Source organism: Myotis myotis, unplaced genomic scaffold, assembly GCF_014108235.1.
Source record: "Myotis myotis isolate mMyoMyo1 unplaced genomic scaffold, mMyoMyo1.p scaffold_m19_p_22, whole genome shotgun sequence".
Taxonomy (NCBI): Eukaryota; Metazoa; Chordata; class Mammalia; order Chiroptera; family Vespertilionidae; genus Myotis; species Myotis myotis.
In genome coordinates, this window is record NW_023416327.1 from 1,073,746 (window position 1) to 1,196,144 (window position 122,399).

A 122,399-nucleotide genomic window follows, 5' to 3' on the forward strand; every position below is an offset into this window, starting at 1 on the left:
GTGCCCCCCTCCAGCAAGGCCATGTGGTCCCCGCGGGGGCTGCCTCTGGGGCGTCCTGGGCTCTGTCAGCCCCGGGGCGGGGGACCCCGACCCCTGAGGGAGGGGCCGCAGGGAGGAGGGCTGCCCTGGCCCAGCCTCCTGGACCCTGGTGTCCACCTCCATCTCCATGCTCAGGGGGGCTGGGCTGCCCCTGGTCCCACTCCGGGCGGGCGCCCCGTCACCGCCGACCCGGGAGCTGGGCCCCCCGTGACCCTGACCTGCGACCCCACCACCTGGCACCGGCCCCCCAGCCGCTTCCTGCCACACACGCTCCGAGCCAGGCCCTGGGCGCACACAGGCCTGGACGTGTCCCTCCCCCATGTGGCCGGCCGGCGTGGCTCCGTGGCTGAGCGTCCACCTAGGACCCAGGAGGTCAGGGTTCGATGCCCGGTCAGGGCACAGGCCCGGTGTGCCGGCTCCATCCCCAGTGGGGGGCGTGCAGGAGGCGGCCGATCCCTGATTCTCTCTCATCATGGGTGTCTCTCTCTCCCTCTCCCTGCCTCTCTGACATCAATAAAAATATGTTTAAAAAAAGAAAATAAAAGAAAAGGAAAGGAAAGAAAACCACTCCTTGGAATGGAGACCCGAAGCTGAAAGCTGTGGCTGCCGCCCCCCTCCCGCCCCCCAGTAACGGGGTGCCCTGGGCCCAGACGCTCTCCCGTCACCCCCCCCCCCCCAATTCATACCAGAAGCCCAAGGCTCTGAGGGCAGCGACCCACCCCCTGTGAGCTCAGGCCGCCCAGGGCCAGGCGGGAGGCTGACCTGGGACTGACCTCGGACAGAGGTCACCCCGAAAGGGCAGGGCCGGCCGGGGGCTGGGTGCGACCAGGACGGCCAGGCCACGGAGGGCGCGAGGGCCGGCCGCTGGCTCCCTGTCTGCCTTTGGCGCCCCAGGAGCCCCCGGGGACCTGCCTGAGTCATGCCTTCCACAGGGTCCGCTGTGCACGGCCCCTCACGAGAGGCGGGGAGCAGGGCCTGGGCTGGGGGGCTCCCGGCCCCAGCGGTGCCCTCAGGAACCCCGAGTCTCGCTGCATCCTCTCCGGGGTCGGGGGAGCCCTCTCCTGCTCACAGGGCCGGGGGAACCGCTCTGAACCCCACGAAAGGACATTGGCTCTTGATCACTCTGACGTGTTTTTGCCATGATGATGGGGGGGGGTCCCCGGTGTCAGCTGGGCCTGAGCTGTCCTCCCGGCTGGAGGCAAACAACCGGTGACTCAGGCAGGCCTGGTGCCGGCGCGGGTGGGGGGTGAGGGAGGGGCGGGTGCCCGGCCCCTGGCTCCCGGCTCCCAGCCCCCGGCTCCCGGCCCCCGGCCCCGCCCCGGTCCTCACCCAGCGCCCAGCCCGGCTTTGGGACAGAAAACACTGGATTATACTCATGTTTCTCACCGAGGCCTTCAGTCCCTCTTGCTGGTTCAGGGGCAGCGGGAAGTCACCCGCCTCCTCCTGGGCCCCCGGGGTCCCCTGCAGAGACGGAAAAGCGCCCCCGTGCCTGCTGGGTTAGAGGACGGGCCCCGGCCGGTGTGGCTCAGTGGATAGCGCGTCGGCCTGCGGACCGAAGGGTCCCGGGTTCGATTCCCATCCAGGGCACGGACCTGGGTTGCAGGCTCCTCCCCGGCCCGGTCCCTGGTGGGGGCGCGTGCAGGAGGCAACCCATGGATGCGTTTCTCTCACATGGATGTTCCTCTCTGTCTCTCCCTCTCTCTTCCGCTCTCCCTAAAAATCAATGGAGCCCTGGCCGGTGTGGCTCAGCGGATAGAGCATCAGCCTGCAGACTGCAGGGTCCTGGGTTCGATTCCGGCCAAGGGCACATCCCTGCATTGCAGGCTCATCCCCAGTGGGGGGCGTGCAGGAGGCAGCCGATCCCTGATTCTCTCTCATCATAGTTGCTTCTCTCCCTCTCCCTCTCCCTTCCTCTCTGAAATCAATAAAATATTAAAAAAAATAAAATAAGAATCAATGGGAAAATATCCTCGGGTGAGAATTTAAATAAAGAAAGAAGGGGGTGCGGGGCCCATGGGAGGCCCCAGGAGTCCCGCCCCCGGGTTTGTAGACCCGAACCCTGAGCTGCGGAATCTCGGACCGTGGCACACGGGGCCCAGAGGCAGGGCCAGGGCACCGCAGTATGAACCACCTCTGACCTCTGACCCCCGAGTTCCCCTGCAGCGGCTCCGCCTGCCCCCCGCTTGGGGTCCCCTGGGCCGGGCACCCTGACTCCTGAGCCAGCTGCTGGGGAAGCCGCGCCCAGGCCCCTGTGAACCCCCGCAGCGTCGGAGCCCCTGGCAGTGCCGCTGGTCGGGGGAGACCCGCCTCCTGAGTTCTGTGGGTTCCGGCCAATCTGCGAGGGAGGCCACCCCCTAATCTGAGACAGGGACACTGGTACCCCCTGTTCTGCCTCCTGCAATACCAGTTGTGACCACAGGGTGGCAGCATTTCCCTACTTTGGGGGGAAAATCCCATTCGTGAAGGTCAATGGGCAAGTTCCTTGCGGAGTGTGTTTTGTTTTGTTTTATTAAATCGTCCCCCGAGGGTATTTTTCCATTGATTTTTATTTTTAAATATATTTTTATTGATTTCAGAGCGGAACGGGGGCGGAGAGAGAGAGAAACATCCATGATGAGAGAGATCATTGCTCAGAATCAATAAACTGCCCCTTGTTCTTTCTGTTGCGCCGCCTGCAACACCACTCGTGGCCACGAGGTGGCACCATTTATCTATCATCTCTATCTATCTATCTATCTATCTATCTATCTATCTATCTATCTATCATCTATCTATCATCTTTATCTATCTATCATCTATTAAAAAACATCGCGCGTGGGAAAATGGGCCATTGAATTGTCCGCTTTGTTAAACACGTCGCGGACCCACCGTTTTACTGCTAGTTTTACCCAGCGGCCAGGTAAGTTTCTATGGAACGAGTACAAAAACCGTTTTACATGAATGTTAAAGGCGCGCCTTAAAATTGAATGCCCATTGCATTTTGAAGTTATTGATCACATGTTGTTAAGAGCAAATATCCTTCCTCTCTGTAAAAACAACCAATAAAATATATTTTAAAAGAAAAAAAAATCACTCATTAAATGAAAAAGAAACGGACTTTAAGGCTCTCAAGCAAGAAACCTTGATCCCATCCAGCCCCACCCAGGGTGATCGATCCCCTCAATCTCATCATGTCCCACCTTCCGCCCCAACTGGCACCACCCAGCCTGCCTCCCCTCGCATTGCCCCCTGGGAGCCCAGGGGAGTATAAATGCGCAGGGAAGGAAGGAGTCGCTGGAAACCTTCCTCTCAGCAGCTGAGCAATGGAGCCCAGTCTTCCCATCTGTGCGCGCTGTGCGCCTGAGGCCTGGCCTTCCCCGCAGGAGCCAGGCCACACTCTGCAGCCCCGCGGGCCCCGGGCACCCCCTCTCCACCCTGGGCGCGGCTCCCTCACTTGGGACCAGCAGGATTCGAACCGGGAACCCAATTCCGGTCCCTGTGCGCTCCTGCGCCAGCACCGCCCGCCGCACGGGCCGGGCGCACAGAATGCGCGCCCTCTGTGTGCAGAGCTGCCAGCACCACGTGGATCGCCCCCATCCCAGGAGCTAGAAACGCCCCCAGCAGTGGGGGCCCCCACACTCAGCAGCCAGGAGAGACCCCCCCAGCCAGGGAGGACCCGACGCCCAACAGCCAGGAGGCAGAAACCCCCCGAGCAGTGGAGGACCCGGCGCCCAGCAGCCAGGAGCCGGAGACGCCTCCTGGGGTGGTGGCTGCGCCCCAGCAGCCCAGCGGGTGCTCGTCCTGCAGACTCCCCCCGCCTGTGGCCTCGCAGAGGGAGGGACAACAGGTACAGAAATTTGGGGGATCTCAGAGAATTGCTCACAGGTACCCCCAGTTCCTTGGGAGGCGCGGGGCCCAGGACTCCCAGGGGTGGCCTCCACTGAGACCCGTTAAGGAACCATCTTCTGCCACAAAAATCTCTCATTGATTTTGAGAGAGAGAGAGAGGCATCCAGGATGAGAAGGAATCATGCATCGGATGCCTCCTGCGCCCCCCCCCCCCCCCCCCCCGCAACTGGGGATCCAGCCCACAACCCGGGAACGTGCTGTTGACCCGGATTATGCCCCACCTTCCGCTCCAATTGGCACCACCCAGCCTGACTCCCCTCGCATTGCCCCCTGGGAGCCCAGGGAGGTATAAATGCGCAGGGAAGGAAGGAGTCGCTGGAAACCTTCCTCTTGGCAGCTGAGCAATGGAGTCCAGCCTTCCCATCTGTGCGCGCTGTGCGCCTGAGACCTGGCCTTCCCCGCAGGAGCCAGGCCACACTCTGCAGCCCCGCGGGTCCCGTGCACCCCCTCTCCACCCTGGGCGGGGCCCCCTCACTCCGGACCAGCGGGACCAGCAGGACTCGAACCGGGAACCGAATTCTGGTCCCTGTGCGTTCCTGAGCACAGAACGCGTGCCCTCTGCTGCCTGCACCACATGCGAAGCCCCCATCCCAGGAGTTAGAGACGCCCCCAGCAGTGGGGTACCCCACACCTAGCAGCCAGGAGAGGATCCAGCCCACAACCCAGGAACGTGCTGTTGACCGGGAATCGAACCCGGGACCCTTCAGCCCGCAGGCCGACGCTCTATCCACTGAGCAACACCAGCCAGGGCTGATTCATGGTTTATCAACCAGCGTCCCTTATACCATTTCCTGGGGGAATTCAAACAAAGGGAAGAAAATAAAAAAATAAAAAAGAATGATGTCGACAATTTCAAAAAGAAAAGCAAATATCTTTTTAAAAAATATATTTTTAATGATTTTTTACAGAGAGGAAGGGAGAGGGGTAGAGAGTTAGAAACATCGATGAGAGAGAAGCATTGATCGGCTGCCTCCTGCACGCCCCCCACTGGGGATGTGCCCGCAACCCAGGTACATGCCCTTGGCCGGTATCGAACCCGGGACCCTTCAGTCTGCAGGCCGACACTCTATCCACTGAGCCAAATCGGGACAGGCCAACAGTCTTTTTTCTTTTCTGCCCCTGCAATACCACCCGTGTCCACACGGTGGCAGCACTGGTCAATGGACAAGTTAGTGGCTGATTTTGCTGGTCAAGTTGTTTTCAGGAAGTCTTCAGAAACTAGTTTGTCATTTTTTAAAAATATAGATTTTATTGATTTTTTTACAGAGAGGGAGGGAGAGGGATAGTTAGAAACATCGATGAGAGAGAAACATCGATCAGCTGCCTCCTGCACACCCCCCACTGGGGATGTGCCCGCAACCAAGGTACATGCCCTTGACCAGAATCGAACCCGGGACCCTTCAGTCTGCAGGCTGACGCTCTATCCACTGAGCCACACTGGTCAGGGCTAGTTTGTCATTTTTGAGTGACAGTATAAAATAGTTTCCTGCTAAGCCCGGCTGGTATCACTCAGTGGCTGAGCATCTACTCAGAAAGCAGAAGGTCACCTGCCCTGTTGCTGGCTTGATCCCGGTCATGGAGGGGTGGGCCGGAGGCAGCCGATCGAAGAAATTCCTCTCTCATTGATGTTTCTATCACTCTGTCCCTCTCCCTTCCTTTTTCTCTAAAAAAAAAAAAAAAAAAAAAAAAATTAATAAAAACATATAAAAATAAGTTTTATTTCCAAGAACCCTCTTATGCATTGGTGCTGGGATCCAGCCCCAGCGGGTCCAGGGGTCCCCAAAGGTGTGGACGGAGTCGGCGAAGAAGGAATGACACGGAGACAGCGTTCAGCTGATCAGCAGCCTAGCCAGGATCTCTAGCCAAGTTCTGGTCAGGATCTCCAGCGAAGTTCTGGTTAGGATCTCCAGCCAGGTTCTGTGTCCATGTTCTCCAGCCAGGTTTAGTCACCAGGTTCTCTTGCCATGTTCTATCCAGGTTCTCTCGCTAGGTTCTGTCTCTAGGTTCTGTCTCCAGTTTCTGTCCAGGATCTTTTGCCATGTTCTCTCCAGCGAAGTTCTTCTGTCTCTAGGTTCTGTGTAGGTTCTGTGTCTAGGTTCTGTGTCCTGTTGTCTTGTTACATCTGTATTTATACCAGTTGATTCAATCCTATCAATCTCTATTCCAAAGGTTAGGGCGTTTCTTATCTCCATTCCAGGGAGTAAAGATTATGTAGCTTAAGCATGATTGTTCGTAGTTAAAGTGATTAATTACCCGCCTGGCACTTAGTTAAGGGGTTTTATTCCCTCCCTAACATCAGGGGAAAATCCCTACCTGGGGAAACAACCTTTCTCAGAGAGGTGACCTTGGTTAAAACACATAGTGCCAAGAAGGTGAGCAAACATATTAAGAACAGTATGCCATATATGCCAGGTCCCTTGAAACAGCAAGGATGGACCGGCTCCCGGCACATTGGTTTTAAAATCCTGGCTCTAGCCCTAGCTGGTTTGACTCAAAGGTTTCGGGTTCGATTCCATTCAAAGGCACATGCCCAGGATATGGGCACGATCCCCAGTGGGAAGCGTGCGGGAAGCAACTGATCCATGATTCTCATCATTGATGTTTCTCCCTCTCTCCTTTTCTCTCTGAAATCAATAAAAAATATAGATTAAGCTCTAACCGGTGTGGCTCAGTGGATAGAGCGTCGGCCTGCGGACTGAAGGGTCCCAGGTTCGATTCTGGCCAAGGGCATGTACCTTGGTTGCGGGCACATCCCCAGTAGGGGGTGTGCAGGAAGCAGCTAATCGATGTTCCTCTCTCATCGATGTTTCTAACTCTCTATCCCTCTGTCTTCCTCTCTGTAAACAATCAATAAAATATATTTAAAATATATATATATTAAAATCCTGGCTCTAAACCGGATCATTACGGGAGGGCCTGGCGATGCAGCAGTAGCTCCGCTGAGTCCGACCTCGGTGAACCTGTAGGTTCAGGCCGGTGTGGAAGGGACGCCGGACACAGCTGGTTCCTAACCGGATACAGAGAACTGTCCCTATTGTTTCTATTCCGCTGCCTGCAACACCGCCGAATGCCCACACGGGGGCAGCACTCACCTGCTTTAAAAAAATGCCGAGCGTGGGAAAATGGACAATGGGTTTCTGTTGTGCCGCTCGCAATACCTCTGAGTGTCCACAGGGGGGAAGCATTTACCTGCTTTTTAAAATAAAGAAAATTTGTTTTAATGGGTCTCAAATTCTAAGACAGATTTTTGGTCAAGTTGTTTCCATGAAAAAGTGCCGATTTTAAAAACTAATAACGTTGCCCTAACCTGTGTGGCTCAGTGGATAGAGCGTCGGCCTGAGGACTGAAGGGTCCTGGGTTCGATTGAGGTCAAAGGCATGTACCTGGGTTGCGGGCACATCCCCAGTGGGGAGTGTGCAGGAGGCAGCTGCTGAATGTTTCTCTCCCATCGATGTTTCTAACTCTCTATCCCTCTCCCTTCCTCTCTGTAAAAAATCAATAAAAGATATTTTTAAAAAAACTAATAACTTAGAAAAACAAGACCAAAAAGGGGGGGGGACCTAATAACTTAAAGACTGCCACACCCACCGAAGAGCGAAAGGACCCACAAGGCATCATTAGCCCCGTGGAGGGAAAGGAGAAAGTTCTGTGGACCATTGACCTACTTTTTAAAGACATTGGTCAGCAGGAAGTGGACAATGGAGTCGTTGACTTTGCTAGGAGCCTGGATAGATCCCTGGCATCCAGATGGTCGTGGTAACTTATTGGGGGGGGGGGGGGCAGGAGGCTCTGGTAACCACCCCCCGCACTTCCTGCTCAGCTGTTGGCACTTGCTGTTCCCCCCTCCCCCAAATCCCATGAGTGGCTGTTAGTACTGATTGGCCGGACTTTGGCTCCGGGACCGAGCTGTTCGCTCTGTGGGTTCTGGGTTCGGGGGGGGGCACAGATCCACATGCTCCCGAGCTGGGAAAATGGAAACTGCACATGCGTGCCCTGCTCTGCCTCTCAGCTCAGCACACGCGTGCCCTGCTCTGCCTCTCAGCTCAGCACACGCGTGTGCCCTGCTCTGCCTCTCAGCTCAGCACACGCGTGTGCCCTGCTCTGCCTCTCAGCTCAGCACGCCCGTGTGCAGGCCTTTACAAAAACGGTTAGGGACTATTCCCTTCCCCAAGTGGGAGTCTTTGCTTGTTTCTCAATACATTTCCACCTTCGCTATAAAAATATAATAAAAAATATTTTTATTGATTTCAGAGAGGAGGCGAGGAGAGAGAGACACATCCATGATGAGAGAGAATCATGGATCGGCTGCCTCCTGCACGCCCCACACTGGGGGTCCAGCCTGCAACCCGGGCCTGTGCCCTGACCTCCTGGTTCATAGGTGGGTGCTCAACCCCTGAGCCAGGCCAGCTTCCACACCATCTGCTGTCCAGGCACCTGGCCAGGGAGCAGGGCCTGGGCTGGGGGCTCCCAGCCCACAGAGGCGGCGAGAGGGGGGTGGGGTCTCCCAGCCCCAGCTCAGCCCCTGCGGGCGCTGGGGGACCACAGGAACCCCCCAGGCTGCGGCATCAGCGCCCCCTTCAGCTGTCCCTCCCCCCAGCGATGAAAAAAAAAGGGTCTTCATCACTCTTGTGTGTTTTTCCGATGGTGGGGGTGGGGGTGGGGGTGGGGGGGGTGACGTCCCCTGGTCAGCTGGGCCTGAGCTGTCCTCCCGGCTGGAGGCAAACAGCCCGTGACTCAGGCAGGCCTGGCGCCGACGGGGGGTGGGGGGTGCCTGCCACCCACTTGGGGGGCCGCCCAGCTCCTGGCTCCCGGCTGAAGCCCGCATGGCTCCCGCCCTCGTCCGCAGCTCGGCGACGGCTCACAGCGCCTCGCAGGGCTGCCCCCCCCCCCAAGGCGTCCTGTCCCCACGTCCCCTCCAAAGAGCAGCTCAGGGCAGGGACCCCGAAACACCCCCTGCAAGGCCCCACAGCCCCGCCCCGGGGCTCAGCCCCACACAAGGGACCGTCACTGGATGTCACGTCAGAATGTTACACAAATTAGTTTATTTCTCCCTTTAATATGACAACCCATGCAAAGTTGGACGTGATGGTGACCATGGCGGCGGCGGCGGCGGGGACACCAAAGGTCAGGCCCCCCCGCCCCCCACACCCAGAGGCCCCGTATGCCCAGGGGCCCCGAGCGCCCGGGGCGGGAAATTGTGCAAGACAAACATTTTGTCACAAAGAACATGGACGGCCACGTGCCCTGGGCACTTCCTATGTCGATACCAGGCAGGTGGAACCAGAACCGCCCCGGCGACCCCGGTCTTGGCGGCCGACGGGCAGCTGGGCAGCACCTGGGGGTGAAGGTCGGGAGGGTCAGGGCTGGAGGTCAGAGGCGGCCCCGCGGCTCGGGGTCCCACACCCTCGGGGGCGGCGTCGTGGACAAGTGAACTCGGTTTGTATACAAAATAGATGTGCGCGATCTGGAAACCTCGGTAAAAACAGGCTATAAAAATAGAGACTGTAGTGAAACGTACAAAAGTATGAACAAGCTCCACCCCCGGGAGCGCAGAGGCCGCCAGGGGAGCGGGCGTCCCCGCGGCTGATGGGGGCCCCCGGCCCGGGGCCCGGCGGCCGGAGGGGGAAGCGTTGGCTCAAACAGCGGGGCCGGACCCCGGAATCCTGGGGGCACGAGTCCGCGCCGCGGGGTCCCCGGTCTGGAGTCAGGGCCGCCCCCCCCCCCCCCCCCCCCCCGGAGCTCCAGCCCTTCCCACCGCGTGGCGCCCCCGCCCCTGCCCGGCCCCTGAGCGCGGAGGTCCCGCCCCGTGCGGCCCGGTCCGGCTCAGGTCCTTCCAAACGGACCGAAGGAGCTGATTCCCAGGGAGCCAGGCCCAGCCTGGGGGGGGGGGGCGCTCAGGGAGCAGGGAGGCCCCCCCACAGGCCCCGCCGGGCAGCTCCCGGGGAAGCCGGGCCTCGAACCCCTGCTCCCAGCGACGCGGACGATGGAAAACGCACGGCCGCCCCGGAAGGGAGGCGATGGCGTTGGGTGAAGGGAGACCAGCTCCCTCCGCACAGGGAGGGCCCGGCCCCGATGGCTGCGGGGGGTGGGGGTGGGGGGTTGGGGAGGGGGGACCCTCCCACACGCGCCCCCAACCAGAGTGAAGGCGCCTCCAAACCGCACCAGCCGCCCTGGTCTGAGTGCGCGGCTCCGGGGCGTGAACCGCCGGGAAACGGGTCGCCATGGCCGCGCTCCCCTCCGTCTGCTCAGCGCGCGGAGCACGGAGACCCGGAGACCCGGCCGCCTTCCCCGTGCAAACGCCTCCCCGGGGCTCGGGGTGCCCAGGCCTCGCTCAGGGGCTGCGCCCCAGCCCCCCGACAGAGGCTGTGGGGTGGCCTGCCCTGCAGGACGGGGGCCAGTCCCCCCGGAATCCCGCACGGAGCGTCCTCAGGACTCGGGGCGCCTGCGGACACCGGGGAGGAGCCGGGGTGCGTGGGGTGATGCAGGGGACCCCCCGGGCCGTGGGAGCCACCGCAGGCTGTCAGGTCCCTACAGGCTGCTTCTCAACCTCAGGCCACGGAGGCGGCCACGCTCCAGCGGGGGGTGGGGGGGTGTCTGTGAGCCCCGTGCCCAGCACGGGAGGTGCCCCCCCCCCGGGGGCGTTCTCGGGGCGCAGACCCCACACGCTAACCGCACTGTAAACAGGCCCCTGAGAGGAGCAGATGGACCGGTAGGCCCGGCCCTGCACCCGTCGGTCCGTCGGTCGGTCGGGCCCGGGCCGGGATGCGTGGGGCTGAGCGCTTGGCGGGAAGAGGCTGTAAACAGGGGCGCCCGGAGCGGGGCCACGGGCGCGCTCAGGTGTCCTCCTCGTCGCTGACCAGCGCGCCCTTGTCGGGGCTGGCGTCCCGCTCGCGGAGGAAGTCCTCGCGGATGGCCTCCAGCTCCGTCAGCTCCAGCCGCACCTTCTCCAGGTGGTAGGCCCGCCGGTTGCGGATCTGGCGCAGGGGGAACGGGTTCAGGTCCCCGAAGGCGATGCCGATGAGCTTCCTGGGGGGACACAGGCTGGGCGTCGGCGGGGAGGCCTGGCGCTGTGACGCCCCGCTCTGCGCCCCGACCTGTCCCTGCACACGGACACAGTCCCCGCACGCTGTTCCACGTCTGTTCCAGCTCCTGGGCTGCCCCTCCCCAGCCCAGCTCCCCCGTCGCCCCCCAAAGTTCTGCACAAACAAGGCTGCTCCTCCTCTGTCACCCTTGATGCCGGCCCGCCCGTCCTGCACACTCAGCCCAGGCCCGTCACCCCGCCCCCGCTGTGGAGGCCGAGCGAGTGTGGGACGGAAGGGGGTGGATACAGCATCTTTCCCGGCAGCTCCTGGGGGCCTGCGCCCCGGACGGGGAGGCCAGGCCGCGCTCTAAGCGGAGGGGTGGGCAGGGTCCCGGGGACTCACCGGGCGTCGAGGATCGTGCGGGTGAAGTAGCGGAGGTACTTGAAGATGGACATGGAGTCTTGCAGTTTCAGGATCTCCTCCTCCTTGTATTTGAAAAGAGCGAGGGCGAAACGGAAGATGACCTGCGGGAGGGGCGGGGTCTGTACGCAGAGCAGCGCCGGGCTGGGGGGGGGTGGGGAACGACAGGCTTCTGGGGGGTACAGGCTGCGGGCGGCAGGTTTGGGGGGCGGTGCAGGCTCCTGGGGGGACAGGCTCTGGGAAGATAGGCTCCTGGGCCTGGGGCAGCCATCCACTGGGGAGTGTTCCCACCGAGAAGGGGGCCCCTTTTTTTTCTTTATGAAAATTCTCATTGGAGCCCTGGCCGGTGTGGCTCAGTGGGTAGAGCGTCGACCTGTGGACTGAAGGGTCCCGGGTTCGATTCCGGTCAAGGGCACAGGCCCGGGTTGCGGGCTCCATCCCCAGTGCGGGGCGTGCAGGAGGCAGCGGATCCATGATTCTCTTTCATCATGGATGTTTCTCTCTCCCTCTCTGAAGTCGATAAAAAACATGTAAAAAAAGAGAGACTGGGAGTTGGGGCGGAGCCCTCCTCCCCACCACACACCCTCACCCCTCCGCCCGCCTCCCGCCCCCACTCCTTCGGTCACAGGCCTCTCCACCGCGTCCTCTCAGCTGCACCATCTGAGCGTTTGTATGGTGGGCTCACCTAGAACCCGACTTTTCACACACACTCCACAGCCCGGCCGGGAGCCTGTGGGCATGAGGCTCTGAAGTTGGCCCCGCGTTTGCCCCTGACCCTCCGCGGAGCGACCTCTGGGCTCTACCTTCCCATCCACACAATGGGGGCAACGCCCCGCCCGGGACAGAGGGCGGGCCCAGCCTCGGAAGCATCAAGGCCCCTGCAGGTCTGAGTGTCCATGTTCCTGACGAACGAGCAAATGACTGTCTTATCCTGCAACCCCAGGCCGCCTCCCGGGGCACGCCGGCCGCCGGATGGCTCTGGCCCAGGTGAGCCGGCCACTGCTGCGGCCACTGCCCACCCGCCCACGGACACCCTGCCCACACGCCCCGCGGACACCCCGCCCACTGCCCACACGCCCCGCGGGCACCCCGCCCCACTGCCCACACGCCCCGCGGGCACCCCGCCCACTGCCCACACGCCCCGCGGGCACCACGCCCACTGCCCACACGCCCAGCGGCACCCCGCCCACTGCCCACACGCCCCGCGGGCACCCCGCCCCACTGCCCACACGCCCCGCGGGCACCCCGCCCACTGCCCACACGCCCCACTTACACCCCGCCCACTGCCCACACGCCCCGCGGGCACCCCGCCCACTGCCCACTGCCCACACGCCCCGCGGGCACCCCGCCCACTGCCCACGCCCGCAGCCCCACCTTGGGCCCCTCGTACAGGAAGGAGTCCCAGATCTTGAAGAGGACGTCGCTGACCACGCTGTCCACGAACACGACCAGGAACCAGTTGAAGGTGATGAGCGTGTAGTCCACCTTGTGCTGCTCCAGGTGCGCGTGCAGCCGCGGCAGCTTCTCGCTCATCAGGTCCCGGAACACCCGCTGGTCCACCTGGGGGCAGAGGCCGGGGGTGGGGGTGAGGGTGGTGGTGGGGGCCCACCGTGCCGACCCTGCCCCGGAGCGCAGGGGCGGGGCCCCGGGCAGACGGCAGGTGCCATGCAGCACCCTCTCCGCAGGCCTGAGGCCACTCCCTGCCCAACAGGCCCGTGAACGCAGGACAGTCGGCTGCCCAACCTCGTGTGGATACGGGGGCCCTGCTCACGGGGCCACACACCCGACCCCCCAAGGAGCGTGCAGGCCTCAGCACGTCCACGCCAGAGATCCCTGCGCTGTGGGCGGGGCCGACGGCCCGGCAGTGCCCGGAGTCCATCGTGGCCTCTGCTGCCCGCACGGCGGGACACACACCGCCTGTCCCCGGAGACGCGCACCTCTGACGGGGGACCCGGGCTAGCACGCCCCGCGGCCTGGCCGCAACTTCCTTAGAACCGCAGGGCAGTCGGGGGCCTCCCACCCCCGCCTCCTTCCTGTACTGGGTCTGGGGTCCTCCCCGTGGTCCCTCCCAGGTGTCCCCTCGGAGCCTGCGGCACATGCACCCCGGCCCGGCCCAGCCTCCGGGAGAAGCCCAGCGGGCACACGGGCTCCCGGCGGCCTGGCCGAGGGCACCGGGGGCTGAGCTGGGACGTGAACAGCAGGCCTCCTGCCAGCCAGGCGCTGAGGGAGCCCAGCCCCTATCCCAGGGCCTCCCCGTCCTCGCCCCGGAGGCCTGCACTGGGGCTGCATTTGGGGCGCATGGCTGCTCCGTACCCCCCGCGCTGCCGGGGGACACAGCGTGTGGGGCGCATGGCTGCTCCGCCCGCCCCCCCCCCCCCCCCCCCCCGCGCTGCCGGGGGACACAGCGTGTGGGGCGCATGGCTGCTCCGCCCGCCCCCCCCCCCCCCCCCGCGCTGCCGGGGGACACAGCGTGTGGGGCACATGGCTGCTCCGCCCCCCGCGCTGCCGGGGGACATAGCGTGTGGGGCGCATGGCTGCTCCGCCCCCCGCGCTGCCGGGGACACAGTGTGTGGGTCGCACCTGGGAGCCCAGGAGCGTCTTGGTGTAGTAATCTCGCGGCATGAACACCTCCACGATGGCGACCAGGCACCAGAAGGCGTCCTCCTGCTCCAGGTACAGCAGGGCCACGGCCACCAGCCTGCAGGCACCCGGGGGACAGGTGAGCGCCGACCGGCCCCCCACCCAGGCTGTCCCCGCCGGCCCCCGCCGAGTCTCATTCTCTGAGCAACAGCAAGGCGTTTCCCAAAGTTTCAGAGGCAAAAAGCTGAACTTCCTTCGTTTGTCGCTGTGTTTTAATATGTTTCTTTTAAAAAAATGTTGTATTGCCCCGCCAGCCTGGCTCAGGGGTTAAGCGTCAACCTATGAACCAGGAGGTCAGGGTTCAATTCCCGGCCAGGGCACATGCCGGGTTGCAGGCTCCATCCCCAGTAAGGGGGGCGTGCAGGAAGCGGCTGATCGATGATTCTCTCTCATCATGGATGTTTCTGTCTCTCTCTCCCTCTCTCTTCTTCTCTCTAAAATCAATAAAAGTATATTTTAAAAAAATAAAATATTTTTATTGATTTTTTTGAGAGAAAAGGGAAGGGAAAAGTAAAGAGAAAGAAACATCAATGAGAGAAACATTGCTAGGTTGCCTCCTATATGTACCCGCAAGCTGGGTACGTGCCCTGACCGGGAATCAAACCAGCGACCGATTGGTGCACAGGATGGCGCTCAACCAGCCAATATAGAGGAAAAAAGAGGGAGAGAGAGAAACATCAATGATGAGAGAGAACCATGGATTGGCTGCCTCCTGCACGCCCCACACTGGGATCGAGCCCACAACCCAGGCATGAGCCCTGACCAGGAATCGAACCTGAAACCCTTCAGTCTGCAGGCCGATGCTCTATCCACTGAGCCACACCAGTTGGGAGATATATATAGATATATATATATATATACATACATATACACACACACACACACACATATATATACATATTAGAGGCCCAGTGCATGAAATTCATGCATGGGGGCGGGGGGGGGGTCCCTCAGCCTGGCCTGCACCCTCTCCAATCCAGGACCCCTTGGGGGATGTCCTACTGCCGGTTTAGGCCCGATCCTGGCAGTCGGACATCCCTCTCGCAATCCGGGACCGCTTGCTCCTAACTGCTCACCTGCCTGTCTTCCTGATCGCCCCCTAACTAGTCCCCTGCTGGCCTGATCGCCCCCTAATGCCTCTGCCTCGGCCCCCACCACCGTGGCTCTGTCCGGAAGGACGTCTGGAAGATGTCTGGTCTAATGAACATATTACCCTGTTATTAGTATAGATCTTAATGGGCTCTTTTTGGCTGAGCAGGAGGGCGCTGGGGGCAGGGCCTGAGGCCGGCGGACGGCCCTGCGGGCGGACGCACCGGGGGGCACCCACCTGTTCAGGCCCTGGCAGTAGCCAATGTCGGGGTTACGCCAGGAGAAGGCGAGCAGCACGTGGCGCAGCTGCTGGATGCCCTCGGAGGCGGGGCCGGCGTAGTGCCGGTTGTGGGGCAGCGTGCGCAGCAGGTCCAGCTCGATCTGCTGGGAGGCGGGGTTCTGCTTCTCCAGCGCCGCCCGCAGCAGGGCCGCGAAGTAGCCGGGCGCCGCGGCCTCGCGGAGCTTGCGCGTGTGCAGGTCCACGCACCAGCGCCACACCTTGGACCGGTGCTCGTGCGGGATGCCCGCCCGGATCAGGCTCTTCAGCTCCGGCGAGCGCGCCATCTCCCGCGTCATCGTGCCCGCCAGGTAGTTCTCCCACTTGACCCCCGTGGACACCTCCTGGTTCTCGGCCAGGGACAGGCTCCTCAGGTCCAGCGCCCGGACCTTGGCCACCAGCCGTTCCTCCTCGTCGTCCTCGGGGACCGTCCTGAACCCGTAGATGTCGTACTCGCTGCGGAGGGAGCACGAGGCGACAGTGAGCGGCGTGGTCTCGGCAAAGAGGCCAGGAAGGGCCCGGCCGGTGTGGCTCAGCGGATAGAGCATTGGCCTGCGGACCAAAGGGTCCCGGGTTCGATTCCCGTCAAGGGTATGGACCTATGTTGCAGGCTCCTCCCTGACCGGGCCCTCGTCTGGGCGCGTGCAGGAGGCAACCCATCGATGTGTCCCTCTCACATCGATGTTTCTCTCTGCCTCTCCCTCTTTTTTACTTTCTCTAAAAATCAATGGAACCCTAACCGGTGTGGCTCGGTGGATAGCGCGTCGGCCTGTGGACTGAGGGGTCCCAGGTTCAATTCTGGCCAAGGGCATGTACCTTGGTTGCGCGCACATCCCCAGTGGTGGGTGTGCAGGAGGCAACTGATCGATGCTTCTCTCTCATCGATGTTTCTAACTCTCTATCCCTCTCCCTTCCTCTCTGTAAAAAATCAATAAAATATATTTTTAGAAAATAAATAAATAAAAATCAATGGAAAAATATTCTCGAAGAGGATTTAAAAAAGGCTTCCCTTCCCTGGTCCGAAAAGGGAAGCTGGACGTGAGCACAGGTGCGCCTGGCCCTCGGAGACAAAACCAGGCATTCCCACTGAGTGAGGAGCCACTTCTCCGGCTCTGCAGGCGCGTGACCGCGTGCGAGGGCAGCCGCAGGGCACCCACGGAGGCCCGCACGCTCTGTGCCGAGCGTGTAAGCTCACACAAGCGCCTGGGACAGGCGAGCAGGCAGAGCTCAGGCCCGCCTCCTCCGAGGCCAGGAGCAATGAGGCTGCGGACGCTCTGAGGTCAGGACGGGCTCGGCTCGGGCAGCCGATGAGAGGCAGGGTCCCGGGGAGCCCGTGAATCCGCCGCTGTCCCTCCCCCTCCCCCCGGCCGCCCCCACCAGCCGCGGGTCCCCTGACCTGACGAGACGCGGCTTCACCAGCGCCTGCTCGGGCTGCTCCGGGCCCTCGACCTGCAGCGCGTCGGCCAGCAGCTGGGCGATGACCTCGCGGGCGGGCCCCTGCTCCTCGGCGCACACGGGCGCCTGCATCTCTTGCAGGAGGATAAGGTACTTGCTCTCCACCTGGCACAGCTTGGCCTCCAGGCTCGCGTACTGCGGGGGGAGAGGGTGGTGACCCCACGGAAGGGACAGGACGGAGAGCGGGCTCGGGCTCCGCGGCGACCGGGAATGCCAGGCCCCGGGAAGTGAGCCGGAGAAGCGGGGCCCGTGGCGAGACGCTGATTTACGCCCCGGGCACCTGTCCTGGGCGCCTGGCCGGCCACGGGCTCCCTGCCCCCCGGGGCTGGCACGGGAGGCGTCTGGATGCCACACCAGTGTCGGTGCCGGACAGGTGCAAGCGGCGCGAGAACCAGGCCACATGCCGTGGCGGGGGCCACGCCGGGTGCCAGTTGGTACACGGGCCACGCACGGCTTCCCCATGTGCCATCGACACATTCTAAGGACAGCGACCCAGGACCGGCTCCCAACGGCCACCTTGTCAGGGGAATCAAATACACCCCCGGCCCAGCCAGCGTGGCTCAGTGGCTGGGTGTCCGCCTGTGAGCCAGGAGGGCACTGGTTCGATTCCTGATTCCCGGTCAGGGCACAGGCCCGGGTTGTGGGCTCCATCCCCAGAGTGGGGCGTGCAGGAGGCAGCCGATCCAGGATTCTCTCTCATCATCGATGTCTCTTTCTCTCTCCCTCTCCCTTCCTCTCTGACATCAATAAAAATGTATTTTAAAAAATGCAAATGACCCTGCCCAGGCCGGTTGCTCAGTGGTTAGAGGGCAGCCCCAGCAGCGAGGGAACGTGGACTTGATTCCCGGTCAAGGGCATGTACCTGGTCGCAGGTCCCTTCCCTGGCCCCAGCCGGGGCCTGTGTGGGAGGCAACCCGTCGATGTGTCTCTCTCACATCGATGCTTCTCTCTCTCTCTCTCTCTCTCTCTCTCTCTCTCTCTCTCTCTCTCTCTCCCTCCTCCCCTTTCCCTGAACTACCAGGAAGCGAGCCGGAGACACTAAAAACAAAATCCCTTCCCCTCACTCTCTCTAAAAGAAAGCAAAGAGGAAAACATCCTCAGGTGAGGACTTAAAGGAAAAAAAAGCAAATAGCTTTAATTCGGGGCTCGGAATTGCAGTTACCTGGCCTGCAATCTCTACTGCCTGCCTCACCCCGGACAGCGACGCAGCACGCGGCGTCCGCACCCTGTGGGTTTTAACTACATTCTGGTGCCAGCGACCACGTCCCTCCAGCCTGCGCCCTGAACTGGTTTCCCAACGAGTCCATTTCTTTCTTTCTTTTTAAATATATGTTCATTGATCTGAGAGAGGAAGGGAGCGGGAGAGAGAGACATCCATGATGAGAGAGAATCACGGATCGGTTGCCTCCTGCACGCCCCCCACTGGGGATCGAGCCCACAACCCGGGCCTGTGCCCTTGGCCGGAATCAAACCCGGGACCCTTCAGTCCGCAGGCCGACGCTCTACCCACTGAGCACACCAGCCAGGGCCAAACGAGTCCATTTCCAAATGGCTTCCAAGCTGCACCCCCACCAGGTGAGGCGAGCACCCCCACCCCGAGCCCACCTTGGCCATCAGGTCCCTCTCCCTCCTCTCCGCATTTCTCCGCAGCGCCGAGAGCTCCAAGATTTCCTTATTGAGGAATTTGTTCTGGGTCTTGTACCCCTGCAGGTTGTCCTGTTCGAAAAGGAAAAGCAAGAAAACAAAAAACACATCAGTTCACGTTGGTTGAATGCGGACTAATTGTTCCACGCCATGAATATATTTTTCAAATGTTATTTTTTCAAAGTATATTTGTATTGATGTCAGAGAGGAAGGGAGAGGGAGAGGGAGAGAGAAACATCCATGATGAGAGAGAATCACGGATCAGCTGCCTCCCGCACGCCCCCCACTGGGGATGGAGCCCACACCCCGGGCCTGTGCCCTGACTGGGAATTGAACCCAGGACCTCCTGGTTTGTAGGTCGACGCTCAAACCCTGAGCCCCGCCGGCCAGGCTGTCCCGTTTCTATTTTGCTGCCTCACCCGACAGCCCTGCCATGTTAGAGTGAGTCCTGAGGAACTGAAAGCTGATGACCAGGCATTTTGGGGTTAATCTCGCCCCCCTCCCCGGGGCAGCGCAGGCAGGCAGGGCCCAGTGCGCTGAGGAAGGAGACGGAGACAGGGAAGGAATTTATGTCACGGTGGTGACTGTCCTGAACCGGCCGCAGAGGGGGCACCCTGCAGCCTCCGTAGGTGCCCTGGGAGGGTGACGCCCTCAGGGTGCATAAGCCAGGCCCCTCGGCCTGGAAGCCGGCAGGGGAGGAGGCCGAAAGGGCCGGAGCAACGGCAGTCTCGCTGAGCCAGGAGCCTCGAGGGACGTCACCACACAGAGACCGGGAGGGGCTGGGGACTCCTCACCTTGAGCCTGTCCAGCTCCTGCTGGTCCCTGCTGGCCGGGCTGGCGGCGGCGGGGGAGCCGGGCGCCGGGGTGGGGGAGGCGGCGCGGCCCTCGCTCTCGCTGAGCTGCCGCGACAGCTTGATGATGACCTCATCCTTGGCCTGGATGGTCTCCATGAGCATGCCCAGCTGCTCGCTGAGCTCGCCCACCTTGGCCTTCAGCGTGCGCACCTCCTGCTGCAGGCTCTCCTTCTCCAGCGCCAGCCGGTCCAGCTGGTGGGTCAGGCCCAGGATCTGGTCGTCCTTCTGGTGCAGCAGCGCCAGCGTGTCCTGGGGGGGCCCGTCGCACAGCCGGCTGCCGGCGAAGTACTTGTCGTACTGCGAGGAGCGCACCGTCTGCTGCAGCAGCCGCACCAGCTCCTGCAGCCACGGGGGGGGGGGGGGGCAGACACGTGACACGTCCACGCGGAGCCACACGGGAAGGTGGGGAAACGCGGAAACCTGACTCAGGACATTTTTTTTTTAATCCTCACCCGAGAAAAATGATCGCCTGAGGATACTTGTCCATTGATTTTTGTTTTTTATTATTTTTTACTGGAGGCCCGGTGCATGAAATTCATGCATGGGGGGGGGGGGGGCTGTCCTCAGCCCGGCCTGCACCCTCTCCAATCCAGGACCCCTTGGGGGATGTCCGACTGCTAGTTTAGGCCCCATAAACTGGCAGTCAGACAACCCTCTCGCAATCTGGGACCACTGGTTCCTAACTGCTCACCTGCCTGCCTGCCGGCCTGATCGCCCCTAACTGCTCCCCTGCTGGCCTGATCACCCCCTAACTGCTCCCCTGCTGGCCTGACCGCCCCTAACTGCTCCCCTGCCGGCCTGATTGCCCCCTAACTGCTCCCCTGCTGGCCTGATTGCCCCTAACTGCCTCTGCCCTGGCCTGTGCCACCGTGGCTTTGTCCAAAAGGACATCTGAAGATGTCTGGTCTAATTGACATATTACCCTTTTATTAATATAGTTTTTCTTCAGGGCCTTCCAGTAAAAGCCGGAAGACCCGCCGGACAAATTCAAAAAGAGCTGTAAGCACTTGCACTGATTTTGAGAGAGGGTGGAAGCGAGAGAGAGACAGAGAGAAACATCGATGTGAGAGAGACACATCGATGGGTTGTCACCAGGGGCAGGGCCGGGGCCAGGGAGGAGTCTGCAGCCAAGGTCCGTGCCCTTGACGGAATCGAACCCGGGACCCTTCGGTCCGCAGGCCGACACTCTATCCACTGAGCCACACCGGCCAGGGCCCTGGAAACATGTTAATACCGAACTTCCTCTGGAAGGATCTCAAAAATAAAGAGGAGATAAAACCGCCTCCATAAAGACAATCGCAGGAAACAGAAGCCGCGGCGCACACGCTGTGACCAGCGGCGGTTCCGGCGAGCACGCACGCCGTGTGAGAGCCGCGAGGCCGACGCTGAGTCACGCTGGCCGCTGGGCAATTAGGGTCATTAGGGCCTGATTAGAAGAAGGAAAGTGCTGTTGGATAGGATGCGGAGAGTCCTTTAAAAAAATACATGTGTGTATATATACTTTTATTGGTTTCAGAGAGGAAGGGAGAGGGAGAGAGAGAAGCATCAGTGATGAGAATCACGGACCGGCCGCCTCCTGCACGCCCCACACTGGGGATGGAGCCCGCCACCCGGGCACGTGCCCTTGACCAGAATCGAACCCTGACCTCCTGGTTCCTAGGTCGACGCGAACCACTGGGCCATGCCGGCCGGGCAGGACTTTAAAGTCTTTTAACTGCTCAGGACTCTTCGATCCTGAGGGGCAGACACCCCCTCCCCTGAGCCCCCCGGGGTCTGCTCTCTCCCTGGAAACCCACGTGTGTCTGAACCGGGCCGGGCCCAGGGCTGGACCTCGGGCCGCAGCCCAGGCAGCACCGACCACGAAGGCCCAAGAGCCAGGAGGAGGAGGAGGAGGGGGGGGAGGAGGGGGAGGGGGCGGGGGCAGGGGAGGAGGAGGGGGAGGGAGAGGGGGAGGAAGGGGAGGGGGAGGGGGAGGAGGAGGGGGAGGGGGAGGAGGGGGGCAGGGGAGGAGGAGGGGAGGGGGAGGAGGGGGGCAGGGGAGGGGGGAGGAGGGGGGTAGGCGGAGGAGGAGGGGGGGAGGAGGAGGAGGAGGAGGAGGGGGATAGCAGGTTCCCAGGGCAGGACTCAGGAGGGGGAGGGGGAGGGGGAGGGGGAGGGTAAGTTACCTTCTGGCTCGACAGTTCCTTGCGCAGACGCTCCAGCTCCTCCTGCTGGCTCTGCACCTGCTGCTGCGCGTCAGGGTCCGAGGTCCGGCTGGCGCCCCCGGCACCCCCTGGCGCCCCCGGCGTGCTCTCGGGGGCGGGGTCCCCGCTGCTGTGGCGGCTCTTGTACGACCCGATCATGTCCTTCAGGGGGCGCCTGCCTTTGTAGGGAACACGGCCCAGATCGAAGAGGAAGCCGGAGCCGGTGCCTCCTGCAGGGACAGAGCGCGTGTGGAGGCTCCGGGAAACCCGGCCGCTTCCCGGCCTCTGCTGTCACTCACCCCCCCCCACCCCCCCTGCAGCTGCCTCTGAGTCCCGCAGAGCCCGGCCGGACGCTTCCTGACAAGGCCGCGCCCCTTGGCCTCGCGAAGGGATTGCACTCGGGCTGGATTGCTCAACCTCTGCCTGGAGGCGATGAAGAAACGGCCCCCACGGGGACGCGCGACCAGGCGGCTCTTGGGAAAACCCAGTTGAGTTTCCAAAATCTCTTTTCTGAAGCTCAGAGCCCCACCTCTGTGTTCATGTAACTGTTTCCCATCTCGGGCCCTTTGAGGACCAACGAGAACAGAGACACAGGCCCGGGGAGCATGGGAGTGGGGGGCAGGGTGTCTCCAGGGCCCCCAGCACCCTGGGGACACGGGGTCCCCTCCCCCAGGGCACCCCATGAAGCCAGATAGCAGGTTCCCAGTGCAGGACTCAGACGTCCTAGGGACCCTTCGCTAACTTGCCCTTAGTCAAAGATACAAAAAAACCTCCAAGTATATGTAAATGTTGTAAACACACGTCTTATCTTTTTATTTTTTTAAAAATATTTTTATTGATTTCAGAGAGGAAGGGAGAGGGAGGGAGATAAACATCCGTGATGAGAGAGAACCATGGATCGGCTGCCTCCTGCACGCCCCCCACTGAGGATTGAGCCTGTAACCCGGGCACGTGCCCTGACCGGGAATCGAACCCGGGACCCTTCGGTCCGCAGGCCGATGCTCTATCCACTGAGATTGGTATTTAAGGATACCGAGGGACCCAGATACATTTCAGTGCAGACGGAGTCACATATGTATTTGAGATATAAAGGGAGACACGGGGTCAGCGCTATACAGATTTCACTCACATAAAGTTAGGAGACAGGCAACAGGAGCCTGTGCTGTGTGCGGGGCCGTGGCCTCCTGGTCTGAAAGGCCCAGGGAGGCAGCCATCGAAGGGACACTGGGGAAATGGGATAATGTTAAAGAGTGTCTCTCACTGTCCTCAGGTGTAACAATGAAGCTGTAATGAACATTTTTTTTAGGAGCCCGGCTGGCGTGGCTCAGTGGCTGAGCGTCGACCTATGAACCAGGAGGTCAGGGTTTGATTCCCGGTCAGGGCATAGGCCCGGGTTGCGGGCTTGATCCCAAGTGCGGGGCGTGCAGGAGGCAGCCAATCAGTGATTCTCCCATCACTGATGTTTCTCTCTCCCCACTCCCTTCCTCTCTGAAAGCAATAAAAATATTTTTAAAAAAATTAAAAAGATGCCCTAGCTGGTTTGCTCAATGGATAGAGCGTTGGCCTGTGGACTGAAGGGTCCTGGGTTCGATTCTGGTCAAGGGCACAGGCCTGGGTTGTGGGCTCGATCCCCAGTGGGGGGCGTGCAGGAGGCATCCGATCAGTGATTCTCTCTCATCATGGATGTTTCTCTCTCTCTCCCCCTCCCTTCCTCTCTGAAATCAATACAAATATTTTTAGGAAAATAAACCAGAAATAAAGAGAATGCAGGCTCCCTGCTCGGCAGGCTCCCCACCCTGTGGCTGGCAGGCGGCGGCGGAGAGAGGGGCCGGGACCGCGGAGCCCGCCCGTACCTCTGCTTCCCTCCGGTGCCGGCCTCCGTCTCTCCTCCTGCGCGGCCGACTCCTCCAGGTCCTTGGGGCTGGGGTCCAGGAGCTCCCACTCCTCGTGGGTGTAGAACACGCTCTTCCGGCTGTCCTGGCCCCTCCCCGGGCGGAAGGAAGACATCGAGTTTCTACGGGGGAAACGAAACGTGTGATTTAGAGAAAAGACACCGTCACGCACAACGTCACCTCACACGCCCGGGGCTGGAGGCTCTGACAGGATCAGACGCTGTGAGACGCAAGTCGTGCTGTCACCGTGGAGACACCAGCCACAGGCAGGTGAGACGAAGGTGTCTACCCAAGACCCAGCCTTTCCCAGACGCGTCCTCCCACATGTGCACAAGGAGCGCGAGCAAGAACTATCATTTCGGCGCTATTCACATTAGCAAAAACGGTATAACCCGGCCCGGCCAGTATGGCTCAGTGGGTGAGCGTCGACCTATGAACCAGGAGGTCAGGGTTCCATTCCCGGTCAAGGGCGCATGCCCGGGTTGCGGGCTCGATCCCCATGTGGGGCGTGCAGGGGGCGGCCGATCCATGATCCTCTCTCCTCCTTGATGTTTCTCTCTCTCCCTCTCCCTTCCTCTCTTTTTTAAGTAAAAAAAAAAAAAGAATATTTATAAAAGACAAAAAAAAGCCCAGCACCCAGAAAGGTAAAAACCCACGACACTGGTCCCCCAGGAGAAAAATGACCCGGTGTGCAAAGAGGAATGGAAATCCTATCCATCAGGAGGGGAAAAAACAGTCGCTACAACCAGACCCCGAAATGACAGGTGACAACGTTCCTACATGCAATCGTCACCTGTGTCGTCACACGTCACCGCTTTCGGGGTCCTGGGCGAACGGCCCCCCCTCCCGGGACTCACCTGAGCTCGGCGCCCCACTGCTTCAGAGAGAAGTTGATGGAGTTGGGGGGCCCCGGGGCCGGCTGGCTGGCGGCCTGTTCTCCCACCAGCTCTCCGGGGGCTGCGTCTATAGCAAGGACGTTTCGGGCTTTTTCGGCGGAAGCGTTGGGGTGTGGGTACAGGAATTCTGGGAGAGAGGCAGACAGAGGTCGGCGACTCAGAGCTGCCCCGGGGACCCTGACCCCCACGAAGCACAGACTGATATTCTCCACAAACACCTGCATATACACAGGGCGGCGAGGTTTTAATGGAGACGGCACAAAAACATGTGGGTGGCTTCGGTGTTCTGCAACCCTTTTGGCCTGAAGTAGATCACAGTGCCCTGGCTGGTGTGGCTCAATGGGTAGAGCATCCACCTGCGGACTGAAGGGTCCCGGGTTCGACTGCGGTCAAGGCCATGTACCTCGGCTGCAGGGTCGATCCCCGGCCCCGGTCGGGGTGCGTGCAGGAGGCAACCGATCCATGTCTCTCTCACATCGATGTTTCTCTCTGTCTCTCCCCCTCCCTTCAACTCTCCATAAAAATCAACGGAAATATATCCTCGGGACCAGCCGGGTGTGGCTCAGCGGCTGAGCGTTGACCCAGGAACCAGGAGGTCAGGGTTCCATTCCAGGTAGGGGCCCAGGCCCGGGTGGCGGGCTCGATCCCCAGTGGGGGGCGTGCAGGAGGCAGCCGGTCCGTGATTCTCTCTCCTCAATGATGTTTCTCTCTCCCTCTCCTTTCCTCTCTGAAATCAAAACAAATATATTTTTAATAAAATGGCAAGCTAGTCACAGGGCGTACATCAAGTCCCTGGCAGCCGGACCCCCTCCAAGAGAGAGGAGGGAGGGTGCCACCCTCCTCGTACACCACAGTGCTTCCTCTTCTATTTCTTATTTTTAAAATATATTTTTAATGATCTCAGAGAGGAAGGGAGAGGGAGAGAGAGAGAGAGAAATACCAATGATGAGAGAGAATCATGGATCAGCTGCCTCCTGCACGCCCCACTACTGGTGATCGAGCCCACAACCCGGGCATGTGCCCTTGACTGGGAATCGAACCCGGGACCCTTCCATCCACAGGCCGGCGCTCTACCCACTGGGCAACACCACCCAGGCCATTGGCTGACTCCGGACTAGATGGAGCCCCGAACCCTGGTGGTGGGGACGATGCTCCCACCAGCCCGGCTCCCGGCCGGGGCAGAGCACACCCCTCTCAGCAGAGCCAGGAAACAGCGCGGGGACCTGGGGGGCCGCGTGCAGCCCCCTTCCTGTGTGGGCTGGCCGCAAGGCGAGGCGGCCCCTCCGCGGGCTCGGAGTGTGAAGACAAAACCCCAAGGTTACGAGGAAACCCCAGCCTTGCAGCAAGGGCGCCCGCGGCGGACAGCTTCCTGGGGAAGTGGGGCTGGGGGTGGGGGTGGGGGCGGGGGTGGGGGTGGGGAGCAGAGCAGGGCCGAGGCGGGGAGGGCGGTGGCCACACAGGCCTGGTCTCAATGCAATTATCTGACGTGGAAAAGAAGCTGTTTCCCGGCTTTTGCAATGTTGTTATCGTTGCCCGGTTTTCCGTCTTTTTAAAAAAAAAAATCTATTTTATTGATTTTTCACAGAGAGGAAAGGAGAGGGATAGAGAGTTAGAAACATCCATGAGAGAGAAACATCGATCAGCTGCCTCCTGCACACTCCCACGGGGATGTGCCCGCAACCCAGGTGCATGCCCTTGACCGGGATCGAACCCGGGACCTTTCCGTCTGCAGGCCGGCGCTCTATCCACTGAGCCGCACGGTCAGGGCTGGTTTTCCGACTTTGAGTGAAAGCGGAGCTGCCGGCATCCCCGTCCACGTGTGACATCAGCGGTCACGGGACTAAATGCCTCAGGACACGGACGGGCTCGCAGACGTCCCAGAGCCCCGAGTCTCCATCTCCCAGCGCCGCACAGAGCTGTGCCTGAGGAGTCTGCTGTTATACCTGCTCTGTCCCTTTTTTTTTCTCATAAATATTTGTGTTGATGTCAGAGAGGAAGGGGGAGGGAGAGAGGGAGAGAGAAACATCCATGATGAGAGAGAACCACGGATCGGCCGCCTCCTGCACGCCCCCCACTGGGGATGGAGCCTGCCACCCGGGCCTGTGCCCTGACCGGGAATCGAACCCTGACCTCCTGGTTCACAGGTCGACGCTCAGCCCCTGAGCCCCGCCGGCCGGGCGCAGTTTCGTTATTTGTTCTTGATCTAAACGGTGGCGGACGTCTGGTCATTTGTACACATGCACCTTCAGACACGCCGCTGCTCTGAGGATAAAGTCCCAAACCCGGAGGTCAAGGCTCTCCCCCAACCACAGCCCGGCTCACCCCACTGCTCCCACCCCTGCCTCTCCTCCCCTGCACCCGCCTGACTCCTGCTCCCCCTTCAGGGCTCAGCGTGGCTGCCGCCGCCTCAGAGAGGCCCCGACCACCCGCGGACGGGCTCACCCCACCCCACCCCCCCCCACCTGGGGCCTCTGCACCCCGCAGGGCCCTCACACCATCTCACTCCGCCCACTGGAGACGCTGGGAGGGAGGGAGGGAGAAAGCCGCTCACAGGGGCCTGCGCTGCTGAGCGGACGAGAAAAGGTCAGTGGCACAAACTCTAAACTCCCACGTGGCAGGCCCCAGGCCAAGCGAAGGGAACCACACGTGGGCTCAGATGTCTCCGGGGGCTCCCAGGCCACAGCGTTTCGGCTTAAAAGAGGGACTGGCCCGGCCGGCGGGGCTCCGTGGCTGAGCGTTGACCTCTGAACCAGGAGGTCAGGGTTCGATTCCCGGTCGGGGCGCAGCGTGGGTTGCAGGCTCGATCCCCAGGGTGGGGCGTGCAGGAGGCAGCCGGTCCCTGATTCTCTCTCCTCGTGGATGTCTCTCTCTCTCTCTCTCCCTCTCCCGTCCTCTCTGACATCAATAAAGAAATATATTTTAAAAAACCACAAATCTTCTTAGGAAACATGCCGGGTCACAGGCGGGGCTTTGAAAACCGCCCCCCCGCCCCGCCCTCATGTATACACACCCTGAGAGCTCGGCCCCTCTGTCCAACCCACGTGGCGTGGGCTCTGTGCCTCCAGGTGGGCGGAGGGCCAGGCCCTGACCTTGCCCGGCCCCCAAGGTCATTCCAGGCCTGCATACGGCTCTGGCGTGGCAGCCCGGGGAGTGTGGGGAGCCGCCGTGCACCAGGGCTCCTCGGGGCCGGGACCTCTGCGCCCACTTTCCCCGCGAGGCTGGTGGGCGGGCCAGATGGCGGCCACGCCAGGCAGTGACTCACCTGGGGCGCCTCTGGCCACCAGGCCCTGGGAGCAGTCCCCGGGGGTGGGGGAGGTCCTGCTGTCCCACTTGACCATGTCCAGGCCGTTGCAGTACTCCCAGCGCTTCTGCTGCAGCTCCTGCAGCCAGTAGGTCATGAGCTGGCGGTTGGGGGCCTGGGGAGAGAGGGGCAGGGTTACGGCCGCCCGGGGTGAAGCTCAGAGCCACGGTGTTTCGTGGGGACAGACGCACATCTGGCCCTTTAAGGGCTGAGAACAGCTCAAAGACATGTCCATTTCAAGACCGACACCGGGGAATACGCTTTAGCAATTAAAACAACAGCTCGGCTGGTGCGGCTCAGGGGCTGGGCGTCGACCTAGGAACCAGGAGGTCAGGGTTCGATTCCTGGTCAGGGCACAGGCCCGGGTTGTGGGCTCCATCCCCAGTGGGGGGTGTGCAGGAGGCAGCCGATCCATGATGCTCTCTCATCATGGATGTTTCTCTCTCTCCCTCTCCCTTCCTCTCTGAAATCCATAAAAAATATATTTACATTAAAACAACAAAACCCCACCATGACCCACCCAGCACAGATGAATATTAAGTGCATGTGTGAGATAAGCCGGATCCCACATGCTACATGCTGTATGATTCCATGGATGTGACATTTAAAAATATATATTTTTAAAAATGTTTTTATTGGCCGAAACTGGTTTGGCTCAGTGGATAGAGCGTCGGCCTGCGGACTGAGGGGTCCCGGGTTCAATTCCGGTCGAGGGCATGTGCCTGGGTTGCGGGCACATCCCCAGTGGGAGGTGTGCAGGAGGCAGCTGATCGATGTTTCTCTCTCATCGATGTTTCTGGCTCTCTATCCCTCTCCCTTCCTCTCTGTAAAAAATCAATAAAATATATTTTTAAAAAAATGTTTTTATTGATTTCAGAGAGGAAGGGATGTGTGCATGTGGGTGCATGTGTGTACATGCATGGACGTGTGCACACACATGTATGTGAGTGTGTGCATACAGTGCATGCCTGTGCGCACATGGTCACATACGTGCATGTAGCTGTAAGTTCACATGTAGATGCATGTCTACGCACGCACGTGTGCATGCATGTGTCTCCACATATACACATGTGTTGCTACATGTGCACACACCTGCGCGTGTGTGCGCATGTGTGTGTGTCTGGTCCTCCACCAGCTCCCTTGCCCGCTCCCACCCCCGCCCCAGGGAGAAGACCACCAGCAACTGCAGGCACCTGCCTCCCCACCCCCCACCCCCGAACGGGCTCCCCGCGTGTCTGTGCTCGGAAAAGCGGGCGCCCCCCCTCGTGGGGTCCCACCCTCACCGGCCTCGCCCGCTGTCTCCTGCGACGCAGGCCCCATGAAAAAATCTGCTTGTACAAGAACACCGCCTCCCTCCTCCTCTCCACGCAGCCCGTCTCAGCAGGGAACGCCCAGCCCCCCGTCCGTCCGTCTGTCAGCTCCCGCTCCCTGCCGGGGGCAAGACCCCTTTCGGACCTCAGGCCTCCCAGGTCCGACCCATTATTCCCGAGACAGAAACCGGGCCCACAGGCGCCCGCCCCTCGAGGCCGCGGCCGGCGGGTTCCTTTCCTATAAAACAATCTAGAAACCGCAGCAAGCATCTGACTCCCACCCCAGCCGCTGGGGGCAGCCGGCCGGCGTGCATGTGGCCGGGGCGTGCTGGCCACGGGGAGGCGGGAAGCCCTGTTATCAGGAACCTGAACCCCAAACACAGATGGGCGGCAGGGGGGCGGGGGTGGCAGTGAGGGCAGGACCGAGAGCAGCAGGCGGCAAAACCCGCAGAAACCCAGAGGCCTGAGTTTTCCACTGCATTTTTAATTTTTTTTTTAAATTATCTTTTTATTGATTCCTGAGAGGAAGGGAAAAGGAGAGAGAGAAACATCAATGATGAGAGAGAAACATGGATTGGCCGCCTCCTGCACGCTCCCTACTGGGGATGGAGCCTGTAACCCGGGCCTGTGCCCTTGACTGGAACGGAACCCGGGACCCTTCAGTCCGCAGGCCGATGCTCTAGCCACTGAGCCAAACTGGCTAGGGCTCTCTCTCATCATTGATGTGTCTCTCTATTTTTCTCCCTTCCTCTCTGAAATCAATACAGAAATATTTCAGCCCTGGCCGGTGTGGCTCAGTGGCTAGAGTGTCAGTCCTTGGACTGAAGGGTCCCGGGTTCGATTCCGGTCAAGGGCATGTACCTTGGTTGCAGGCTTGATCCCCAGGCCCGGTCGGGGGCATGTGCAGGAGGCAGCCCATCAATGTGTGTCTCTCTCACATCGATGTTTCTCTCTGTCTCTCCCTCCCCCTTTCACTCTCTCTCAAAATCAATGGAAAATATTCTTAGGTGAGGATCAACAAAAAATTAAAATAAAATACCTTAAATGTATAAAAAAGGGCTTACTTTTTCCTTAAAACAACAACAACAAAAACATGTCCCAGGGTTGAGGGTCCACGAGGCTGGGTGGGCACGGCTGCGGTATGACATCTGTGCGTGCAGGGGCCGTCCACGAGGGGCCCGGCCGCAGGACGAGAGCCAGGCCACCCTCGTGCGGCTGCGGAGGAATCCGCCCCGACAGCTGCTGAGACCCATGGGGGGGGGGGGTAGCTGCTCCCACAGGCCTGTCCCCCACACCCAGGAGCCCCCTTGGGCAGACAGGCCTGGCCACCTGTCTCCGCCCGTGGACCCCAGGCACTTCCTTCCCTCCGTGCCCAGCTCTCTCCTTGGAAAAGTCCCACCATCAAGTCCTCTGAGCCCGGCCCATGTGGCCCAGTGGCTGGAGCACCAACCTATGAACCAGGAGGTCAGGGTTTGATTCCCGGTCGGGGCACAGGCCCGGGTGGCGGGCTCGATCCCCAGTGCGGGGCGTGCAGGAGGCGGCCGGTCCGTGATTCTCTCTCATCATGGATGTTTCTCTCTCTCTCCCACTTCCTCTCTCTCTAAAAATCAATAAAAACTTATTTTTTTAGAAAGTGAATAATACAGGAACCTACTGGAAGGTGCTGTGACGAGACTGAGTTATTCTGTGTGAGGCTGGCAGCACCGCCCACCCGCCCTCCGCGTGCTCATGGCGGCCAAGACCTCCCGGGTGCAGTCGAGATCCAAAGCTCCCAGCTCCCTGGTCTCACGGCAGAGGGAGGAGGGCGCGGCGGGGACGAAACCCACCCGCTCAGCATGTCGGCAGGAATAGAAACGTCCATGATGAGAGGATCATGGACCGGCTGCCTCCTGCACGCCCCACACTGGGGATGGAGCCCGCAACCCGGGCCTGTGCCCCGACCGGGAATCGAACCCTGACCTCCTGGTTCCTGGGATGATGCTCAAGCACTGAGCCACGCCGGCCGGGCAGTAAACCCTCCTCTTACCCCTGGCCACCAAGTCTTATGTTAGAACCCTCGGATGGCTCACGGGGCCAAGCCATCATGCGTGGAGCTCTGGCCCACCCTGCCCCACACCCCGTGGGACCAGAGCCTCGCCCTCACACAGCAGGCACACAGAACCGGCCCCTTGACCTCGGCTCCTACAGCACTAACACCCACCTGCAAACTCCTATTCGATCCTCAAGACCCAGTTCAAAAATCCCATCTGAGCCCTGGCCGATGTGGCTCAGTGGATAGAGCATCGGCCTGCAGACTGAAGGGTCCCGGGTTCGATTCCCAGTCTAGGGCACATGCCTGGATTGTGGGCCCGATCCCCAGTAGGGAGTGTGCAGAAGGCAGCTGATCAAAGATTCTCTCTCATCATGGATGCTTCTCTCTCTCTCTCTCCCCCTCTCCCTTCCATCTCTGAAATCAATAAAAAATATATATTTCAAAAATAAAACAAGTCACCTTCATTTAAAAAAAAGAAAAAAATCCCATCTGAGAGCTCAAGAGGCCGTCGGGCGTCCCTCACAGAGCCGCCTGTCATCCCCGCAAATCCTCCCGGTGCTGACACAGCAGCTCAGCCACCACTTGGCGTGTGAACTGCGGCTCCCCCCGGGGGTCAGGGGGCGGGTCAGGGCTCCCGTGTTTACAAGCCCGACGCCCGATGGCCAGGAAGGCGTCCACGTCCAGACAGGGGGGGGGCCTGACCCCGGGGGAAGCAGGCAGCCCCCACCCGGATGGCGGGAGGCCCGGGTCTCGCGTCTGGAGAGGGTCCCCGGATGCCCGAGCCGGGTCCAAGGCAATTCTCCCGTCAGCCGCCGGATGATCCAGAACGAGACTCAGATGAAACAAAACACAAAAGCAGACCCACCCCAAAGTGACAAGCAGCCCTGGGCTCCGAACTCTCTCTGGAGGGTTTCCACATCGTCAGGAGCCTGGAGACACCCTCCAGGGATCCGGCCCAGAACCAACGGGGGAAAAAAGAAAAAAGAAAAAAGTGACTTTCCCCAGACGGTTCTGAAATCCCGTGTCAGCCCGGCGCCCGCGGCCGAGACGGGAAAGAGGGAAGAACACGGGATCGATCGCCTGGGACGCGGCCGCACAGGCCTCTGTCCTTCCAGTGGACGGGACCGTTATGTCTTTTCAAACCGCAGTCCGAACGTCAGCACACACACAGATCTCGTTAAAACAATCACATGAATTCCAGTCAAAATCCCGCCCGGCCAGCGTCGCTTTAGTGGCTGAACTTCCACCTATGAACCAGGAGGTCGGGGTTCGATTCCCGCAGGGGGGATGGGGGGGGGGGACGGGGGGACGGGACTCGATCCCCAGTGGGAGGCTGCAGGAGGCAGCCGATCCGTGATTCTCTCTCATCGTGGATGCTTCTCTCTCTCTCTCCCTTCCTCTCTGAAATCAATAAAAATGGATTAAAAATAAAATAAATCCTTTGAAAGGCTAAGCAAGACCCTACTGCACCCCACCATCATCTCCCGGAACAATCTGAGTCAGAGAGGACGGGAGAGGGAGAGAGAGAGAGAAAAGCATCCATGACAAGAGAGAATCATGGACCGGCTGCCTCCTGCACGCCCCACCCTGGGGATCGAGTCCCCCCTGGGAACCAAACTGTGAGCTCCTGGTTCATAGGTCAACCAGACACTCAACCACTGAGCCACACCGGCTGGACGTCAGCATTCTCCTTTAAAAAGCAAACATCTTGCCCTGGCCGGTGTGTCTCAGTGGGCAGAGCGTTGGCCTGCGGACTGAAGGGTCCTGGGTTCAATTCCGGTCAAGGGCACAGGCCTGGGTTGTGGGCTCGATCCCCAGTGGGGGGCATGCAGGAGGCAGCCGATCCATGGTTCTCTCTCTCTCCCTCTCCCTTCCTCTCTGAAGTCAATAACAAAATATATTTTTAAAAAACAAGCCTGCTCTACTGGGTCAAGCATTGCATTCACTCACCCCTCGTGCCGTGGCAGGGCCAGACCTTCTGCGGCCCCGGGCGGGCGGACGTTCCCCACCCCTGGGCCACGGGGGTACCAGGGCGCGGGAGTGCCTTCTCCCGGGAGCCCTCCCTCTGGAGGCTCGGCACACACAGACACAGAAATTCTTACCCGAAAGCTCAGCACCCTGGCCCTGGGCCGCATCCCCGTCAGGGCCCCCTCCCCTCATCCGCGACGGAGAGAGGCCAGGCCTCCCTCAGGGCCACAGCCTGGCCGACATGCGGTGCGGCCCGGGCCCCGCGGCCGAACGGCAGACAAAGCTGGCTTCGCCCCACGCTTTTTTCTCTTCCCAAAGCTCCTGCAGTTCTTTGATCGTATCAAGTGACCACCTCGTCTCTTTAAAGGTCTTAACACTGTAGTTTCTTCTTTTAAAGAAATATACTTTCAGCCCTGGCCGGTGTGGCTCAGTGGATAGAGCGTCGGCCTGCGGACTGAAGGGTCCCGGGTTCGATTCCGGACAAGGGCGTGTACCTGGGTTGCGAGCAGATCCCCAGTGGGGGGTGTGCAGGAGGCGGCTGATCGATGTTTCTTTCTCATCCCTGATGTTTCTAACTCTCTATCCCTCTCCCTTCCTCTCTGTAAAAAATCCAATGTTTTAAAAATATATATATATTTATTGATTTCAGAGATAAAAGGGGAGAGAGAGAGAGAGCGCAACATCAATGATCAGAGCCCAGCTGGTGTGGCTCAGTGGTTGAGCGTCAACCTATCAACCAGGAGGTCACGGTTCGTTTGATTCCCGGTCGGGGCACAGGCCCGGGTTGCGGGCTCCATCCCCAGTGGGGGTTGAGCAGGAGGCGGCCGGTCCGTGATTCTCTCTCATCATGGATGTTTCTCCCTCTCTCCCTCTCCCTTCCTCTCTGAAATCAATAGCAATATATGTTTTAAAAAATGAGAAAGAATCATCGACCAACTGCCTCCTGCACGCCCCACACGGGATCGAGCCCGCAACCCGGCCATGTGCCCTTGACTGGGAATCGAACCCTGACCTCCTAGTTCAGCGGTTGGCAAACCTCGGCTCGCGAGCCACATGCGGCTCTTCGGCCCCTTGAGTGTGGCTCTTCCACAAAATACCACGCGCGGGAGCGCGCGTACAGTGCGATTGAAACTTCGTGGCCCGTGTGCAGAAGTCGGTTTTCGGCCGGGGCGAGTCTATTTTGGAGAAGTGGCGTTAGAAGCAGTGGGGGTGTCGGTCGGTCAGTCGGTCGGTCGGTCGGGCCGCGGGATACGCAGCGCGGGGGAGGTGCGCACGATTCGTGCAGGAGTTGAGTGAGCCAGTCAGGCAGCAGTCTCATGTGCAGTGGTTAGTGCTAGTCGCGTCCGCAATTCGTGTGCGGGTGACAAAAGATAGATGAAACAGGTCTACAAGATGAGTGTGGATGGGAGAGGTGGAAGGGGTCGACCTCAGCGAACGTACCTCCATCAGATTGAGGACGTTTTTAGCAAAGGCCAGCCGAGGAGGACCCTCATGAAGTGAATAACCATGTACCTACCTATAGAGTTTAAGTTTAAAAAATTTGGCCCTAGCCGGTGTGGCTCAGTGGATAGAGCGTCGGCCTGTGGACTGAAGGGTCCCGGGTTCGATTCCGGCCAAGGGCACGTGCCTGGGTTGTGGGCTTGATCCCCAGGAGGGGGCGTGCAGGAAGCAGCCGATCAATGATTCTCTCTCATCACTGATGTTTCTATCTCTCTTTCCCTCTCCCTTCCTCTCTAAAATCAATAAAATACATTTTTTTTTAAAAATTGGCTCTCGAAAGAAATTTCAGTCGTTGTACCGTTGACATTTGGCTCTGCTGACGAATGAGTTTGCCGACCACTGGCCTAGTTCACAGGTCGACGCCCAATCACGGAGCCACGCCGGCCGGGCAACTGTCGTCTCTTAAATGGATGGGAACGTTCCCCCCGCTGGATCTACAGCAAAAGCATAACTCTCATACCATAGCAGATGCTCAAGATAGCGGCTGCATGAACGCAGGCCACACAGGCCCCCCCCCAGCCCGCACAGCACGCACGCCCTCCCCACCAGGCCCCGGGCCGGAAGAGGTCATCTACCATCACTGCCCCGAGAAGCAGTGATGCCGAGGTGAACCCCGACACATGTCTGCCCCCAGGGAGTCTGCACTCAAGAGGGGCCACAGCGTCGGACACTCGGACACCAGGACGCGACCAGACCCAGTTCTGGGAGCAACCCCCCGGGCTGAGCCCCTGGCAGCTTCTGGGTTCCCAGGGTACTTGCTAAGCTGCTATGTACGGGGTGACCCTGAAACCTCCCCGAAGAGGCCATCTCAGCCTCGTGCCCCTCAGAGGGCCTCGTGCGTCGACGGGCCTGGTGTGTGCAGCTTGAGGATGAGAGGGTCCTGGGTTCGATTCCAGTTGCAGCTCGATTCCCAGCCCTGGTCGGGGCGCACGCAGGAGGCAACCAGTCGATGTGTCTCTCTCACATCAACGTTTCTCTCTCTGTCTCTCCCTCTCCCTTCCACGCTCTCTAAAAGGCGATGGGAAAATATCCTCAGTTGAGGATCAACCAAAAATTAAAAATAATAAAAAGGCCCTAGCCGGTTTGGCTCAGTGGATCGAGCATTGGCCTGTGGACTGAAGGGTCCCGGGTTCGATTCTGGTCAAGGGCACGTTCCTGGATTGCAGGCTGGATCCCCGGCCCTGGGGCGCATGTGGGAGGCAGCCCACCGATGTGTCTCTCTCTCACATCGATGTTTCTCCCTGACTCTCGCTCTTCTTTCCATTCCTTCTAAAAAGAATCCTACGTAATAAAGAGCTAATATGCTAATTAGACCGAAAAGCCGGACGACCTTCCAGACGGACGACCTTCCAGATGAAGCCGGGCTGCGAGGGCCGAGCCCCTTGCACAAATTCCGGGCACCGGGCCTCTAGGAGTAATAGTAATGAAAGCAAACTTCCACATTAAAAAAAAAAAAAAAAAAGGACAGTATTTCCAGACCCCTGAGCGGACGTCCCCGGCGGGACAGCCCCGGCAAGAGGCCGGCCCACCATCTGTCTCGGACGGAACACGCCGGATCGCCCGCCCGGGCTGACGCATGTTTGTCATGAAGCCCAGAGCAGTGTCAACACCAGAGAATGCGCTCCCCACCCCCCCCCCCCCCCCCCCCACCGCCGAGGCTTAGGGAGAGGAACGCATGACTCCAGTTACGTGTGACTCGGAAACCAACAGGCATGTCCACTGGGGCGCCCGGTGACTCCAAGCGGGGGCTCAGGCCCGGCCGGCGGGGCTCAGGGGTTGAGCGTGGACCTAGGAACCAGGAGGTCAGGGTTCGATTCCCGGTCAGGGCACAGGCCCGGGTGGCGGGCTCCATCCCCAGTGGGGGGCGTGCAGGAGGCGGCCGATCCGTGATTCTCTCTCATCATGGATGTTTCTCTCTCTCCTTTTCCTTTTTTCTCTGAAATCAATCAAAATATATATATATATTTTTAAAAAAGACAGCTGTGTCCGGAGAGATAACACAATCACATCCTCTATGTTTCGGACACTCGCTCTCCCCACTCTGTCCGTCCGCAGCAGGCCCGGGTCTGGGTTCGCGGTCGCAGGGAAATCAGGGCCCCCTCTCCGGCCTCCGGCCCCTCGTCTGTAACAGAAGGCGCTGGGCCAGACCCTGAGCTCGCTCGGGACGGAGGGCTTACCCAGAAATTCCGGGATCAGCTTACAGGCAGCCTCCAGCCCAAACAGCCCCACAAAACCACAGCTGCTCGGGGGAAGGCGGGGGGGAGGGAGGGGACCCACACGCTTTACAAACCAGAACCACATGCTAACGCCCTCAGCGCATTGCCGAGTTTTCTTCCCTTCTCTTTCTGACCCATCTGTCAAGAGAAATGGGATCTGTAACCATGATACACAGCCGGCCGAAGCCTGAGAGGGCCTCGTCCCCTCTCGCCTACAACGCCCCTCGGGGATCGGGGTTCCCCCGTGGCCGAGGAACCCCGACGGGAAGCCTTACGCTTAGGCCAAGTCCCGCTTGGATCGGAAAGGGGAAAAGGAAGATAAATGGTTCATGTCCACTCCCTCCTCCCCGGTATGTTTGAGCCAACGCGCTACCCATTGAGCCAAACCAGCTAGGGCATCTTTTCTATTTTTAAAAAAATATTTGTATTGATCTCAGAGAGGAAGGGAGAGGGAGGGAGAGAGAGAGAAACATCCATGAGGAGAGAGCATCATGGATCGGCTGCCTCCTGCACGCCCCACACTGGGGATCGAGCCGGCAACCCCGGCACGTGCCCTTGACCAGGACTCGAACCCGTGACCTCCTGGTTCCCAGGTCGACGCTCAACCACCGAGCCCCGCCGGCGGTGCCAGAAAGTTTTTCAATGAGACAAACGGGTAGAGGGCTCCAAAGCCATCGGAGAAAATCCGAAACAGGATGTGGTTGTCCTTTTTAACACACAATTCCCCAGGAAATGCTTCGCGTCCGCGGACGGACGGCCAGGGCTGCCAGGACGAGCCTTTCCTGGCAGAAGTCCCCGCGCACACGGGGTCAGACGCCCAAGTTCACACACATTCTGTCCAAGCCAGGCCGAGGGCGGCCCTGCCTGCTTCCTTTGCAGACACAGGCTGCCTGCGCCCCCTCGGACACGGGTGGAGGGCTGGGGGGCTGTAAGGACACCTGGGGGAGCAGCTCCCTGGATGGGGCTCAGTCCTGCGCACAGGGGGCCCGGGGAGCTGCAGGCACAGCCCCCTCTGTGCTGCACTTGGCTTCGCAGAAAGCTGTCCTCGGACCCAGCGTCCCGGCCCGCCCGCTGCTCTGCAGACAGCCCAGCTGACAACACCGGATGGAGGATGGGGGGGGGGGGGGGGGGAGAGAGAGAAGGAAGAGAGAGAAGAAAGAAAGAAAAGGAAAAAAAGAAATAAAGAAAAAAGAAAAGGAGGGAGGGAGGGAGGGGGCCTCCGGGAACAGGCAGGCAGCAGGGGCGGGAGAAGCCAGCACGGGACCCCACACTCAGAGCAGGGAGGGCCCTCGGGGATGACGGCCCCCCCAGAACCAGGGGACCTCTGGCCCCGGGGACGCGGGCGCCAGCCCCCCGCTTCTGCGCTCCATCTCCCGCGCAGGCCGAGCTGGTGCGGGGAGCAACTCCGTCGCACGTTCCCAGCCAAACCCAGGAGCGAGACCCGGGCTCTGCCCCCCACGGGCTGCGGGGCCTCAGCGGGGGGGCCCTGCCGCTCGGACCCGAGCACTGACCGCGGGGCCGCATTCACCAGCTGCGCCCTGCACCCCGGGGCCCCCAACACACGCTCCGCGGACGGGGCAGCCGAGGCCAGGAGGTGAGCGCACTCGGCCAAGGTCAACATGCCGTCCTGAGCGCCAGGGGGTCGCACGGGACACCCCGGGACGCGAGAGGGCAGAGGGGGCCCGGGGAGGGGCGCACGGGACTCCCCGGGACGCGGGAGGGCAGAGGGGGCCCGGGGAGGGGCGCACGGGACACCCCGGGACGCGGGAGGGCAGAGGGGGGCCCGGGGAGGGGCGCACGAACACCCCGGGATGCGGGCGGGCAGAGGGGGGCCCGGGGAGGGGCGCACGGACACCCCGGGATGCGGGAGGGCAGAGGGGGCCCGGGGAGGGGCGCACGGGACACCCCGGGACGCGGGAGGGCAGAGGGGGGCCCGGGGAGGGGCGCACGGACACCCCGGGATGCGGGCAGGCAGAGGAGGGCCCGGGGAGGGGCGCACGGACACCCCGGGATGCGGGAGGGCAGAGGGGGCCCGGGGAGGGGCGCACGGACACCCCGGGATGCGGGCGCGCAAAGGGGCCCGGGGAGGGGCCCTCAGCACCGGGCACGGGTTGGGGCGCGGGGGCGGCGGGGGCGAGGGCGCGGCAGGGAGAGGCAGGCGCCCCCCCCCCCCGGGCGGAAGGAGCGCCCCCCCAGGGCAGAGCGACGCGGCTCCCACCTTGAGCACCGTGACGGCGTCCGCGCTGTGCACCTGGAAGTGCGCGGGCGGCTCGGCGCCGGGCTCGGCCGCCTCGTCGGGGCCCGGGTAGCTGAAGCAGGCGCCGGCGATGTCCAGGCGGCCGAGCGGCAGCGCGTCCTGCGGGCTCTTGAAGTAGTAGAGGCAGCAGCGCCGCGCGTCGAACACGAACCAGCGGCTGCGGTAGCCGCGCAGCGGGCCCTTGCCCGACAGCTTCTGCAGGTAGCCGCACAGGCGCGCCGGCTCCCGCCCCGGCCCCGCGCCCTCGCCCCCGCCGCCCCCGCCGCCCTCGTCCGCGCGGGGCCCGGGCCCCGGCATCGCCCGCCGCGCGCCCACTGCCCCCGGACCCGCGCCTGCCCGCCCGCCGCACCCCCCGGGACGCCCCGCCCTAGCGCAAGGCAGCCTGGGGGTTGTAGTCCCGCCCCCGCCACGCCCACGCCCACCGGCCTCACGCTTGCCCGCCCGCGCCACCGCCCACGCCCTCCCGCGCAAGGCAGCCTGGGATTTGTAGACCCGCAACCGCCGGCCCGCACCGCCGCCCACTCCCTCCCGCGCAAGGCAGCCTGGGGGTTGTAGTCCCGCCTACGGCCTGCGCGCAAAGTCGCCCGGGACTTGTAGTCCGTCCACGTGGACTCCGGAGGCGGTGGGGGTGGGGGGGGTCAAGCGCACCAGGTGAGGTCCCGGTAGGCCACTCCGTGCTCGCTGCCCTCGCGTGCGCACTGTTGCACCTCTACCTAGGAGAGTGGGTATATGGGGGTGCGCAGGGCACGAAACCCACCAGGGTGTCCCCTCGATACCGTGGGCACAAAACTGTTAAAAGTATATTTACTTATTTTGTATTGGCTTCAGGGACAGCCCGCAACCCGGGCAGGTGCCCTTGACCTCGAATCGAACCGTGACCTCCTGGTTCCTAGGTCGATGCTCAACCACTGAGCCACCTCGGCTGGGCTCAAGGTGTTTGCTTTTTATTTTATCTTTTTATATTTATTTTATTGATTTTTTTCAGAGAGGAAGGGAGAGGGATAGAGAGTTAGAAACATCGATGAGAGAGAAACATCCATCGGCTGCCTCCTGCACGCCCCCTATTGGGGATGTGCCTGCAACCAAGGTCCATGCCCTTGGCCGGAATCGAACCCGGGACCCTCCAGTCCGCAGGCCGACGCGCTATCCACTGAGCCACACCGGTCAGGGCGTGTTTGCTTTTTTAAAGTGAGCGCTGACCATCTGAGCGAGAGCAGAGCTTCTCCAACCACCACCTGCCTCCCCGAGCAGATGGAGAGTGGGGCCTTCCTGGGGAGGGAAGGTCTCTCAGGTGAAATGCCAGCGTCCCGTGCCCCGTGCGGGCGTACTGCATGCCCACGTGAGCCCCTGCCCCCTCGGCCTCAGAAAACCCAGTGACCAGAAGGAAATGGCCAGCCCAGGAGGAAGTGGCTGCGTTTGCTGAAAAGGGGAAATTTGGGCTGCGGACTTGCTTTTCGCACTTCCTGCCCTCATAGGGGGGGTGGGTGTGAGGGGGATCGACTGGGCTCTGGAGGCCAGCGGGGGGGGGGGTCCCCACAACAAGGGAGGGGCTGTGTGACCCCCGGGCCTCCCCGGCCTCAGTGACTTCACCTGTAGAATGGCACAGTGGTAGCCTTGACCTCCGGGAGCTGTGGTGAGGGGCGTAGAGGGGACCATAAGCACAAGGTATCTGGCACAGCCCCTGATGTCCCGTTAAGGCCTCAGTCTGGTCGTCAATTCACCCAACACACACACGGCCCCAGGCCTGCCCCCTGCCTCTGCCTGCCGTTGGCGACACCGAAACTCAGACAAGGACTGGGCGCCTGGCTCCCGCTCCCAGAAGCTCTCAGCCCCCGGCCGGCGAGGCTCGGTGGTGGAGCGTCCACCTATGAGCCAGGGGGTCCGGGTTCGATTCCTGGTCGGGGCACACGCCAGGGTTGTGGGCTCGATCCCCAGTAGGAGGCGTGCAGGAGGCGGCCGATGCATGATTCTCTCTCATCATTGATGTCCCTCTCTCTCCCTCTCCCTTCCTCTCTGAAATCAATAAAAAATAGTTTGTGTGTTTTTTTTAAAGAGAGGCCCTCAGCCTAAGCAGGTGGCGGAGCTTCAGAGAGGAGCCCACCAGGGGCCCTCTTGGCGGGGAGGCTCCCAGGAGGCCTCATTTCCCTACCAAAGTGGCAGGCAAATCAACACGCCTCGGGGTTCTTTTTCCTAGAGGTCAGGCATCGGAGGTGCTGACCAGGCTCCCAGCCCCTGGGGCCGGGGGGCCCGGGGACCAGGGCTGGGACAGGCAGGGGTCTGGGTGCCCCTGGGGCCAGGGGGACCAGGGACCAGGGCTGGGACAGGCAGGGACCTGGGTGCCCTTGGGTCTGGGGAACCAGGGCTGGGACAGGCAGGGGTCTGGGTGCCCTTGGGGCTGGGGGGCTGGGGGACCAGGGCTGGGACAGGCAGGGGTCTGGGTGCCCCTGGGGCTGGGGGACTGGGGGACCAGGGCTGGGACAGGCAGGGGTCTGGGTGCCCCCCGGGTGCCGAGGGGTGGAGGGTTGGCAGGCAGTTTATCTGCACGCTGCGGGGTTCTTGTGAGTTCAGCTGCCCTGACCTCCAGACCGTGTTCAGATAGGATGGAACTTTTATTTTTTTTAAATTTATTTTTAAATGTATTTTTAATGGTTTCAGCGAGGAGGGGAGAGGGAGGCAGAGATAGATACCTCCCCCCACTGGTTGGGATCCAGACCGCAACCTGGGTGTGTGCCCTTGACCGGGAATGGAACCCTGACCTCCTGGTTCCTAGGTCGATGCCCAGCTATTGAGCCACGCCGGCCGGGCTGATGGAAGTTTTATGAAGACGAAATGAAGCGGGTGGGGTGTTCCGTGGTGTAGACAGTTACTCATTTATTCATTTTGATCTTGTGCTTTTCTCGATTTAGATTTGGGAGCCGGTGTGGGGCGTGCAGGAGGCAGCCGGTCCATGATTCCCTCTCATCATTGATATTTCTATCTCTCTCTCTCCCGCTCCCTTCCTCTCTGAAATCAAAAAAGTACATATATTAAAAACAAAACAAGCCCTAGCCGGTTTGGCTCAATGGGTAGAGCGTCAGCCTGTGGACTGAAGGGTCCCGGGTTCGATTCCGGTCAAGGGCACAGGCCCGGGTTGCGGGCTCGGTCCCCAGTGGGGGGCGTGCAGGAGGCAGCCGATCCAGGATTCTCTCTCATCATTGATGTGTCTCTCACTCTCTCCCTCTTTCTTCCTCTCTGAAATCAATAAAAAAATATATATATTAAAAAAAACAACAACAAGAAATGGCTGAAGACAGGGCCGGTGAGCGTCTTCCTGGGGGACCTTTCCTGGGGTTCCTTCCGCGAGGGCGGGCCAGACGCAGCTCCCTCAGGAGAGAGCACCTTTGGGAGGACCCGTGACCACCTCTTGGTCCTACGGGAGGAGCATGACCTTGAGGGAGGACGGCCCAGGACGAGGAAGTTTCCAGAAGACGGATGGAAACTGAGAATTCTGGGGACTTCCCAGCCCCGGGCTGACGTGGAGCTGGGCTGAGTGTATGGCGCGTGCTCGGTGACTCCCAGCCACAGTCCCGCGTGGATCGGCTCCCCACCCCCAAAGCCTACGGGGGGGGGGGGGGGGAGGGTCCTTTCTCTCGCTCTGTTTTTGTTTGTTTTTTAATATATTTTTACTAGAGGCCTGGTGCACGAATTTGTGCAGGGGTGGGGTCCCTTGGCCTGGCCAGCGACTGGGGCGGATCGGGGGCCATCTCACTCAGTCCTGATCAGGGCCGGCTGGCCAGCTGGGGGGAGGGACTGTGGGCGGTTGGCCGTGGGAGCGCACTGACCACCAGGGGCAGCTCCTACATTGAGCGTCTGCCCCCTGGAGGTCAGTGCATCGTCACGGTGACCAGTTGACTGGTCGTAACAGTTGCTTAGGCTTTTATGTATATAGATTGATTTCAGAGAGGAGGGGAGAGGGAGAGAGAGAGAGAAACATCCATGATGAGAGAGGCCTGGCCGGCGTGGCTCAGTGGTTGAGCGTCGGCCTAGGAACCAGGAGTTCAGGGTTCGATTCCCGGTCAGGGCACAGGCTGGGTTACAGGCTTGATCCCCAGTGTGGGGCGTGCGGGAGGCAGCCGGTCCATGATTCTCTCTCATCATGGATGTTTCTCTCTCCCTCTCTCTTCCTCTCTGACATCAATAAAAAATATATTTTAAAATAAAGATGATGAGCTTGGCTGGTTTGACTCAGTGGATAGAGGGACAGCCTGCAGACTGAAGGGTCCCGGGTTCGGTTCCCGGTCAAGGGCTCATGCCCGGGTTGCAGGCTCCAGTGGGGGGCGTGCAGGAGGCAGCAGATCCATGATTCTCTCTCATCACTGATGTTTCTATCTCTCCCTCTCCCTTCCTCTCTGAAATCACTAAAAATATATTTTAAAAAAAGAACAAAGATGATGAGAGAGAATCATGGATCGGCTGCCTCCTGCACGCCCCACACTGGGGATCGGAGCCTGCAACCCGGGCAACCGGGAATCGAACCCGGGACCTCCTGGTTCTTAGGTTGAAGCTCAACCACTGAGCCACGCTAACCAGCAGGGCCCCCCTCCGTTTCCACAAATGAAACAGGCACAGTGAAGTTACTGCCTCACTTAAGGTCCCGAAGCCAGCAGTTGGGATGATTCTAAGGCAAGCCCACTTACCAACTGCAGAGCCGGAAGCCTCCTATGTCCCTTGTCTACCCCTGAGGGCACCCAGGGTGGAGGAGGGCAGAGCTGCTCTGGGACCTCAGGTGCAGGGACTCGCCCCCCCACATCTTCTGAGGGTAAACACGGACCCCTCTCCTGCCCCAGGCTGCACCCCCTGGGGACACAAAGTCTTTGTCTTCGAATGCAAATGCCCGGGCTCCGCCCTTAAAAGTCTGGGCCTCAGAGGGAGGAGGGAAGGGAACGCGTCATGGAAAACGGTGCTGGCAAGGCGTTTCTTTGCATTTGAATATTTCCCGGACTCAGGTTGGCCGCAGCCCCGCTGGCCCAGGAACGGCTCAGAATCGCGTTTCTATTTTTATTTTATTTTTCCATTGATTTTTAGAGAGAGTCGTCAGGAGGGCGGGAGGAGAGAGAGGGGAGAGAGAGAGAGAGGGAGAGACATCAGTGAGGAGAGAGAATCACGGATCGGCTGCCTCCTGCACGCCCCCCACTGGGGATGGAGCCCGCCACCCGGGCCTGTGCCCTGACCGGGAATCGAACCCTGACCTCCTGGTTCATAGGTCGACGCACAACCACTGAGCCTCACCGCCGGGCCTGCTCCCTCGTTCTTAAACATTGTGCTGTCACAGGTGGTCCCCATAACGGCCCTAGAGTCTAGACCAGTGGTTCTCAACCTTCCTGATGCCGCGACCCGTTAATACGGCTCCTCATGCTGTGGGGACCCCCAACCATAACATCATTTCCGTGGCTGCTTCATTGCTGTCATGTTGCTGCTGTGATGAATCGTCATGTAAATACCTGATATGCAGGATGGATTTTCATTGCTACAAATTGAACATAATTGAAGCATAGTGATTCATCACAGAAACAATATGTAATTATAGATGTGTTTTCCGATGGTCTTAGGCGACCCCTGTGAAAGGGTCGTTCAGCCTCCACCCAAAGGGGCCGCGACCCCCAGGCTGAGAACCGCTGGTCTAGACGCTACATCCTGAGCGGAAAGTGGAATTAATCAGCCCAGAACTGTAGCAAAGTACAGGCGGCCTCTATGAGGGCAGCAGACGTGGACTTTAAACCCACTGCTTTGCTAATGGTGGCATGCTGTGGCTTCATTCCGGACTGGTCTTTATCTTATTTTTTAAATATATTTTTATTGATTTCAGAGAGGAAGGGAGAGAGAGAGAGAAGCATCCATGATGAGAGAGAATCGTGGATCGGCCGCCTCCTGCACGCCCCCCACTGGGGATGGAGCCCGCAACCCGGGCCTGTGCCCTGACCGGGAATTGAACCCCGACCTCCTGGTTCCTAGGTCGGCGCTCAGCCCCTGAGCCACGCTGGCCGGGCCCTGCATAGAATTTAAACCCCTGCTTCGTGTGCAGCGGCCGTGCTGTGGACTTCACTCAGGGCTGGTCTTGAGCTGAGAGAAATGGGGAAAGAGGGCAAGGCCAGTGGGCCATCGGGGATCCCCTCCCCTCCCTCTCTGGGTGCCGGGGCGACCCTCCCCCAGTGTCTCCAGCCAGCCAAGGGGAGCCAGCCACCCGCCCAAGGTGACAATGGGCCCCTGTGTGCGGCTGGCAGTTGGGACGGTGCAGCCTCAGGACGCAGGCAAATGAGCTGGGGTGCCTGCAGATATAGGGGCTCCTGGCCTCTGCTCCCGCCTCAGAGCTCGGCCAGCATGCAGGGCAGCCTGGAGCCGCTGGGCGGGGGCCGGGTGCCCGCGGGGCCAGGGGACAGCCAGGCCGCGGCCGAACTGCAGGAGCTGGCCCTGAGGTGGTTCATGGAGACGCAGGCCCCCCTCGTCCTGCAGGACGGAGCCCTGCCCCCCTGGTTCCACGGATTCATCACCCGAAAGTAAGAGCAGGTACCCCCCCCCCTCCGCCCCGTCCCCCCGTCCACATGCCCCAGCCTGGCCCACAGCCCTTTGGGGAGGAAGAGAGGGCCTGGGGCCTTTAGGACAAACCTGGTTCCCACTTTCTCCCTGGGCTGGGCAGGGACCCCGGGAAGCTGTGGGCAGGCGAGCAGACTGGGGGGTACCCCGTTCCCTGGGGCACTGGCCCCCGTTCTGCACACAGACTGGGTCCCGGACAGGCAGCAGGGGCATGATGGCTCTAAAGAACTTGATGAGCCAGGCTGGTGTGGCCCAGTGGTTAAAGCGGCTGCCTATGGACCAGGAGGTCAGGGTTCGGTTCCCGGTCGGGGCACAGGCCCGGGTCGTGGGCTCCATCCCCAGTGGGGGGCGTGCAGGAGGCAGCCGATCCGTGATTCTCTCTCATCGTGGATGTTTCTCTCTCTCTCTCCCTCCCTCTCTGAAATCAATAAAAATATGTGTTGTTGGGTGTTTTGTTTGGTTTTTAAACATCTGGGGGCCTGTCACACTCCTCATTTAGGCCGAGCGCGTTGTTAGTGACGAGGCAACCGCTGTTTTCAGCGGGGGACTGTCCCAGGCAAACCTGGGGGTCCAGACACCCCAGAAACAAGGGCCAAGTCCTGCCGGCGTGGCTCAGGGGTTGAGCGTTGACCCCTGACCCAGGAATCAGGGATCGGCTGCCTCCCGCCCGGGTTGCACAGGCTCGGACGGAGGTCTGTGCCCCCGGGGGCCGGCCGGGGCCTCTCAGGGGCGGGGAGGGCACGGGCCCCGCTCATGGCGTGCCCCCCGCCCAGGCAGGCGGAGCAGCGGCTCGGGGACCAAGCTGTCGGCTCCTTCCTCGTCCGCCTCAGTGACCGGACCACCGGCTACATCCTGTCCTACAGGTAAGAGAGGAAGCCTGTGTGGGCGTGGGGGGGGGACTGGGGGGCTTGTGGGGGGACCCAGGCTCGGGCTCCATAACCCAGCCTTGCAGGTGAGCGCTGGCCTGGGGGTCCCCCGTCCCTCGCTCCCTGGCCCCATAGCAGCGATGGCGAACCTCTGACACGGTGTCAGAGGTGACACGCGAACTCATTTTTTTGGTCGATTTTTCTTGGTTAACTGGCATTTGAGTACATAAAACAAATATCAGAAATATACATCTTTGCGTGACTCTGGTTGCAAAGATCAAAACATTTCCCTAGGTGACACGGCACCAGAGTTACGTTAGGGTTTTTCAAAATGCGGACACGCCGGTCGGAAGGTTCACCGTCGCTGGGCGAGGATGAGGCTCCAGCCGGGAAGCGGGGGGTGGGGCAGGGGGAACTCCCCCTGGAGGGCGGCGGGAGGTTCGAGGGGAGCTCTGAGCCCAGGGTAGAAGGAAGAACAGCAAGTTTCCCCTTTTTCTTTTCTTTTTCTTTTTTAAAAATATATTTGTATTGATTTCAGAGAGGAAGGGAGAGGGATAGAGGCTTAGAAACATCGATGAGAGAGAAACATCGATCAGCTGCCTCCTGCACGCCCCCTACTGGGGATGTGCCCGCAACCAAGGTACATGTCCTTGACTGGAATCGAACCCAGGACCCTCCTGTCCGCAGGCCGACGCTCTATCCACTGAGCCACACCGGCCATGCGTCACCCTTTAAACGCTGCACCCACTATGTGCCTCCCTCCTGCCCCGTGTCCCTGCGCCCCCTGACGCCCCGGGGCAGGCTTTGTGCCTCCCGGGACCCTGGCTCCCGACCCTGCACACCCACCCACATGGGACACACCGCCCGCCCCAGGCCCACGGCCCGAGGGGGTGTCAGCCGCCTGTCCTGTTGCAGGGGCAGCGACCGGTGCCGGCACTTTGTCATCTCTCAGCTCCCCAACCGGCGCTACCTGGTCTCGGGGGACACGCACAGCCACCGCAGCCTGGCCGCGCTGCTGCACCACCACCAGGAGGCGCCGTTTGAGCCCTTCGGGGAGACCCTGGCCGCGGCCTGTGCCCGGGTAGGCGCCCCTCTCTCCGGGGGTAAGGGTGCGGGGGAGGGGGTGTTGCCCAGGCCTGGGGTGCCCCCCACTCTCTCCCGGCTGTACACATGCCTTTTCCTCCCTTTTTCCTGCCGGTGGGGGCTCTCCGCCCGCACCCACGGGCCCTACGAACGTGGTTATTTTTTATTAATCCTCACCTGAGGATATTTCCATTGATTTTTTTAAAAAAGTTTATCTTTATTTAATTTTTTTTAATGAAAGAGTTGGTCTAATGTCTGTCCTTCATGTTTTTTTTTTTTTTAATACATTTTTATTGATGTCAGAGAGGAAGGGAGAGGGAGAGAGAGAAACATCCATGGTGAGAGAGAATCACGAATTGGCCGCCTCCTGCACGCCCCCCACTGGGGATGGAGCCCGCAACCCGGGCCTGTGCCCTTGACCGGAATCGAACCCGGGACCCCTCAGTCCACAGGCTGGCGCTCTATCCACTGAGCCACACCGGCCAGGCCCATTGATTTTTAGAGGGAGAGTGGGAGGGAAGGGGAGAGACCGAGAGAGAAACATCGATGTGAGAGAGACTCATGCATTGGTTGCCTCCCACATGCACCCTGACCAGGGCCCGGGATGGAGCCTGCAACCCAGGCGTGTGCCCTTGAGCGGAATCGAACCCGGGACCCTTCAGTCTGAGGGCTGATGCTCTGTCCACTGAGCCACACCGGCCAGGGCCCATGGTCCCTAGTTGCAAAGGGGCGCCTGAGGCAGTGCCTCCCCACGCTCAGGGACGGGGGGGGGGGGGGGGTCATGTCCCAGGCCCTGGCCGCAGTCCCTGTGCGACACCCCCTGCCCCGTGTCCCCCGCCCCCAGCCGCAGGACGAGGACCCCTACGACGCCATCACCCTGGGCCTCCACCGGGACCCCCCGGGCCTGGGAGACGCACCTGCCGGACCGTCCCCCTGGGGGGCCCCAGACCAGGCCGGCAGCCCCCGCCCCCCGCCCAGGCCTCGGGACCCCTTCCTCCACGCGGAGTGGAGCCCGGAGGTGGGTCCCTGGCGCGGGGTGGGGAGGGTGCTGGGCTGCTGGCCGGGAAGGCGGGGCCACCCTGGCCGGCCCTCAGGCTGCGAGGGGTGAGCCCGGCTCAGAGGAGGGGCCGCGGGCTGGGGCGGTGGCTGCCTCTGCGGCCTCACCTCTCTGAGCCTTGGGTCACCTACCCTTCCTGGGGGCCCACCCCCCCCGCTGGCCACACCCCGGGAGCTCACCACCTGCTGCTGCTGCAGGAATGGAGGACGATGCTGGGCGGGGGGGGGGGGGGGGGGGGGGGCAGGGAGTGGGGGTGCAGGGTGCTGGGGGGGAGCAGGGGACCACCCTGGAGGCAGGATGAGCTTGGATGGGAGGGAAGCCTGGTGACCCCGACTTTGAAGACTGTGCTCAGGGTCCCATGTGGCCGCTGGCTGGGTCCGGAGCCCATGCAACCAGCCCTGGGCGCAGGTCGGGGAAACTGAGGCCGGGGTGGGGTGCGGTGGGGTGGGGCAGGGGGGCTCGGCTCATCCCAGAGCCTCAGTTTCCCCGCCGGCCTCGGAGCCGCGGGCGACCTCTACGGGGTCCTCTGTCCCTCGCTCCCCAGCCCCCCGGCCGGGTGCCCCCCGTGCCTGAGAGGAGGGCCTCGCTCCCGGACCCGTCGGATGGGGGCTCCCGCGACACGGTCTACGCGGAACTGAGGAGACTGACGCCCGCGGGCAGCCAGGCCTGCGCCCCAGACGCGGGGGCCCAGAGGCGAGGCCGGGACGGAGGCCAGCACAGGCCGGCTGGCCGGGGGCCGCCCCTCTCCCCGGGGACCCCAGCTCCCAGCCCCGCGGCACCTCCGGCTCCCTGGGGCCGCCTCCTGCCGCCCGAGGCTCCGGGACCCTCAGCTGCCCCCTGGAGCCAGGGGTCCCCGCGGCCCAGCCCCCGGGCCCGGCCCAGCTCCCCCGACACCTACAGGCTCAGCAGGACGGCGGGCTCCCTGGGGGAGGAGGGGGGCGACGAGCCGGCCGGGGGAGGGGGCAGCGTCTACGAGCAGATCCCAGGCTGCTGGGGCGGCCCCGCCAGGCCCCCGGGTCCCGGGGCGGGTCTCACGCCCGGCAGGCTGTGGGCGCCCACAGACTGGGGCCGCGAGAGGATCCCGGGGGCCCCCGAGGCCAGGAGCCCCTGTGAGCAAAGCCCAGCGGCCACGAGCTCGGACGCCGGGCGGACACACAAGGTGGGTTCCGTGGGGGGGCCGGGTGCCCTCGGGGAGCAGCTGGTGGGAAGGGGACCCTCCCTGCCTTCCCCTCTCTCTCTCTCTCTCTCTCTCTCTCTCTCTCTCTCTCTCTCTCTCTCTCTCTTCCTTCCCTGTTAATCCTCACCCCAGCATATTTTTTCCATGGATTTTTAGAGAGAGAGAGAGTGGAAGGAACAGAGAGAGACAGAGAGAGAAACGTCGACGTGAGAGAGACACACCTATCGGCTGCCTCCCGCACGCACCCCGCACCCCGACAAGGGCCGGGGATGGAGCCAGTGATGGAGGGACGTGCCCTTTTGACCGGAATCAAACCCGGGACCCTTCAGTCCGCGGGCTGATGCTCAACCACGGAGCCACGCCGGCCGGGTGGGCATCCTCATTCAGCAACCCTCCCTGGGACCTGAGTTCCCTCAGCTACGGGAGGGGGTGTCCCCAGGGGCAGCACATAGAGCAGCGATTTGCAACTGGGGTGCCATGGGAATTTTTAGAACACTGGAGGCCCGGTGCATGGATTCATGCACCTGTGGGGTCCCTCGGCCGAGCCTGCGGGGATCGGGCTGAAACCGACTCTCCGACATCCCCCGAGGGGTCCCGGATTGTGAGAGGGCGGATCTCGGGTGACGCACCCCGGAATCGGGCTCCCTCCTCTCTGGTTCTGGGTTCATCACCCGAGAACCGCAGCTGCCAAGTCACTGCAGCTCAGCAGCTCCTGTGTGGAGCGTCTGCCCCCTGGTGGTCAGTGCACATCATGGCAGCTCCTGTGTGGAGCGTCTGCCCCCTGGTGGTCAGTGCACATCATGGCAGCTCCTGTGTGGAGCGTCTGCCCCCTGGTGGTCAGTGCACATCATGGCTGCCGGTTGGAGCGTCTGCCCCCTGGTGGTCAGTGCACATCATGGCTGCTCCTGTGTGGAGCGTCTGCCCCCTGATGGTCAGTGCACATCATGGCAGCTCCTGTGTGGAGCGTCTGCCCCCTGGTGGTCAGTGCACATCATGGCTGCTCCTGTGTGGAGCGTCTGCCCCCTGGTGGTCAGTGCACATCATGGCTGCTCCTGTGTGGAGCGTCTGCCCCCTGATGGTCAGTGCACATCATGGCAGCTCCTGTGTGGAGCGTCTGCCCCCTGGTGGTCAGTGCACATCATGGCTGCCGGTTGGAGTGGCTGCCCCCTGGTGGTCATTGTGTGTCGTAGCTACTGGCCAGTCAGCAGGTAGCTTAGGCTTTTATATACACAGATGCTCTACCTGACTTTTTGGTCAGGGGCACTGACCTCTTTTCCCTTAGATTGTCAAAGGAAAAAAGAAAAATGACAACAGCTTGCGCGGCCGGCGTGGCTCCGTGGTTGAGCCTCAACCTATGAACCCAGAAGTCAGGGTTTGAGTCCCCGTCAGGGCACAGGCCCGGGTTGTGGGCTCGATCCCCAGTGTGGGGTTTGCAGGAGGCAGCCGGTCCATGATTCTCTCTCATCATGGATGTTGTTCTCTCTCTCCCTCTCCCTTCCTCTCTAAAAATCAATAAGAATATGTATTTTTAAAAAAGATCAGCCAACACAATAGCCATCTGGTATGAACGAATCAAAGTTTTACCTATTTTTGGGGTCAGATTGGCAAAAAATATGCTTTTTGCTGTGCCAGATGTAGCAAGACAGATTACAGATTCCAGGCCGACCCTGCAGCCCCCTACCCCCTCCTACCCCCCCTCACGCCCTCCCCCTGCACTGAGGGCTGGTGGCGGAGCTCCCGCGGGGAAGGGCCTGACCCCGCCCCCGGCCCAGCCCAGGCTGCGTGTGACCCTCGGAGGGGGGGGGGGCCCTGGGTGTGCCCTCCCCATCCCGGACCCTGGCTCAGCATCTCCTCCCTCCTTGCAGCCCGACAAGTACCGGCGGTTCTTCTTTGCGGACAAGAAGCCCAGAACCTGAGACCAGGCCTTCGACCGCCCCCGCTCTGGGTCTCCCGGTCCCCGAGCCAGGCCAGGGTCCCCCGGGCGGCCCTCAGCCACCCCCCCCCCGCCCCGGCCTGTGAGGGAGCCAGGCTCAGAGACACACCTGCCAGCCACCTGCAGCTACGTCCTCTCTCCCAGGGCCGCCCACCCGTCCAGAGGAGACCAGCCCTGGCCAGTGTGGCTCAGTGGGTAGAGCGTCGCCTGCGGACCAAAGGGTCCCGGGTTCGATTCCGGTCAAGGGCACGGACCTCGGTGGCAGGCTCCTCCCCGGCCTGGGCCCTGGTCGGGGCGCGTGCAGGAGGCAACCCATCGATGTTTCTCTCTCTCCTCCCTTCCTCTCTGAAATCAATAAAAAGTATATTTAAAAAAAGAAATGGGAGTTGTCGGGACTGAGCACGGCCACCAGCCGGTGCCTGGCGCACGATGAGCGCCGTCCGTGTCCATGGCAACCACTGTCACCTGAGGGAAACAGACACGATCCTCACCGAGCATCCGCCCCGCATGGGGCTCCCCTGATGATCGGGGGGAGGGTGCGCCCTCCTCCCGCAGACCCGGGCGCTGAACCCGGCTCACGGGGGAAAGCAGGGCCAGCCCGGGGTGAGGGCCCACGGGGGGAGGATCGAGGGTGAGGAGGGGGCGACGTGGACGCTGACCAGACGGCAGACACAGACCAGACGGCGGGGACGGGAAAGCCTTTTACTCTCAGTTCACAGACCTGTGGGCAGCGCACGCCCGTGCGGACGCCATGCGGGTGGGAAGGGCGGACACCCGGCTGGGGCCCTGGGGCCCACGGTTCCCACGGCTTCACCCGGGGAAGGGCGGGGGGGGGGGGGGCGTGGGGCGGCGAGACGGGGCGGGCAGGGCGGGCGGCAGCCCAGCGTGGGGTTCGAGAAAGATTGCATAGTTCGTGGAAATTTCATCCTCGCCCGGCCGGCCGGCGTGGCTCCGTGGCTGAGCGTGGACCGAGGAACCAGGAGGTCAGGGTTCGATTCCCGGTCAGGGCACAGGCCCGGGTGGCGGGCTCCATCCCCAGTGGGGGGCGTGCGGGAGGCGGCCGGTCCATGATTCTCTCCCATCATCGATGCTTCTCTCTCTCTCCCTCTCCCTTCCTCTCTGACATCAATACAAATATATTAAAAAAAAAAATCTCATGCTCTTCTCCCCGCTTTGCCCCGGGTACCCCGGGCGTGTGTTTCTAGCACGCAGACTGGTTGGTCCCCGCCCCCCAGGTGCCCGGCCTGCCCCTGGGGGGCATTTCTACGGGGAGGGGGCGGGGAACCAGGCACACGGGGGTGGGGGGCAGAGGGAGGGCCTGTGAGGGGCCGGCCATGGGGCTGGGCCGGACCACAGGGGCCTGGGGAGCCCTGCCCCTTCCCTCCTCCCGCCCCTTCCCCGTGGAGGGTTTTTTGCTGAAAGGGCCGAGGACATGTCGGTGGGGGTCAGCCCCCGAGGCTGCAGCTCCCGTCCTGGTCCTGGGAGGTCAGAGCTGTGCAGACAGCAGAGGTGGACGGCGGCGGGCGGCGGGCCCGGAGCTCGGCCGCGTCCTCAGATCCGGACGTGGAAGGTGCTGGAGAGACAGACAAGGGCGGGAGAGGGTGAGGCCTGCGCTGGGGGGGAGGGTCCTGGGCTGGGGGGGAGGCTGAAGGCTGGCCGTGTCCGGGGCCCACCCCATCACCACAGGCCCCAGGTCCCCATTCTTCCTGGGGGAGCTGGCCCTGTGGGGAGGGTGGGCCAGGCTGGGGGTGAGCTCCCGCCTCCCGGCCACTGGGCCTGCGGGCACCGTGGGTTTTTGCTGTTGTTTCTGAGCCAATTCCTTGATTTTATTTTTATTTACTTATTTTCTGCTAACCCTCACTGTGGCTTACAATTCAATGCATCTTTATATCTGCTTCTGCTATTTCCTATTTATTTCCTTTTTTTCTTCAATTTTCCTTTATTCTTCCTTATCTTACCAGGTGCACTTAAAATGAGCTGGTCTTATTTATTTTTTAAAAAATGTTCTGTTCATCCTCACCTAAGGACAATTTTCTATTTATTTTTAGAGAGAGTGGAAGGGAGGGGGGAGAGACAGAGAGAGAGAGAGAAATATCGATGTGAGAGAGACACATCGCTGGGCTGCCTCCCGCACGCGCCCCGACCAGGGCCGGGGACCGAGCCCGCAACCCCGGTAACGTGCCCTTGACCGGAATCGAACCCGGGACCCTTTGGTCCGCGGGCCGACGCTCTACCCACTGAGCCACACCGGCCGGGCGCGGACACCGCCATGGCCATGAGCGGTGGCAGGGCCTGGGCCCCGGCCCTGGGAGGCAGGTCCCCAGGCGCAGCCCGCGCCCCCCCCCCGGTCCCCCACCCGGGGGGCACCTGAGGAAGTCGGGCGCCTTGGCGATCATGTCCTCGAAGTCGGAGAGGCCCAGCTTGCCGTCGCCGTCCAGGTCGGCCTCCTCGATGACCTTGTCGCACACCAGCACCACCTCGTCCTCCTCCAGCTCCGACTTGGTCAGCCGGGCCAGCGTCATCTCCAGGTCCTCCTTGCAGATGAAGTTGTCCGTGTTGAAGTCTGGGGGGGAGAAGGGGGTGCTCAGACGAGGGCCGGCCACCCCGAGCACCTCCCCCAGCCTCTCCGCGAACAGGACGGGGACCCCGGGTCCCTGTCCCCAAATGGGGGGGGCGAGAGCAAGGGGCTCGCCCACGGGCAGCTCTGTACCCCCCTGCGGCCCTGCAGCCCCACAGACACCCACAGCGGCCGAGACACGTCAAACGGCCACACCTGAGCCCGGCCAGTGTGGCTCAGTGGTTGAGCGTGGACCTAGGAACCAGGAGGTCAGGGTTCGATTCCCGGTCAGGGCATGGGCCCGGGGTGCGGGCTCGGTCCCCGGTGTGGGGTGTGCAGGAGGCAGCTGGTCCGTGATTCTCTCTCATCATGGATGTTTCTCTCTCTCCCTCTCCCTTCCTCTCTGATGTCAATGACAATAAAAGGTGGCCGGGGACAGGTCTGCGCGTGGGCATCAGCCCCTCCCTGGGCCTCGGGGTCCCCCCAACCCCCTGTCTGAGGACACACCAAGGCACCGGCGTGTCCTGGGCTGGGCGGTGCACAGCGCCCCCTGGTGGCCGGTGGGGACAGAATGGAGAGCTGGGCCGGCCTCACCCCTGCAGCCTGGCCCCCGGCAGCTCACCACCCCGCGGGCTCGTTACCGTAGATCTTGAAGGCGTAGTTGGCCTTGAGGTCGCGGGGCGCCGACTCGCAGAGCACGGAGAACATGTCCACGAAGTCGTCGAAGGTGAGGTTGCCCTCTCCGTCCTCTGAGAAGGACTCCACGATCCGCTCCTTGAAGGGGTTCTCCTGGGGGGGGCACCCGGTCATGGGGGGGTCGCCCGGGAGGACCCCAGGCCACACAGCTCACAGCCCACGGGACCCTGGAGGGTGGCTGAGCCCCCCTGGACCTCGGTCTCCCCATCACCCTGGACCTCGGTCTCCCCATCACCCTGGACCTCGGTCTCCCCATCACCCAGGGCCTCGGTCTCCCCATCACCCCTGGGCCTCGGTCTCCCCATCACCCAGGGCCTCGGTCTCCCCATCACCCTGGACCTCGGTCTCCCCATCACCCAGGGCCTCGGTCTCCCCATCACCCCTGGGCCTCGGTCTCCCCATCACCCAGGGCCTCGGTCTCCCCATCACCCAGGGCCTCGGTCTCCCCATCACCCTGGACCTCGGTCTCCCCATCACCCAGGGCCTCGGTCTCCCCATCACCCAGGGCCTCAGTCTCCCCATCACCCAGGGCCTCTGTCTCCCCATCACCCAGGGCCTCAGTGTCCCCATCACACCCTGGGCCTCGGTGTCCCCAGCGCCCACCCGGCTGGGCCGTGACAGGCGTGCGTGGCTCGAGCATGGGCGGTGCACCAGGCCGGCTCCTGGCCGAGCTCGCCCTGACCGCACGTCACACTGTGGCATTCGGGGAGCACCGGGCGCCCTTCCCGGAGTGGCTCAGCGGTTAGAGCGTCGGCCTGGGCACCCAAGGGTTGCAGGTTCGACTCCGGTCAAGGGCACAAGCCTGGGTTGGGGGTTTGATCCCCAGCTGTGGGAGTCTGGGAGGCAACCGATTGATGTGTCTCTCTCACATGGCTGTTTCTCGCTCTTCCGCTCCCTTCCACTCTCTCTAAAAAAATCATTGGAAAAACATCCTTCAGTGAGGATTAAAAAAGGAAGAAAGAAGGAATGAATGGAGCCCGGCCGGCGCAGCTCAGTGGTGAGCGTCGACCTACGAACCAGGAGGTCAGGGTTCGATTCCCGGTCGGGGCACAGGCCCGGGTGGCGGGCTGGATCCCCAGTGGGGGGCGTGCAGGAGGCGGCCGGTCCGTGATTCTCTCTCAGCATGGATGCTTCTATCTCTCTCCCTCTTTTTCTCTCTGAAATCAATAAAAAAAATATATATTTTTAAAAAATCAATGGGAATAAATACCCTTGGGTGAGGATGAACAAAATAAAACCCCCAAAACAAAGAAACAAACAGAAAGGGCTGAGCAGAGGCGAGGCCGGGGCAGGGGCGGCCTCCTGCCGTGACGTGTGAGGCCGGACGCCACCCTCGGGTGTGGGCAGCCGTCCGTCCGTCCGCTCAGCCTGGGTCGGGCCGGCCCAGCAGGAGGCGGAAGAGGGGCAAGTGGGCGGGACGAGCAGGACGGTCAGAGCCCGTCAGGCCCGGGCTGGCCATCGCCCGGCGGCTGGAACGCTCCCAGCCGGGGCAGGGGCCGCCGCCGCCTTCCTCCGGTCCCGGCCACTCAGGGCCGCCCGCCCGGAGGCTCAGGGACAGCCTCGGGGCTCCCGCCCCCGTGGCCTCCTCCAGGGACCCCGACCCCGGGCTCCGTGCCCGCTCCAGCCAGGCGGGGCGCCTGCCCAGGGCCGAGACGGCCGGCCGCGCTGCCCCTCGGGACGGAGGTCACAGCTGGGACACAGGCCGAGGCTGCGAGGGGCGGTCCGACAGGCCCCCTGGGCCCCAAGGCGTCCTCGTTGGTGGAGGGCAGGCACGTCGGGGGTGAAGGAGGCACGGATGGAACTTTTTTATTTTTTTGCTGTTTTCTTAGTCCTCACTGGAGGGTATTCTTCTTTTCTGTTTTAAATGAAGCTTTTAATATAATTTTATTGGTTTCAGAGAGGAAGGGAGAGGGAGAGAGAGAGACATCCATGAGGAGAGAGAATCACGGGTCGGCTGCCTCCTGCACGCCCCCCACTGGGGACGGAGTCCGCAACCCGGGCCTGTGCCCTGAGTGGGAATCGAACCTGGGACCCTTCAGTCTGCAGGCCGACGCTCTATCCACTGAGCCACACCGGCTGGGGCTGGATGACACTTTTTTTTTTTTTAATATATTTTATTGATTTTTCACAGAGAGGAAGGGAGAGAGATAGGGAGTCAGAAACATCGATGAGAGAGAAACATCGATCAGCTGCCTCCTGCACACCCCCCACTGGGGATGTGCCCGCAACCAAGGTACATGCCCTTGACCGGAATCGAACCTGGGACCTTTCAGTCCGCAGGCCGACGCTCTATCCACTGAGCCACACCGGCCGGGGCTGGGTGACACTTTATGTCAAACGCAGATGTGGTCTGAGGACCAGAGGCATCAGCCCGCCCGGGAGCTTGTTAGGAAAACACAACTTTGGCCCTGACTGGGGTGCTCACTGGTTAGAACGCTGACCCTCAGACCAAAGGGTTATAGGCTTTTTTTTGTTTTTGTTTTAATTTTTTAAAAAAATTTTTATTGCTTTCAGAGAGGAAGAGAGAGGGAGAAACAGATAGACACATCCATGACGAGAGAGAATCATGGACCGGCTGCCTCCTGCACGCCCCGCACTGGGGATGGAGCCCGCAACCTGGGCATGTGCCCTGAGCGGGAATCGAACCCGGGATTGTTCAGTCCGCAGGCCGATGCTCTATCCACTGAGCCACACCGGCCAGGGCAAGGGTTGTGGTTTTGATTGCCAGTCGCGGGCATGTACCTGGGCTGCAGGTCTGACCCCCCCACCCCAGTCGGGGCACGTGCGGGAGGCAACTAATCAATGTCTGTGTGTGTGTGTGTGTGTGTGTCCCTCTCTCTGCCTCTCGCCCTCCCTCCCAACTCTCTCTAAAAAAATCAACGGAAAAAATCTCCTGGATGAGGATGAACCAAAAGAAACAAACTAAAGCCACAGCCTTGGGGCCCCCCGACCTCCTGAGCCCCAGCCGGCATTTTCCCACGACCCCCACCCAGGTGGCGCCTTTGCAAGTTAAAAATCTGGGAGCGATGCTGGGGATGAGCCGGCAGGGAGAGGCCACAGCCAGGCGAGGAGGGGAGAGAAAACTCATCTAAGAAAGCGGGCGTGGCCTGGCCGCCGGGGCTCAGGGGCTGAGCGTCGACCCAGGAGCCAGGAGGTCAGGGTTCGATTCCCGGGCAGGGCACAGGCCCGGGTTGTGGGCTCCATCCCCAGTGGGGGGCGTGCAGGAGGCAGCCGATCCATGATTCTCTCTCATCATGGATCTCTCTCTCTCTCTCTCTCTCTCTCTCTCTCTCTCCCTTAAATCAATTTAAATATATTTAGCACGGTGTGGCTCAGTGGATAGCGCATCGGCCTGCGGACTGAAGGGGCCCGGGTTTGAATCCGGTCAAGGGCATGGACCTGGGTTGCAGGCACATCCCCAGTGCGGGGTGTGCAGGAGGCAGCTGATCGATGTTTCTCTCTCATCGATGTTTCTAACTCTCTATCCCTCTCCCTTTCTCTCTGTAAAAAATCAATAAAATATATTTAAAAAATAGCCCTGGCCGGTTTGGCTCAGTGGATAGAGCCTCCGCCTGCGGACTGAAGGGTCCCGGGTTCCATTCCGGTCAAGGGCACGAACCTTGGTTGCAGGCTCCTCCCCGGCCCGGGCCCTGGTCGGGGCGCGTGCAGGAGGCAACCCATCGACGTGTCTCTCTCTTTCCCTCTCTCTTCCACTCTCTCTAAGAATCAATGGGAAAATATCCTCGGATGAGGACGAACAAAAATAAATTAAAATGAAAATAAAATGAAAAAGCAGACGGAAGGGCCGTGAATCACCGAGCCCCGCAGGCCTGGGCAGCGAGGTGGGGGCGGGGGGGGGCCATGACAGCCTCCCGGAGCCCCGCACGCAGCTCGCTGGCTCACAGGGCAGCGGGGAAACCGAGGCACAGAGAGGCGACGCGTGGGGCCCGCTCGGAGGGGCAGGGTCCCTGTGCCCCGCCCGCCCGTCCCCCCCTTCCTGCTGCCCCCGAGGCTCCCCCTGCTCCACCCGAGGCAGCGGCCGCCCTCACCTACCCGGAGCTCGGGCATCTGGATGATCAGGCTCATGGGCACGTGGACGATGGGGCTCTTCCGGTAGTCCATGGGGACCAGGTTGGGGGCCAGCTCGTAGAACCGCGCGTGCAGCCTGGGGGGGCGGGGGGAGGAGGCGCTGCAGGGGGGTGACCCAGTCCCCAGGCCCGGGCGCCGGCCCTGGGTGGTTTAGCGACAGCAACTCAAAAGCTTTAAAAGTCTATCCCTCCAGCCCGGCCGGTGTGGCTCAGTGGTTGGCCCTTGGACCGAAGGGTCCCGGGTTCGATTTCCGGTCAAGGGCACGTCAGGGCACGTGCAGGAGGCAGCCCATCGATGGGTCTCTCTCACATCGATGTTTCTCTCTGTCTCTCCCTCTCTCTCCCACTCTCTCTAAGAATCAGTGGGAAAATATCCTCAGGTGAGGATTAACAACAAAAGGGGTGTGTGTGTGTGTGACATCTGTAAAACTTTCAACAATAAAGATAAAGTTTTAAAAAGGAAAAGATTGGGGAAAATAAGCGACACTAAAGTCACAGCCAGGCGAAGGCCCCGGGTCTGCTGGCCGGTGGGCCTGTGTGTGCCGGCTGATATGAGGCGCAGCCTGACTGGGGGCGCTGGGCTCTCGCCACAGGAACAGAGGTGGCTGATGGGGGGCTGCCCACTCGGGGTCAGTGGGGGAGGAAGGGCTGTGCCCAGGGAGCAACCAGATCCAGCTGGCGGGGGCCGGGGCGCGCGGGGGCGGCGGGGGGGGGGGGGGTTTGGGGAGGGGAGAGGCGAGTGGGGGAGACGTCAGATGATGGTTATCTGTGAGCCTGACTCCGTATCACTGAGCTGGGCCCCAGGCTGCAAAGAAAACCTACAGCTCACCTTTCCTCCCTGCTGCCTGGGCAGTGCTCAGTGCAGCTCAGACACCCTTCTGGGTGGGGCGGGAGGGGGTGCAGGGAGGTGGGAGGGTGGAGGGAGGGGGGTGGGGGTGGAGGGGGCAGAGGGAGGTGGGAGGGTGGAGGGAGGGGGTGGGGGTGGAGGGAGGTGAAGGGGAGTTGGAGGAGGTGGAGGGAGGCGGGAGGGGTGGAGGGGGCAGGAAGAGATGGAGGGGGGAGGAGGTGGAGAGGGCAGAGGGAGGTGGGAGGGCTTGGAGGGGGTGAAGGGGGATAGGAGGGCTTGGAGGGAGGGGGGTGGGGGTGGCAGCCCTGGGTGGCCCCTGGGAGCAGGTCTGAGGCCTCTGGGTCTGGGCCCATTTATCAAACTCCACACCCTGGTGTTCCTGCCTGTCAGCAGTGCTCTGAGGGTGGGATCATGGTCCCCATTTTAATTTTTAAATATATTTTTACTGATTTCAGAAAAAAAGGGAGAGAGGGAGAAACATCCATGATGAGAGAGCATCACTGACCGGCTGCCTCCTGCACGCCCCCCACTGGGGACCGAGCCCACAACCCGGGCCTGTGCCCCGACCGGAATCGAACCCTGACCTCCGGGTTCCCAGGCCGGCCCTCCACCCCTGAGCCCCGCCGGCCGGGCCTGGTCCCCGTTCCTTAGACGCACCGGAGGCTCAGATCGCGCCCAAGGCCCCGGAGCTGGGAAGCCGGAGTCGAGCCCCAGTGACGATGCCAAGACCTTTGCCCTTTGCCCTTTGCCCTGCCGTCCGAGGAGTGGACGAGGGGTGCCCGCGCCCACCCAGGGGACAGGGAGGAAGAGCTGCCTGGCCGCGCAGAGCAGAGCGGTCGGGGCCGACCGACCACCACAGCCTCTGGGACGCGGTGCCGGCTCCCGTCCGGCCTGCCCGCCCCCAGGGAACCTGATCCTGGGCCCCTGAGGCTCCTCCTGCCACCCGATCCCTCAGGCCGGCCGGGTTTCCTGGCATTCGATGCCTCCGCTCGCCGTCTGGTCCTGGGGCTCTGAGGCTCCCGCCCCTTCATCTCTCCGGTTCTAGGCCGAGCCTCCCTGCCCCCACAGAAAGGGGGATCGAGCCCGCAACCCGGGCCTGTGCCCTTGACCGCAGTCAAACCCGGGACCCTTCAGTCCGCAGGCCGACGCTCTCTCCACTGAGCCACACTGGCCAGGGCGGGGGTGGGAGGTTCTTGAGTTCACATCGCACTCGGCTCCCAACAGTGACAGGCCCTTCCCCGGCTCAGGGCTCAGGCCTCAGGCTGTGCGACCGACCGGCCCGCACGCACAGGGCGCCCCAGGCCCTGTCCAGCTCGGTCCCGGCTCCCAGGGGTGAGCAGAAGCCACACTCACTTGAGGATGTCTTTCTTATTGAAGAAGGTGCAGTCCTGTCGAGAAAACACAGTCAGTCAATTGTGTAGTCCTGGCTCCTCCTTCCTCAGCACCCCCCCCACCCCCCCACCCCCCCCCCACCCCCACCAGGGATGACCCCGTCAGCGCTGGGGCCAGGACAGTCAGATCACCGAGCCCCCCGCGGTCCGCAACCTAGCGGGTCCGGAAACCTCCTCCTGACGCCCTGGGCCTGACCCGGGGCCTGCCTGCAGGACAAGGGCTGTGCGGGGAGCACCGAGGGGCAGAGGGGGGCGCCGCGGGTCCGAGGGGCGCCCTGTGGGATCGGAGGGGCAGCGGCTGGGACACAGCTCAGGAGTGGGGACAGACGGGGCCACCCCACAGCGCAGCCCCTGAGCAGGAGCCTGGGGGAGCTGGGTGTCTGCGGGGCAGCTGGGTGTCTGCGGGGCAGCTGGGTGTCTGCGGGGGAGCTGGGTGTCTGCAGGGCAGCTGGGTGTCTGCGGGGGAGCTGGGTGTCTGCGGGGGAGCTGGGTGTCTGCAGGGGAGCTGGGTGTCTGCGGGGCAGCTGGGTGTCTGCGGGGCAGCTGGGTGTCTGCGGGGGAGCTGGGTGTCTGCGGGGGAGCTGGGTGTCTGCGGGGCAGCTGGGTGTCTGCGGGGAGCTGGGTGTCTGCGGGGCAGCAGGGAGCCTGGGGGAGCTGGGTGTCTGCGGGGCAGCAGGGAGCCTGGGGGAGCTGGGTGTCTGCGGGGGAGCTGGGTGTCTGCGGGGCAGCTGGGTGTCTGCGGGGGAGCTGGGTGTCTGAGGGGGAGCTGGGTGTCTGCGGGGGAGCTGGGTGTCTGCGGGGGAGCTGGGAGCCTGGGGCAGCTGGGTGTCTGAGGGGGAGCTGGGTGTCTGCGGGGGAGCTGGGTGTCTGAGGGGGAGCTGGGTGTCTGCGGGGGAGCTGGGTGTCTGCGGGGCAGCTGGGTGTCTGAGGGGGAGCTGGGTGTCTGCGGGGCAGCTGGGTGTCTGCGGGGGAGCTGGGTGTCTGCGGGGCAGCTGGGTGTCTGCGGGGCAGCAGGGAGCCTGGGGGAGCTGGGTGTCTGCGGGGCAGCTGGGTGTCTGCGGGGCAGCTGGGTGTCTGCGGGGGAGCTGGGTGTCTGCGGGGCAGCTGGGTGTCTGCGGGGTAGCTGGGTGTCTGCGGGGCAGCTGGGTGTCTGCGGGGGAGCTGGGTGTCTGAGGGGGAGCTGGGTGTCTGCGGGGAGCTGGGTGTCTGCGGGGGAGCTGGGTGTCTGCGGGGCAGCAGGGTGTCTGTGGGGCAGCATGGAGCCTGGGGGAGCTGGGTGTCTGCGGGGCAGCAGGGAGCCTGGGGCAGCTGGGTGTCTGCGGGGCAGCAGGGAGCCTGGGGCAGCTGGGTGTCTGCGGGGCAGCAGGGAGCCTGGGGGAGCTGGGTGTCTGCGGGGCAGCTGAAACCACAGGAATCCACGGGGTCACACAGGGAAGGTGACAGGGAGGAACTGGTGGCAACTGGACAGGGAAGGGCATCCATTATTTTCTTTCTTTTTTTTGTTCATCTTCACTGAGGATATTTTTCCATTCATTTTAGAGAGAGTGGAAGAGAGAGAGGGAGAGACAGAGAGAAACATCCATGTGAGAGAGACACATCCATGGGTTGCCTCCTGCATGAGCCCCGATCAGGGCCCGGGCCGGGGAGGAGCCAGCCACCGAGGTCCGTGCCCTTGACTGGAATCGAACCCGGGACCCTTTGGTCTGCAGGCCAAAAGAAAGAGAAAGGAGAGAGGGAAGGGGGAGGAAGAAAGGGGTGGGTGAGAAAAGAAGGGATTGTGGCAGAAGGGGTGGGAGGCTGGAGGGGCCGCTGGGAGGGTGGGCAAGGAAGTAGTGGGCAGCCCTTCAGCCTGATGAGACCAGGAGGCCGGGCCAGGGCCCTGGCTGGGGTCACAGGGCAGGGATCCCGGGGTGGGGGGCTGAGTTACAGGACTTGTTCTTCACAGAGGAGGTGGTGGCGGCCAGCAGAGGTGGAACCCCCAGAGGAGCAGCCTGGGGTCTGGGGGAAGCAGCCAGCAAGCTTTCTTTATTTATTTATTGACTTTAAAGTCTTCCTTTACATGAAAAAAAATATAAATAAATAAAGTCACCAGAAAAAAAAAAAAAAAATAAAGTCTTCTTTAAAAAAAAAAATGTATATATATATATTTTATTGATCTCAGAGAGGAAGGGAGAGAGAGAGAAACATCAATGAGAGAGAATCATGGATCGGCTGCCTCCCGCACGCTCCCCACTGGGGATCGAGCCCGCACCCGGGCATGTGCCCTTGACCAGGAATCGAATCGTGACCTCCTGGTTCATCGGTCAATGCTCAACCACTCAGCCACGCCCGCCAGGCCAGCCATGTTCTAGAGCAGCCGTGGGCAAACTACGGCCCGCGGGCTGGATCCGGCCCGTTTGAAATGAATAAAACTAAAAAAAAAAAAGACCGTACCCTCTTATGTAATGATGTTCACTTTGAATTTATATTAGTTCACACAAACACTCCATCCATGCTTTTGTTCCGGCCCTCCGGTCCAGTTTAAGAACCCACTGTGGCCCTCGAGTCAAAAAGTTTGCCCACCCCTGGTCTAGAGTGAGCATGTCAAACTCAAAGGCTAACGTGGGCCAAACAAATGAGGCATGCGGCCCCTCCGGCTGCGAGTCTGACATGCTTGCTCTAGCGTGTGAGGGGTCTAGGATCTGAGAGGCAGAGAAGTGGTCGGGGAAGAAACCTGGACCTGAGGGATCACGGGCACCGGGGGGCCGGGAGGGGGGCAGGAAACCCCCTCACAGTGTTCCCCACTTGGGGAGGCGGCGGCTAGAACTCGGGGTCACCCACAGACCACCCTTGGCGGGCCCGTGGCCGGCCGGAGAGTCCGAGGGAGGGACACGGGAGGCTCAGGTTTCTCGGGTCGGCGGGGTCCAGCCAGGCTCTGGCGAAGGAGCAGAACCCAACGCAGGGACTGGCTCCAAAGCGTCACCCAACGCCAGGCCGGTCTGAGCCGGGAACCTGGACTCCCCGCCCCCACGGGGCTACTCGTCACCCGTCAGCATGGCCTACCTGCTCACGGGTGCCCATCTGTGCCACGTCTGAGCGTTTACCCGAGCTGTGCCCTCCGCCCGGAACGCCTCCTGCGGGCCCCCGCTGGGCCTGCTCCGGCGCCGTCCAGAGTGACAGCCCCCTTCCCCACTGGTCTCCCACTCCCACTCGTGCCCTCCCCTGATCCAGAAGGAGCGCATGCAGCCCCCACCCCCAACGAAAAGAGTGAGTCCCATCCCTTGGGAGCCCCACCAGGCAGGGTCCTGAATGGCCCCTCGGCCTTTGTTTACCCATCTGTGAAATGGGCCCAGCCACCCACCCACCAGACAGACGGTGATCCAAGGCGCTGAGGGGTAAGCTCAGGAAGTACAGGGCCTGGTACAGCAGGTGCTGCATGAATGTGGGTCCCCCACTCCTTGTCAGGGCCTTAGGAGGGAGCTGGGAGATCTGTTCTTCACACACTGGGGCTCCCGGGAGGAGGGGGCCAGGGCCGCCCCAGACAGAGGACCTCCATTTTCGACACCAAAATGCATATTCCTGACGGGGAGGGCGGGCAGCATGTCCCCACAGCACAGGGCACGCAAGTGACAACCTAGTCAGGTCCTCTGCCTGGGATGCCAGGAGGAGACCCCCGGGAGAGGGAGGCACCCCAGGGCATGGGCATCTGCAGCTCAGACAGGTTTTGCATGAGTGGGAGGGCCCTGGGGACCCCAGCCCCCGAGGGAGGGGACCTGACAGGTCTAAGGGGCCTGCAGGGGGGCCCGGGGAGGGGACCATGGCAGGCTGGTACCTGCCTGGCCATCTCGCTCCATCATGCCCACACTGGGCCGGAGGAAGAGCCCCAGGTCATAAGCAAGACACCCCAACTCCCGATCGCCCTCGGAGGCCGCTGTCCCTGCCTCCGCACCCTGGCAGGACCCCGCTCGGCTCCCCTTCGGAGAGTCGCGGCCCTGCCAAGGTCACGCCTGGGGCGAAGGCAGAGGCCGGGTGGGACCGGGGTGGGGGGGGATCGGCGGCGACGGGGGCCGAGGGGGGCGGCGCGGGCTCACCTGGTAGTTGTCCAGCTGCTCCTCGGTGAAGATGGTCTGCTTGTTCCCCATGGTGCGCGGCCACCGGCCACCGGGCGCCGCCTCCTCCCGCGGCCGCCCGGCTCCTGGCGCATCCCGCCGCGCAGTCCCCTGGAGGGGCGTGGCCGGCCGAGGGGCGTGGCGTGGCCGGAGGACGGGCGGAACCAAGGGGCGGGGCCTAGAAACGGGGCGTGGCCGGAGGAATCAAGTGAAGGGGCGGGGCCTGCTGGCGAGGCGGGGCCGAGCGATAGGGCGGGCGAAGTCAAACAGCGGGGCGGGGTCTGCAGAGGGGCGTGGTCCCGGGGGGCGGATCACGATATGGGGCGTGGCCTGCGTTCGGGGCGGAAGGAGGGCTCCGGCTGGAGAGCCGACCGCCGGAAGAGGGCGCTGCTGGCAGGTCCGGCGACGGCAGCCGCAGGAGTGGGCGGGGCGAACCCGGCACTTCCGGGCGGGAGCGAGGTCAGGGCGCACACGCGGCTGCGGGGCTGATGTACACACTTTCGAGGGGTGCAGGGGGACAAGATGAGGGACCATGCGGCAGGGGGAGCCCTGACCTGTGGGCGCCCTTCGCGGAGTAGGAAGGGTCATTGCGGTTGACGCCGGAGGCCCCAGCAGACGCGGGGCAGGACATCTCCCTGCGCCTCTTAGCGGGGCGGACAGGATTTGCTCGCCTGTCTCTGAATCCTGGGACACGGGCATGAGACTTGGCACCGTTTAAAGGGCTCGCTGTGTCCGGAGACTTACTGTGCCAAAGGCCGGGGCGATGTCTGTGGCTTTTAAGCCAATGGCCTCACCGCCAAGTGCCTTTGAGGGGTCAGCCCACGTGTTCATTCTCACCCTCGGGACAGTCACTCTCAGGGGCCTCATCTCCACCCCGCAGATGAGGTCACTGCTTGGCAGCAGTGTAGTAACTTGCTCGGGGGCCCACTGGCTGGGCAGTGGCAACATGGCTGTGTTAGGGGCAGAAATAGAATTTTTGCATCCATTCTCATTCAAGAACTGCCTATGATCGTGGAAAGATTTAAACCACCTTGTTGCCCAAACAATGGAGTCCCACTCCAGCCTGCATTGCCTAGCTCCTCAAGCCTGGAATCCCTACGTCCCCATGTAATCTTGGTCCCTCTTCCCTATATAAGCAGCTGGCTTATGGGGGGTGGGGGGTTGCAGAGCAGGTTTTTGTGAAAGACCCCCCTCTCCCCCCGCCCAGCAAGATTGGAATAAATACTCATCTAGGATTCAACCCTGTGTCTGCTGAATTGGCTCGAGTAGTGGCAGGCAGCCCGGACCCATTTGGTTGTCCGTTTACAGCTGGACTCAAAGGTCACCTCCCCGCCCTTGGTTTGTATCGGACACGTCTGGTAAGGGCCTCGGTCATGGGAGAGGGAAGTCAGGGTGTGTGACCAGGAGTAAAGAGATCGTGGAGTTTTAGAGCAGAGACAGGCCATCTGCACATCACCGTTTTCCCAGGTGGGAGCAGGAGAAATCGAAACCTCTCCAAACCACGCAATTGCTTTTATACACGTTTTCCTTCTTCCCATCTCAGATTCCACACGCCTGTGAACAGGCCAGCACTGTGGGCAGAGCCTGCTCTGGCACATTCTTTTACAATCGCTAATCTCTGTTTCACGTGCATTCCAGCCGTCCAGGTAGAAAAGCCAGAATTTCTGCTGAAGACCTGAGTTTTCAGTTCTGGGAGTCCCTCCTCCCACAGGTGAGAAATAGAAGCAGCAACCTGACTAGACAATTCCCACAACGACCCCCCCCCCCTTTTTTTTTAAAAAATATATATTTTATTGATTTTTTACAGAGAGGAAGGGAGAGAGATAGAGAGTTAGAAACATCCATCAGCTGCCTCCTGCAAACCCCCTGCTGGAGATGTGCCCGCAACCAAGGTACATGCCCTTGACCGGAATCGAACCTGGGACCCTTCAGCCCACAGGCTGACACTCTATCCACTGAGCCAAACCAGTTAGGGCAACAAACCTTTTTTTTAAATTTTTTATTTTTATTGATTTCAGAGAGGAAGGGAGAAGGAGAGGGAGAGATAGAAACATCAATGATGAGAATCATTGGTTGGCTGCCTCCTGCACGCCTCCCACTGGGGATCGAGCCAGCAACCCTGGCATGTGCCCTTCGAACCCAGGACCCTTCAGTCCGCAGGCTGACTCTCTATCCACTGAGCCAAACTGGCCAGGGCAACAGACCCTTTTTGATTGCTATTGCCACTGCCCTGAATGAGGCCCGCCCTCTCTCTTGAACTGATACAACAATGCTGTGAGGATCAAGGGGTACAGTTCCCATGTGACCGAGGAGGAATCCTGGGCTCAGAGGGGCAAAGTGGCTTGCCCAGCGCCACCCACCTAGGAAGTAGCAAAGCAAGGCTCTGTTGCATTCTCCGATTCCCAAGATTCCCAATCACCCTCCCGTGGCTCCCAGATGTTGGGTGTGGCCCCTGACAAAGAAAGCGTGTATATTTGTTTGCAAGAAGGGTGGGCAGAGGGAAGAGACGCATGGATGACATGCCCTGTGCCCATGTACTGCAAGTTATTCCACAGACGCCTCTTAAGTCTATAGAGTTTGGGGTCATGATCTCATTTCACAGAGGAAGTAGTCTCAGAGACGGGGACTTGCCCAAGGTCACACGGCCCCTAATAGGTGGATTTAAATCTGGGCCCTGTCCAGGGCAGGGGGACGTGTGGTTACTTCTATAAGCATTGAGAATACAGCACAGCACAGAACAAAAGTAACTGCCCTCCTGGAATTTACCCCTGGGGGAGGAGACAAACAGTCAATAAATAAGTAAAATGTGAGATGTGCTAAGGAGAAATAAAGCAGGGGAGGGGGGCTAGACAATAGGGAGGAGGTGCTGCCATTTAAAATAGCCAGTTTGGCTCAGCGGATAGAGCGTCAGCCTGCCGCCTGAAAGGTCCCGGGTTCGATTCTGGTCAAGGGCACATGCCAAGGTTGTGGGCTGGATCCCCAGTGGGGGGTGTGCAGGAGGCAACCGATCCATGATTCTCTCTCATCATTGATGTTTCTCTCTCTCTCTTCCTTCCTCTCTGAAATAAATAAAAATATATTTAAAAAATAAAATTAAAATAAAATAGTGGCCCCAGCCTTTGGTTCAGTGCAAGGATCCCAGGTTCGATTCTGGTCAAGGACAGGAACCTTGGTTGCAGGCTTGATCCCCAGTAGGGGGTGAGCAGGAGGCAATCCATCCATTTATCTCTCACATCGATATTTCTCTCTCCCTCTCTCTTCCACTCTCTCTAAAAATCAATGGAAAAATATCCTCCGGTGAGGATTTAAAAAATAAAGAGATAAAAGGAGCGATCAGCCTGCGGAAGGCGCAGCGCCACGATCCTCCGTGGTGAGTCAATGAATGAAGGAGGAGTCGGGGCAGCCGCCCGGGAAGCCCCGAACTGCGCAGCTTCCGGGTCGCCGCGGCGTCACGTCACCGTGAGACGCGCCTGGCGATTGGCCAAGAGGAGGCGCGGAGAAACCCCCTGGGCGGGCTCGGGGGCGGGGCCTCCAGGGGGCGGGGCCCGGCGCGAGCTGGGGCGACTGCGCACTCGAGCTCGCCGTGCTGTCGCCGCGGTGAGAGGAGAGACGCGATGGCGGGGCCCGCGTGGATGTCCAAGGTGAGCGCGGGGCGGGCGGCGGCCGCGCGGGGCGGCGGGCCCGAGGCCGCGGGGGCTCCGTGGCCCGCGCGCGCGGCGCGGCGCGGCGCGGCGTGGCGTGTGGGCAGCCCGCGCTGGAGCGGGGGGATGACCAGGACGAGGGAGGGGCGCGGCCCTGCTCCCGCCGGTTCCCCCCAGGCCCGAGCCCCGGTCCTGCATCGGGCCGGACGGTCCGAGGCTGGGCCGGCTCCGCGCCGACGGCCGGGCCTCCGGGGTCCGCTGGGCGAGGCCGGGGTCACCTCGCGGGCCGCGGGCGCCGGGCAGGGAAGGTCCCGTGGGGAGCCCCGGGCCGCTTCCTGCCAGGTCTCCCTGCCCCCCCGCCCGGCTCTCCCGGGTCTGCCCCGCGGCTGCGTCCCCTCCGAAGGACACGGGCGCCCTGCGCCTTGGGGTTCCCACCTGGACCCTCGTAGAGGGAAGCCAGCAGCTCCGCACCATTTTGGGGGAGAACCCGCGACCTGGAGCGTCGGCGCTCCTGACAGCTGGGATGCCTGGGCCGGGCGGGGCTCCCACCATCCCGGCGGCGGCTGCTGGGCTCCTGGGTGGCGCTCGCCAACCCGCGCCGTTAGAGGTCATCCTCAAGGTCACGCAGGAAGTCAGTGTCGGGAGGGGAGAGGATCCCGGGCTCCCCAGGCGGCGGGGTGTCCCCAGGTCTCAGCCCCATTCTGCCGGCTCCGGGGTCAAGGTCACCCCACAGGTTAGAGGCACCGGGAAGGGCAGGCCCTCGGGTCCCCTGGGGCTGGGCACCCACAGTCCCCGAGAAATCTGACCTGAAAAACGCCATTTTTTAATTTTTATTTTTCCTGTAGAATTTGATCCTCTTTCTCCTTTGTGGTGAGTGTGATGTCCACATGCACCTTTTTTTAAAAAAAATTTTTACTTCTTGGTGAAAAAAAAAGCTCGACCCTTGGAATGTAGGCGGCTTAGGTTGAACTCCTGGCACGGCCCCGGATGGGCTGTGCGACCTCAACCAACGACCGACCGTCTCTGAGCCGTCACGGAGCTGTTTGGGGCTGAAATGAAAGAACTGGGGGTGCCCGGGCCCTGCCCGAGGAAGGCGTGGGCACCCACAGGTCTCGTTTGCAGTCGCCAAGCAGACCACGGTTCCGGGGCGTCTGTAAGGGTGTTACCTGTAACCGGGTTCTGGGCGTGACCGCGTTAGACCTGCGTGTGCGTGTGTGTGACGGTAACTGTCATGTCACATGTGTCACTATCTAAACAGAAGTCAATCCCTTAAGCTCAGAGCTTACACTTAATACCCAACTCAGCTGTGGCGGGAGGTGCACGAGGCCTGCGGACAAGGGATCATGGAGGGACCGCTGTCAAGGGCTGGTCGGTGTGTGTCGCCCTTGGCGTGGGTCTACAGGAAAACACGCCGCACACACGTGGATGCTGAGAGCGTGCTGGGTTGGGGAATCAGAAGACAAGGCTCCCCTCTGACCCGGACTCCCCCGTGACCTCTGACCGTCATTTGACCTCCGCGGGGCCAGCTGTTCCCTTTAGGGATTGGAGCAGAAGGTGCCCCCGAGACGGGTCATTGAGGAAGACCCAAATGTTTGACCTGAAATCGTGGTTTCATTCTACCTTCGACGTCTCTCGACAACTTACACCCATGAAATTGGCTTTACCGTGCGGAGAGCTTTAAGTTCGCAGAGCGGAAGGCAGTCTAAATGTTCAGGTTTTCGGGTCTGAGGCAGGTTGCCACATGGAGCGGAGACGTGAGAAAATAGTGCTTGGAAGTCCCCAAATATCTGCAAACTTGCCCTAATGCGGCTACCAGAAATGGCTTCAGCTTTCCTTTTTTTTTTAAAAATATATTTTTCTCATTGATTTTTAGAGAGAGTGGAAGGAAAGAGAGAGAAACATTAATGTGAGAGAGACACATCGATGGGTTGCCTCCCGCACGCCCCCGACCAGGGCTGAGAACCTGCAACCGAGGTACGTGCCCTTGACCGGAATCGAACCCGGGACCCTTCAGTCGCAGGCCGACGCTCTACCCACTGAGCCAGACTGGCTGGGGCCATCTTTGCTTCTTAATACATGGGGTTTAATTCTGTGCCTGACATTTCTTCGTTGATATTAATATAGGTCTCTCGGCTGCTGGGGGCATTCCACAACCCAAAACAGGTGACCAGAGGTTTTGCTGGTGGTGTGAGTATAATTACGTCTTTTCTTTTTTTCCTTTTCGAAGTTTCTCAAGAAAGATGCTCTAACACATCATATAGCCCTTTACCTCCATTTACTGAGAATTAGGGTAAATTGGGCCATACTCATACTGTATCTTAAAATTAGGGGCCAACATGCAGAAATCTATTAGGTCACATTTGCAAGAATTATGTTACAGCCGGCCATGTCAGCCTGTCACACTGGAGGGAGCCTTGTTAAAAATAGATGGATTTTTCCCTTGAGCCTGTTACTTTATTTCACAACCCCATTGGGTAAGACAGGTTTTCTTCCAAACCTCGTCCACGTTGAGAACATATTGTTGAGAAGCTTCAAAACCTGCTTCGCGTTTTTATGTTGTGAGCTTCCCCAAAAGCCGTAGGCAGGTCGCCAGGTGGGGGTGAATGCCTCCACATCTGTCAAGTCCTGAGGCGTCTGCTGTCCTTACGCAGCCTGGATAGAGGATCACGCTGGCGGATCCTCTATTTCTCCTGAAATCCGTGCTCTTCCCGTCCCCGGCGCCGGAGTCCTGTGCTTTTAAAAGCTGACGCCACATATTTGGAGCTCGCTAAGCCTGTGGGTCAGTGGCCCCCTGTATGCTGTTGCTTTAACCAGATTCGTGCAGAATCCGGTTGCGTGTCCTGATTCCTCTGCTCCCAGATCACATCCTGGTCCGTGAGGCATCTGTAAGACCACAGTACGTTTTCCCTGCCTTTACTTTCTGAGCTGCGGCCTCCAGCAGGCTTTAGTTTCGGTGGCCTGATGACGTTGATCCGACGTGTTGGGAGAACGGGAAGCAGCAGCCAGCGGTTCCGGGCTCTGCTCACGCGAAGATGCAGGCGGCGGCTGCACCTCAAGGCCACGGGCAGCGAAGCGAGCATTTCAGACGCTTTTCTGGGAGCTCAGGAGATGGCCGCTGCGCTCTGCTGTTACTTAATTTCCAGGTTCCCCATTTTAAAAAAAATTGGCCTGGTGGGGAGGGAGCTGTATCTGGAAGAAATATGAAGAGGAGCGAATCTTTTCAAAGAGTTCTGCAGTTTGTGCAGAACACTGTGACCAGTCCCCCTGCTCAGGGATTGTCACTGGGAGGCAAAAGACCAGGGGAACTTGAATCAGGGATTTCTTTTTAAAAGTAGCAACAGGTGACCAGGCCAGGGAGCTTGTCTGGGCCAAACCTCAGGTAGGGAAGCGTCCCGAGTGACGATGGAGAGTTTCCTAGATGGAGAGAGAGGGTCAGCCTGTTATCTGTTATCTTAATGAATTTAAATCCTCTCGTCATTTTCCTTGACACATTTTTACTGCTACGATTGAAATGCTGGCTTCATTTTGTTTGCAGCCTTTGCAATAAACCGTTGGTGCTACTTTTTAAACACACTTGTCACTCTAAAGGGTATGATCACAGGAACTATTCCTGCTGGTTACAAGTTGACTTCCACGACATTTCTCACGAAGGAACCAGTTTTATAGAGGAACTCGGGAAAACGGAGACCCTCTCTGACGCGCAGTCTCGTCTTCTCTGAGTGACAAGCAGACCCCGGGGGCGTTCCGAGTGCCGGGAAGTCTCACGAGACGGGACAGGTTTCCGTGAGAATCCGCACTTTCCGGGACCCGTGTGGAGAGCGAGCACTCGCCTTCTCGCGAAGCTCAGGACACTGCTGACATGTGTCGCGCTCTCTGCTTTCACAGACTTGAATTAATGGATGGCCCTTTGGTAGCTTGTCTGAAAAGGAGTATCAATTGGGAGTCTCCCAAGCAGTTTTAATTTATTTTTGTTCCATCTAAAGAGCATCCATTGAGTTCTTTGCACAACCCCTTAACTCTGGTACAGAGGACAGTGGGGTCACTTGTGTCTCGCCTCCTCTGATGGCCCAGGGCGGAAGGTCTGTTTTCTTAACGGCCCCCCATAAATCGGATTTGTCAACAATGTTCTTATTTAAACCTTCAAAAATCGATTCTTACTGTCTTCCTTGATGGCTTCTTTTCTGGTGATTTCTTCTATTCAGGTTCAGACAGTAACTTTAATTCCAGGAGATGGTATCGGCCCAGAAATTTCCGCCGCCGTGATGAAGATTTTTGATGCCGCCAAAGTAAGTGGACGTTAAAAGTCCCTGTAACAGTAACTTGTAGAAAAGTTTCTGAACCAGTCGGAGTCTGTGACCTCTGAGGACGGACTGTTCGCATCCGTAGGAAGTGGGTATGGTCCGTTGTGGATCTTCACGACTTTAACTTGAACGTTGGTGTTCGCGGCTGTGCTTGAAGCTGCTGCGTTGGCACTGGTTCTGTGGAAAGTATTCGTGGGTCTCTGAACCCTGCCGGGGCGTGAGGTCTTGCAGTCCTACTGTCTACCGCCTCCTGCCTTCCTGCCCACGAGAATACTGTTGATAGTTCTAGACGCTATGTAGATTTGAAAGGTTAAAAAGCAATTTCCGATGTGGCATTATCATCGAGTGTGGCATTAGTCTAACAGCCCAGCGTCCCGGGCAGGTAGATGTGGAGTCCTTTTGTTATGGGAAGGTAGGGAACTTGGACTTTGACACGCTGCTCTGTCATTGCTGTTTATAGCTGCCAGGTGGTAGACTGGGTAAGATATTAAGTCTGGATGAAGGTCCTTGTGCACAAAGCACATCTCGCTCTGAGCTCATGCCTAGTGCACGCTCCACACTGAGGGATGTGAGTGGCAAGAAAGGATGGTGCCTAAGACTGCCACCTTCTTAGGTCATGCCATAGGTCTTGCATTTTTAAGACAGTTTCCTGAGAGAAACCGCCCAGGCCGTACAAGTCACCCATTTAGAGTGAACACCTCAGTGGGTTTTAGTACATTCACCGAGTTGTGCAATCTTCACACGATCTAATTTTAGAACATTGCCATCACCCGAGAAGAAACCCCACGCTCATTAGCAGTCGCTCCCCCTCCCCCACCTCTCTCCCCCTCCCCCGTCCCGGCACCAGCCCACGCAGCCACTCAGCTCCTGGTCTCCACAGCTTTGCCTCTGTCCGTCTCATACGAGCCGGGCCTGTGAGAGGGTCTGGGGCTGGCTGTGTCTCCTGCAGTGTTCTCGGCCCATCCCCGTATCAGCTGTCCGCAGTGTTCCTTCTCCACTCCTGATGGTGGTCTAATTATAGCCGCGTGAAGAGTTGTGAGAAACCGAAGCGGGCAGGTGGCAGCTGGGAGTGCGACTGGACGGGTGACGCGGGAGTCCCCGTGGGCGAGCTGGGGAGTGACATCTCTTCTTTTTCTTTTTTAAAATATATTCTTACTGATTTCAGAGAGGGAGAGGGAGAAACATCCACAATGAGAGAGAATCACGGACCAGCTGCCTCCTGCACGCCCCACACTGGGGACCGAGCCCACAACCCGGGCCTGGGCCCTGAGCGGGAATCGAACCCTGACCTCCTGGCCGAGCAGGACTTCGCTTCCTGCACCCCGGGACCTTCCTGGGCCTGCGTGGTGTGTGCTTGCCCGTCGCGCCCGAGGGTGAAGTGTCGGTAGCTGGTGGGGCGGTGGCTCACGCTGTCTTTCCCGCTCGCCGCGCGGCGGTGTGACTGCAGGCGCCCATTCAGTGGGAGGAGCGGAGCGTCACCGCCATCCAGGGCCCCAGCGGGAAGTGGATGATCCCCCCGGAAGCCAAGGAGTCCATGGACAAGAACAAGATGGGCCTGAAAGGTAGGCGCGCGCGGGCGGATGCGGATGCAGCCAGCCAGGAGCGGGCAGCGCCCTCAGCGCGTGCTGTGTTGTTCGCTGTGGGACACGCACTGAGGGCAGATGGTGACGGCCACCCCATCAGCACCTCATGGACACGCCCAAAAATGCTGACTAGCGAAAGCTTCCTGAGCAAATACGCTCAAGGTTTTATTGTTATTATTGCACGACTGACCCACTTCACGTGCTGACGGGTGGCCTTCGCCATCTGGCCACTCGGTGTAGTTCCCAGCGGAAACACGAAGTGTCTGCTGGCCAGCGTCAAGTGAAAGTACGTCTATCCTGCCCTGGGCTTATCTTCGCCTACGTTTACATTTTTATGATTTTCGGTAACACACGCTTAAGGTCACGATTCAAAACCCTGGCTTTACGTCCAGGCCGATGGAGGGTGGATCGCATCCCTGCCGCTCCCTGGGGGCCTGGGCAGTTTCTGCCCTTGCTTTTCAAAAAGAACTTGGTTTCTCCTCCGTTTCTAAGGGACGGACACAGAGCCGGGACACTGCTGGTGGCGAGGGTTAGGTCGTGTCACGCTTGGTCCTCGGTCAGTGAACATTCTAGAAAGCTTCCCGTGGGGACTCCTTCCTCCATCTGACTCTGTGGGGCGGGAGGGGGCGGGAGGGTTGCCTGGGTGACGGCGGCGTGGACTGGCCCCCGATGGAGAGAACGCCCGACCCGGAGGCAGGGCGCTGCTGTCCTGGCAGGCGACTCGCTCGCGGGTGACGGTGCCCGCTTCACGAAGCAGCATGTGTGCCGGGTCGCACGCCACGGGACACGGGGCCCTGAGCGCAGCTCTGATGGGAACTGAAACCATCGGGCTTTCACGGAAACACTAGGGGCTTGTGCTCATGAAGGAGAGGGGTCCTGTGGTCATCGGGGCGCTCTTCTTCACTGCAGGCCCTTTAAAGACCCCGATAGCAGCCGGTCACCCGTCCATGAACTTACTGCTGCGTAAAACCTTCGACCTTTACGCAAACGTCCGACCCTGTGTCTCCATCGAAGGCTATAAAACCCCCTACAACGACGTGAATATTGTCACCATCCGGGAGAACACGGAGGGCGAGTACAGTGGAATCGAGCACGTGGTACGTTCCTTCCCGACTCGTTATTCCCAGCCGGGCTGCTTCCCTGCACCCGGCCAGTTGTTCAGATTCCCAGCCGGAGCATCTGGAGGTTCACTTTGACCTCTGTAAGGGTGGCATTTGTCTTGGTCCTGGGCCTCTGGCCAGCGGTGCCCACGTGGCTGCTCAGGGGAAGGGCATGGGCCTGGGAACATGCCCGTTTGAATTTTGAATCCGGGCTTCACAGGGGTGCTCATGGGCAGGTGACCCTCTCAGCACCTCAGTTTTCCCCACCCGTGCAATGGGCCCACATGAACCCCACGGCCGCCCCGCATGCGTGACGCTAGCCACGGTTGCTGGCACTGCAAGCCCGCTACTCAGGCTGCTGTTGACACAGGCAGCTGCCTGGTGCCCGACGCTGCCACACCCTTTCCAGCAAGGCCGGCCTTCCTGTCTTTCAGATCGTGGACGGGGTCGTGCAGAGCATCAAGCTCATCACCGAGCAGGCGAGCAAGCGCATCGCGGAGTTCGCCTTCGAGTACGCCCGCAACAACCACCGCAGCAACGTCACCGCCGTGCACAAAGCCAACATCATGTGAGTCCTGGGCCGGCTTTGCGGGGGGAGCGGAGGTAGGCTGCCCTCTGCCCAGCTGGTCACTGGTTCCTGGGGTCTCTAAAACCACCTGTACCCGGGGGGGGCGGGTAGGCCTCCTATTTCATGTGCCTCACTGGGCGGGTGACTGGAGCAGATTGGGGGAGGGCAGGATGCAGTCCTGGGAGGTTGAGGAGGGGCTGAGAAATATCAGGCGCTCTGGCGTCGGGGACCCCAGCGCAAGTGGCCCCGAGAGCGTCTGTGAAATGGACACGTGCTCGGCGTAAACTGGTCTCGCTCCCAGTGTGAGTGCTGGTGGAGGTGGTATTCTCGGCGTTCCCTTCTCCTCGGCCCCGGCTGACCCAGGCCGCCCGTGAGTGTCAGACACAGGCTCCTAACCTGAGAGAAGTGTAAACAGTCACCCGTGTGAGCCACAGAAAGGTGCACCTTGTGAAGCGATTTGACTTTCTTATTCACAGGCAGTTCTGAATTCTGGCTGCTACCGCCCGAAACGTAATGGCGCCGTCATCGGCACGACCCATCTGGGCCTCTGGGCCTCCATTTCGTGAACTCACGTTACTTCTCTGACTGGACGCTTTTCTTTGAGTCTTTGCTTTCAACAGCTTTTGTTTGATTCAACACAGGCGCATGTCAGACGGGCTCTTTCTGCAGAAATGCAGGGAAGTTGCCGAGAACTGCAAAGACATTAAGTTTAACGAGATGTACCTTGACACGGTGTGTCTGAATGTGAGTGTCGCTCCCCCGGGCTGAGCTCTCTGTGGCGGGCGGGGTGTCTGTGTGCGTGCAGTTTGACGGCTGAACGCACCACATGTGTTTCTTGCAGATGGTCCAGGACCCGTCCCAGTTCGACGTTCTTGTCATGCCCAACTTGTACGGGGACATCCTGAGGTAGGTGGCCGCCCCGTCAGCCTGGTGCCTGCTGGGAGCTGGGCGTCGAGCTGTGACCGTCCAGCGGGTGGTGTCCGTGGGCACACGGTGGCTTCTTCATTCACGGGCCGCGTGGGCCTGGCCCCGCTCCCTGTCGCGAGCTCCTGCTTCGCGGTCTCCACAAGGGTCCCCGGCTGGCTGGCTGGCTGGTGGACTGACTGTGTGTTTTCTGTATCGCTGGGTAGGTGGGTGGTCATTTTTATAGACTTCTTGGTGACTTCCGACATAATTTCAGACTAATGGGGAAGTAGCGAGAGGTACCCAGGATGCCTGTGTCCTCGGCCACCACGGTTCACCTTCCGCCACGTTTCCTGTTTCTCCCCCTCCGCACGCTCACACTCATGCTCACACGCACGCTCACCCTCACACACGCACACGCACACTCACGCACATTCACGCTCACGCACACTCACGCTCACACGCACACACAAACGCTCACGCTGACACGCACACGCACGATGTTGGCCACGTGGTGACGTTCTCAGTCCCTCCTCCTCACACTCATCAGCTGGTGTTCTGTTGGCGCAGCTTTTCCTTGTCCTGTGTCCTGTGTGTATCTGCCAGTCAGTCAGGACTCTGTCTTCTTTCAGTGGCTGTGTCCATCACCATCAGGCACAGGGGTCCCGCCCTGGGCCGGGCATCGCTGTGAGCGGCCACTCGCTGCTGGCACAGCCCTGTGCTCCGGCTCCTCCAGACTCCCAACTAGTCCTGGGCCGTTTCCCCATGAGGCTCCCGACTCCCAACTAGTCCTGGGCCGTTTCCCCATGAGGCTCCCGACTCCCAACTAGTCCTGGGCCGTTTCCCCATGAGGCTCCCGACTCCCAACTAGTCCTGGGCCGTTTCCCCATGGGGCTCCTCCTGACTCCCAACTAGTCCTGGGCCGTTTCCCCATGGGGCTCCTGACTCCTAACTAGTCCTGGGCCGTTTCCCCATGGGGCTCCTCCTGACTCCCAACTAGTCCTGGGCCATTTCCCCATGGGGCTCCTCCTGACTCCCAACTAGTACTGGGCCGTTTCCCCATGGGGCTCCTCCTGATTCCCAACTAGTCCTGGGCCGTTTCCCCATGGGGCTCCTCCTGACTCCCAACTAGTCCTGGGCCGTTTCCCCATGGGGCCCTGTGCTCCGGCTCCTCCCGACTCCCAACTAGTCCTGGGCCGTTTCCCCATGGGGCTCCTCCTGACTCCCAACTAGTCCTGGGCCGTTTCCCCATGGGGCTCCTCCTGACTCCCAACTAGTCCTGGGCCGTTTCCCCATGGGGCCTGGTCCTTCTGGTGGAGGAGGGTGTTGAAGGCTGAAGACGAGGTGCTGGGGGAGTGTTTTGTTTCTCAAACCGACACCCGGCGTCCTTTCTGCCCCAGCGACCTGTGTGCGGGACTGATTGGAGGGCTCGGCGTGACACCAAGTGGCAACATCGGCGCCAACGGGGTCGCGATCTTCGAGTCGGTGAGGACCCTCTGACGCCCAAAGCAGAATGCGGGTCGGACGGCTGAGGACCCGGGAGGGCGACCCGTATAGACGTTATTCGTTCGTTTCCCGGCTTTGTATCCTTATGACGTATCCTTCCTCAGTTAAAGTATTTTAGCAAAAGGATAGAGATGGTCAGTCCGTAGTTTGCAATTAAAAAAAAAAGTTCCTCTCGCCCTTGCTTTCTGTGCGGCTTTGTTTCTCGGCCTTTGATGAGGTGGGGCAGCCGCTGCCCAGGGTCTCCCGGGGGCGGCCCTGACGGAGCTGCTGTCCCCGGCAGGTCCACGGGACGGCCCCGGACATCGCGGGCAAGGACATGGCCAACCCCACGGCCCTGCTGCTCAGCGCGGTGATGATGCTGCGCCACATGGGCATGTTCGACCACGCCGCCCGCATCGAGGCCGCCTGCTTCGCGACCATCAAGGGAGGCAAGGTACCTGCCGCGTCGCCCCGAGCGCGTCCTCCGCGGGGTTCACCTGGGGGGGTTCACCTGGGGGGGCAGGCGGCGGCGCCCCGCAGCCCGAGGACTGACGCAGCGCTCTAGGAGGGGGATCCTGTAACGAACCCCATTTCAGAGATGAGGAAACTGAGGCACAGAGAGATTCAGTCATCTGTCTAAGGTCTCAGGTCCCCATGGCAGAGCTGGGTCACGCCCAGTCGGCTCTTGCCCAGCAAGTTTCACTGTTCCCATAGCGGTGGTGGCCACGGAGGCGATGGGTCTCCTTGCACGTGGGCGGAGAACGGAGGAGGTGATGGCCTCCCATCACCTGAGGCCTCTTCCTTTTTAAATCGAGTAAAATACGCCTAGTGCCCAGCTGGCCATCCTGACGTGTCCAGCTCAGTGGCGTTAGCACGCTCACACCGTCGTGCCAGCGTCGCCACCGTCCATCTCCGGACCTTCCCTTCTCCCAGTGAAACTGCCGCACACCGTGTCCTTCTGACGGCCCCGTTTCACGTAGCACCCTGTTTTCAGGGTTGGCTCCTTTAAAAACAGCCCTATAATCTGAAATCACTTCTTGCAGCGAAAAAGCAAGAAACCCAGACCTGTTTTTAACAGCCGGAGAGTCGATTGAAGGGCAGAGGACTTTGCATTTTTTTCTTCTGACGCTGCTGCGTCTGTGAGTTTAACCGACGGAGCCACAGAGAGCAGAGCAGGGGGCTGCTGGTGACGCAGGACGTGGTGGTGGAAGAAGTGCATGGAGGTCCGTGTGGGCGTGGCCAGAGGAGGAGCTGGTAGAAAGCGCGGCTGTGTGGGCGGCGTTGCAGTTAGTGACGGACATGCTGCCTTAGTCTGTTTCCCAGCCTCCAAAACAGATCAAAATAGGTCTTTTAAGTTTCTTCAACTTTAGAAATTCCCCAGGGGATTCACGAATCCCTCGTCTAGATGCGCAGTGTCCATCATCAGTGTTTCCTGGGGGCCTGTCCTCTGGGCGACGTGCTGGGCGCCGTGAGCGTTGGGAGGAACGGGGGAAGGAGAGCCGCCAGGATTCGCTCGGCTGGACTCTCACTGGTGCCTTTGGCAGAACTCTCCTTGCTCTGGCTCCGTGCGATGCGTTTTTAATTTGCTTTTCCCCTTCCTCAGAGCCTGACAAAGGACTTGGGAGGCAATGCCAAGTGCTCAGACTTCACAGAAGAAATCTGCCAGCGAGTGAAGGATTTAGAGTAAGGCTTCCGCCGACGTGTCCGCACCAGCCACTCCTAACGCCGCCACGTCCGCCGCCTGAGAGCACGCCCCGTGCGCGCTGGGTCCCCGTCCCCGACCGAGTCCACTCCCATCGGCCTTTTAACAAACCTGAGCAGAGGATGCAGGCGACGCCCGAGGTCTGCTCCCAAGGACTTCCCAAGTGCTTGTCTGGTCGGTCGATGTCTATTTGGTATATATTTTTTGTAAACTCTAAGCGGACTGTATCATTTGCCATTGTTAACCATTTACACTTCAGTTAAAACAGTTTTTCCTCAGCTGTAAATATGACACAAAATTAATAAGAAAACATCTAACTTTTCAAAGAAAAAGTTGTCCTTAGCTTATGAAAATATACTAGAAATAAAACGATACTGACGTAATAGCACAAGATGACATTCTTATGACATGAACGGGCACAGGAGCAATTTCCTAGGAAGGTTGGCGTCAAACACAGTGACTGTGGCCTATTCCTTTATGACCCCGACAGGACAGTGGTCTTTTCTGTGAATTACTGAGGGCAGGTAACGACTTCCCAGCCAAGAAATAGACGAGAGGTAACTGTCGTTGAACAGATATAGGTGAGAGATTGGCTACAAAGACACAGATGCGTTGCTGGCTCTGTGCTGTGTTACCTTGAGGTTCCCTTTCCTGAGCGTCACGAAGGGCAGGGCCGCAGTCCCTTGTCACTGGACACGCGCCGAGCACCGCGGGGAACGGCTCTGACGCTGACCGTGCGCGGCCGCACTCCTGCAGCACCTCACACTCCACCGGGCCTGCTGAAAGCCTGACCACGCTGTTCACTTTACGTTCCCACGGCCGCCCTCTCGCTTCCCCAGAGCACGGCCACCAGGCGGCTGAGCGGTCCACAGCTGTGTGGCGGGCGTGGCTCAGCCCCACCCCCTGCACCCGGCAAGGTGTCTCTATAGCCTCAGATGCCGAGTCGCCATCTCCATCAACAGGCAGCCGTGTGCCCCTGCCCCTCGTGGATCCACGCAGACCTGTGCTTGGCATGAGGCACCCAGGTCACGGGGGTCCCCAATGACACCCCTGCGGGTGCTTTTCAGGCTGGCCCCCGACTCACCGCCTTCCCTGTATTTGCTGTGTAAGCTGCTACTCCTGCTTTACTGGACTGCGAATGCCGGCTCACACTGATTAATAAAGAGTTCAGAGCTGACTGTGTGCTTCCTCTCCCCCTCCCTCTTCCTCTCCCCCTCCCCGTCCCCCTCCCCCTCCCTCAGAGCCTGGGGCACTGGCGCAGCCCTGGGAATGGCCGCTTTGCTTGCCTCCTGAGTGGCAGGGGCAGCATGCTGGCGCGGCCCCTCTGGCATGCAGGCACCCAGGGTCACTCGTGCCCGCTGCACACAGTCCTGGGGGCTAAAGACCCACCACCCTGGGCTGCTCCCACCTGCTCCACAGAGAAAACAATCACCAGTCCCGCTGACAGTTGGGTTAAGAAGTTTAATATCCGAGTCACACATTAAGGGCTCACAGGCAGTGGCAGCTCTAGGAGCGTCCGGGGGGGCGAGTGCTGGGGAGCCCTGGGCGGGTGATGGGCTGGCCGCCCGGCAGATTCCAGAGCAAGTGGCAGCCGAGGCTTCCCCTGCAGCCATAACAGAAGCTGCCCTCGCCCCCCCCCCCCGCCCCCACCTGCTGTTATTGGCCCTTCACTCTGGAAGGGGAGCTGGCCTGTCACCTGAACACACAGCGACGCTACAACTAGAACTACGCACACGGAAGCTTCTCGGAACGGCCGGCTACTTGGCCCGAGGCCCGCGAAGGGGGTGCCGGGCTCCCGGGCCTCACAGCGGCCAGCAGCCCCGCCCGGCCGCCGAGCAGGGGGCAGGGGCGCTGGGGGCCTGGGCACCTTCACTCCAGGTAGAAGGAGTCGATGACGTCTTTGTACTTCTCCAGGACTGCCAGCCGCTTCAGCTTCATCGTGGGGCCTGGAGGGAAATGGGAGGCGGGTGAGGCCTCAGGAATCTGAGGCGTGTGGTCAGGACCCAGGGTCGCGAGTCCTGTACCTGGAATGAAGCCGCACCACCCGGCGGCCAGCCCCCGAGCCGGCCTGAGTGACCTCCTCACGCGGCAGCAGCCTGTCACTCCAGGGAGCGGCCGCAGGCCTTTCTCTCCCGTCCGTCGTCGTGAGAGCACGTCCAGGCCCCTGACCCCTGACCTGCACCCATCTCAGACTTCCATGCACTTGAATCAATGATTCTGGTGACCAAACAGGAAGACGGCAGGTCCTGCCCTGGCCCTCGGGGCCCGTTTCTGGGGCAGCCGGAGGCCCCTGGTCTGCCCCACGCCCCGAGGGAGCGGGGAAGTAGCCCCGCAGGTGGCCCTGCCGGCTGACATTTGTGGAACCTCAGGGGAGACCCCAGCCAGCACCACCCGGTGAGCTGCTGGACTGCTGACCCGCAGAATGACAAGCGCCTGTGCTCTGAGCTGCTGAGTTTGAGGTGACGTGTTGCACAGCGAGGACGAATGTGCCCGTCCTGTCAGCTCTGGACATGATGCTCTGCCAGCCCGAGATGGGGGGGCCTGCCGAGAGGCCTTCCCAATCCCCGGGCGTGGCCTGGGTGCACCCTCCAGAGCCAGGTGGACGTGGCTGATTCGCATCCCGCGAGCTGGACGCCCACTCGGTGCTCACTCACGCTGGGCAGGGTGACTGGGGACCCCTGGCCGAGTCATTTATAGAGACTGCTCAGCGAGGACATCTGTCCGGCTGGCCGCGCTCAGTGCTGGGCCAGACAGCCGGACACGCGCCAGGGACGCCCTCAGCACGGCTGCGGCCGGCGCCTGCCTCCAGCCTGGGGTCCGAGGGCACCTCACGGAGGCGGCACTGCCTGCTCCGAGCCCTGAAACGCCCAAGACGCTGCAGAAGTGCCTGCCCGGCTGAGCCGCGCCACAGGCCCTTCCGGTTCTGAGGGCCGCGTCCCGAGGGGCCTCACCCCGACCTGCCACGTGAGCTGCCTGCAGATTTCGGGTCTCACCCACGAGAGGCCGGTGGCCCCTGGTGATCTCAGGGGACATTGGTCCCACAGCCGCAGCAGTCGGATGTCACAGGTTCAAACTCACAAGTTCCAGCCCAGACCTCGTCCATGTGACAGGCTCCCCCAAGGCCACGCACTGAGCAGTGTCCTCCCACTGCAAGAGGTGGGCGCTGCCACCACAGTGCCTCCCGGGCCCCGCCAGCCCCCCGCCAGCCCCCCACCCTGCACCCGGAACGGAGGTGCAGGGGGTGAAGCTAAGCAAGCCTACCCAGCTCTCCGCCCGAGATGGAGAAGTCCCTCTCGAGAATCGCCCACTTCTGGATGTGGTAGGGCCGGGCGGCCGCGTTCCCGTTCACCCGCCGGATGCCCTCCTCGATGGCCCGGTACACGGCCTCGTCCTTGCGGCCCACGATGTCGGACACCCGGGTGGCCCTGCTGCCCACCCGCTGGCAGAACTCCACCGCCTGCTCCGTCAGCATGTCGGTCGGCTCGCATGTGTCCGGGTCCAGCGTGCACTGCAAAGCGGAGACCATCAGCCGCGCCTCCCCCACAGGACGCAGCCCGTCCGGAAGAGTCACTGCCGGAGCCCGGAGGCCGGGCCTGCGAGCTGTGGTTTGGGGGTGCGGCTGCCACCCCAATGGGTGGAAGGAGCAGAGGTCTGAGCTCAGAGCTCAGAGACCTCGGAGCGAAACCGTGACCGAGAGCAGGGCCCGCAGCTCCTGCCTCGTCCGGCAGCTGGAGCCGCGCCTGCCGAGCAGGTGGCTGTCCCAACAGCGCGCTGCTGCCCGCACCCCCGGGGGCAGCGGAACCTCCCTGGGGGACGGCTGCCCGTTCCCGAGCCCAGGCCCGACCCAGCGTGCACTGTGTGAATGCGGCCTCGGGCGGGCCGGGCGGACCCACCTTCAAGGTGAGCAGCATGGACAGGAACTTCCTCTGGTCCCCGATGAGCATGGCGCTGCTCACAAGCGGCAGCTCCGTCTTCACCGCCTCCTCGATGGGCAGCGGGGGCACGTTCTCCCCGCCCGCCGTGATGATCAGCTCTGGGGGGCAAGGCCAGGCTGGCTGAACCAGGACTCAGCCCTCGGGGGGGCCAGAGGAGCCGGTGGAGAAGCCGCACCCCTGAGCCCCTCTGACCTCCCCCCTCCCCCCTCCCCTCCTACCTCCTACGTCACCCCTCCCTGCCTCTCACCCCTGCAGGCACTGTGCCACCCGCCATGTGTCAGTAACTCACTTCACCCTCACCACAGACCATGACGGGAGGGCAGCCTTCCCATTTCACAGACGAGGAAACCGAGGCACAGAGCGGTTCAGTGACTCGCCCTTTCAGTGCAGCGCCGTCCAGAGCCCGTGCCCTCGCCCAGGCGTGCTCACTCTGTCCTCGGGACACCCTCTCCTTCTCCCCACTGTCCGACAGGCCGCCTGTTCTGCAAGGACCAGCTCTGCTGCCTCCAAGCAGCCTGGTCCGCCTCTCCCGTCACTGATGCCTTCTCTGCGCATTCTCATCAGGTGTCTGCCCCTCCTCAGGCCCCCCTGCCATTCGCCTGTGCACGGGGGGGGGGGGGGGGGGGGGGGCTGCCGCTCTGGTCTGTCCTCTGAGGGCGGCTTCCTCCTGAATAACGACCCTCAGTCACTTCGGCGACACTGTCCTCCTGCCCCCGTTCCGCCCAGTTTAGCGAAGGGAAGCTGGTCCCACTCTGTGCACAGCTCAGTGCCGACCCGGGCCCCGGTGGATGTTGCGTCACTCGGGCCAATGGAGAAACACTAACGTTTATGTCTTCAGATGTCCTGCAAAGACTTGCCTCACTTCTCTAGGGAGCCTGAGTCCTGGCTCCACGTCTACCGGCTGGGTGGCCCCGGATGAGTGCCTTAACCTCTCTGGCTTCCTCATTAGTCATAACACGGTGCCCACTGCGGCGGAGGCCCCCGAGGAGGCACTGCCCTTGCAGGTGTACATGGTGGTGGCCCGGCGCCCCCACCCCGACCCTCACACCTTTGAGACGCCCCGTGATGTAGAGAAAGCCGTCGCCGTCCAGGCGCCCGAGGTCGCCGCTGTGCAGCCAGCCGTCGGCATCGATGGCCTCGCGCGTCTTGTCCTCCATGTTCAGGTAGCCCATGAAGACGGTGCGGCCCCACATGCAGATCTCGCCGATGCCCTCCGCATCCTGGTTCACCAGCTTCGCCCGGCAGCCGGGCACCACCTTGCCGGAGCTGGGGGGGGGGTGGCAAGGGCAGAGAGAGGCCTGGTCAGAGGGAGCCAGTCCCTCCAAGGCCGGGGATCAGCTCCCAAGGGTCCTGGGATCCCCAATTTCTCAGTCTTCCCCCATGGCCAGAGGTGCCCCTCCCAGGCCTCTTGTATTCTAACAGGGCCCGGAGCTGAGCAGCAGGGCCCAGGAGAGGTTTCAGGTGAATGAGTGAATGTGAATGTCCTGATGACAGGACTCAGGCTCTGGGACGGCTGAGCAGGGACGGGAGGCAGTTCAGCTCGAGAGATGACCTTCACTCACTTCTCAGCGCTGACCGTCCTCTCTGCCCACCAGAGGCCGGCCCTGCCCCAGCTCCCACCTTGTGGCTGGGCCCTCGGCGATGCTGGGGCACCTAGCACTGTGGGGTACACGGAGACTCCTCCCCCGGAGCCCTGCTTTCCACCATAGGCTGGGAAGCACAGCAGAGACCAGCTCCCTCGGACGGAGGCCTGGCAGGAGGCCCTGGGGACCCCAGAAGTGTGAGCAGGGCGGGTGCAGGCACCGCCTAGGGTACCTGTACAGCCGGAAGTTGCAGGGGCTGGACATGAAGTGGGGGCCCGAGGTCTCGCTGAGGCCGTAGGCCGAGTACAGGCGGATGTTGAGGCCCAGGAAGAAGCGCTGTGTCTCCGCGGTCATGGGGGCTGCTCCGTAGAAGCTCTTCCGACACTTGGCGAAGCCCAGCGCCTGGCGGACCTTGGCCAGCACCAGGTAGTCCGCCAGCCTGGCCGCGAAGGGCTTCAGGTCGCTGGAGGGAGAGGGAGCAGGGGCCAGAGGAGATGACACACGCGCCCTCTCTAAAGGGCTGGACACTCAGCCGGCCAAGGGCTCAGCGATGAGAACATCTCCCGGATGCGCCCGAACTCAGGCCGACCCCTGGTCGGGGCGCGTGCAAGGATCTCCCTCCCACTCTCCTCTCTCTAAGCCACAAACTAAACCTTAAAGAGACAGGATGGGTATTCAGTGGGTCGCACTGGCCTGGCCTGTTCTCTCCTGACCGCTTGGCACCAAGGCCCAATCCATCACTGAGCAGTTCACCTACTGGCCCTGTATGAACATGCGTGCATACAGAGGTGCATACATGTCTCGAGCCGGGAAACAGACTGAGCTGTGTACGGGCACACAGGCCACCAGGAGTACACGTGTGCAGAGACTGGAGCAGTCACGCCTAGACACCCCTGGGCAGACGTGTGGGAAAGCCTGTAACTGCGCCGACACGCACAGCCCCTTCACACCTGTGCACATGAAGCGCAGGTGCAGACACGTGCACACGTCTCATGAGACGGACACCGGCCACGGAGTATTTCTAATCCGGTCCAGGCCAGACTCATGCACCAGCCCCCGCAGCACCGTGTGTGGGTTAAAAAGCAACTGCGAGGCCACTGGGAGGCTGGGAGGCCGGGAAAGCCCACCCCCCTGGCCCCTGCTCCCGGGAGGGAGTCAGGCCTCACGGTCAGAACCCAGAGGCGGGGAGAGGATGGGGCTCTGCACAGGCTCCCAGCTCGGACAGGCCGGGGTGGCAGGGGGGGGGGAGGGTGGTGGTGCACACTGGGGCTGTGACCCCGCCCTCCGTACCTGCTGGGGCAGGTGAGGTTGTGCTCCAACATCACCGCCATGGCCCACAGGAGCATCTTGCGCCGGATGAAGCCAGACTGAGCTGCCACCTCCTGGATGCGCTCCATGATCTTCTCCCACACCCGGGGCACCCCCATGTGCGAGGTGGGCTCCACCTCCCGCAGCGTGTCCACCAGGCTCCCCTGCCCGCCGCAGAGAGGGGGGCCCCGGTCAGAGCCGGCGCGGTAGGAGGCCCTGTGCCGGGGTCAGCGTGCACCTGGCTCCGGCACCTGTTCCCATGCGGACGGGCGCCCGCCACCCGCCCGCATCGCAGGGCACAGGCTGTCGGCTGCGGCTGCTCTTTCCTCCAACGGAGCCTGATGCTGCTCAGAGGCTCCTGAGGTCCTGGGTGACTCCTGGTCTAACTACGAGGCGACAGCCGCCCCCTAAGCCGTGACTGGGTTCGGAGTCGACCTGTGACCCCACCTGGGCCAGTGTTAGGCCTCCTGGGGGAGCCACCCGGGGCTCCTGGGAAGTCCCCTGTGGCTAAAAGGACCCAGAGCACAGGTAGCAGACGAGGCAGGCGTGGGGCAGGGTGGGGCGGGGCCACGTTCGACCACCTGTGACTCCCTCTGAGGATGTGTCCTTGGGCCACGGCCCACAGAACCACTGACTGGACTTTCTCGTTTAGCTGCTGGAGGTGTGCTGACTGCAGCGGGAAGACCTCTGACTGACACAGGATGGGGAGCCGGTGCAGCCCAGCGCACACCCATCCCCATGAGCACACACGCGGGTGGGCCCTGGCACACATCCGGGGGCCCCCAGGCGGGCAGAGGGCACACTGACCTTCAGGGCGTCGGGCTGGGCAAAGCAGACCTGGGCCCCCCACTGGATGCCCGTCCACAGGTCGTAGATCTGGGCGGCGATGTGGCTGAGCGGCAGGTAGCTGACCACCACCTCCTGCTGGACCTCGGCGGGCTGGATGCTGCCGGCCTGGCTGCCGTACCGAGCCATCCACGTGATCTGAGGACGAGGGGCGGGCCCGCAGGTCTACATGCCACCCTGGAGACGCTCACGTCTGCAGGGGCCCGCGGGCCTGGGCTCTTTCTCTGGGGGACCCCTGGAGTGTCTGCCCCCCTGGGCATCTCTGCAGGAAACCCCCATGGACAGCCCCCCCCATCGCCCCTACTCTGTGCTGGGTGCCGTCTGGACCACAGACTGCCTGTCCCACGCATCCCTGCTCCCCGAGCCAGGCCCAGAGGAGCCGCCCAGCCCACCCCGGGGTTCGGCCTACGTTGTCCTGACTCAGCATCACGCCCTTGGGGCTGCCGGTGGTGCCAGACGTGTAGACCAGCGCGCAGCACTGGTTGGGCTGCTGGGTGCTGAGGATGGCGTCCAGGTCCTCCTCGGGCACCTGGCCCCCCAGCTCCATGAGCTCCTCCATCTGTGGGGGGGGGAGAGGGCGGGGCCCGGGTCAGCGGGCGGCCCCGACGCGCCCCCCCCCCCCTATGCCCAGGCCTCTGCCATACCGTGTACACGCTGGCCACCTTCTCCACGGGAGTCTCCCCATACATCACCACCGCCTTCAGGTGGGGCAGGTTTTCCCAGATCTGTGTGACGGAGACAGGGAGCTCCACTGAGAACAGAAAGGCCACCTCCTGGGACGAGCCCGTTGCTGGGGGCCGTCTGCGGGCGGAGGCTTTGTGGGAATGGTCACTGGGCTCCCCAGTCAGCCTCTGGCCCAGCAGGACCCGGCCTCCCGGCTGCTTTCCCGTCGGAAGGCCGTGGGCGAGTGGGGCAGGCGGGGTGGGGAGGACTCTCCTGGGAGGACCGTGTGCCCGCACAGCGAGGCGGAGAGGGAGCCGGAGAGAAACACAGCACAGGTGGCTCACGGACTTGGGTGATGGAACCAAGCGGGGAAAGCCGGGTGCACAGGAGACAACAGGGACGCAGGTGGCAGCATGTAACCCCGTCAGCCTTCCTGACATTAACATGGCGCACATTCCAGCCCACAGCGCCCACAGCGCCCACAGCGCCCACAGCGCCCACAGCGGCAGAACGCCTTCTTTCAGACACGCACGGGCTGTTCCCCGGGGCACAGCCTGGCCTCCCAGACCCTCGGCACTGCGGGTCCCAGACCACCGCGGCCAAGCCAGCCGCCATCTTTGTGCTGTGGAGGGTCTCGCCTTCAACGTGTAAAAAACACAACCGTGGCTGTCCCGCGTGGCTCAGTGACTGAGCACCGACCTATGACCCAGGAGGTCAGGGTTCGAATCCCGGTCAGGGCACAGGCCCGGGTTGCGGGCTTGATCCTCAGTGTGGGGCGTGCAGGAGGCAGCCGGTCCATGATCCTCTCTCGTCACTGATGTATCTCTCTCTCTCTCTCTCTCTTTCCTCTCTGAAATCAGTAAAAACATCTTAAAAAAACAAAAACACCACCTGGGTGAGGCTCGATCAGACAGACAATTCCCGAACACCACGCTGCTGGCAGCCACACCCACCGGCTCTGCACCCAGGCTGCTTCAGGGGGCACAGGGCCCCGTGAGGACAGACAAGAAGGCGAAGGAGAAGAGTCCTGAAGGAGGACTTCACGCCGTTGCTCACGAAATGATTAATTCGGGCAAAGGTCGTGAGCGGAGTCAGGTTGACCCGGACGTCGAGTGGCCACCTGGACGCCCAGGGAATTGCAGCCTCTGCACAGCGTCTCACCTGCCCTCACCCGCCCGGCGAGGTGGTGCAAGGTGAGGTTAACAGCACCACCTACAGGGAGCTCCGGCCCACAAGGTACGTCCTGAAATGCAGGGCCCACGTGATCTCGCGGGAACAGAGCACTGAGGTGTGGGAGGCGGGTGACCGGATCCTGCAGGCTCTCACCCATGAGCCCGATCAGCGTCACCGGGGGCGTGCGGAGCCGAACGTGGCCTGGGGGGCCCACACCCTGAGTTTCTGAGGCTGTGGGTCTGGGATGCGGCCCGAGGACCCACATTTATTTTTATTTTTATTGATTTCAGAGAGGAAGGAGAGGGAGGGAGAGAGAGAAACATCCATGATGAGAGAGAATCACAGATCGGCGGCCTCCTGCACGCCCCCTACTGGGGATCAAGCCCACAACCCGGGCCTGTGCCCTGACGGGGAATCGAACCGGGGGCCCTTCAGTCCGAAGGCCGGCGCTCTACCCATCAAGCCACACTGGCCAGGGCAAGGGACCCAGATTTCTAACCAGCGCCCAGGCAAACCAAGGCTGCTGGCCGGGGCCGCACGGGTCTGTGGCTTGAGGGGCAGAGGTGGGGCTTTGACTTGAACTCAGACACTGAGGGACACCGGGGTGGGTTTAGTCCTGATTCCCACGCCGACTGTGAGAGACACCGGGTGTCACACGTGGACAAGCTATTCTACTTGTGTTGGACGGGACACAGTTACTGTGATTATTCAAGAAAAGTGTCCCTTTTCGAGACGCATGCTGGAATTTTCAGGGACGGAAAGGGCGCCGTCAGAGATCTGCCTGCAAATATTTCGGCACGAAGAGTGCGCCGGTGATGTCCCGCGCACTGGCTGTTCACCGGGCGATCGGCACCCCCGAGCCCACCGTCCGCCTCCGTGTTCCTCCGGAAACTTCCGTAACAACTTTAATCCGGGTGATTACTAGGCGCGACATTTCCTAATTCTGGCCCTCGGCTTCCGTTGCCAATGGGCCTGGGAGGGGGTACGTGGATTAGATCTACATCCGCGAGGGGTGTTGTCTCCCCGAGGGAAGGAACAAACCTCCGGGGGGCCTGAAGCTCTTATAGGGCCCGCCCCGGGATCGGAGGGGAGCTCGTGAGGAAGCCACCCCCACCCTCAGGAAGCCAGGCCCCATGAGCTCGCGGTGCCTGGTGGGTCAGGCACCTGCCACCACCCTCTGACTCAGTCCCTCATCCGTGTTGTGAGGGGCCTGGGGCTTCGGGGGAGGGGGGCTCCCAGCACAGTTCATTCTGGGCCGCATCGTCCACACCCCAGTCTCCTCGCCCAATCCCCAGCACTGATCCAAGCCAGACCGACCGACACACAGAACAGAAGGTCCTGAAACGCAGGGTCCCCAGGGGCAGTGAGGGGCCAGGCCCCCAAACAGGAAGGCAGCCCTCTCTCGGGGTCAGGGAGCCCATCTGATCAAAACCAAACCCCAGGTCCCTGTGCCTGGGAGAGAGGGTCTCAGCTCATCGCCACACGCTCCGAGGGGGAGCACCACAGAGCCCTGAGGGCGGGAGCTGGCGCCTCGCACACGGCGTGGGGCGCGTGGACAGGGCCCATCAGGGCGGCCTGACACCAATGAGGAGGCAGCACCCCTCCAGGAGGGACCCGCTGGCTCAGGAGGCGCTCCTAGCTCCTGCTGTGTCCTCGTCTGCAGAAGCCCCGACACAGCCTCCCTGAGGCCCCCTCGCCCTGTCCCTGGGAGTGAGACTCCGGGGCCCAGGGTGTCAGGGCCCTGTGCCACCCACGGGGCACACGACCCTTCCCTGGGCCCGGAACCCCAGCCCGCGGGGCCTGGCCCTGAGGTCACAGAGGCGGCTGGCTGAGAGCACGCTTCCTGGGTGACGTGGGGCATGTCCCTTGGACTTTCTGGCCTCAGTATTCTCATCTGGCAAATGGGTCTGAGTCCATGGGGGTGACTGAGGATGAAGGGGACTCTGCCAGGGGGGTGGGAAGTTCTCTGAAAGCTAGACGGCCCTGAGGACCCCAGTCTCAACCCCCACACCCCCATTACCCCCAAACCTTCAAGATCTTCTCCAGCTGCTTCTGTGCGTCAACCACGATGATGTTGGCGCGGCAGTCGCGGGCGATGTACTGGCAGGCCTCGGGGGAGCTGGTGGTGTAGATGCCGGTGACGATGCCTCTGCAGGGGACCAGAGGCTGTGTCCACGCAGGCCCGGCAGCCCCCCTCTGCCCAGCCCCAGCCCCAGCCCCACGGAGCTCCATGGCCAGGCAGCCAGGGCTCCCACGGACGCTCCCACAGCTGCCCAGGCAGAGGGGCCCGGGGAGAGGTGGGGTGTTGGGGAGGGGTGGGGACCTTTAAAAAGAAATAACCGCCTTCTCGTCCCTCCCTGCCCAGCTCCCGCCCCGGGGCTCGGCCCCACCCGCCGCTCACCCTGCAAACACGGTGCCCACGGCCGAGAAGAACCACTCCGGGGAGTTGAAGCCGAGGATGGCCACACTGTGCGCACGCTCCAGGCCGAGCTGCAGGCGGGACAGACAGCCAGGTCAGCCGACGGGCAAGGGCCTCCCGGGGCCGTCAAGACCCCTCCGAGGCCTCAGAGCCCAGGCCACCCGCCCGAGCAGGCCTGGGGCCCGCCCCCCAGCCCCCTGCTGCCCCTCAGCCCAGCACCCGCCTCTCAGCCCTTGGTTTGAATGTGCCCACACGTGCAAAGCCCCTATCAGGTGCCTGCACCGTGAGGGCTCCGTGCACGGGACACCCGGTGTGGGCCCAGGTGTCGGTCATCGGGGAGAGGCCCGTCGGCCCAGCGCGGGTGGGAGCCCTGGGAGGGAGGTCTCCCTCGGGGCCTCACCTTCAGGAAGCCCTTGGCAGCCTGGCGGGCCTGCAGGTAGTACTGGGCGTAGGTGATGCGCTCCCAGGAGCCCTGGCGCTTGAAGCCGAGCGCGTGGAGGTGCCCGTACTGCTCCAGGGCCCGGCAGAACATCTGGTGCACAGTGCAGGCGCGCTGCTGCGGGCAGCTGGGGTCCAGGCGCAGGCGGACCCGGCCGTCGGCCCGCGTCGTCCACAGCGCCTCCTCTGCGGGGTGGGGGCAGAGCACAGCTGGGGTCCCCTGGCCCCGGGCCGTCCCCAGCCACCCCGGCCCCCCACTGGGCAGAGCTGCCTGCCCTCTGGTCCCAACAACGCCTTGGGCACTGGCCCTGGGGCTGGAGGCAAGCCAGGGGCTGCCTGGAGGAGGAGGCTGACAGCCGTGGAGGACAGCACGGAGGAGAGGGAGCAGCGGGGGGAGGTGGCCTTGACCAGCCCACCAGCTACGAAGCCTGTTCTCAGCAAACGTCTCTCACTTTCACACGGACCATTTTTTTAAAAAACCAGACAACAGCACCTCCTTGTTCTAGGAAACCAAAACAGTTGGAGAGGATGGGCTGTGAAAGGGACAGGCCGACCCGCCCCCACCCCTCCAGGTCCCCGCGCGGACGTGGCGCGTGTCCATGTGTCCGTCCTGCGACAGAAACGCATGCGGGGGCGTCGGGTTTCATTCTGCGGCTGCTGCTTTCTTCTCACCCAAAGCGGGGAAGGATCATGTTGTATTAGTTGAGGGCGGCAACCCCACAGCCCTCGGGGGCCGGTGGGGCAGCGGGCCCACGTCCCCATCAATAATGGACGACGATCAATAATGCAGGAGCGAAGCGACCCAGGCGTCCGTGCGGCTCACAACGGCGGCGGCACAGGCCTCAGGCTCGCGCTCGGGCCCTGGAGACTCGCCTCGTCTTTCTGCTTCGGATACAGACGAGGAACGGTGCCCGCTCACTAGGAAGGCCACACACAGGGCAGCGGCAGTGACCAGCGGCCCAGCGGTGCGCGGGAGGCGGCAGGGCGGGCTGGCGACCGGGCTGGAGGGCACAGGCCTCCGGCCAGGGGGCTGCCGCCACCGCGCTGGGACCTGGTGCCCAGTTGGAAAGGAAACCAGAGTTGCCTGCAATCTGGGTGTTTATTTGTAATCACCTGGTTTTTAAAAGGCTGGCCCACACTTTAAAAAAAGAAAAGTATTATGGGAAAAGAAAAAGAAAAAAATACTACATGGACCAAGTCAAACACAGCCGCCCGCCACGCCTGCATCCTGGGCTCGCGTGGGTGCTGTCTCCCCCGCGGCGGGTGGGTGTGGGCCGGACGTGTGGGCCTGACGCCGCGGCCTGGCCTTGCCGTTCACTCCACTTCCCCTAATTTCTTCTGTCCCGGGATGGACTCCCCTCAGCTGCAGGCCCCAAAGGCAGAGCCAACGGCTCCTGGGTCCTGAGTGCAGGGCCCAGCCCAGGGCAGAGGTCAGGGCCTGTGGGGAAGGACACGGTAGCCCAGTGATGGTGAACCTGTGACACGCGTGTCAGAGGTGACACGCGAACTCATTTTTTTGGTTGATTTTTCTTTGTTAAATGGCATTTAAATATATAAAATAAATATCAAAAATATAAATCTGCCCTAACCGGTTTGGCTCAGTGGCTAGAGCATCGGCCTGCGGACTGAAGGGTCGCGGGTTCGATTCTGGTCAAGGGCATGTGCCTTGGTTGCGGGCACATCCCCGATACGGGGTGTGCAGGAGGCAGCTGATCGATGTTTCTCTCTCATGGATGTTTCTAACTCTATCCCTCTCCCTTCCTCTCTGTAAAAAAAAATCAATAAAAATATGTTTTAAAAAAAAAATATATATATATATAAATCTTTGTTTTACTATGGTTGCAAATATCAAAAAATTTCTGTATGTGACACGGCACCAGAGTTAAGTTAGGGTTTTTCAAAATGCTGACACGCCGAGCTCAAAAGGTTCGCCTTCACTGCGGTAGCCTCTCCCCGGCTCACCGCAGGCGGGCTGGACCGAAGGACCCCGTGCCCAGGGCTGGACCGAAGGACCCCGTGCCCAGGGCTGGACCGAAGGACCCCGTGCCCAGGGCTGGACCGAAGGACCCCGTGCCCAGGGACCAGGCCGTGGCCTCCCCCGTCCTCCCGGGCTGACGCCCGTCCTGCCTGCCCAGAGGCCCTGCCTGCCCTGTCCTCTGGCAGGAGTCCACTCGCCCAGGCTCGGGGCCTCAGCCTCGTGCCAGCAGCCAAGACCCCCGTGGGCGTGAGAGCTGCGAGGGCAGCGAGGCCGGGGCTTTCCCAAGGCGCAGCGTGCACCTTCTGCCCTCCCTCCCTCCTCCCCCCTCCCTCTCCGCTCTCCTGCTGCCAGGCCTTCTTATCAATCGCCCACTATGCGGGCACCGGGAAGACGGGCAGGCAGCTGTGTGCTCTCAGGGCCCTGGGAGAAAGGTGTTGAGGCTTTGTACTGCCGGAGGGCGGAGGGGAGCGGGTGCTTGCTGTGCCCTGTGGGAAAGGCCGGCAGGTTCCTTGTGCACAGCAGGGACACCGGCCCAGGGACAGATGTCTCCCCCAGGGCCTGGCCCCGACGCAGGCCCAGCAGGGTCCCTATGTGGAGAGGGCCCAGGCCAGGCTCTCGCGGAGGAAGGAAGAAGGGAGCCAGCCCAGGGAGCCCCATGGCCCCGGCACAGGAGAGACAGGACAAGGCCGGCCTGGCCAGCATGGTCTGTCTGGACCTCGCACGGTGGAACTGCGTGTCCTGGCTACAAGGCTGTGGCGTCCGGGGACCACCAGCTGCTGCCTCCCAGCTTCTCCCCGAAGGGTCAGAACTCCGAGTTCTGGCCACGATGCAGTGACCCTGGGCAGAGCCCGCCCTCCCTGGGCCCCGCTTCCCCGGCCGAATTCCACCGGGACGGGCAAGACGGCCCGTGAGCCCCCAGGGCCACCGTTTCGGCTTTCTGTCCTCACCCCGGGCCTGCTCTCGTCCAGGCCTGGACCACTGGGCGAGGACAGAGTCTGGGTGTCCCACCGGAGCCTGCGGCAGGGGCGTCCACACCTGCTGTGCACAGGCCGGGCTCCTGAGGGACCGGCAGGGGCGGACCCCGCGGCGTCTGAACGTCTGGGCCCCGTGGCCCCTGCCTGAGACCAGCAATGCCTGCCACTCGACGGGGTGCCCTCCCCCAGGCCCCGGGACTGCGAGCTCTGCTTCCCTGCCTGCACCCCTCGGGCGCCTGGGCTGCAGCCATGTCCTCCTGGGCACCAGCCCGGCCTCCTGACCTCTCCCCTGCATCCGGCATCCTGGGGGCAGGCGTGGGCAGCTCGGGGCCTGGACCGGGCCCAGAATGTGAGCTGACAGAACTGGACGTTCTGATGAGGAGACGGTTTCTACCGGGATCCCCGAGGCCCCGCTTTCCCTGGCTGCGGGGTGGGGGTGCAGGATGACCCCGTGCCCATTCTCAGGACAGGAGTCCCCGGGGGCCTTTCCTACCTGCTCCCTCCCCTCCCCCCCAAGCTGCCCTGACAGGGGGGCTCTCCCTGCCCCCCAGCCTCAGGCTGTGAACTTCCCAGGGCAAGGGGAGTGTCCCGCTCCTTCCAGCCAAACTCCACCCGCCCCATGCCCTTGAAGCGAGCGTTTGGGGAGGCAGAAGCGAGGGCAGAGCCAGGCCCGCACATCCCTTACCTCACTGGGCTGGGGGCCAGGCTGGGCTGAGCGCCCAGTGGGGTGGGAGTGATCGGAGACCTCCCAGCCCAGACCCGGCAGCTGTTCTGCCCCCTCCCCGCCCCGGTTCCAGCTGGGCTCACGCTCAGCCTGCAAGGTCTAGAGAGGAATGTGTGTCCATGGCCAGCACCAGGCTGTCCGGGGAGGGGGGGGTGTCAGATCCTGGCCGCCCTGGGGCCCGATCCGTGGGGGGGTGCTGCCCTTGGGAGAGTGGCCACCTGGGGGCCAGAGCTCAGGACCCTGGAGCTTCCGGGGAACTCGGAGACCTGGGTGCGTGTGTCCTGAAGGCAAGGCTCCCAGAGCCCCCCGAGGGCTACAGCCCAGCCATTAGCAGGCAGGGCCTGGGGGGACCCCAATCCAGGCACCTAGGTCCCCCAGAGGCAGCGTGGCCGTGAGGAGACCCCCTCGAGGAGCTTCGTGCGCTGGGAACACTGACCCTCTGAGCTCGGGCTCCCATCGAAGGAGAATGACAAAGAGCCCGCCCGCTGCACGCGGCCAGGGCAGCCCGAGACGAGCCCCTGAGCCTGGGGCTGGGGTACGTGCCCCTCCCTGGACCCTCCCTGCTTCTCTGGGGCTCAGGGGGCGCTGAGCTCCCCACACTGGCTCCCTTCCTGCCCGAGGGGCCACCACCGGGCCAGGACTCCGAGCGCCAGGGCTTCACGTGTGCCAGGCCCTGATGCCGCCGGCCACCGAGCACCAGAGGAACCGAGCCAGGGCGCGGCCGGCCTGCCAGGGGGACCAGCGAGTCAGGAGGCGCCCGGGCCTGGAGGAGGACGGAGGACGTGGGAGCGGGAGCCCCCCCCCCCCCCCCGGCGGAAACCAGTCGGTCCTCCTGGCCGGGCTCCTTCCTTATCTCTGGGGACGGGTGTGACAGGTGCGTCCACCTGGGAGGCCACCCCTCAGGCCAGGTCCCTTCCAAGGCCACTGAGACCTCAGCTGGGAAAGGGCGGCCTGACTGACGGCAGCTCAAGCCCCCCGGGGGGGGGGGGCACATGGTCTCCAGGGAGGCAGGTGGCCTGGGTCACCCCTTATGCCCCTGGTGCCCAGGCTCCTCAGGACAGCGGGCAGGGGCCTGTGCCCGCTCCCACCCTCCAGCCGCTGTGCTGTGACAGCACAGGGTGCGCCTGTCCTGTCCCCACCAGGCTGCCCTCTGAGCCTGGAGGGAAGAGGCTTTGGAACGCGGCCTGGCCTCTGCCCCTTCCTCCTGCCCCGGCTCTGGCCTCATCCTGCCCCGTGGGGAGACCCTTGGCACCGGCCTCCCAGCTGGCCACCACCCACGCCCCAAACCCAAACCCGTGAAGAAATGAGGCGGTGCCAGGCGTGCATGGATTGCAGGACACGCTGCAAACACACGAGCAGTTCAAACACGGCCGGACACTCGGCTCCCGCTCCCTGGCCAGCTCCCACCCAACACCCAGGGAGCGGGGCCCTGAGCAGCCTGACGCTGGGAGATTCACAGCCAGGACACCTGGCACCTGGGGGAGTGCGACCCACAGGTGACAGGCGGGTGGGCGGCCCGAGGACAGCGCAGCGGAGGCAGAGGCAGTGACCCCTGGCCGGGCTGCTCCATTTCCTAAGCTGCCGCTGTTGCCACAATGTCACTGCACAGCCAATAAAGAACCAATAAGGTGCGATTATCTGACGTGAAGGTCAGGGAGGGAGCACGTGACTCAGCCTCCAAAGCCAGCCCTGCCTGCGGCCTGGCCCTCGCCCCAGTGCCCCGCCAGCAGCGCCAGGGCCTCGCTCACCGCGCCTCCTCCGGCCTCGGCCCCGCCCCCTGAGCTCCCAGCTCCACCGAGGCCTCAGCTGCCCATCCCTGCCTCTCCCCTTCCTCAACTTCTAGGAGACATCTTCTCCCACCACCTCCGTCACGCTGGCCCTGGGGGCGGTCGTGCTGGAGGGTGTGGTGGGGAGTCCCCTCCCGCCCCCCACACCCTGCCCTGTAGCTCTGTCCTCGGCCTCCAGCACAGCTGGGCTCTGCATCCAGCAGCCCCGCCCACACTGCCCAGGCGCCCCGGCTCACCTGCCGAGTTGGGCTGAGCATCCTTGGCCTTCTCCGGGGACGAGAGGTCGAGAGCGTGGCTTAGGGACTCTTTGGAGAGTGTGTGCCCGTCGGTCAGGGAGCTGGCGGGTAGGAAACCACTGTTAGAACTGGCAGACACGCATCTGGGCCCAGCTGGTCTTGCCCCATGCCTCCCAGTGGGCGTCGGCGGACCAGACCCCCCGGGAGCCGCAGGGGCTGTGCCACCCCCCTCCCCCCGCCCCCCCGGCCTGTCCCTGTGGGTTCTCAGGGCTCAGCAGGGAGAGAACCCAGCTGGCCTGCTGTGCTGTGCTGTGTGACTCTGGGCAAGTGCACGGCCCTCTCTGGGCTTGTTGTCCCCATCCAGAAGGACACCAATGGCCTGGCCCTGCAGGATCTGGGCACTGCCTGCCTCATAGGCTGTAGGCTCAGGGCTGGGTGGACTCCCCCCTTAACCCGCCTCCGACCCCCCAACCCCCCAACCCCCCAGGTGTGAGAGCAGTAGCTCAGCAGCTCAGAGTGGAGCCAGCACATGCCTGGCTCTCAGGGGTCCGAGCAGGCCCAGTGGGGCCTGTGGGTGGCCCTGTCTTCACCCACAGAGAGCAGCATGGGACCCGGAGGCCTGGTGGCCCGGGCAGCACAGCCCGGTGGTGACTGGGCCCTGCGCCTGGGCACCACGACGGGCCCACCAGCCTCTGTGGACGAGCAGGTGGGGGCCAGCAGGCACCTCGGCACGGAGCCGGGCTGCGGCCACACAACCCCGGGACGCTCTCGGTCAGCGTGTGAACAGCCCCCGGGAGCTGTGGTCTGAGGCCTGTGCCCGGGGGGGGCCCCCTGCCCAGGCAGCGGGCCAGTTACCTGCTTCTCACATGCGGCCTCGCGCCTTGCAGGTACCACGCGTTCAAACTAAGTTTGCAGACACACCGGGGCCCACCGGGCGGCAGTCTGCTTAAGAACCTGAGACGAGTTTTAAAGCAAAAGACACCAGGAGGTTATGACGGGAGGAGGAAGGGAGAAGGGGCTGAGTGGGGGCCGAGCGGTCCCTTCCGGGGACCTGGCCGAGGGGCTGGTGCTGGCCTGCTGTTGCTATGGAGACCGGCGGGGGGGCGGGGGGGATGCTGGGGGAAGGACAGGATGACCGAGCGTGTCCCTGGGGGAGGCCTACGGTGCCGGCGGGGGACACGGAGGGGCTGGCCTCATGGAACGGGTCCCGCTGACGCGGGCCCCTGGCACCGAGCTCCACCTCCACGTGGGGACAAACACGGGGACGCTGCCCAACAGCCAAGCGCGGGGCTCAGCCAGCCGTGGGCCCCTGGGAGCGTCCGGGTGCCATGTCAGTGTTCCATCTCGCCCCGCCCTCAGGTCGGGCTGGTCACAGGGCCACCCAGGGCTGAAAGCGACTGGCCTTTGAAGTCAGCGGCCGGGCAGCCACCCGCACATTAGCGGAGGCCGCGGCTGTCATCGCCGTCCCCTCCCGCTTCCGCACAAACAAGCCTGTGTTTAAATCCCCCGTCAAGAGGCCCAGGCAGCGTTCCTCCCGCTCGTAAAGTCAGGGCAGCTCAACCAGGACTGAGCGAGCAGACAGCCGCCCAGGAGGCCGGGGCCTTGTTGATGGGGAGCACCTTCTCAGGCATCTGGCACCCCCTCCCATGGCTCAGACACGGCCGCTGCCCCTCCCCTGCCTGCCCTGCCCTCCCTCAGTGACAGGTGAACCCCGGCCCCTGCCTGTACCTGCCGCGTGCCTGGCGGAGAGGAGGGCACACCGACCCTCCAGGTGGCCCTTCCAGCCTTTCCCTCGAGGCCCTGCAGTGGGATGCGCCTTGCCCATCCTCTGAAACGGGACTCGCTGGCCTCCCTGGGCTTCCTGCGCACTCAGGGTCCGCCCCCGCCACAGACCGGCTGCCCGGCTCCTAACCCCAAGGCCCCTGCCCAGCTGGCCGCTGCCCACGCGTCCCCGTTCTCAAACCCTCCCGTGTTGTTAATGGTCAGCTCCCCACGCCATCGTGCTGGCACCCCACCGGCCTCCGGCTCGGCAGCCGACCAGGGGAGGAGGCGGCCACGCTGGACGGCCAAGCCTGCGGGACTGCAGGCTCCCGCGGGGGACCTGCCTCCACAGCGGAGCCCGTGACGTTTCCCTCCGAGAGGCATCGTGTCTGGGGGCGGCCCTACTGTCCCGACTCCCCCAGAGCACGGGGCCTTTCCGAGCCTTGCCGCTGTCCGGGAGGCCCCTGGCCGGCACAGCCGCCCGGCAGGTGGGGTGCGACGGTCACCGCGATCAGGACCTGTCGGCCGGACGAGCGCAGGAGGCTGCTTCTCAGGACACGGACAGCCTCCTGAGCAGAAGGCAGCGCCCGGAGGCAGGCGGCGGCCCCGGGCGGGAGTCCCCACTGACAGGGAACAGTCACGGTGGGGAAAGGGCCCAGGAGGCGGCCCGGCCTCTGCTCTCCCCTCCGTGGGAGGAAGAAGGTCCGAAAGGGTCACCTTGCTGAGGGCAGGGCCTGCACCCACCCAGCGCACACACACTAGAAGCACCTTGCCTACCCTGCATCCACAGAAACAAGCCCTCCCCGGCACCTGCCCTCCAGCACCGGCCCCGCAGCACGGGGAGCGAGAGCACACTGGCAGGGCCTGTTTGAGCACATCCCTGGAGGGGTGTGGGAGGCGGAGGAGTCCGCAGCCTGCACGCTCCCTCTCTCGGAGCTGAGCCATCTGTGGGGGATGGGCCTCTCCTTGTCAGAGGAGCTGATGGGAACCACTGAAGACAGAACCTGCCAGGCCTCCTCCAGGAAGCCCTCCTGGATTACCCCCAACACCCTTTCACCCTCTCGCCCTGGGACACTCAGGGAAGCTCCCCGAAGAGCAGGGCCAGGCCTGCCTCAGCTCTGTCCCCTGCCCCGAGCCGTCGCTGAGGGGCACCGAGGGGCTCGGTCACACGGCTGGATCGAACCTTCTCGAGTCCCCACTGTGTGTGCGACACGTAGTCGAGGGGCGGCCTTTTCCCACGTGAGCCCCTCAGGGATGAGAACCCATCTCCCGTTTGTTTCTGTTGCCCTTTCTTCCCAGCCAGCCCTCAGCAGCCAGGCCACTGTTCCGTGTGCAGCAGGTGCCCAATAGGTGCCTTCTTGCAACAACACGGCATCGGGGCTCACGTGGGTGGCCCCCCGGGCTCACAGGCGGACTGGCTATGTGACAGGGAAGTCACGGGACCTTGCTGGGCCTGTTTTCTGCCTGAATCTACAGCGATTGTGAGGGTAGCACGACCCGTGAAAACGCTGAGTCAGCCCTCGGGGTGGCTGGTGGACTCCCGCGGGTCGTTAGGAAAGTGGGTGGAAGGAAATTCTCTGCGGAGACGGAGACGGGGAGGGGGGCTGAGTGGACGAGGGCCGCGAGGGGCCTGGTTCCTTACACGGTCCTCAGGATGGAGCTGGCGGACCTGAGCAGGAGCACCTCTGGCATGGTCCCCGCGGGCGGCGCACCCGCACCCCTCGGGCTCGCCCGGGCGAGGGCCTCAGAGAGCGTGTGCTGGAGTCCCCCGGGGCAGCTGCATCAGCCCCAGAGAGGCCCAGTGCCACCAGGCCGCCCTGCAACAGAGACACAGCGTGAGTCACGCCCAGCGGGGCCCGGCGGTCGCCCTCCTTCCTGCCGTGACTCACCAGGCCGGCACCCGACTGTCATTTTTGCTTCCTCCTGAGCCCACAGGCCTTGCAGGATGCGGAGGCTTTGGGCGCCCGTCTCTGGCCCCCAGGCCCCACTGCCTGCCAGGGCTCCCCCCACCACTGGCTGCCCCCCTCACCCCGCCCCGTGACTGGCTCCAGGTCCTGCCTCTCTGCTTGGGGGGCAGTCGGAGGGGGACCTTCCCCACACATGATGGAGACTCTTTGCAATGGGGGTACTGCCCACATACTCCCCGTCCTGAGGACCGAGCAGGGAAGAAAAAGCATGCCTTGCCTGGGCTCAGCTCTCAGCGGCAGCCATGGCGCCTGCGAGATGCGGGCCGGGCCTCTCCCGTCCCCTGAGGGGACCCCAGTCCCTCCTTCCTCAGTCTGCACGCTGTGTCCCCTCCGAGCTCAGCCCCACTGGCCGGAGGACCCCACCGCGGGCTCGGGGGCATGCCAGGGGGGCTGGCCGCCCGGGCGCTCACCTTCCTCCGCGTGGCCAGCAGGCTCGGGGCTCAGCATCCCCCGGGCTCTCAGCTACGGCTCTGAGTGTGGGAGCTGCAGGGCCAGTAACTGGGTTCCAGGTGATGAGACAGTGGGCTGGGCGAGAAGGGGACCCACCCCAGCTGCCTGGGGCTGCCTGAGGGTGTGGCTCCAGATACCTTTGACCCACCTGGCACGGCCCCGCTGCCCACCTGCGAGCCTTACCCAAGAGGGACCTGCTGGTGCGGCTGGGAGAGGCTCTGGCTGTCGGCCCTGGCAGAGCCGCAGGAGACTGTCGCTGCCACGGGGCCTCCACCTGGAGCCACCCCGGGAGCTGGGCCCCGGGAGCTGGGCCCCCGGGAGCTGGGCAGGAAGCTGGGCCCCTGGGAGCTGGGCCCCGGGAGCTGGGCAGGGAGCTGGGCCCCTGGGAGCTGGGCCCCAGGAACCGGGCAGGAAGCTAGGCAGGAAGCTGGGCCCCAGGAGCTGGGCCCTGGGAGCTGGGTCCCGGGAGCTGGGCCCCTGGGAGCTGGGCCCCAGGAACCGGGCAGGAAGCTGGGCCCCGGGAACAGGGCAGGAAGCTGGGCTCCGGGGAGCTGGGCCCGGGGAGCTGGGCCCCTGGGAGCTGGGCCCCAGGAGCCGGGCAGGAAGCTGGGCCCCGGGGAGCTGGGCCCCTGGGAGCTGGGCCCCTGGGAGCTGGTCAGGGAGCTGGGCCCCGGGAGCTGGGCCCCGGGAGCCGGGCAGGAAGCTGGTCAGGGAGCTGGGCCCCTGGGAGCTGGGCCCCTGGGAGCTGGTCAGGGAGCTGGGCCCCTGGGAGCTGGGCCCCAGGAGCCGGGCAGGAAGCTGGCCTTTTCTCCCTTCTCCTTGCTAACTGCACGGGCTGTGCCCCGTTTTACCTGCGCCTGCTCCTTGCACCCTCTCAGCAGCAGCCTAGCGTGGGCTTAGTGGCCGGCCCATTTCCTGCGGCTTGTCGGTGCCACGGGCCGGCCAGAGGCCGCCGGCAGGTGAGGCCCAGGCCTCCGGGGTGGCCCTGAGACCAGGCCTCCACACGCACCAGATCTGCCTGATGTTTGTATCGTAAAACTCAGCCAACCGTCTCACCCTCGCCCCTGGGGAGCCCCGGCCATGGTAACAGACGACCCTGCGCCGTGCCCTTTGCCCGGTGCCCCTCCGCTTCCCCCTCGGGGCAGGCTTGTGGCCGGAGACCTGCATCCTCAAAACCAGGCCCCTGCTTCCTGGAGCCCCCCTCCCAGCGCCCCCAGAGTCCCCGCCCCAACCCCAAGCCCCCCACCGCCTCTGGGTGAGGGGGCTGGACAAGGTGCAGACGTGGGGGCCAGGGCGCAGGGCCGAGTGGCAGCGATGGGGAGGCCCGCCCCCCACTCAGACGGCAGACGACACCCAGATGCTACACGGAGCCCGTGCCAACACACCAATGTCCAGAGGGTTCAGCCCTTCACCAGATGCTCAGTCCTTAAAGGCCTCTCTGCCCAGCAATCCTTGCCCACAGCCACCTCAGGGCACCCTGGCAGGCAGGACCTGGGTGCTGGCCTGAGCCGCCTCTGGGCCATGAGCCCCTCTGAGAAGCTGCTGGGAGACCCTCACCCCGTCCGTGAGCCCAGACGCTCTCTCGCTGTTTGGGTTCGAGGAGTTGGAAGCTGTTAACAACCCCACCCCAGCAAACCCCATAAGCAGTGCTGACTCGGCCCCTGCTCCTCCCCACCCCCTCCCCCTCCCGCTCCCGCTCCCCTGTGAGGGCTGAGCTGTGAGGTAAGGACCCAGTGGGCGCTGGGGAGATGGAGGTGGTAGACATGTCCCCACGTGGGGGCTGGCAGGAACCCAGGGCCCAGACCTCTCAGCCCCTCCTGGCAGCCTGACCACCAAGCAGGATGCAGTTTCCAAACGGACGAGGAGGCCGGGCCTACGGGCTTATTTCAGCATCAGGAGGGCCTGGGGAGGGGGTCACCTTCCCTTTCCACCCCCTGCAGGTCCCACAAGCTGACCTGCCCCATAGGCACCTCCTCCCCCAGGAAGCCCTCCTGCTTCTTGCTGGAGCTGCCCTGGCCAAGCCCTCCCGGAGACTGAGTGTTAGAGACACAGGGAACACGACTGTCTACCACGCAGTGCAAGTCCCCAGTCCGTTCCCAGAGGGCAATGACCCTCCTGCCTCAGGACCCGGATCCTTGGTCAGCACGTCCTTGTGCAGACATGCAGGGGGCAGGGACAGGGGGCAGGGGCAGGGGCAGGGGGCAGGGGGCAGGGGCAGGGGGCAGGGGGCAGGGGGCAGGGGCAGGGGGTAGGGGGCAGGGGTAGGGGGCAGGGGTAGGGGGCAGGGGGCAGGGGCAGGAGGCAGGGGGCAGGGACAGGAGGCAGGGGGCAGGGAGCAGGGGCAGGGGGTAGGGGGCAGGGGTAGGGGGCAGGGGGCAGGGGCAGGAGGCAGGGGGCGGGGGACAGGGACAGGGGGTGGGGGCAGCGGCAGGGGGCAGGGGCAGGTGGCAGTGGGTAGGGACAGGAGGCAGGGGGCAGGGGGCAGGGACAGGGGGCAGGGGGTAGGGGGCAGGGGCAGGGGGCAGGGGCAGGAGGCAGGGGGCAGGGGGCAGGGGCAGGAGGCAGGGGGTAGGGACAGGAGGCAGGGGGCAGGGGGCAGGGGGCATGGGGTAGGGACAAGGGGCAGGGGGCAGGGGGCAGGGGCAGGGGGCAGGGGCAGGAGGCAGGGACAGGGGGCAGGGGGCAGGAGGCAGGAGGCAGGGACAGGGGGCAGGGGGCAGGGGCAGGAGGCAGGGACAGGGGGCAGGGGGCAGGGGCAGGAGGCAGGGGGCAGGGGCAGGGGGCAGGGGCTAGGGCAGGGTGCAGGGGCAGGGTGCAGGGGCAGTGTGCAGGGGCAGAAACGAAACTGAAGGGAGCAAGTTGGCGGGGGAAGGTGGGATGACTTCATGGAGGCAGAGGGCGAGCATCCCGGGCGGTGGGCAGTGGGGACGGCTGTGTGGAGGGACACAGACCCAAGGCCTGGGTGACAGGCCCAGGTGTGGCCCTCCCCAGCCTCGGTCCCAGCTCACAAGGGGCTGGGCCAAGGCAGAGATCTCCTGGGACCGGGGCTCCGGGGCGGAAGGCCGGTGGCTGTCACCGAGGCCTCATGGGAGTGGAGGCCTCGGCTCCCAGGGCGTCCCCTCGGCGCCGGCGGGTGGGTGGGGGCGGTGCCGCCAGCTCACTTCTAACCCAGTTGGCAGCGCCCAGAGTGTCCACCCTAAGAAGCCGAGTCACACAGCCCGAGGGACAGGCAGCGAGCGGCCCTGGGAGCCGGAGGAGTTGGCCAGCAGCGTGGCTGTGCCAACAGGAAGTTCCCTGGGGACCGGACACCTGGGCTCCGGCCCGGGCTCTGCCTCTGCTGGGTGACCCTGCACGGGCCCGGGTCCCGCCTGGGACTCAGTTTCCTCCGCCACGTCACAGACGGAGGGCATCCCGCGTTCTCTGGGACGGCGACGGGGCCGGGGCTGGCACCCCGCTGCCCTGGGCAGGGACGAGCCCGCCAGGCGCCCAGGCCCAGGGGGGCAGAGGAACAGCCACCAGGCAGGAGCAGGCACGGTCGCGGCCGGCAGCAGCCACGTGCCCAGCGCTCACTGAGCCTGCGACGCTGTCTACGCTGACACTCTCGATCCCCAGCACAGCCCAGCGATGGCGCTCCTGTCACGGCCCCACTTCACAGACAAGGAAACTGAGGTGCAGGGAGATGGCGTAACCCGTGCCAGTCCCTCTGGTGAGCAGAGTTGGGGTACACACCCAGGAAAGTGGGCGTCAGAGTTTATGCTCTAACTCCCAGGCGGCGCCCAACGGCCTCAGGGCCACAGAGCAAGGGGGCCCCACGCGAGGAGGCAGAAGGGGCAGCCGGGCCCGCGGGGCGGGGGTCCCGGAAGGTTCTGATGGAGCCGAAGATCTGTCACCTAGCGGCGCTACAGCCACCCCGACACACAGCACCACGGGGCCCGCACGTGCCTGACGGTTCCGGGCCACCGAACCCGGCGCTGCCCGACGGGGACGGGACAGCAGGTGCCACTAACTGCGCAGCGGGTCACGGCTGACGGCGATCGACAGCGACGGTGCTGCAGGTTCGTGCGTCCACCGCCCCGTTCTCGTCACTGCGTTAGAGCGTCCTCTCTCTACTCGACACAAACAGGTCTGCTGTGGACAGTCCCAGTGCCGGCAGCAGCCTCGCACACCCCTGCTCGCATCACGCCCCTGTGCAGAGCCGTGGGCTGTCCCACACCCTGCAGGGCGCGCAGTCAGAGGTGCGGGATACGGGGGGGGGCGGGGGGGGGCGGGGGGGAGGTATCTAGGTTGCGGCTGTGTCAGCGCCAGGCTGCGTGCTCTGCGATGACCTACCCACAGCCTGCAGTCCCGTCACCCGTGTGTCGTCACCACGCGTGTGGGACGTGGACTGAGCCATGCGTCCCGGCTCAGAGGGGCAGCCGGGAGCCGGGGAGTGAGGTCGGTTCCCAGCTCTCACCCTACCCTGGCCAGACCCGACCCTTCGGCTCCCGGGCCCTGGCCTCCTGCCTCCACGCCACCCCACTGCGCCCCCACTGCCAGACTCACCTCCCCAACCAGCTCCGCTGCCTCCCAGCAAACCTCTGCTCCTCCTCTGCCCGCTGTGCGCACGCCTGGCTGCCCTCACCCGGCCACACAGCCGCCCCAGACCTGGGAGTTAGCCGGCCCCACCCTGTCCTGTCTAATGGGCACAGGCTACTCCTCTGCACCCACACCCCAGGCCACCCGGCGCCCTGCCGGCCACCAGGCACTGCCCTTCCCAGCGCAGGAGGAGCGCCCCCTCGCCAGTCCCTGGAAGCTCTTCCTCCAGCTCAGAGGTGGGGTCTCCCAGGGGGTGGCCAGGTCCACAGCCACAGCCTCAAAGGGCACAGACCTGTCCCAGTTCCCGCCCAGCTGGTTCCGCCACTCCAGGCCTGGCGCCGTCCCCCAGGCACAGCCCTGCCCCTCGGCCCAGCTCTGCACGGCCCCTGCCCCTCAGCCTCAGCCTCAGCCCTGCACGGTGTGGCACAAAGGGCAGCTCAGTGGGTCTCCGTCCTCGCTAGTCTCCAACCCCACCTCCTCTCTCCCCCGAAGCACGAGGAGGGCGAGGGGAGAGGAAAGGCACCTCTCAAGCCCCCCTGCTGGGCAGCAGCCGGCCACACGGCCAGGATGGGGGGCGGCCTGAGGGGCACCCTCGTGCGGAGCCGGCCGGAGGGGCAGAGCAGCAGCTGCCACCACCTCTGACTTCAGAACAGAAACAAGGGCTCCAAGCTCCTTCCTCTCAGCAGGCAGGGCCCTCCCCTGGGACAGGTGGGGAGACTGAGGCTGAGGGCAGGCAGGGCCCTCCCCTGGGACAGGTGGGGAGACTGAGGCTGAGGGCAGGCAGGGCCCTCCCCTGGGACAGGTGGGGAGACTGAGGCTGAGGGCAGGCAGGGCCCTCCCCTGGGACAGGTGGGGAGACTGAGGCTGAGGGCAGGCAGGGCCCTCCCCTGGGACAGGTGGGGAGACTGAGGCTGAGGGCAGGCAGGGCCCTCCATGGGACAGGTGGGGAGACGGAGGCTGAGGGCAGGCAGGGCCCTCCATGGGACAGGTGGGGAGACTGAGGCTGAGGGCAGGCAGGACCCTCCCATTGGACAGATGGGGAGACGGAGGCTGAGGGCAGGCAGGGCCCTCCAATGGGACAGATGGGGAGACGGAGGCTGAGGGCAGGCAGGGCCCTCCAATGGCACAGATGGGGAGACGGAGGCTGAGGGCAGGCAGGACCCTCCCCTGGGACAGGTGGGGAGACGGAGGCTGAGGGCAGGCAGGGCCCTCCCATTGGACAGATGGGGAGACGGAGGCTGAGGGCAGGCAGGGCCCTCCATGGGACAGGTGGGGAGACTGAGGCTGAGGGCAGGCAGGGCCCTCCATGGGACAGGTGGGGAGACTGAGGCTGAGGGCAGGCAGGGCCCTCCATGGGACAGGTGGGGAGACTGAGGCTGAGGGCAGGCAGGGCCCTCCATGGGACAGGTGGGGAGACTGAGGCTGAGGGCAGGCAGGGCCCTCCATGGGACAGGTGGGGAGACTGAGGCTGAGGGCAGGGAGGACCCTCTATGGGACAGGTGGGGAGACTGAGGCTGAGGGCAGGGAGGACCCTCCATGGGACAGGTGGGGAGACTGAGGCTGAGGGCAGGGAGGCCCCTCTATGGGACAGGTGGGGAGACTGAGGCTGAGGGCAGGCAGGACCCTCCATGGGACAGGTGGGGAGACTGAGGCTGAGGGCAGGCAGGACCCTCCATGGGACAGGTGGGGAGACTGAGGCTGAGGGCAGGCAGGACCCTCCATGGGACAGGTGGGGAGACTGAGGCAGAGGGCAGGGAGGACCCTCCATGGACAGGTGGGGAGACTGAGGCTGAGGGCAGGGAGGACCTCTATGGGACAGGTGGGGAGACTGAGGCTGAGGGCAGGCAGGACCCTCCATGGGACAGATGGGGAGACTGGAGGCTGAGGGCAGGCAGGGCCCTCCCCTGGGACAGATGGGGAGACGGAGGCTGAGGGCAGGCAGGGCCCTCCCCTGGGACATGTGGGGGAGACTGAGGCTGAGGGCCAGGCAGGGCCCTCCATGGACAGGTGGGGAGACTGAGGCTGAGGGCAGGCAGGGCCCTCCCCTGGGACAGATGGGGAGACTAAGGCTGAGGGCAGGCAGGGCCCTCCATGGGACAGGTGGGGAGACTGAGGCTGAGGGCAGGCAGGGCCCTCCATGGGACAGGTGGGGAGACTGAGGCTTAGGGGCAGGCAGGGCCCTCCATGGGACGATGGGGAGACTGAGGCTGAGGGCAGCGGGCTCTCCCCTGGGACAGATGGGGAGACTGAGGCTGAGGGCAGGCAGGGCCCTCCATGGGACAGGTGGGGAGACTGAGGCTGAGGGCAGGCAGGGCCCTCCATGGGACAGGTGGGAGACTGAGGCTGAGGGCAGGCAAGGGCCCTCCCCTGGGACAGTTGGGGAGACTGAGGCTGAGGGCAGGCAGGGCCCTCCATGGGACAGGTGGGGAGACTGAGGCTGAGGGCAGGCAGGCCCTCCATGGGACAGGTGTGGAGACTGAGGCTGAGGGCAGGCAGGGCCCTCTATGGACAGGTGGGGAGACTGAGGCTGAGGGCAGGGAGGACCCTCCATGGAACAGTGGGGAGACTGAGGCTGAGGGCAGGGAAGACCCTCCATGGGACAGGTGGGGAGACTGAGGCTGAGGGCAGGCAGGACCCTCCATGGGACAGGTGGGGAGACTGAGCTGAGGGCAGGCAGGGCCCTCCATGGGACAGGTGGGGAGACTGAGGCTGAGGGCAGGCAGGGCCCTCCATGGGACAGGTGGGGAGACTGAGGCTGAGGGCAGGCAGGGCCCCTCATGGGACAGGTGGGGAGACTGAGGCTGAGGGCAGGCAGGACCCTCCATGGGACAGGTGGGGAGACTGAGGCTGAGGGCAGGCAGGACCCTCCATGGGACAGGTGGGGAGACTGAGGCTGAGGGCAGGCAGGGCCCTCCATGGGACAGATGGGGAGACTGAGGCTGAGGGCAGGCAGGGCCCTCTATGGGACAGATGGGGAGACTGAGGCTGAGGGCAGGCAGGGCCCTCCCCTGGAACAGGTGGGGAGACTGAGGCTGAGGGCAGGCAGGGCTCTCCCCTGGGACAGGTGGGGAGACTGAGGCTGAGGGCAGGCAGGGCCCTCCATGGGACAGGTGGGGAGACTGAGGCTGAGGGCAGGCAGGGCCCTCCATGGGACAGGTGGGGAGACTGAGGCTGAGGGTCCTTGCCCGGGTCACGGAGGGGCCGCCTGCTGCTGAGAGTCCTGTGCAGCAGGGCAGCCAGGAGCCTGTGGAGCCTCTGCTGCAGCGGCTGCCGGCCTCCTCACAGGCCCTCGGCCAGGCCCCCCGTCTCCGTCTGCACCGAGAGGTATGGGGGAGGGAACGGGCTCAGAGTCACTGCGCGTGAGCTGAGGGCCGGCCTGCAGCCGGGGTCCAGCCGCTCCCCACGGGCCCTCACCGGCCTCCCCTCCCTGCACCAGACGGGCTCTGCCTTTCGGGTCTAACGCAGGCCCCGTCCTCAGGGAGCCATGTGCCCGCCTCCCCAGGCGGCCAGGCTCTCGCCAGCCCTTGTCCCCGTGGGCGGGAGGCACGGGGCTCAAACAGGGGGCTGCTGACACCATCCGGCCTCCCTGAGGGGCAGGGGCCCTGAGCACCCCCGAGCTGCAGGGCCTGAGCACCCCGGTGGGTGGGAGGACCGCAGCCTCACCCGGCGGGCGCGGCCCCTGTCCGGGGAGGGGAGGGCCCAGGGCCCCTGAGGCTGGGTGTGAGGCGCCCCGCTTCCTTCCGGAAGGACTGGAGTCCGCCCAGCTCTGCCAGCCGCGTGGAGCCTTGGGTCCGAGGCCCATCCTCTCAATGCTTTTGCTCCGTCCTTCCTGCCTGCCTCTCGCCCGCCCATCAGAACGACAGCCCCGGCCACCACGCTGTGGCTCACGTGCTGGCTCGCTGCTTCCCCGTCCTCCCCCGCTCTGCGCTGCGCCCCAGGCCCCTCCTGTCCCTGCACCTCCCGTCCTCCTCCGCGTCTTCGCACCCTCGCAGCACGGCTCCCTCTGCCCACACGCCCTTCCTCGCCTCGCCCCTGCCAACGCCCCGACCGCTCTGGGGTCCAGGGTCTGCCTGCTCCCGGCTCCAGGCGGGGGAGCTCGGGGCCTGGGTCCTACCTTCTCGGGGTGCCCACACCTTGGACGGACAGGGCCCAGGCCCCCTTCTGGATGCAGCTGAGCAGGACTCAGGGCCGAAGGGCTGTGGGGAGCCCTCACCCACTGCGCACAGGCAGGCAGGGAGGCGGAAGCCCAGAGAGGGACAGCGACCGGCCAAGGTCACGCCGCAAGCCGGAGCCAGACCCTCTGGCTCTCCCGGTCCTCCTGTCCTTGACCCCACACGCCGGACGAGACACTTAGTAACTAGCAAGTTCCTCCTCTTTCCGGCCGGAGCCCCCACATGTGAGTCGTCCCGTGACCCCTGGGCCACGCTAGGCGGGGACACGGAGCAGCACGCCACCCGGCCCGCGCCCGGCCGGGACTCACCCCACCCAGACGCCCCTTCACGCCCAGAGACACAGGCTCAGGGAGCAGAGCAGGTGCCCAGGTCACACAGCACATCCAGGCCCTGACCCCAGGCTCTGGGAGCAGAGACCGGCCGCAGCCGACCTACCTGGCCCCCAGGTTTGGGGGGGTGGTCCCCGAGCCCGGGGCCGGCCGGCTGTCCTGGGGGGTCTCTCGGCCGTCCGGCATGCTGGGGTCCCGGGGGGCAGCGGCGTCCGGCTCCAGAGCTGCGTGGTGTCCGCCTCGGGCATCTGCTGGGGCGGCTGGGTCTGGCGCTGCACGGGGCTGGCCTTGAGTGGGCAGTAGGGGCGGGCAGGGGGCGGGGAGCCCCTGGAGTGGCCCAAGGAGGCCATTTCCTCTCTATTTCTGGAAGCTGACAACCTCCTCAGTGGCCAAGTTGTCGGGATTGAAGCTCTCCTTTTCTTGGTGGTTTTGTTCCACTCTAGACAAGGAGAATGTCAATGAGGCCAGTGTTCTTTCTCATGCAAATCCACCCCCCTCTCCCAGGAAGCCCTGCCAATCCTCCTCGCTGGCCGAGCTGCACCACCGACCCTGGGGGCTGCTCACGCCACCCTCACCCTGTAGCCTGGGGCTCCCACACACACACCCCTCACCCTGCAGCCCTGCTCACCCCACCCTCCCCCTGCACCCTGGGGACTGCTTACCGCGACCCCTCACCCTGCCGCCCTGTTCCCCCCACCCTCACCCTGCAGCCCTGTTCCCCTCACCCTCACCCTGCAGCCTGGGGCTGCTCCCCCCCACACACCCCTCCCCCTGCAGCCCTGCTCACCCCACCCTCACCCTGCACCCTGGGGACTGCTTACCGCGACCCCTCACCCTGCAGCCCTGTTCCCCTCACCCTCACCCTGCAGCCTGGGGCTGCTCCCCCCCACACACCCCTCACCCTGCAGCCCTGCTCACCCCACCCTCACCCTGCACCCTGGGGACTGCTTACCGCGACCCCTCACCCTGCAGCCCTGTTCCCCCCACCCTCACCCTGCAGCCTGGGGCTGCTCCCCCCCCCACACCCCTCACCCTGCAGCCCTGATCCCCCCCCTCACCCTGCAGCCTGGGGCTGCTCCCCCCCCCACACCCCTCACCCTGCAGCCCTGATCCCCCCCCTCACCCTGCAGCCTGGGGCTGCTCCCCCCCCACACCCCTCACCCTGCAGCCCTGCTCCCCCCACCCTCACCCTGCAGCCTGGGGCTGCTCCCCCCCACACACCCCTCACCCTGCAGCCCTGATCCCCCCCCTCACCCTGCAGCCTGGGGCTGCTCCCCCCCACACACCCCTCACCCTGCAGCCCTGCTCCCTCCCCCCCTGCAGCCTGGGGCTGCTTCCCCCCCCCACCCTGCTGCCCTGCTCCCCCCACCCTCACCCTGCAGCCTGGGGGTTCCTCCCCCCCACACCCCTCACCCTGCAGCCCTACTCTCCCCACCCTCACCCTGCAGCCTGGGGACTGCTCCCTGACCCTCACCCTGCAGCCCTGCTCTCCCCACCCTCACCCTGCAGCCTGGGGACTGCTCACCCTGACCCTCACCCTGCAGCTGTCCCTGGACGGGGCCCACCTCTCCCAGGCCCCCGCTGGCGGCTGCCCTCCAGGAGACAGTCCCCCACTGAGAACTGCCAGGGGCAGAGCAGGGCCCTGGAGCAGACCTGAGACAGGAGACCCAGGAGGGGCCGTCCAGGGCCCCCGGACGCACGTGCGCACGGTCTGTCCTTCAGCTACAGGGGAGCAGTGCTGGTGGTGGGTGTGCCGGCCCCAGACACAGAGGGGGCCTGGGAGGCACCGGAATCCCCTCTAACACTGACTGTCCTCGGTCCCCGGGCACGGGGGTGGCGGGGGGGACAGAGACCCAGCCTTGGGCCTTCAAACCACAGGACCTTGTCCTCACCGCTGGGAGCTGAAGGCCGTGTCCAGGCGCCTCAGGGCCGCCCCCTCCCTCCCAAGGTGCAGGCGCAGGCGCAGGTGCAGGCCCAGCTCAGGCCCCGGGTTCTGGTGCCGACGCTCACTCCCACTTCCGCCGCCACCTTCTCAGGCCGCTGCCCCTCTGTCACGCCTTCACCAATGGCATCTGTAAAGACCCAACTTCCAAGTCAGGGTACACTCCAGGCTCCGGCTGGACACGATTTTGGGGAGATGTGATCCGACCCAGAATAGCTTGTTTACCGAAGGCAACGGTGGGGAGTCCGTCTCCAAAAGGGGGCCGTGAGGGGGGCTGCTTGGGGGACAGGGCCGCTGGCTGGAACCAGAGGTGCTCTGGGGACCCGTCCGGTGTGACAAGGTGGGGCCCAGCCCACGGCACACAATGCAGAGACAGCCGTGGGCGGCACCCCTGAAGCCACAGGTGCCATGTGTGGTGGCTGCACGTGTGTGTGTGTGTGTGTGTGTGTGTGTGTGTGTCCCAGGGGAGGGCTCCAGCCCTGGGCAGACCCTCAGGTCTGCAGGTGAGTGAGGAGCCATGGGGAGGGAAGCCGAAGCTCCGAGTTACAGACCTGGTTCACCTCCTGCCTCTCCTGCCTGTTTGTCTATTTTTTTTTTTTTAGAACTGTCAGTTTTTGCTGTTGTTTTAGTCTATTTTTTATTGACTTCAGAGAGGAAGGGAGAGGGAGAGAGAGAGAAACATCAGTGATGAGAAGGAATCATGGATCGGCCGCCTCCCCCGTGCCCCCTACTGAGGACGGAGCCCACAACTCAGGCTTGTGCCCTTGACTGGACTAGAACCCGGGACCCTTCAGTCCGCGGGCTGACGCTCCGTCCACTGAGCCACACCCGCCAGGGCCCTCCTGGGTCTTTGCCGAGTGACCTGGGCGAGGGCCTCCCCCTCTGCACCTGAGCCTGCCGCACGCGGGTGGGTCGGTGGTCGCGGCTGCCTGGGGGGTGTGGGCGAGGAGCCAGCGGGGACTGGGAGGTGCCCAGCCGCAGCGGGTCGCAGGGCTTCCCGGGGACTGCTCTGGGCCGGGCGGTACCTGGCTTTCGGGATTGCCTGCCTCCGCCCTTCCCAGGGGTTCAGGGGAAGCAGGAACGGAGGCTCCCGGAGGCGGCCTGTGGGGACACGCCGAGCCAGTTTTCCCTCCTGAGATTAGATAGGAGGCGGAAGTGGGTGAGCCGGGAAAGGGAGAATGAGGGCATGCGGGGCGGGAGCCGGCAGGCCTTGGACCGGAGGGGAGGGGCGGGAAGGACCGGGTGTGCGGAGGGTGGAGCCCTCCCTCCAGTGGCTGTGGACCCGAGTGACCGCCCTGAGCAGACGGGGTCCGGGGCCCCCCTGCGCAGGGAGGAGGCCACCCAGGCCCTAACACACCCTTCCGTGGGCAGCAGGCCTCTGGCCTCGGCTCCCTCACCGGCCACACGGGCTGCACCTGCTCCTGTGTGGGCTGCCCCTCGGCCTGGGAGGCACCACCCCATCCATCGCCCCGACAGCCCCCTCACCGCCCCTGTGAGCCCATGCCCCCCACCCCTGCCCCCCGGCATGCCCTCACCTTCATCTTACTCCGATGCGCCTGTTGCCAGGAAGGCAGGCTCCTCCGACCACAGTGCCCGGCAGGGAACGGGCGCTCAGCAAACACCTGTCGGAGGGACGGCCTGTGGCCGCCGAGTGCCACTTGGCTCAGCTGTGGGCCCGGCCGCGGGGACCCCACAAACAACTCCTTTTGGAGGTGGCTCCTGGGCGTCTGCAAGCAAAAGAGGGGCTTCGTGTAACAGGCCGGGCGACCCAGACGATGATTCAACCCGAAGGTATGCTGTTTGGTGAAGGACAGGGTGAAAGGGTGGTTAGGGACACGGAGAAAAACAACTTACAAGAGGAAGTCACGGCACAAGACGGGATGTGGGGACGGTCAGCGAGGAGCTGGAAGAAGGTAGAGTCGCCGTGTCCTCAGCGCGAGGTGTGCTCTCTCGGCCCCCCCCCACCCCTCCACCCCCGCCACAGGGAAGGCGGCCACCCACAGGGAAGGCAGCCACCCACCCAGCCGCCCGGCCCGGCCAGCACAGCACAGTCCTCGCTCGCTCCCTGGCTCCCAAGCTGACCATCAGGACCAGTTTTCCGATCCATCTCCCAACGCCCTTCACCACTTTCGCCACATCTGCCTCTGGGACTGCACAGCATGTAATCATTTTCGTCACCTCGGCTCCCTTTAAAAATTTTTAAATTGAACCTGGTCAGTGTGGCTCCGTGGTTGAGCATCGACCTAGGAAACCAGGAGGTCAGGGTTCGATTCCTGGTCAAGGGCACAGGCCCGGGTGGCGGGCTCGACCCCCGGTGTGGGGCGTGCAGGAGGCAGCCGATCCAGGATTCTCTCTCATCATGGATGTTTCTATCTCTCTCTCTCCCCCTCTCTCCCGTCCTCTCTCCGAAATCAATGAAAAAAACTAAAAAAAATGTTTAAAAATTAAAAATTGAGGCCTTGGCCGGGTAGCTTAGTTGGTTAGAGCATCATCCTAATACGTCGAGGTTGTGGGTTCGATCCCCGGTCAGGGCTCACGCAAGATCGACCAATGAGTGCATAAATGAGTGCAACAACAATCGATGTTTCTCTCTCTCCCCTTCTCTACCTAAAATAAATAAATAAATAAATTTAAAAATTGTTTTAATTTGACTCTCATTTCACCCTAATTAGATTTATGACACCACAAGTTGAAGGGCTCGTGATAGATACACGTACCTACACAGATATTTCCCAATACACGTTAAACATGAGACTCTTCTTTTAAATGTCCATTTACCGCCCGGCCGGTGTGGCTCAGGGGTTGAGCATCAACCTATGATCCAGGAGGTTAGGGTTCAATTCCCGGTCAAGGGCACATGCCCAGGTTGCAGGCTTGATCCCCAGTGTGGGGTGGGCAGGAGGCAGCCGATCCATGATTCTCTCTTATCATTAAAGTTTCTCTCTTTCTCTCTCCCTCTCCCTTCCTCTCTGAAATCAATAAAAATATGTTTTTAAAAAAATAGCCCTGACTGGTGTGGCTCAGTGGATAGAGCATCAGCTTGAAGACTGAAGGGTCCCAGGTTCGATTTCGGTCAAGGGCATGGACCTTGGTTGCGGGCACATCCCCAGTGGGGGGCGTGCAGGAGGCAGCTGACCGATGTTTCTCTCCCGTCGATGTTTCTAATTCTCTATCCTTCTCCCTTCCTGTCTGTAAAAAATCAATAAAATATATTTAAAAAATAATAATAATATAAACACCAATCAGAAAGGATATATGCACCCCTATGTTCATAGCAGCACAATTCAGCATAGCTAAGATCTGGAAACAGCCTAAGTGCCCATCAGTAGATGAATGGATTAGAAAACTGTGGTACATCTACACGATGGAATACGATGCTGCTCTAAAAAGGAAGGATCTCTTACCATTTGCAACGTCATGGATGGAACTGGAGAGCATTATGCTAAGTGAAATAAGCCAGTCAATGAAGGAAAAATACCACATGATCTCACTCATTCATGGATAATAGAGACCATTATAAACTTTTGAACAATAATAGATACAGAGGCAGAGCTGCCTCAAACTGATTGTCAAACTACAGTGGGAAGGCCGGGGAGGGTTGGGGGGCAGGAGGTAGGGGGGTAAGAGATCAACTAAAGGACTTGTATGCATGCATATAAGCATAACCAATGGACATAAGACACTGGGGGATAGGGGAGGCTAGGGGACTGTCTAGGGCGGGGGGATAAAAAAAAAAATAAAAATAAAAAATAAAAAATAATAATAAATGTCCATGTACCACCTCTACAATTTGATCATAGGACACTTTCAGAATCTGCTATAGAAGCTGGGAAATTAAAAACGTTTTTTTCATTAAAGAAGGTAAATGTCACTCACGGAAACGGCTGACAGGGCGAGAGGTGAACAGGCTGCTCGCACCCTCGCCTGACGCTGAGGCTGTGAGATGCTGTGAAAGTGGGTGGAGAGAGGGGAGTGGGGTGACCACGCTGTTCACACACAGGCGCTAAGAACAGAACGAGAGTCAGACGCGGTGGCTGGCGGGAGGGAGTGAGGGGGAGGAGCTACGTCACTGCACACAGGCAAGGCTTAGGGCTGATCCATCTGGATCTGGAGATAAGCTAGGCTTTAAAACTGTGAAACCCTCTCTAGAAAGAGGTATTCAGAATAAAAACGGTTAAGCCCTGACCGGTGTGGCTCAGTGGGTAGAGCGTCGGCCTGCGGACTGAAGGGTCCCGGGTTCGATTCCGGTCAAGGGCGTGTACCTTGGTTGCGGGCATATCCCCGGTGGGAGATGTGCAGGAGGCAGCTGATCGATGTTTCTCTCTCATCGATGTTTCTAGCTCTCAATCCCTCTCCCTTCCTCTCTGTAAAAAATCAATAAAATATATTTAAAAAAAATAAAAACAGTTTCTTTAAAAAAAGGTGCCTCAGGGGCCGGGGCAGGAGAGAACCGCTGTGTATTCTCAAAATCAGAGCATCTGGCCGACTGTTTTGCTGCTACGTGTGTGTGACACAATTTTTATTTATTTATTTTTTTATTTCAAAACGCTGCAGCCTTCGGCTCTGGCTGGAGGCCTCCTGGCCCAGGCCCAGGCCCAGGGCTAAGGCGGGACGCGGGCCTCTGCTGGCCCCTGGTGGCCGCAGCACCCCCACCTGCCCGTAAGAGTCCCAGGGGCCCCGCTGTCCCCATCTTTTCCACCCGCCTCGCCGTGCGCGCGCCTGGCTGCCCCCTGTCCTCCCGGGCCCCTTGTGAACTGGATGGGTGGGGCCCGGGTCCGGGACCAGAGCTGAGCTCCTCACTCAGGACGCAGGTTCTCGGGCGGTTCGGCCACCAGGATGGCTCTCCCGCAGGCGGGGGCAGAAGGGAGCGGGGGCAGGGCTGGGAGCCGGTGGCGTGCCCCTAGGACCAGGCCCTTTGGGGCAGGAGGTCCAGGCAGCGGAGGAGGAGGCGGCGCCCTCTGCAGGAGGCACCCTCCTCCCGCCCGTGGGTTGGCACCGAGGGCCGTGAGACCTGCGTGGATCGGAGGGCACGGGGACCCAGGCCACGCCCCCTTGCTCGAGTCTGCGTTTCCTCCTCTGTGAAACAGGGAGTCTTGGTTGCCAGGGGAGACACCCCAACAGAAACCAGCTTAGCAGAAAGGAAACAAACAGCTCAGACAGCCCAAGGCCAAGGTCAACAACGGAGGGGGGAGGGGAGAGGTACGGACTGGGACAGTCACACCTGGACAGGCTCCCCCCTCGGCCCCTCCCTGTCCTCAGGCTGCACCGGCCCCTCCTGGGGACACACGGAGCCGGAAGGCCGGGTCAGCTCCCACCCCGCCTGCACCCTCCGCAGGCCCCGCCCGAGTGACACAGCAGAGCCCGGCTCTCCTGTGAACAGCCAGCGGGCAGCTCAGCGACGCTCTCGCCCCTGTATCTGCTCCCCTCCCTCCCCCTCGGCTCCTGTCCCCTCGCTTCTGTGCCCTGGGACCCACTCCCAACAAAGCCGTGGGTAGCGGTTCTCAACCTGGGGGTCGTGACCCCTTTGGGGGTCAAATGATCCTTTCACTGGGGTCGCCTAAGACCATCGGAAAACACATCTATAATTACCTATTGTTTTTGTGATTGATCACTATGCTTTCATTATGTTCAATTTGTAACAATGAAAATCCATCCTGGATATCAGGTATTTACATGACGATTCATAACAGTAGCAACATGACAGCGATGAAGTAGCAACAAAGATAATGTTATGGTTGGGGGTCCCCACAGCATGAGGAGCCGTATTAAAGGGCCGGCATCAGGAAGGTTGAGAACCACTGCCTTGGGGCATGGGCTTGCTGGGGGCTGTTTAGGGAGACCTGGGCCCTCACAGGCTGTGTGACATTGGATTTGTGACTAACCTCTCTGTGCTCCCGTTTTCTCACCTGCAGAGGGCGCTCTAATAACCTGTACCCCACGGGGTGCGGCGAGTTAGCACCCAGCAGTGTGGACACCTGCACTAAGAGCCGCTCTGACCCTTTTATTACGGGGACCCCAGGAGGCTCTGGACTGGGACAGGGGCAGGTCCCCATGAAGCTGGGGGATGGGCTGCGGCTGGGGACCCCCAACATTGGGGAGCTCTGGCGGGGGGTCTGGTCTGAGCCTGGGACCTCTCCACTGCTGCCTGGGCTGGCTGTGTGGGTGCCTCCCCAGGGGTTGGCTGAGCCACCCCAGGCCTCCGTGCTGGCGAGAGGCCCAGGCGAGGAGTCGGGGCCGGGGTGGGCCGGCGCTGCTCCGCATGGGAATCGCACCGCGGGGGTGGCGAGCCGCCTGCTCAGCCCGTGTCCTACTTCACGACAAACCGGCCAGGCCAGGCGGCCGGAGGGAGGTGCACAGGGCGCACCTCTGCCAGGCCGGGCCCAGGCCAGGCCCTCGGTGCCAGCAGAGCCGTCCCCCTCCCAGGCCCGCTCCTCACGCCCTCGGGCACAGCTGGGAGGAGACGGGTGCCCAGAGAGGCTCACGCTCAGGAGTGGGGGGCTGCTCCCCGCCTCGTGGTGCTGGGAGCCTGGTCTTTGAAACGGGTGAGGAGGGACGTGACCCTGGTGCCCCCTGTGCCCAGAGCCGTGCCAGGCGTCCCCATCCACGTGCCTCATCGGGTGACCCGGTCGTGCAGGGGGACGCTGGCAGGGCTGGGAGGTGCTGAGTCCCCAGCGAGCGCTGAGCTGGGGCCCAGGCTGCCCCGCGTGCGTCGGAGGATGGGGTGGCGGGGTCGCCCTGGCCGGGACGGAGCCCCCCTCCTATCCTCAAGGACCTGTGGATGCCCAGTGCCGCGGTCACAGCTGGAGGAGCCGGCGGGTTCCCTCACGCTGCCACGCGGGCGGAAAACATTTTCCTTTTTCCAAACGGGAGTTTGAGCCCCTCCACAGGCCACTCTTGGCTGCTGAGACTCCAAGAGCCCCCTTCTCTTTGTTTTAATGTATTTTATTGATTTTTTATAGAGAGGAAGGGAGAGGGATAGAGAGTTAGAAACATTGATGAGAGAGAAACATCGATCAGCTGCCTCCTGCACACCCCACACTGGGGATGTGCCTGCAACCAAGGTCCATGCCCTTGGCCGGAATCGAACCCGGGACCCTTCAGTCCGCAGGCCGATGCTCTATCCACTGAGCCACACCGGTCAGGGCAGGAGCCCCTTCTTTACGGGAGTCTCCCTGAGGCAGAACCAGACAGACCTTGACTCCCTCCGTGCCCCCCAAAGGCACAGGGAGCCCCAGGGAAGAGCCCGGCCTGGCAGGTGGGGACAGTGGGGTCAGCCCCGCCCGGCCCTCCCTGAGCACCGGGACCTCCTGAGCCAGCAGCCGTGAGCGCCTCTCTCAGGGCTTTGCACCCACACGGCCTCCCTCACCCCGGCTTCCCGCTCACTCCGCCAGCAAGCCCTGCCCGACGCCCTGCGTCCCCATCTTTCCCTCCTCGGAGGCCTCCTCCCGCCACTGTCAGCGACACAGCTCCCCTTTCTCCCTCTCTCCCTCTCTCCCCCGCCGAGGACTTTCCCGCAAAAGTCCCGCGGGGTCCGAGGTCTGACCACACGCTCGGGCAGATGCGTCCAGGCCCGTGTGGCCACGCGCCCATCTCTGGGGACCGGCACCTGGGTCACTGCTGAGGACGTCCCAGCCCGGCCGGGGGGGGGGGGGGGCAGGGGGGTAGCCGCGTGCTGACAGTGGGGACAGGACAGGGCCCTCCCGCGTCAGGCGTCCCTGTGCCTGCAGGGCAGGCTCCGCGCTGGGGCACTGACGTTCGCTCTCCCACGCCCCCACCACCCCCCACTGCCGCCACCACCGCGACTCACCTGACAGGTGCGGACACACAGGGGGCAGAGCACGGGCTCCGGCCCCGCGGGGCACCTGCCAGCGCATCCTCGCATGGGTCCCTCGGGACAGGCCCCTCCCGGGGGTCCGAGCGGTTCCTGGCGGCAGAGGCTTTTCCATGAAGGAGGGCGTGGGTCTGTGGGGAGTTTGGGGGGACAACGCGCCCAGAAACCCGGGTGTGGGAGGGAGAAGCGGCCGGCGCGCCAGTGATGGCGGGGAGAACCGTGGGCCGGGAGGAGGGCCGCCCAGGAGGAAATGCAAGTTCGGACCTTTGAGACGCGAAGGTTTTGGGCCTGTGGTTGGCAGCATGACGGCCCCGAAGATGCCCGTGTCCGGCCTCCAACCACCACAGACCGGCGACGGTCAACTCATCTGTCAGAGGCACTTCCAGGCTGAGGGCTCCCGGGTGAGGATGGCCCGGGCCACCCAGGGGGCCAACGTGGCACAGGGATCGTATAGGAGGGCGCGGAGGGCCACATGCCTGCAGGAGAGGCGGCGATGGGCACAAAGCCAGAGAGAGAGAGAGGGAGATGGGGGGGGGGGGGAGGGAGGAAGATGCTCTGTGGCTGGCTTTGGCGACGGGGACGAGGCCGGGAGCCACGGTGGCAGGCGGCTCCCAGAAGCCGGAGGAGGAAAGAAAGGGGCTTCCCCTCCCGCCCAGAGACCGCAACCCCGACAGCACTGTCATTCCAGCCCCGCGAGGCCCAGGTTCCAGCTCTGACCTCAGAACCGGAGAAAAAACACACGTTTGCCTTAAGCCACTAAGTTTTTGGCATTGCCTCCAGCAGCCGCAGG

The 122,399-nt window shown here is 62.7% G+C and overlaps 5 protein-coding genes, 2 long non-coding RNA genes and 1 other non-coding gene across 11 annotated transcripts; 3 read left to right on the top strand and 5 right to left on the bottom strand.

Moving 5' to 3' along the window:
- Positions 1-9,674: 9,674 nt before the first annotated feature.
- On the bottom strand, positions 9,675-39,179 carry TBC1D2B (TBC1 domain family member 2B). Of its 2 annotated transcripts, none has more exons than XM_036355456.1 (13): positions 38,844-39,179; positions 27,561-27,714; positions 24,260-24,425; positions 23,364-23,524; positions 21,493-21,740; positions 19,268-19,666; positions 18,435-18,545; positions 16,771-16,964; positions 15,336-15,830; positions 13,949-14,066; positions 12,743-12,928; positions 11,351-11,433; positions 9,675-10,952 (listed from the first exon to the last, which is right to left on the bottom strand). In XM_036355456.1, exons 1-13 carry the CDS (start codon positions 39,177-39,179, stop codon positions 10,760-10,762), a joined length of 2,844 nt encoding a protein of 947 aa, XP_036211349.1. In that variant the 3' UTR covers positions 9,675-10,759. The 2 variants fall into 2 exon arrangements, with proteins under 2 accessions (XP_036211349.1, XP_036211348.1); XM_036355455.1 differs by having other exon boundaries at positions 11,351-11,472.
- Positions 20,274-20,336, bottom strand: LOC118679155. Its single transcript, XR_004975148.1, has one exon. It is a non-coding gene; the product is annotated as a U7 small nuclear RNA (small nuclear RNA).
- Positions 39,180-45,239: 6,060 nt separating the features above from the next.
- SH2D7 (SH2 domain containing 7) lies at positions 45,240-51,551 on the top strand. The gene is made up of 6 exons (XM_036355242.1): positions 45,240-45,415; positions 46,226-46,315; positions 47,234-47,399; positions 48,246-48,419; positions 49,003-49,617; positions 51,501-51,551. The coding sequence occupies exons 1-6, from the start codon at positions 45,240-45,242 to the stop codon at positions 51,549-51,551; spliced, it is 1,272 nt and encodes a 423-aa protein (XP_036211135.1).
- Positions 51,552-52,405: 854 nt separating this feature from the next.
- Positions 52,406-65,371, bottom strand: CIB2 (calcium and integrin binding family member 2). The gene is made up of 6 exons (XM_036355531.1): positions 65,218-65,371; positions 61,110-61,144; positions 58,875-58,986; positions 54,767-54,914; positions 53,936-54,131; positions 52,406-53,141 (listed from the first exon to the last, which is right to left on the bottom strand). Exons 1-6 carry the CDS (start codon positions 65,266-65,268, stop codon positions 53,120-53,122), a joined length of 564 nt encoding a protein of 187 aa, XP_036211424.1. The 5' UTR covers positions 65,269-65,371; the 3' UTR covers positions 52,406-53,119.
- A 3,381-nt stretch (positions 65,372-68,752) lies between these two features.
- IDH3A (isocitrate dehydrogenase (NAD(+)) 3 catalytic subunit alpha) lies at positions 68,753-81,695 on the top strand. The gene is made up of 11 exons (XM_036355382.1): positions 68,753-68,876; positions 71,001-71,063; positions 73,079-73,162; positions 74,625-74,739; positions 75,670-75,857; positions 76,295-76,428; positions 77,070-77,172; positions 77,270-77,334; positions 78,732-78,816; positions 79,118-79,270; positions 80,420-81,695. Exons 1-11 carry the CDS (start codon positions 68,850-68,852, stop codon positions 80,501-80,503), a joined length of 1,101 nt encoding a protein of 366 aa, XP_036211275.1. The 5' UTR covers positions 68,753-68,849; the 3' UTR covers positions 80,504-81,695.
- Positions 81,696-82,245: 550 nt separating this feature from the next.
- Positions 82,246-112,092, bottom strand: ACSBG1 (acyl-CoA synthetase bubblegum family member 1). Of its 3 annotated transcripts, XM_036355441.1 has the most exons (16): positions 102,721-102,868; positions 101,986-102,160; positions 99,438-99,536; positions 98,583-98,683; positions 92,846-93,069; positions 92,428-92,516; positions 92,055-92,175; positions 88,835-88,915; positions 88,600-88,749; positions 88,152-88,328; positions 87,327-87,508; positions 86,269-86,499; positions 85,502-85,719; positions 84,412-84,551; positions 83,780-84,026; positions 82,246-82,464 (listed from the first exon to the last, which is right to left on the bottom strand). In XM_036355441.1, exons 2-16 carry the CDS (start codon positions 102,033-102,035, stop codon positions 82,388-82,390), a joined length of 2,187 nt encoding a protein of 728 aa, XP_036211334.1. In that variant the 5' UTR covers positions 102,036-102,160; positions 102,721-102,868; the 3' UTR covers positions 82,246-82,387. The 3 variants fall into 3 exon arrangements, with proteins under 3 accessions (XP_036211334.1, XP_036211337.1, XP_036211335.1); XM_036355444.1 differs by lacking the exon at positions 99,438-99,536; XM_036355442.1 differs by lacking the exons at positions 99,438-99,536; positions 101,986-102,160; positions 102,721-102,868 and adding an exon at positions 111,943-112,092.
- On the top strand, positions 88,748-93,355 carry LOC118679081. The gene is made up of 2 exons (XR_004975119.1): positions 88,748-89,566; positions 89,714-93,355. It is a non-coding gene; the product is annotated as an uncharacterized LOC118679081 (long non-coding RNA).
- A 1,464-nt stretch (positions 112,093-113,556) lies between the features above and the next one.
- Positions 113,557-117,767, bottom strand: LOC118679107. Its single transcript, XR_004975123.1, has 4 exons — positions 117,655-117,767; positions 115,633-115,681; positions 115,314-115,505; positions 113,557-113,908 (listed from the first exon to the last, which is right to left on the bottom strand). It is a non-coding gene; the product is annotated as an uncharacterized LOC118679107 (long non-coding RNA).
- Between the last annotated feature and the right edge of the window lie 4,632 nt (positions 117,768-122,399).

Bases quoted from the DNA above. Each gene is read 5' to 3' on its own strand.
- IDH3A (XM_036355382.1), top strand. From the start codon at position 68,850: ATGGCGGGGCCCGCGTGGATGTCCAAG. The intron at 75,858-76,294 runs GTACGTTCCTTC...CCTGTCTTTCAG, and splicing joins ACAGTGGAATCGAGCACGTG to ATCGTGGACGGGGTCGTGCA. The intron at 76,429-77,069 runs GTGAGTCCTGGG...GATTCAACACAG, and splicing joins GTGCACAAAGCCAACATCAT to GCGCATGTCAGACGGGCTCT.
- CIB2 (XM_036355531.1), bottom strand. From the start codon at position 65,268: ATGGGGAACAAGCAGACCATCTTCACCGAGGAGCAGCTGGACAACTAC. The intron at 61,145-65,217 runs GTGAGCCCGCGC...TTTTCTCGACAG, and splicing joins AGCAGCTGGACAACTACCAG to GACTGCACCTTCTTCAATAA. The intron at 58,987-61,109 runs GTGAGTGTGGCT...CCGCCCCCCCAG, and splicing joins AATAAGAAAGACATCCTCAA to GCTGCACGCGCGGTTCTACG.
- TBC1D2B (XM_036355455.1), bottom strand. From the start codon at position 39,179: ATGCCGGGGCCCGGGCCCCGCGCGGACGAGGGCGGCGGGGGCGGCGGG. The intron at 24,426-27,560 runs GTGAGTCACTGC...CCTCTCTCCCAG, and splicing joins GGTGGCCAGAGGCGCCCCAG to AATTCCTGTACCCACACCCC. The intron at 19,667-21,492 runs GTAACTTACCCT...CCGTGGCTGCAG, and splicing joins AGGAACTGTCGAGCCAGAAG to GAGCTGGTGCGGCTGCTGCA.
- SH2D7 (XM_036355242.1), top strand. From the start codon at position 45,240: ATGCAGGGCAGCCTGGAGCCGCTGGGCGGGGGCCGGGTGCCCGCGGGG. The intron at 45,416-46,225 runs GTAAGAGCAGGT...CCCCCCGCCCAG, and splicing joins CACGGATTCATCACCCGAAA to GCAGGCGGAGCAGCGGCTCG. The intron at 48,420-49,002 runs GTGGGTCCCTGG...CTCGCTCCCCAG, and splicing joins ACGCGGAGTGGAGCCCGGAG to CCCCCCGGCCGGGTGCCCCC.
- ACSBG1 (XM_036355441.1), bottom strand. From the start codon at position 102,035: ATGCCAGAGGTGCTCCTGCTCAGGTCCGCCAGCTCCATCCTGAGGACC. The intron at 88,329-88,599 runs GTAGGCCGAACC...CCTCGTCCTCAG, and splicing joins TGATGCTGAGTCAGGACAAC to ATCACGTGGATGGCTCGGTA. The intron at 85,720-86,268 runs GTACCCTAGGCG...CCCCCCCCCCAG, and splicing joins TGCAACTTCCGGCTGTACAG to CTCCGGCAAGGTGGTGCCCG.